This window comes from Trachurus japonicus, chromosome 6, assembly GCF_045865225.1.
Source record: "Trachurus japonicus isolate A0001 chromosome 6, Traja_1.0".
Lineage (NCBI taxonomy): Eukaryota > Metazoa > Chordata > Actinopteri > Carangiformes > Carangidae > Trachurus > Trachurus japonicus.
Window position 1 is genome coordinate 19695918 of NC_140912.1, and position 144179 is coordinate 19840096.

Sequence of the window (144179 nt, forward strand, 5' to 3'; positions counted from 1 at the left end):
TGCTGATTAAATTAAAGCTGTGCATGCTATCAAGCTTTCCTTCAACCCACATGAGAGTAATAACCCGAGATCAACAAATCACAATTCATATACAATTTTTAGATCTTCACACCGTAGAGCCAAAAGTTCACGACTCACTTTTATGGAAGAGAGGATACACAGAGCTGTATTTGTTGCTGTGGGTTTAAATATACAAACTGTCTCATTTCTATGTCTCATTTCCTTTTTCTCATCCTGTCTGCCATTCCTTTACTGTCTGAACACTCACAAACTTTTCCCATCATTAACTTCCCCAGCTCTATTTGCTGTTAAAGGGATAGTTTGTGCTATAAGACACAGGGTTGTGAGTGGTAGTTATGTATGACCAGCTGCAGGTTCAAATCTGTGTGCTCCCAGTTTGGAAAAAAAACAGTGGCAAAGAAATTCCCTGCTGACCCTGTCCACAGCAGCAGCAGGGTCTCATCCGGTCTACTTTTCCAAAAATGTGCCAAAGACGATACGTTGGCGATGAATCAGGATCTCACAAAAATGTAAAATAACGCAAACTATCACTTTAAGGTGGTAAGGTGATGTAACTTGTGGCTGTTATTCCCAGTAACCAAGGCAATCCAAAAGGCGCCAGTTCTCCCGCTGCTTAATCAGACCACTGCTTGTTCACTCTCCCCTTTCTCATGGTCTCGCTTGCCAACTAAAACCAGTCGGGCATTACTGAGAAGCAACCTGCATCTTTATCTAATGAAATCTTCTGGAATGTCGGCACTTGCATTTAAGATTTTTAACTTTTTTGACATGGACTTGTGTGAACTTTTATACACACTCGGCATATTTCAAATTAAAAACATTAAAAATCACTGAGAAGGAAAGTGATCAGAGTTTTGGACTCAACTGCATATACATTAGTGACTGCAGAGAGTATTCAAATTTCTTCTTTTTTTCTACACTTAATTGTGTTGTAGACTAAACTTAAATCTATTACATTTTGTCCATCAATCTCTACTCTATAACTTCTCACAAAGTGAAATATGTTTTTGCATATTAATGAAAAATGAAACCTCTGTGGTACTCCACACTGTGAGCAACAAGAAATCTGTTCTGGACTGCGGTACACCTATGGCAAACTGAGCTGATTGGACATTGTTTATAGAGGCACATAGCTGTGTGGCCCCATAATTTACACCACATATAAGGCCAAAAACCAAGCCAGGGAACTCTCTGTAGACCTCTGTGGTCTGGTATAGATCAGGGCAAGGGTTTAAAACACTTTCTATAGCTTTAAGTGTTCCCAGGAGCACAGTGGTAATTGTAAAAGGGACAGCTTGGAACCAGCACGACTATTCCTTGGGTTGGCCAAATACAAAGAGGTCCAGTGACCTGAGAATGGAGTTTACCTTTCAGCACGACAATGACCTGAAGCCAAGACAACGCTGGAGTGGCTTCAAGTCAACACAAGTGTCTTAATGGTCCTTTGACCCAAGACGAATTTAAGTTGTAACTGCTGCAAAAATGTCTGCTTTAATAAATAAGATAATAGATTTGATGTTCTTATAAACTTGCCTAAAATTTGTCATGGAGTGTCATTAAAAGTTAAATGAAGTCTGTTTAAAATTAAATCTGCTGCACAATAAAGTATGCAAACAGTAAAGGGTTCTGTCTACTCTTTAATGCAACCTTACAGTTCATGTTCCCATTTTGTCTCTGTGTATGCCCCCATAGTTTTCTATCTTTACTCTTTGCAGGGAGCCTCTCTAACCTGCCTGATTTCAGTCACTGCAAAAGAGCTTCTGCAAAAGTCTTATACTAGATGTGTGTGTGAATGTGTGTGCGTGTGTGCGTGCGTGTGTGTGTGTGCGTATGTGCGTGCGTGCGTAGCGAGTGTTGTGCTGGCCCTGAAGTGACACAGTGAGGGTATAAATAGAGCAGGCCCACAGATCACTGTGCCAGACAGAATGTGGCATCTGCTGTGCTGGGAGTGCAAAGTGTTTGAGAGCCTCTAAACTCCTCTCCATTCCTCTTCCCTCCTCTTTCTCTCATCTTTCTTGCTATTCTGTACTCCTGTCTGTTCATCCCCTCCCTCTCTCTCGCTCTCTCCTTTTACCTTTGTCATCTTTCTCTTTCCCCCTCCTACCGGTCCTTTTCTCTGCCTCCACCTCTGTCTCGTTTTTTTTACCTCCTGCCCTGCCCCCTTCTCACATACTGCCACACATCTGCTGCCATGTGTTGAGTGCTGTGGAGCAGTCCCATTTTCAATTTAGGGTATAAGATCCTATTTCTAAACACACAGAAGGAACCGGATAGGAGGGTGGAAAGAGGCGGGGAGAGGGGGGGTAGAAATGGCGGAAGTAAGAGAAAAAAAAGCATATAGTTGGCCCTGCAGTGGTTCACATCAAAGCCTTGATTTTATATATGCTTTACAAATTCTTCCACTGCAATGCTACACATGTTCCATGTAAAAACTATTTAATCCCGTGGGATTATGTGATGTACTTGCAAGGCAATCTTGAGCGGGACAGGCACTTCTGTAAGCACAGGAGATAAAAGCAAAGTCATTGTGATTCTCTGCAGGTTATTTCCCACCCAGAGCCGATTATTAATCCTACTGATTTAGTGATTCATTTCCCTGCTCTCAGTAAAGCCATTACAAAGTGACGGTAACCCCTCTGCCCCCGCTAGATCACATGTGGCAATGCACTGTAGCATATCACGCAGAGATGCATATCCAAACAACACGCTTCATTCGTATTCAACACAACACAAAGCCCCCGCCCCCCTCCACCGACACACACAATACACAAAAGTTAAATTAAGAATGAGTTCCTTCTAGCGCCATTACTGTATTCATTTATCTACCACTTTTTTTTTTCATTATTTCCCAGAGGCACGCCACTTAATCTCATAATCTGCTTTTACAGTGACTAGTGTTGTATTCCCGCAAAGACAGGGGACAAACAAGCATACATGGGCGCACACACAAACAGACCCAGTATCAGCAAAATTAATAAGGAGCTTACTCGTCATTAGATTTCCATTTTAAAAACAATGATTCATCCATTCTTCCTATACTCCCTACTCTTTTTTCCCCCGTTCACCCTATATCCTTTTCCCAAGCTGCTTCCATGCTCAAAGACAGGTAGTCTTCAGCGTTTATTTGCTGACTCAGTGCTATGTCCCCCCTCTGGCAGTCTTATAATTGTTTTAGGAGGAGATGTTGGACACCGGCAGTGTGGGACTTTCAGGGAGGAAAAAGAGGAGGGGCCAGCATCAGGAAGATGGGGGACTGTCCAACCGTCAGTCAGAGAACAGCAGCAGGTCAACTTTTCATCCCTTTGTTTGCTCGCAGGCAGTGTTCTCGTCTGAGAAGGCGAAATTCAATCTTCATCCTTTCACTCAAGTTTTTTCTCTCCCCTCCACATTACCCTTCTTTGCCCCCCCACCACCATCAACCTGCTCTTCCCTCTTCCTCGCTCGCCTTCCCTGTCTCCCTTTCTTCTTCTTTCTCAGCACTCCGTCAGTCACACCAGCAATGCATGCACACAAAAGACTCTACTCCATTTTGTAAGCCTGGGGCATTGCTGTTTGAGTGAACATTGTGTGATTCTTTTTTCGCTTTTAAATCTGTAATTACCACAGCGATTGAGCCAAACGCACTCATGCTCCCTCATCTCATACCCCCATCCCCCAATTTTCCACTCTAACAGGGAACAGAAATAAGGTTCATTTTCCCACCTTTTGACAGACAGCTGCAGTGTTACCTTGAGAGGAATGCTCGACTCTGATCAGAGGACACAAGTAAAACTTAGAAGGTCCGCTTCAACTTGAAAAGATAATAAGAGGTTTGTGATGTGAGAGGCTTTGCTTTTCGTTGGCAGCTTTCTTTGTGAAATGTGTTTCCAATTTCTTTTCCTAACAAGGAGCATGCGGAAACCCTTCAATCATCATCAGAACACTCCCAAATTGTGAAGGTCTGGTTTGTTTGGCAGCCAGTTTTTTAAAGTATTCAAAAGTGTCTCTCTCCTTTTTCGCTCCCTATCTCACTAAACACACTCACCTTGGAGCTGTGTCTCTTTCAGGGTTTTGTAAGCGGAGTCCTCCACAATCTACCATGAGCCACAGAGGATGCCATGCGGGGACTCGGAGGCTTGGAAGGCTTTTGGCAACGAGAACTTTCCAGGACGCCGTCAGTGCCAGGAATCCATATGTCAGGGGGCACAGAGGAGCATTGTGACCCAGCGCCCACATTTAGAGGCCTGCAGAGAGGAAGCACAGAGGAAAACAGTGAATGTCATTGTTATAAAGTACCAATGATCTGCTCTGTTTCCTCGGCTATGATCTCATGTAAGTTAGTGGTCCAGCTGTGGCCAAGCATGCATGAAAAAAAGTCTGTTATTCATAGGTTTGTGTGTGAAAGCCAAGTATGAGTATGCTTATATGTGAGGTATATTTGATGTTCATTTCACTTTACGGCCATATATATATTTACCTATCTACGGAAACAGCAAAAAAATTGGATACTATTTCCAAGGAACTGGGGAAGTTTTGATGATCCAAACTCAGACTCAGTGGCATGTACACACTTGTTTGGCACTGATGAAGCACAGATGTAGAGGGAAGACTGAGCACATCAAGACATAACAGTTGTGGACAAACGTCCCATTGTGTTTTCTCTGTCTCAGAAGGGAAGGACAGTGTCAAACTGTATCCAACAGATCTTAAGCAGATTAGGACCGAGTCACTTTATGAGACAGAGAAACTTTTGTTAACCTTAGTCAGTAAAGTCTAGACAAATTGGAAAATGTATTTAGGAACATCCCCATGTGACTTAAGTCAAAGTTAAATCTGCTGTAACATTTAGTTACAAACTACGGAAAATAATAAAGACTTGTCAGCACAAAGGCTTTTACTTCCATGCTGGAGCGCTGTATACTGAATGTGTACAGCTTTGTACCAATAAAGCAACATTTACTGTGGTGCAAGAGGTTTCTGTCCCCATGGCCTCTGTGATGTGCCCTTTGGTATCCACCTAAAATTGGCAATTGGCAATTCAGAGGTGCACCGCATCTTTAGTGTCATGATTTGCAATGTTTTGCATGCTCTGCCTGCTCACACTATGAGCACCTGTGCTCTGTACTATTTCAGTGACAGCTGGTAGAAGCCAGATCACATCATTATACACAGAAAAACCTGGCTAAACATGTAAACTATCAGTGGTTCAGTCCAGAAATGTAAATTTTAGATAAAAAGAGACATTACTTCAGTGTTGCAGGTTTTATATTCATATTTGGACTGCTGTGCTCTACAGTCATACTTACAAGACTTACATGCAGCTCTGTGCCAGTTTCCAAGAATGGTCACACACTGAGATAAAATATGTGGTTTACAGACAGACAGATAGATAGATAGATAGATAGATAGATAGATAGATAGATAGATAGATAGATAGATAGATAGATAGATAGATAGATAGATAGATAGATAGATAGATAGATGATAGATAGATAGATAGATAGATAGATAGATAGATAGATAGATAGATAGATAGATAGATAGATAGATAGATAGATAGATAGATAGATAGATAGATAGATAGATAGTTCAGTACTTTGGGAATAGGGTGAACTATGAAACTATGAAAAAAGTTAGATTTAATGAAATAAACCCAGGCGCAATATGCTCTGTCAAAATGGATATTACTAAACAAATACTATATGATGGTAATATGGTTATACAGTATATGGTATAAGTTATTACACTGGTGTAATTTTACTTATACAGTCCTTTATAGAATGACCTAAGAAATACATTATTTAATACCTTTAAAAACAACAATATCTATTTTTCTTTGGATTGTAATGAAAGGCAATTCCTGTTCTACATTAAAAATCTATACTGCTGTTTGGTGTAAAGCAGGACATTTCACTTCTTTTGTCTGGAAACATGTGGTAATGATTTATTGATTCAGTCACAGTGTTGCTTTTGAACATTATACCATACACCATTTCAGTTGTATAAAACAAATATAAATAAACCAGCCATTCGTATAAAAAGAGAGAAAATGGTGCAGCTGTGCCCTGTTGCCTGCCATTTTCTAACCCACCCCCCCAACTGTTAGCAAGCTATATGTTCAAAACAAATAATAAAAAAAAATAGCAATCCATCAATACTGCCTGAAATTTTCTCCCATGTGTAAGGAATGAATGAAAGGACTACCGAGGTATGATACATTTCAAATTGCTTGAGGAATACAAGCCTAAGCTTAATTGCGTCCGCACACTGAACTGTGCAGAGAGAATTCAAACTTGTCATATTAGCTGAGCTGGATGTTTGATTCCGAACAACGTTATTACCGTCGCCCCCCTGACACCCTGTTTCTGCAGCTCTGAGCAGAAGTGGACCGTGAGCCCCCCAATGGAAACTGCCGGTTGCACATCACTGCCCGACAACTAGCGGTGTAAGACAGTTACCGTGTTCACAGAGTGTGTGTGTAAGAGGCTGATAAGAGCAGTATTTGGATCAAACAAGGGTAAGAGAGAGAATGTATGCCAAGCCAGCAACGGTGCTTTACTGGTTCATCTGCTTTGTGTGTTTGGCCCCACTTGATGTCTGTCTGTCCATCTGATTTCACACTCCAGTGCCTGAGAAAAGTCACACAGCTTAAAGTTTCAATTTGCTGAGGAATGAAAAGCACTTAAGTGCACATGAAATATATTGTGTTTAAAAAGGCAGTGGAGAAAAAAAAGAATGAAAAATATCCTCAAAATGTGAGTATCTTACATGCAAAATAGAAAAATGCACACTGTTGATCTTTTCCTGTGTTAGTTAAGTGCAAAATCACCACTGACGTATTTGTGATCAGTTTAGTGAATGTGTCATAATTCATCAGTTTGGTTCAGATAACCTGCAGATTTACTCTAACTGCTCATTTCTAGCAATCCAGTCTAAACTGAACCTGGGCTTACAAAAATAGACGTGAGGCGGCTCTCTCATGGGATTATTGATTAAATGACGTATTGATGGAAGGCTGCAGCCTCGAAGCTAGGTATTGATTCTGTGTTTCTAGGGAATGGAGGACAGAGCCATAAAGAGATTTTGTAACTCTTAATAGCCTTAGAGAGGTTAAGAGAAGATTGTGACTAATGTGGAACCATTATCTATGAAGGGCGATATTGTTTCGAATGTCAGAAATTCGGTAATGAATGCACAAACACGCACACTGACCCCATTTCATTCTTATGAAGGACTTTGACTACATTAACACCGTAACCCCAGACCCACAATCCCACTATAGGAGAAACAAGAACCAGCAAAATTCCTTTAATTCAGGAAAAAAAAGGGTGCACAAATTGTAGAAGTGTGAAACCACATAGGCTTTTTAAAATTTTCCAAACCTAAACTGAGACTGACGCACCAATACTGTGGGAAGGGGTATTATTGTCAGTCACCACTCTCTCTCGCTAACATGAGTATTTCTGTTTTCTTGAGGGAGCACTCGTCTCGGAATATGCTTTTCTCCTACTCGATTAGAGAGAGAGCGACAAGAAGAAGAAGACAACGTAGAGAAAGAGAGCTTAGTCTAGATATCCCTTTGGCAGTAGACCGTGACGAGTTGGTACTTTGGGTGATCCATATCACAATGCATTCTGTGCGTATCTATGATACAGGGCTCATTTTAAAAAAAATATGAAAGTGAGATTCCTATTCCATTTTGAAATGGATGGCCTTGGTTGTACGACAGACATTACAGGTTAAAGTAGGGTTGAAAGACTGACAAAGAAGATGACTTAATGATCAGTAAAAAACAAAAAGAAACATCTCTGGAGCAAGAGGACTTTTTGAATTCTTAGTACTAATGTTTGAAAAGAAATAAATTTGGGAGGGGTCAACTTGAAACCTTTAATTGTCTTAAGTAATTTGACACCTCATTGATATCAACGAGAAAAGACAACATATTGGCAGTATAATGCAAGTAAGGCAACACCACAGCATCATTATCATGAAAGGTGTCTTTAAACAAAGGACTGTTACATTACATTTAATTAGTTTTTGCTAATGCCTGACAGTCTCAAAACTGGTAGCTACATGTATCTTGACTGGCATAATTGCTTCAAGTAATTAATAATGATAATAATAACAACATATTTTCCCCTTTCAGATTGAAGGTGATGGTTTTAGATGAGAAAACGTTTTGAATGACAAAGCCCTTCATCTCTGTCCTTCATATTATGTGCTCTCCTTGCACAAACTCTACTTCCTCTCACCTGCATCTCACTCTTTACTGCCGCTGATCAGTCTTGACAGCTGTCCTTCCCCTGACTTGCCCTACACACACACACACACACACACACACACACAAACACACACAATATTAAGCATGTGCAGCACCAACAGCCCATCTCACAAAGCAGCATCACTAATTCCATTGGTAACTGCAAGTCCAGATGTGTCTCTCTTTACTTCTATCCAGATCAGGTTGGTGGTATTTAAAGTTTTATTCAGCAAAGTTTATCCCTCCAGTCCTACTTCATGGGATGGGCTTCAGGAATCCACAAATAACCACACAAAACAACATATTGATTGTTTTGTGTTGCACGGCTGTGAAAAGCTGACAAGTGAGCGAGTGGTGGAAAAGTCAAGATCATCCCGAGAATGATCCAGAGGGCAAATTAGGAGCTGGGAGACAGGATAAAATATCAACAGATAAGTGGGGAGAGATGCTCACTCCTCCAAGCACTGTCCCTCTGACAGACTGGTGCTGTTGCACTGAAGGACATTTTATCTTGAGACCAACAACTGACCTCATGCCAATAAAACAATGTTAAATCTGAGGCATTAGGTAAGTGTTTTCCGTCTACTGTGCTCGTCTGCCAAAGCTCCCCCCTTAACTCTTGGCGGGCATTTCTGAGAGCTTGATGTTCTTTATGTTGCCAGCTTCCATGCAAAGGCTTCTCTGAGCCGCAGAAACACAATTTGGGTAAACAAATTTAGCTCCTATTGCCTGTCACATTTTGTTTCCCTACAATCCCTGGGCAGAGAAAGAATAATTCCTATCAGTAGCCACATATTGGATTTATATTGAGTGCTTATTCTAATGAATTGCAAGTCAATGAGCCTGTTAATTGTTTTCAGTTTTATGTCGAGTGCAAGATGCTGCTGTCTCTTGCTGTTCAGCAGAGCTGAATGCAGTGAAAGACTTTAAAAGTCAGGTGACCATTTAACTTTGCCCTGGTTATGAAAAGTGGTAGCAATATTTGAGCGTGATCTTTCTGCGATGTGTGAGGTGAAACTGTTTGTGCTCACTCTCATCTACAACTCCAACCAAAATTAAACATCTGTTTCTATTAAACGCCCTCTGGAAACACAGTTTTAGTTTGAATCATTACATCAGCATGACATAAGCGAGGCTCATGCCAAGGCAAATTTGATTTTGCCAATGTATTCACAGTTTTTTCCTCTCTGTTTATAGTCCTATGGTACATATCTTCTGGTGGCAATCTTTACATAAGACTAATCCACTTTAAAACAGCTCAAAAATATTTGGCAACACAGCATCAACATCCATATCAAGTGGATGCCGGGGGCTTATTTGGAATATTTTTTTTCCTGATTATTTATGGCGTGCCATTGAAATCGGAGTAACAGTCAACCACTATTTGCCAAATACTGCTTGTGTGAAGCCCAGCTCAATAGCCTCTTTAGATCTCTCTACAGAGAACAGCTTGTTTTTCCTCATCTCCCTGTCTCTCTCCCTCTCCAGACCTCTCATCCGCTCATCCTGCTCCATTGTCTCTCAGTGCTTGTTTATGGAGGTTAAGGATGTGAACAGAAGGGGAATGCAGTCAGTATAATTAGAAACTCCCCGTTAACACCAGTGCTAAAATCCGCAATTTGCTTGCTCTTCCTGTATTCATAATAAACACATCTTCGTATGATCTGGTAGTTGTCACTCAATCCGCTGTAATTTCATATAAACTGATGGTCAATAAAATAATCTGCTTTTATATCTGCTTCCCTATTTTGCTTGTATTTTCAAGTTACCGTATCCTCCACAACAACATGCAAGTTTCATCTCATTCTCAGGCATCACATATTGCTTTTATGGGTTATGGCGCTACAATGTCTGCATGGATAATTATGTTTGGATCACTGAGTGAAGTCACAGTTTTCAAACAGAGAAGAAATTTGGACGTTTGAATATTTTGTACTTTCGGGAGAAGTTTCAAATCTCTGTTGCAGGGGCAAATTGTTAGTCACATCAGGTCTCTGACTACTGACCACGCTTCTTTTGTAATGTTTACAGGGAACCTTAAAAGCTATTTCCACTGGCAGAGACAATGTTTGTTCAATCTTCAAAGATAAAAAAGATATACTGAAATAATTACCGAAATAAAACAGTAGAAAGTAAACTGACCAACAACAAACCAGAGGCAAGGCCAGCGAATACACAAACTCCTAATGGCCTTTTTCCAACAACCTGATTTTCTTTTCTTTTTTTTTATTAATCAATTTGTAATTATTATTTTCCTTTGTTGCACCTTTATGGGCCATTAACCGTTGCTCTATTTTGAATTAATCGAATAAACAAAGAGAAGAGGAGAAAACAACCAGAGCAGCCCTGTGTTTCCAGCAAGGTCGATCTGCATAGTGATGAAAGGTGGATTCATTTGATTTCATTTATCATAATAGAACCAAATGGAACACTTAAAGACAGGGAGCTTACACTTTGTACACTGAATGAAACATTGGAAAATACAGTAAAATAAAAAGCCCTTGTAAAATGTCTACAGTGTTCAGACGACCACAGCTATTATTCCAGTGAAAGTGGTTGTTTTATGGGTGATTCTCTGAATTGGGTTGTCTGATTTTTTAATAAAAAAAAAAGAAAAGAAAGAAAACATGTAACAATGACTCAATCCCCTAACAGTGTTTGTTTTTGTTGCATGTTGTTACAGGGTTGAAGGCTGTTAGTTTTTTCCTAAACAAAACTATCATGGAGTTGAAAGGTTGAGCTCAGCTTGACAATGTCAATCTCACAATAAATATAAGAAAAGTTGTTGTTGTTATGGGTTTGAACAAAACTGGGGGACATGATAATGATTTTTGTGTTGTTTTGGTTAAACCATAAAAAAAGGTTAATTGCAATTCGTATTTGTTTTAAATTCAATGAAAAAGTGATTATGGTCAACAGGGGCACATGCCTACTCCTTAGCAACCCATAAAATTAAATTCTAATGTTTTTTGTGTTTTATAATCCAAAGACGCATTTGATGGCTTTAAAAGAAACTCTATTCATTCTTATTTCTTGCTCGTCACTAGGAATGTTCAAATTATACCTTTGGTAGCCCAAAGGTTTTATCTATCCCCCATCAAGTTTCTTGTGAGTAATATCTCTTTGGCTCTTTATAACAGAGGATTAAAGCACTCTTAACAGTGGGTTACCTCAAAGGAAACTACTCTTCAACAGGTTTTGAGAGGGCATTATTCGTTTGAATTGCATTTCTTTTTAATGGTAAGCTAAGCTAACGTTAGCTAAAATGCTACAACATTAGCTACACATTTGCACCGTTTATTCCTCTGAATTGTTGAACCAATGCCATAGTTTGCTTAGTTTGAGTTAGTTACATAACTTATAGCGTCACATTAACGTGTACGTTACCACTTAAACAACTCCTGTATAAATGAGCAGCGCTAGCTTAAAACATGGTGAACTACCCTAGCTTTCACAAGTCGTGTGTGTTTTTGTGTTTATGCGTCTAGTACCTGTCTCCGGTTTGGAGTTTCACAGTCTCTGTTGTGCTTGTTAAACGAGTTTTATCTCTCTCCAGCCTCTGTGTGTCTCTGTTGATCTCATACACACACACGCACAGTCGCACACACACACACACAGGACCCGACAAGCAGGAAGTAGAAAAAAAGGCAGAGAGCAGCTGATGAAAACAAGGAAGTAAACGCAGTTGGATTGGAGCTGAAGCCTCTCTTGTGCTGTAAAGTCAAAGTTGATCAGTCGACAGCCCCATAATAGAAATCAAGGCAAAAAGCGGCTGTGCTAAGGAAAGCTAGCCGTCAAGCTAATTCCTCCACTGACTCTGCATTATCTCGAAACAAGCCCCCAGATCCAGAGAAAGCAGAGAGGGAGAGGGAGAGGAAGACACAGACGAGTAAGTACACTGACTGCAGTGAGTTGCAAACTGTTAAGCCCCATAGGAAGAGGGAGAAAATGCCTGTGTGTGTTTGTGTGAAGGTGAGAAGCAGAGACGGGAGAGAGAAAGAGCAGAGAGAGGGTGGTGAAAATGGGGAAGAGGGGGAGTTTTCTCTGCATTACAGCACTTTTTGTGGTGGTTGTTTATGTCAGCAGTGGGAGAAGTACACAAACAGAAGCTCAGGAGAGGGAGGCTCCGAGGTGAAAGAGAAAGTGAAGAGAAAAAAGAGACTTCTTTATGTGTCTGTGTCTGTGTGTGTGTGTGTGCACCACGATCTCCTGTTATTCCCTCGTTCTCAGTCCTGCAGAGTGGACTGAATGGAGGAGGTGGAGAGAGGGAAAAAGACTAAGACAGAACAAAACTTGAAAAGGTCAGGGCCTGACGACACAGAGGGAGAGGTGAGAGGAGGAGAGCGTGAGTGTTTGGTCACGCTGAGGGTGCAGGCGTACACACTCAGCGCCTTCTCTTTGTGAGTCAGTAAACACAGCCAGTGTGTTTGCACACAAAGACAGTTCAGTGACTGCAGATGGGGTCTGCTTGTTTGTTGCCCTTGCAGAATGATGCATTTATTTGTCTGTGTGTGTATTGCATGTGTGATAATGTTCCCCCGAATGTTGTTTCCTGTGGACTTTGGCTCCCTCCATATATCATCTGTTATGGGAATAGGCTACTATATCAGATGGGATTAGTCCTGAGGATCTTGGACTTTCCCCCCGTGCAAATATGAGAGCGGTTCACCAAAGGTCACAGCTATTAATACTTTGTCCTCAGCTCTGTGTGTCTCCTATAACTTACTTTCTCTCTGATCCCAAGAATTATTATCCGCCGCCATGGACCACAAAGGGGAACCGCAGGAAGGAGCCATGGGGGCGAAACAGGAGGAACTGCCACAGATGGACGGTTCATGTGATGAGTGCGAGCCTGACGAGGCCCAACCAGCCACACAAGTGTGCCACGCCTGCAGCTTTGCCTTCTGCCCTGTGCACGCTGAGAGACATGCCAGCAGGACACATCATCCGCTAATGCCTTATAACCATGAGGGAACACAAGCTAATGGGCCTGGCACCAGCAGAGACTCCAGAGTTGGAAGCGGAGCCGAGGATGAGGCCGAGGATGCCGAGAGGGCAGCTGGAATGGGCGCAAATCAGGAGATGGCACCGCTTGGAGTGGCAGTGGCCGATGGAGATGAGGATGCTGATGCTGAGCTGAGGGTGGGAGCCCAGAACGGTCTGCCGCTGGCAGCTGAGGCGGGTGATGGAGCTGAGGGTGCAGAGGCAGGGCAGGAGGCCATGGCTGCTGGAGAGGCTGGAGAGGCTGGAAAGAGGGACACTGTGACGGTGGAGAGACTGCGCTGCAAGGAGCACGGGCAGGAAGGCTCCCTCTACTGTAAACCAGATGAGAAGATAATCTGCGTGGTGTGTGCCGTGCAGGGCGAGCACAAGGATCATGAGATCATTACTCTACACGAAGCCTATGTGTGGCAGAAGGTGAGTCACACCATCAGAACATGACAGGTTTATATATAGTAGACTAATGCTCTTTGATTTACTGTATGCCCTCTCTGATATTCTATATATATCACCGTGGCATGCTCGACAACATCTGCAGCACTGTAGTGTATAACATAATGCATTCAGAGCGTCACCTCTTTGGTTTGTATTTCAAATTCAGCAGAAAGTAGTATGCTAATAGCTGTAGGCCCTGTGTTCTTTAAGTCAACTCACCAAGGCTCTTAAAAGCTTGGTGTAATAATTTAAACATAACAATGTCTCATGATCACCCACATGACATCATTAATAAATCGATTCAATTATGGAGCCACATAAATAATTCCTATGAAAACTGTGAAAGGGAAATTAAAGATAATGAATAACTCCTAAATGTCCGTTTGGCTCTGCACCAATTACGGCTGCGCCCTTTCCTTCATTTCCTTGATGGCTCTCTGCTGCAGGTGTCTGTAATGGGTCCTGTGAGTCACCAGTCATTCAGTGCAGCACTGCAGTTGGTCCAGCAAACTGGGTTAATGTTGTGCCGGATTTGGAGAATCATCACTAAGGGCTCAGTTCTGCAGAGCAGAGCATTTGTGATGATTATAATACCGTTTTGAGTCAGATACCATCAGCTCACTGAACACCTCCGGACTGCTTTATTGCACAGAGGGCCAATTAACAGGGCCGTGATATTATCAGAAACCAGGACTTACTGTAGTTTTGGATTAAATATTTTGAGCAGTCAAGGGGGTTTTGTTTGTTAACATTAAAATCAACTGTGACAGAAAATGTCAGAGAAAGCCTCATTTGAATGCTGGCACATTTAGCTACTGTAGTAACAACCCTAATGGTTCTCTGACTGTACATGTGTGTTAGTGGATAACGAAAGTAGAGCAGCACACTTCACTGGTTTACTCTTTCATCATGGCCGCATATGGATTGACGGGAAACAAAAGGGGTCACACACCCACACAAACGGACACACCCAGCCGGAGGCCACATTATTTACTCTAAACCTACTTTAGCTTTTATCCTGCTTCCTGTGCCAGCGTATTCATGTGAAAGAAATCCTTTATCACTGGGAGCAGTCAGTGATATGATTTCCCAACAAAGTTCACCGCATTGAGCATGAATGATGTCAAATTTAACCCCATGATTGATTGGTGACCCATCAGAAATGTACTTTCTTGTGTCTTATAAAAGTGTGATCCCCAAAACGTTTTTTTACCAATGTGCTGAGCCTGTCTTTGTGTAGAGCAGTGGTCGCCAGCCCATTGATCTTGGAGACTGTCCCTGTCGCTCTCGAAAATACCAAAATATAAGCGCAGCAACACATTTTGCCCGATTGATGTTCGGCTTGCTCTTTCAATCCAGATTTTTTTTTTTTTTCAGTGTACTGGACAGGTGCTGCATTAAAGTAACAAATTAGATAAGAAAAGCCGCACAGAGGAACACATAGAGTCGCACTGAAGGTTATGATGTGAAAATATTAACAAGACAGGGATGGCCTTACAGTTACCGCAGTTCTTGGTGACATCAAATTGAAAGCTAGACCGAAGTGTTACAGTTAGGCTTGATAAAATGCATCTGGACTGTCGTTTACTCTCAACGCTTCAATAGGTTAGATCTAGCCTGTCACCAAGGCTGAGGTCAGGTCTTAAAAAGGTTGGTGACCACTGGTGTAGAGCCATAAACTAAGCATGCATTATGACAACGTCTTTATTATAACAAAGAAAATAGAACATATCTGAATATAAGCATCACTTGCTATTAATTATAAATATAACTGGTGCTTTTTTAAAAATCATTAACAGCAAGTAACTAACAAACTGTGAGTGTTTGTACCTTTGTGCCACTAAAGAAAACCAGGAGGAATCTGACTTGATGCCCTTATGTAATGGAACACTCAGTTGTGTTTATTGGTTGTTTGTCTGCTCCACCTGTAGAGCAGGCAGGGTTATGACCTTCTGGGCTGTACACAGCAGATGGCTGAGAAGATCAAGACCAAGTGGACCAACCCTGAGGTGAGTCAAACTCCTGCATTTAGAACAGAGAGGGGAGTGGAAATACCTACACAAGCAAGACAGTGACTCCCACAAGAGTTGCACTCAACTGTTCTCATTTAGTAATGAGCTCCCACTAACTCTTATCAAATGAAATGAGATTTCCACTGCAGCAACAAAAGATGAGCTGACCTCATTGCGAGGAGTGACAGTGTAGCATATTGCATTGCTTTTCATTGTATGATTGCGCCATGTGGTTTGATTAAATTTACTGAGGATTTTCTTTTAAAGGATATCTCCCAGTGATGTGTCCAGATGTTCCCTTTTTGAGCAACTGAACACGTGTAGCAAGCTGCCCCCAGTTTAGCTGCATTGGCTGCAAATAGCACATTTCACAGAGATGTTTTTTGTTTTTGTTTTTTTCAAAATATACCAACAGGGGATAGCAAGGGCAGTATATGTATAAAATAATTTTCAGTGGCTTCATACGCCATTTGTTTTATTTTACTTTAATGACCCACCTTATTAGCTTTTGTAGGTTCCTGGTAAGGTTTTAAAAACAAACCTTGATTGAACCCAGTTTCAAGCCGTGGGGAGCCATAGCAGAGGGGGGAAAAAAGAACAATTACTCATTTCTAATTCAGTGTGTATAGCAGTAAGCACTGCAGCGGTATAGACGCTGCGGCGGTGGAGACACAGCAGTCTAGAATGAGATAAAGAGGGATTAGAAAGAGATTATGTCATAAAGGCACTGGGTAGTAAACACGAGAGCCAATTATTTCAATCCATATATTTTTCATGCCACCCCATTCACAGATCACAGATCTTGCGTATTGGGTTTCTGCAAACATAATACCGTTTGAAGCACAGGAGTGATGGCATCATTGTGTGATCACTGAGTCATGTCATTTTCAGGCTTCAGTTGATGTCACTTTCTTGACTCAGCACTTCTGTGCTAAGGCAGGGGTTTCTGTTTTGAAAGTGACTGTGTCATGTATAAAATAGAGAGGAATATTGAATACTCAATACCCTCTAGCTGCTTTTAAACCCTTGTTGAACTTAAGTTGGCAAAAAAAAATCCTTGTATTCACTCTAGGTAGATAAAGTGTATTACACACCGTGTTAAATTGTAAACAGTTTCTAATATTTTTTTACGTATAAATAAATTATGAACAAATAAACCACTTTTCAATAAAGTGTAACCCAGTACATTGCAAAACTCCATTACACCTTCACAAATTGTCATATTATTAGTAATGAATCAATATTAATAACATTCACAACACTGGTATTTATTACATTACTGTTGTTTTTGATTTGGCGATAGGTTTTTCACTTCTTGTGTGCACCTTTTAAATCCACCCACACCCACACTCCTACACTCATGCTGCTGAGGTAAAGCTCAGTTTTATACTGATGGCAGTGGTGCAGGAGCATGTGATGGTAGTTAATCAGGGATGGGGAAGTGACATTGATTTTTTTTCTTTTTTTCCTTTGTGCCAATCAGACTGTCTCAGTCAGTCGCATGAAACGAAATCTTGAAATAAGCACCACAGGCCGAAGCCGTACTCTCACAACCTCATTTCAACCCTTTTCTCTAACCTTCACCAGGTTGCGGTCCGAGGAGAAAGGGCGCCTAGTGTATTTCACACAGAGTCGCTACAGTCATCAGCCAAAACAAAAGCAACTCAAACTGAATTTTCATGTCAAGTCAACCTTGAAAATAGTGCCTGTATTTCCATTACAGATGCCATAGTGGCGACATGTTTTACCACAGAAAATGAAACCTGACCAGAGACCGTTATGTATTGTGCATTGAGAGAGTTAGCAACAGGACAGCAGAATCTACAGCTAGGTCTCGGCTATTTGCAGTTGACATTGGTTGCACCTGCTCTCTCAGCCACCCTTGCAGCTCCTCTTCTGCTTTATGTTCTGTTTCTATAACCGTCTTTGAACCTGACAGATAACAGTGGCACACAGGATTTTATTCCTCAGCACCTGCAGATGTGTGACTCAAGCACACTGTTATAAAGCAGGAGGTTAATTTGAATGACTATAATGTCCATTATCATACTGAAATATCAATGCTTCCCTGAGGACTTCTTGGACATATAGTCTTGTGCAACTCCACTGTAGAGCTGCAGTGTGTTTGGCGAAAAACCACTTACCTGCTCACTCACGGGGCACTGCGTTAGAAACCATTATGTGGATTTGTCGGCGTGTCCTCTCTGCACTCTCAAATGTCAGCGTCTCTTATTATGCATGACAGGCAACCATCAGAGTGACTGCTCCTGGTGAGGAAAAGTTGTGAGTGTGTGTGTGTATGTGAGAGAGAGAAAGACAGAGGCTAAAAGAGAAAGAGATAGACAGTGGAAGTTGGAGGAGGTTAAATTGCATGGTACTGACATCCTAAAGGACTTCAGAGAGGCAGAGGTGTGAGCAACTGTCTGTAAGGAGGTGAGAGGTGGATGAAAAGATTTAACTCTTAGCTGCTGTTTGCTTATTAAATCTAGCCCGTTTAATTATATACTTTGCCGCAGGTGTGGGGATTTTAATCTCTCAAAGCTCATATCTCCGTTCTCCACAGGAGAATGGAATATAATGCAAAAAGCAGTGATGAAGCTGCATACATATTAATGGATAACCAGAGGCGTAACGTAACATGAGGGGCCTAGATGGCTGCCTGTCAGCCAGGCAGCTGGCGTTACTTATCGTGAGAGAGCTGGAGAGGATATATGAAGATATGTTGTGGCTTCAGACCCGGACAGCAGGTAGTCAGCATATTTATTCCCACTCTCATGTTTTATTTACCCACTTTCCACCACGCGGGGTGTCGTCCAGGGCGAGCTCTGCCTGCGGAGAGCCTCTCTTCGCAGCCTCACGGAGAAGGGAGTCCGATATCTGGAGGCAGCACAGCAATGTCGACCCACTCACAACTGTGTACATGTGTGCAGTGGCTACATCCATTTTCCTCGCCTCATAAAATCTACAAGAGCAGCAGACACATTAAAGCTGTCTTAGGGAGCCGAGGCTGAGGAACAGACGGGAGAAGCATGAAAAGACTTGGCCGCCGCTGTTAGGTTCATTCATCCTGCTTTTTCTTGTCCTCTACCTTCATCCCTTTCTCCCACCGCCTGCCTTCAAGTCCCCCCACCACCCCCCCTCTATTGCTCTTTAAGGCTGTCGTTCCTTTTCTATTGCTGCTCACAGCATTTTAATTGAATTATAGGTATCATTCCCCCAGAAAGTTGCTTGGATGACATTGCTTCACTCAAAACCAATACAAAGGTGCTGGATATTGAAATGCTGCTATTATAAAACTAAAGACATTCTGTCTCATTTTTCTTCTTTTTTTTAATTTTACTTATCTTACAACCCCCCTTTTTTATATTACTTAATATGACTTTTGAAGACCTGGTGTTTTTCAAATTAACTTTCTCTATATTACTGTTTTGCGTTAGAGGCCAAATTGGAGAATCTAATTTCTGGGGGAGATAAAAGAGAGCGTGGGAGAGAAAGAGTAGTGTTCACTTGGAACAGGGCCACTAATGCTAAGGGCAAGGACAACTTCAAGTTCAGATCCATTTACTCCTAATGTTCTATTAATTGTTTTCAGAAAAAAACCACCACGCACAACAGACCCGAGACAAGTGGCAGAAATGAGTCTGTTTTGGTGGGAAGATTGTTCAAAGGAAGTAAGCTTTTGAACTCTCTCTTCTTCAGAGGCATCAAAGTTAGATAAAACATTTTCCCCTGTATCTCCATATTTAAAAAAAAAAAAAAAAAAGATATTGTTTCTGTGAAGCACCAGGGTGGTACAATTGAGAGAAATAGTTCAATTTAAGGTCAATGGACCATTGTATCAATGAGGCATAATATTATCTTATAATTTCAAATAACGTGGTATTTGTTAAAACTGAGTTAAATAGAAGTTAAAATACATCCGTCGAGCATTTGCGCTTTTGTGTTGATGGGCCTATATGTGTCATTAAAAAGGTTAAGATTAAAAGCTGAGGCTACTTTGATATTTATTGTCGTCTCCTTTCAGGTTACTTTCATTTGCTCTTTTAGAGTGAAGATATCACCAAAGTAATACACTGATCTGTTTTCTTTCCCAAGGGCTTTGGCTCTTAGCTTCTGTAGCTTTTCTTTGGCTGGATTGCAATAAACTACTTTCATTCCATGTACTATTATTACTAAATGAGGCAGAGGAATAAGTACACATTAAGACAAACTGAGCAAGGGAGTGCAGGAGAGGGGGAGAAGAGGGAGCCATCGGTCAATGCTAATCTAAAAAAGAAAAAAAAAGAGGCAGATCTGAATTGCATGTAAACAACAGAAAGAGCAGCAACATAAAATGAGACAATATGTTTACTGCAACATGTCACCTTAGCAATAAAGGCCTGCTAAGAAATAAAGGGTTCTTGGCCACCAAAATAGTTACAGGAAATATTGAGGCTACACTAATGTGTAAGGTGGTAGCTTTAACTTGGCAAATGGGAGCAAGGAAATGAGACTTTGTACTGCTGCAGTTGAAGAGAGTAAAGGTCAGTATCACTTTTTGAGGAAATGCTGCTAATTGAAACTATTTTGGATCCTGTGCACAGTGCTTCAATGTTTATCTCTGAGCACTTATTTTACTGATAGATAATAGACAAAATCACAGCACACAGCCCTCTGTCTTCAGAGGTCTGTCTGTTAAATAGTGTTGCAAGTATAAAATTTGGAACGTAGCAGAAGTTTGGTAAAGGCAAAGGTAAAGTTTACATGTAGTCTTAATATAGGCTGCTTTTCTGCTACTATTTCATACTTGTTCCATTTTCTGACAACAGAAACAGAACAATTAAACACACTTAAATGAGAACAGCTTTATTGGGAATTTGCCTGTAATAAAATACTGTATATGTGCAAATAGAGAGTAGGAGGGAAGCAAACACAGGGCTAAAACCAGCTGACACTAGGCAGAATGCGAAAAGGACGTGTGATGTAATTTGTTTACAGTGGTTTATCATGGTCCAGCTTTGAACTAGATTTTGCACAATATTTCCTAGCCAGGCAAACAGTAAAGAAGTGTGTGGAGGTAATTGCATGTGTGTGTTTTGCTACAGTATGTGATGTAATGGTGGAATGTAGAAGAAGTTTTCTATTTTTAGTAAGGGACAGATTCCAGTTTATTTAGGAAACATTTTCACAAGGACCTTTTTTCCTCTGTTTTTTTTCCATCCCAACTTTTCATATAGAAATGAAATGAAAGTTCTTGTTCCCATTTTTTGTAGAAATAACCATATTGGTTTGGAATGACTGCAGATTACGTTGTATATTTGAGGTCTGTATTTTTTTTTTTTTTTTTTTGCTAGCATTTTCTGAGATAAGAAAGGTTGTATAGTAGTAACACAAAGCATGTTAGAGACATGACTGAAAAAGAATTTGGCTTATCTGTTTTTCTAACGTCATCCATTTGCTTGAAAAAGAAATGAGCTTTCTTAATCTTCTGGCCTGATGTCCTACCTCTGTGCTCTCTCTCTCTCTCTTTCTCTCTCTCTCTCTCTCTCTCTCTATTTCTCTCTCTCTCATCCCTCTCTCTCTCTCATCCCTCGTCTCTACCCCAACTCTGCCCTTGTAAGCCGTGTGCCGTTGTCTCTCCAGAGGCCTCATTTCATGGCCTCAGCTTGCAGCAATGCAAATGAAGATTAGCACGCATGAATGCTTCTTCCTTGCTAGCAGGACAAATTCTCAGAGAAACTCTGTGACTGAGTGAGAGGTCCAAGGGCAGAGGGCTCCTGCTTCGACAAACACAAAGAGCACTGATCCAGGATCACGGCTCCCATCTGCCACCGAGGCCACAGGCACACGATGTAGGGGCAGGAGGTCCTGGAGATTGTGAGATGTGGTGATGGAATGTGTCAGACTAATGACAGATAAGATACTAAAGATGATACGTGTTATAGGCCTCTGGCTGCCCTTTTCATGTCCTAGCTTTGCTTTTGGGAAGCATTGTTCTTTAAGATTTATGCCAACTGCTTTTCTTTCTCTGCTGAAAGTACCACAAAGACGTATTCATTGGTTGTCACGAGTGTTGTAGCCTCCCACATATTTTAACTTAGGTTGTTTTGCCTTTACTGAACAGATACTTATACATACATTAATTACATGTAATTTAGGATGACTTTGGTAAATTTGTCTAATATTAGCGAACCTTAGCCTTGTAGGCTACTTGTCATGGCTTGAACTCCTTATTTTGCAAAATGACATTTCTTAGTTCAGAAACTACATGAATCCACTTTAAGTTCTATGCCGACAAGAAAATACAGAACAATACAGTCACTTTGACTTATTGATTGTCCTGTAATTGTTGTCTTGCAGATGTCAACCTTTGGCAATGCATTTTTAATTGAATTTGCTGATATTACATTGCGTCCATGAGTAAGACATCAGAGATGTCAAAACAAGCAAACAAACTCGTCGTCTTTTAATGAAAACAGTGATTTGTGTACCTTAGCTGAGTTTCTCTGAAAATTAGCTCAATTGAAATCATCTTGTTTTGTTTTTTTAGTTAGAGAAATTGCAAAGTCATTTCATAAATGCCATATCTAAGTTTCGACTTTTAATCTACCAAGTTGCAATAGCTGGAAAGAGCAAAAGCAAAATTTCTTGGGTGTTTGTCGCCTATTTCACCCCTGATGAATTTGCACCCCTGTCAAAAAATGAGCAACAGCTTCAGCATTAAATTCTAGTCCATGCACAAAATGAAGCAGTAAATGCCTTCTCATCTCTTAATGTGTTTTTTAAGTGCTCACTGCTCACGTTTTGAAATGATGAGTCTTCTAGAAGATTTAATCAGCCTGTAGTGTAATTTCGTATGGATTTATTATATCCAAAGTACTTCCATCTATTGCTCTGTATATTAAAGTATAAGAATTTCATCCCAGAGGCCTAGAAAGATAGATTCGAAAAGTGCCATTTCAAGCTCTTCAATCTTCCACATTTGCAGATTTCATTTGTGTATTTGAACAAGATACGGAACATGTTGCTCTTCAAACCCAATTGTGATCCATTGTTCATCCTCCATCATACATGTATTCAGGGCATTGATTTTTGTGCTGCAGAAAAGAGAAAATAACTTTCCAATTAGATCTTACCTAAATCCCTCTGTCTATTTTACAATGAACAATGAGCATGTTTTTTCTCTACTCATACAAAGAAAGTAAATTAAAAATGTTACTCCTCGCGCTTGGTTTAATGGGCAATTTGGAGAATCTGATTGCTTGTGCAGAAATGGCAAAAACACGATAAAACTTTGGGCCCCTAGGGGCCTCAGTTCTGCCAACCTCAGTGAAGACTGATGATTCCTTGCTTCAGTAGAGAGAGAGGGAGGCTGAGGGGAAACAAGATAAAATAGACGGAAAGGAAGAAAGTGAAATTCTGCCCAGGGGAGGAGAGAGAGAGCGAGCAGCTGATGTTCGTAGATTGAAGTGATTATAACATATTCAGGAGCAGAGATCATGACAAGGGACTTTGGGGGTGTTCTACCTCACGACAGCATCTGCGCTGGAGGTGGAGCCATCTCAGTGGGAAGGATTGAAGGGCGGCGTCTGTTTATTGAGGTGTTTTAACGTAATGAGTCATATTTAAAGAGCCTCATCGGGGGAACAGGGAGAGGAATTAAAAGGGTATCTCAGCGAGCAGTTCGCTTGCCTTGAAAGCCAAACAGATGGCTTGCTGTGGTAGAAGGAGCCTCTGAGGTCTCTATCTGCAGATGGGATGCATGGAGTTTGTGTTTAGGGGATCTGCTTCAAGCTATCAATTAGCTATTGCATGACAGAGGCCAGTGGGTTTCCTGAAATTATATTCATATGTCAAAGTGAAAAATAGAAGATTCTGCCTCTTCTCTGTGGTTCTCGATGTAACTCTATATTTCTTCACTGGATGTTAAATTCATTTCCAATTTTCTTATCTCATATTTTAACTTTTGTAGTGACCTGGTGATGTATATCTATATACCTCTGTGTTATTGATCAATCTCAGTGATTCATACCTATAATGAAATAATTCACTCAGATGAATTTGAAATGGCAGGACATTATCTCTCTCCTCACTCATAAATCCACCCGGTCACTTCCTCTCCTGTCTGTCTCTGTCTCCATGTGTCATAGATGTCCACAGAGGAGCTGGAGGACTACGTGAACAGCCAGTTCGACGAGCTCCGCAATCTGGTGCGCCTGGAGGAGAAGAGGACCCTTCACCTGGTCGACCTCAAGGAGGCGTTCCTGACGGCGTCCGCCGCCGAGAAAATCGCAGAGATCACTGTCCAAACGGAGCGGCTGCAGGAGGAGATGGCCAACATCACGCACCAGCTCTGCCTGCTGGAACAAGCCGAGGCGCAGGAAATCGGTCCGGCCGCAGTGGCGGAGGTCCTGGTAGCAGCTCCTGCACCACTTCACAGAGCGCTGGTGAGAAGAACCTTCCTTCCATCCATCATTCCTTATTCTGCTTCTTGCAGGTTATATACAATCAGCACTTTGAGCCTGCCTCGCAGTAAAGTGCAGGTAGAAAGGTTAGCAAGCTGATAATGTCACAGAAGCCCAGTGTGACTGACATTCAGCGTGCCATCATTTATTTAGTGTGATATTTGAAGCTTTTGGATACTTAGAACACAAAGTTTCATCTTCATATTCTCATACTCTTTACATAATTCAGTAAACTATGCCGATCTGATGTAGTCAAGGGTGTTCAAATATGACCCTCTGAATCTGAGGTGATTTCTTTGTGGAAGAAATTAATGGGATGTCCATTGTCCATCCTACTTACAATGTATGTTTAAGGTAGACTTTTTAAACTATCAAAAATTTGTCTGCCAATTATACTGGATCCACCTGAGTAGTTAGTTTAAACTCACAGCGTCTTGTGAACCAGGATTGGAAGCAGCTGCCAAAAATATATGAAAACCAAATGCATCCAAGCTAAACTGACCCGCTGAACGACAGCGTCACGTTACATCACGAGGTCTGGTTAGAGCTGAGAACACAAGCAGCAGGGTCAATAATTAATTAATCTGAACTTTGAACGCAGCAGTTTGGTGCCAACGTTGTGACTGAGGGCAGCCGTTTAAAACCATGAGCTATTGCTCCCGTCAATAAACAATTAGAAACAATTGTCCAGCCGGATACAAAGCTGTATTGCTGTTGATCGCGTGTCACCGACTATATGGTGCCTGGTGTGAATAGTTATTTACAGCATAGGATAGTCAGCTCAGCAGTGGCATCTCAGTCTGTCCTGGTCGGGTTGTGATGTGGCCTGGAGTGCTTGTTTGAAAGGGCTTGGTGCCATGGAGGCTTGATCCCAGGCCTTCCACTTAAACTATTATCTCCCTAATGACTGTGGCACCGGCTGTGCAGTCAGTACAGCAAAAACATATATGGTAAACAGGTGCCATCATAGACAGCTTTTGTTCTAGGTTCAAATGCTGTACTTATCCAGGCATGCATTATTTTTATGTATAGAGATGCAGTTTTCTTTTCCTACACTCACCTGTGTCGGTGTGTTACAGGTAGCTGCATCCAAATAAATCCCGAGCTACTGTGCTGATGAAGCAACTACTGTATGTTTCTCCTCCGGCCACGGTATTTTCCAGCTATGAACACAGCCAGCTGGGTGCACGGTTCCTTTTCTTTTTATAAATTAGCCTGCCAGTCAAAGTTACGTTCACACCAGAGCATGTGTGCAGTTATGTTTATTGTTTTTGCATGTACGAGAAGAAGAAGTGCACTTGCATAACTTTATATTCTGTAGCGTATCGCTCCCTCGTTTCTCATTTCAACACTGAAGGGCCGGCTTTTTTTTTAGCCTTTTTGAAATAAAAGATCCCAGTGGTGTATTTGCTACTTGCCATTCTTTAGTCACCACAATTAAGAAAAGGAGGCCTGAGTGTTCTTGAGCGTGATGCTGTGCAGTGGAAGTAATGTTATAGTCGCGGATTGTTTTTCTAGCTGAGAAATGAATCCATGGTGAGCCAGGTTCATTAAGGCCCTAAATGATTGCCAGCGGTTACCCTATTTGTTCTCATGTGTTACTTATTGCCGGATTACGTAACATAGTATATTACTATATTGAGTAATACAATTATGGGTAGTGCTATTTGGAGATGCATGGTCACAGGAGAAATGTGTGTAGGAGTAGAGAGGGTGCTTATGCAGTAATACACTTAAGTGTGTCTGATTGTGATTATGTGCATACACATAATTTGAGGCAAGTTGGACAGAAATGTATAGTAATATGTGGTCCAGTGAAACAGTATGAAGTGAATGACTACCAGCAGAGAGGAGTTCTCTCGAACCCACCAACTCCTGCAGTCATTTTTGTTGGACACAGTTTAGATGAATAGAATAACTGACTCAGACATTCTCCTTCTACTTGTTTACTCTCTCTGTCACTGCCTGCCTCATAGTGGCTGTGGCCACAAATGGCACATTGAACTAAAGTCCTTCACTTGCCCTCATTACTACACTTATGTTTGTGATACAAGGCCAGAGTATTTATAAGTAATATAGTCTGTAAGAAGTTCCATAATTAAAAAAAAAATCTCAAATTGAGCTGAGATAATGTTTGTTTTTCCAATAACGGTAAAATAAGTATTTAAAAGCAATAAACATTGTATCGCACTGCTCATATTTACAAAGATTCATTTTGTGTTGATCCGTTAATCAGTTCATCTCTTGTTTCTGCACCACAGGCCGCTACCAGCAAAAGCTGCGGTGGTTGAAAGTTATTCTCTGTAGCGTAGAGAAGAAGTGTAGAGGATTTGAAATCCATGGATGAAGCCATGATATAAAACACTGGAAACGTAGCCAATACCTTCAGCTTTGTTCAAATGGAAATACACATTTGAATATGTTGACCCTGTTTGCTGTTTGTGGGGTTTGTTTACTTCTTCTCCTCTAAAACGCAATCTAATCCTGTTTGCTAGAGAGCAACAGTTATAGCCTCCAGCACTTTTTTTAGAAGTAGTGCTTTTATTCCAACTTTCTACAAGAAAAGAAACACTAGCAGCTTCAGAGCCAAGTCAGAGAAGCGATTGCTGCCTTTGTAAGCACATCAATCTAGTGCACTGCAGCCATGTAGCAGAGAGCCTGCGGGGTGGAATAGCTACACTGTGTGAAATACTTCTCACCTGAATAATACCCATCCTTTTAAACTCCTCCCAAAGAATAAACTGCATAATTGAGGTGAGTCTTATTAATGAAGGTCAAAGCAAAAAAAATACCCCCAGCTCTGTTATCATTCTCCTATCTTTCTTTTAATTTAGGCACGGGAATACGCAAGTGTAGACATATACCCAAACACAATGAACAGTGTCATCGGGGTGGAAAATAAAGCTTTAACCAATGAGCAAGGGGAGATGTATTAAAAAACATTAAACTTAAAAAACTCTTCACATTTCCATTAAAAACTGCAAGCAGGTACTCACTTCTAGAAAAACTCAATGTGGAACATTCACTGATGACTAGATGGTAATTAGGGATGCACCAATGCATTGGCTGAATATCGGTATCACCCGATATTCACCTCACTGACTGCCATTGGAAAATACTCATGGCAGTGCCTATGTTTATCTATTATGTGGCATATTGTGCTGACTCAGAGAAGAAGCCTGTTTTGTTTTTTTTCTTTTTTGTGGGGATGTGCCGACACGCCAGAGGGCGTGTGCACATTCAATTTGTTAAAGTTAAGTGAGTGAAAATGTTGTTTTTTTGGGAGTGATGAAGATTTCTTGGTTTCCTTTACACTAAAGAGGAATAAACAACAAAGAAAAAAACGTAATCGGTAAATCGGTACCAGCATCAGCCATCGGCCAAATTGTTATTTTAAACATCGGTATTGGCCTAGAATTTTACAATCAATACATCCCTGATGGTAATACTGAGTATATAACACGTAGGTGATGCATGAACTGAATAATAATAATTGTACAAAAGACAAACAGAGAGCCAAGCAACAGCAGTTGAACAACAGTGAACTTGTGCCCTTTGTGCATCCAGCCCACTTATGTCTGCATCACTTACTGTGAAATTGTATCGGATGATATTTTCCCATGTATGGCTGAAGAGGTTCTGTGAGGTTCCCTCAGTCAGTGATTATGTTTAGAAACATGGAGGTGGAGGCTCAACACTGTTTAAGCTATAAAGCCCTCATGGCATGAAAACAAAGCCTAGATGCCTCATTAGTCAGGCACTGCAAGTCTCTACTGCTGACCCAACCCTGACTCATGACCCAGGTCACCAATGAACTGCTCTGAGACAGGCCTTGAAAGCACTCTGCCTTTTTCCATGCAGTTTATAAATGTATGCTGGGGAATAGTCTAATCTCATACCTTTAAAAAAAAAAGTACAAATAGATAATTTATCAATAATTCACCACATGTGCTAATTGCAACCCCATTTCCTGGGGATAACTCCAAGGAGTTTAAAACCTCGGCCTCATTTCTCATGTTTTTAGGTATAAATGACTGTAAGGGACAGCAATCTTTGCAGCTCGATGAATGGCTGCTGCGATGTGCTTGTTCATCAAAGTGCATCACCTAAAAGTGCTTATTTTTGCAATTGACAGGTTCATATTGTTATTGTAAGTGCCTGGCAGCATTATGGATCTGCTCTCTACAGAGATACAACCTTTTTTGTCAAAGACTAAAAGCCTTGTCTAATAAGACACACCCGTTGTATCACTCTGGTAGAACTCCATTCATAAAAGGTTTTTTTTTTTTTTTCAACCTCACAGAATAGCAGTCGATCAGTTATTTAGTTTGTGTTATTGATCTAGAAGCTTGTCTTTGGGGTGCTTTGATAAGTTTGTGGTGTTTCCTCCTTTAATGCTGTCTGGCACTGTTTGTACTGCTTTTGGTCTTTGGTTTATAACTTGTACCACAAGTTATAGACATTGTGTATTGCCTTCTCCTCAAATTTAATCTCAGACTAAAGCCAGACATAGTGCTTTAGGGTTATCTTACTGCCCTCATCAGTTTTATATCTAAATTACCTTCACCAGTAAATGGTATCGTGCTGTAGAAAAACAGGCAGAGGCAGAATTTTCAGTAATTTGGCATCAACTTGTTACTAAAGTGTTTGTTCTTGTAAGTTCTGACATTGCTGTCAGACACGTATAACAGCATGAACCTGTCAGTATGTCAATAGCAAAAACAAGCACTTAGATGTAGTTTGATACAGACAAATGCCCAGTTTGATTACATATTGCAGCAGTGTGGTGGTTGCTGGGTGTACTGTTCCTGCTCAGCAGTGGAAAAGTTACAAAGCTTTTTTGTTCCTGTCATTTACCAAAAATGAGGTTCCACAATGTTGAAAATATCATTTAAAATGTACACCCTGCACCAAAGAAGTCGGACAAAAAACACATTAAGATGAGTGTATTACAAATTTTAATTAACCTTAATTCAATTGTGAATGACACTCCTCTGTTGAGCTGTTAAGTTGACAACACCGTTTAGAAAAATTGTTCTCATTCAAACAGTTCAAGAGCATCGTGCTATGAAATTGATATTCTTAATTATTCATAAATATAACAGTTTTAGTTGGTGCCTGTTGACAGGTAGCCTGGTAACTGTGTTTAGCCTTGAAATACCATTTTTTTTATGTGTGTTCAGTTCAGGTATTTATTGAACTGTCCATATCCATGTGAATAAGATAGGAAATTGTGAAACTGGTACTATTCGCCCCTCGAGGCCTGACTTTTCTCTACAGTGTTGCAAACTGGTGATTACAAAGCTCTATAGCCGCCTGTCAACTTCTTTTTCGCAGCATATTTCTTTCAGCTTTGTGGGCAGTGGCTCTACGAAACTCCTTAATTAGACCAAATGAAAACAAAGTACACAAATAACAGCATAACATTTTTTCATTGCCGTAATGTAATGCAATCAAAATAAATATCAAAGAAATTGAGAATGCATAACTAATTCAACATTTACTTATACGGCATCATCAACCAAATGAAATTTGGCCGATGTGTATGCTGCTAAGTTGATGCTGAACAAATATGCACACTGTTATGCTCAATCTGAACACCAGGAATTCTACCCTGCTAATATGAATGACAGAATAGGGTAATTGATTCAGCGGAAGCATAATATTGATGAGAATATTACAATGCCATTGTTACACATAAATACATAAATATGTCTCTAAAGCATTGCATTTTCTCACATTTAGCTGATTCTGTTAGTGCACTCTCAGTTTTACCTGCAACTCATTTACTCAACATTGCTGTTTTTTCATATGAATATAATCCAATGTAAAATTTGCTACTGTCCAATTTACCTACGAGCAACAGTGGAAGAGAAGTTTGCAGGTGTGTGCTTTGTGTAGAGCGAGTCTTTCAGCAGCCACTCAAGAGCTTCTTTGGTGATTGTCAGTTTTGCACCCTTATTTCACAAATTGACTTTCGAGTCTACTGAAGTGTATGACAAGGTAAATCAAGAAAAATCTCACTGAGTTCCAATATTTGAAATCGCGTATTTGTCCAGATCTGAGGCTAATTAAATTTAGAGCCAAATCTTAGTCAGTGAGGCAGACAGCCAGTCAGCACTCCACAGCTTCCACTCATCAGCTCTCCTCTCATCTGCTGTGCTGCCCGGGAGCACAGCATGGAGATTCCTTTCTGTCTCAGCCATCCTAGCACTGGTTAGTTAAGGTCCAGTAGAAGTGAACAGTGAAGTCTGTGCTAGGCAGAAAATGAAAGGTAACAGAAGAAGCTGAAGGTGCTCTTGACTGAAAACAGAACAACTAAGATTAGGAAAGGTATAGCGAGTACTTTGGCATTAGTATGTAACGGCAATTTCAAGTGTTATACACGTGTACCGGAGCTGTGTGTTTGATATGCGAAGTGAGGAGTTTACAGGTCTATGAGAAAATTCCTAGCTATAATTCAAATGTCACGGGCAAGCCTTGTGAAATGGTGTAATTACATCTCTCAGGAACTGACAGGATTTGAAATATGATTTAAAAGAATAATAGTAATTTTTGCATTTGGCACATGAATGAACCTGTAGCTTTCAGTGACTGTCAGAGCGCTTCGTGCTGGCAGTCAGTGAGTCATGTCCATCATTTTGACATTGAAAAATCTTTTGCGTCCCACTCAAAATGAAACGATAAAGACGGCATGTGAATGGTGTTTGCAGCTCATTTGCTGCTTTGTTCCAGACTGCTTCTTTAAAAGCTCATGAATAAACATGAGCACAACTGGCGGATGAAAGTGAAAATTAATTGGTCAGATTTAGAGCCCACAACAGCTGTGGACCAAGTTGATGTAAATAATGTTGTTTGCCTTTTTTTTGTTATCCACAACACCTGTGCAAAGATTTTTAAATGTTTTATTGTCTCTCTCTCTCTCTCTCTCTCTTTTTTTTTCTCTTTCTCTCTCTCTCTCTCTTTTCTCATCATTTTCAGCACGACATTGAAGCCAGGCCAAGGTAAGACTGCCACTGTGATTCATGTTCACCTTTTTATAGCAGGATAGTTTAGCTGCGACTAAGGACCCTCCAAAGCCTCCTCTCTCAGGTCCTAGCGCCATCAACCAGCACGAGGCTGACAAGTGTTCATCTTGCATAAAAAGCACACAAAAACACATACACACTTCCCATGTCTTTTTTTTTTTTACCCCTCTTATACTTGGACCTTTTACCCTCTAACAACCTACATGCTCCACAGCCACCTATGCACATCACACCCTCCCTGGCCTCTAAGCCAACCTGGTGACATGCGAGTCACGTCGGTGCCCCAGCAAGGCAATTAGTAGCTCTCATCTATGTGTGCCTGCTGGAATCAGAAGCGGTGACAGTCTTCCTGCTCCAATAAGAGCGCCGTGGACAGTGGCTGACAGTGGAGCTGCGTGCACGTGCGTGTGCGTGTATGCCTTTGTATGCGTGCATACTGTATAAATGCGTGCACGCGCGCTAAGCCAAGCTGTTGTGTCGTTAGTGGGGTCAAGTCTTGGCTACTGATTGAGCCACAGTATTTACATTTCTTCTGTTCCAAAGCCTGGAGGCGTGTGTAATGGAGAGTGAGAAACCCGACTGGACAGATGCAGCCGTATTAGTTTTCGGCCACTATTACAGTGGGTTTGTCATTCTTTTTGCAGAGACTACATCTTTCACCTTTTATCTCTGTCTGTGTCAGACAATTTGAAATGGATAGTCGTCTCCCAGTCTCACACTTATTGATCTGTTGACACACAAAAAAAAACCTCTCTGCCTCTTTCACCCGCAACAGGAGCACCTAGCACCACCTGCTGTCTCTGCGTCTCCCCTAAGCTGTCTCACTGGGCTTTCATCTCAAAGTACTCCTCCCCTCCCCAGACACAGACACACACACACACATATATATATTCATATACATGTCACACACACACAAACTGAGGAACAGACACCTTGAGCAAATGCCAGCACATCTGTCCTCTGAGAACAGAACCTTATTTTCTCCGAGACTTTATTTAAAATGAAGACGGAATACAAAAACAGTCAGTGTTGACGGCCAACATGTTTGTTTTCTGCAGAACAGAAATTTCATTTTTAATTTCACTTTGTACTTTTTATACTGTGACGTCGCTTGCTACTGGGAAATACACAGTATTTCCACTCCAGAGTGCCTTACTTTTAATAAGCAAAGAAAGTCATAACCAGGGCCGGCGCTCTGTGCCAACATGTAATGTATTATTGATTGGTCAACCAGTATTATGACCCCTAAGCTCTGGAGCAGATGGCAGCAAGCTTGGACCCAAGGGTGAAATGGAGCTAATAGTTTGTCCTTGGCCAAGGGTAACCTCTACATGTCTGCACACTCTCACACTCGCACACTCAGTGATATAATTACTCAGAAGCCCCCTCATATTGCTCTTAAATGCAGTGGGTGCAGAGTCCACTGTGGCTTGTGGAAAATGACACACATTTTGGAAATAAATACAAGGAAAAGGGAAGGCTCTGAGAGGGTAGTAGGGGAAAAAGACAAGGAAGGTGTATTCTGGACGGCTTCATGCTGAGTTTATTATATTGGTTGAGCGATAGAGACAAATTAGAGTTTGAAGGTGAAGCAAACAAAGGGGGCGAACAGGGAGGAAGAGAAATAAAGCGAAATTGGTGGAGGTAGAAATAGGGAGCAGAAGGAGGAAACAAGGATCAGGCGGAGGAGTGGATGTTTAGGGTTATGTGCAATGGGATCCAGACAGCAAATTGATTATGGAGCAGAAACACTAATCCGCTGTCTGAGCCCCATATCGCTGCCATAGACAGAGCATCCCCACAGGAGCACAATCCTGCACCCACACGCATCTTTCTTGGACTTCCTCATCAATACAATCCCCGCCTCTCCCCAAGCCTCTTAACACAGGTACCCCAAGCCTGCCAAGATTTGTCCTCCCCTGAATGCAAATCTTGCTTTGCTCCCCTCAGCCCAGACGTCGCACCTTCTTGCCCCAAATCTTTGTGAGGCACTGCAAATTTCACCCTCATCTCCCTGGTTTAACCCCCTCACCTCCCTCGCAACCCCACTTCCTACATCACATCTACATATTTGTTATCTGTTAACGTGTGTGAACCATCCTAATTGGCAGGTCAGCCTCTTTGAAAATAATTTGCGTTTGCATACAGTATGCGTTTACATACACATACTAATATGCCTAATGATGCCATATAAGATATTCTAGAACACATGTTATCATAATTCTGTGTTTCTGATTTGTAAATTTAATTTGAGTAGAAATTGTTAAAATCAACAATTCAAGTAATCTTTCTTTCTTGAAGCCTGCCAATTTGTCTGCCCTTACATTTTGCAATATGAGCCCTCACTGATTGATCATTACAGCGGGAAAGCATCTCTGACTGCCTGTGACTGTTGGCTTATATATAACCCCCACCCCCACACACATAAGAAGAATGGGGGGGGGGGGGGGGGCTGCAGTAACATTTTAATTCCAGAAAGCCACTTTTATGTCGTCTCCTGAGATCTGGTGCATAAGAAGGAAAGACAGTGAGGTAGTCAATGAGAAAAAAAGAAGTCACACACTAAGGAATTCCACTACAATTTGATCTAAATTTGTTCTTGTGTCAGGACTTTAGAAGATTTGTTTGTACTAGACGTGTAGGAGTATTTCTCCATCTTTTAGATTCTACAACTAAAGCACTTTAACTTGGGACTTTTGCTCACAGTGTCATTATAAAGTTCCTCACTCTTATCTGTATGATTATTATGACAGGAGTCTCAGTCTTAGCTGACAGTCATCATTCTCAGATTCATCATCAGTCAATTTGGAGAACCAATTTGATTGTCTTATACGCCACATACTGTATTTAGGGCAGCATTAACATCTGTGGTAACATAGGAACAACAATAGGATCAACCTTGACTATCCATTATGTTTTGACATTTTCTCTTTCTCACCAGAGGAATTTAAATTATTTAGGGATCCGTCAACTTTGATATAGCATGATCCAAAGGCAGTGATTCAAAGTATTTTTTGAAATGGTGTCAGTTTGATGTTAGGTCCTGGTTGGAGATGCAGCTTGTTGTTTACCTTGCCTCCTACAGTGAGCTTCCCCTTGTTTTTTCATACCCTGTCATTTTGATCATAGAGAGTGTAGCAATGAAGACAAGAACCCTAAAGAGGAGACGTTTCTAGGGAAAATAGTGGGGGGAAAGAAACTGCTCAACACTTGTTTGTCATCACTGATCGTCTGACTTCTCATTTTGATTCAAGTCACTGCCTTCTATTCAGAGAGATTTTGAAAGAAATACATGAACACTGTACAATAGTAAAAACTCTGTGCCCGTTATCTCATACTGTTTCCATCTTGTCTACACATTTTGGGCAGCAATATTGAAAGCAAAGATTATCTATTTGTAGCGTGGGTAGAAGCTTTTGATACCAGGCTATCATTGTTTTGAAAATGGTGCAAGAACAAAGAATGTTGTAACGGAGAGTGATGAGCATGTTTTTTTCAAAAACCTGTCAAAGAGAGATATGTATATAAGGATAAAGTTATATCTGCATGCAGTACACGTCAAACTGCTGGGTAGATTTATGAATGCATAAGTGCCTAAATGCACAGATGAACGAACTAATGAATTAAAGGGATAGTTCAACATTTTGGCAGATTGGCCCATTGCCATAATCCCTATAGTTTTAGGAGTAGGTTCGTTACCTTTAATTTTTGGTGCAAGCTATTTTTAGGACGGTGGAGCAGAGCCACGAGCTGCTCAGAGCTCCGCTACGGAGGCTCATGAAATTTTTGGACTTCCCTCATCAAACTTATCAAATACACAATACAACATCTCCAAAACGCTCTCATGGACAAGTTGTGACCTGCACATTCACCATGCAAGCAGTCTCTGCATTTGCCTCGAAAACATCTTGTCTCGTAACGTTCCATTCCGTTGCCACTCTGCTCCGCCGTTCTAAAATCAGCTTGCGCCGACAATTAAAGGTAATGAACCTACTCCTAAGACTTTAGGAATTATGGCAGTGAGCCAATTTGCCAAAATATTGAACTATCCCTTTAAGTCTAGATTTTACAGGGCATGTCTATGAAAGTATTACTGTACACCAGCTAACTCTGTTCCTTGTTCCTGCGTCATACTATGTATTAAAAAGCTGCCTGTTTATCTATATGAGGTCTATTTTATTTGAAGATAGAAACAGACGATGGAAGAAATACGAGCATAGAAGTCCATGAAACCCCAGGGCTTAATGTATAAAAACATACCACCTTGAAAAAAAGGGGTAAACTGTACCAGGGTGTAAGGGTGAATGGTTGAAAAACGGCAAAATGCACACACGAGAAATAATGGAAATAGAATGGCAGAGATAACCAATGCGTGTAAATTGGAAGATTTAGTAACTCTCATTGAGACTGCAACCAAACATAATCAAATCTGATAACATGGTGGTGGGGGGCTTCTCAGCTCAGCTTTAATCAAAACCACTTCATGATTAGTAAATCTACAGTGAGGAAAACCATCTGAATAAGGAAAGGCTTTGCAACATTTGGCAAGTTTGCTTAGCAAGAGCGATTGAGGCTTCCTGAGCATATAAATCACATGTGTAATCACACTAAAATGGTAAAACCCGCTGGGGAGTAATTCTAATTACAATGCAGGGTCCCCCCCTTATTCATTGCTCCAATCACTCACATCTCTACTGTATCTCAGGAGCCCCTGTCCCATGGTCTGCTACTTTATCATGCATGCATGGCCCACAACACACACATACGCGGACACACACACTGCTGGCAAGCTGCTTATCCTGTCTTTTTTTCCCTTCCCTATTCTTTTGCAGTTATATGTGTACACACACATACATACCCTATATTTATACCCTATATACACTAAATCAGGGAAGTTTTCAAATCCTGAAAAAGAAATTGAATGACTTAAAGTGAGTTCATTAAACATAGTAATGATGTACACAAGTGATTATATGTGTTAAACTAAGGATGCTACTGATGACTAGAACTTTTCGCACATTTGCATTGTGAGTTTTATTGACGTCTATTATGATGTCTATTTATTTTAACTTTAGAGACCCTATAATCAGTATATTTATTTTAACCATATATCATGTGATTGTGTCACTGGTGGTGATTAACTCAAGTCTGCTTGCATCTTTAGCTCATTGTTTTGTTTTCCAGCCCACAACTTCATTGTTGTAATTCAGTGTACCACTATCATTAATGTTTAACAATGGCGTGTATAGCATCTTTTGTATTTAAGACTTGGTGGGGACCAAAACAGAGACAAAAATACATAGGATGATCGTTTTTAAGGTACTACAGCTGGTTTAATGGAAGAGTGTCCCAGCCAGCGCAAGTTCAGAACAAGAGCGGTTTGCACTATCATTGTATTCACCATGTACATGCACAGGCTCCCACATATTAGTTCAATGAACATTTTATATGATAATTGTCCTGGGTGTTTTTCACTGGGGATTCAAAAGAAGAAGAAAAAAAACTGTTTTGAATTTAAAATGGTACTGTGTGGTAACATCACACATCTGCACCTGATCCTTTGATGTCAATTTGTAGTGTCAGGCATATCATCTGAATGCTGGAAATAAGGAATAACAGTCAGAAGTAGCACAAATTGTAAAATCTTTTCTTTCTCCACTTCAGGGGCTTCTGTCATTTTATGATGCGTGCTATTTTTGACGGCTGGTTCCTATACCAATTATCTAAACCATGCAGATATGTTTTAAAAGCATGAGAGTTGTGCACATTTCCTGCGCCATTTTGAATTGTGTCATGTCCATGCTTGTAAAAATCTCATGATTTCATGTTCTCTGGCAGAAGGGAACAATAGGGGGAAATCAGCCACTCCACCTAGAGAAGGCTGTAGACCACCCTCAATCACAGTGGACATCCGCATGACCACACAAACCTAGGAGAAGGGAGGCTGACAGTAAAGCAAGGCGGGTCTTTTGGGGACGAAGCTTATCTGTCTGTCTGAGCTGCTCGCCCTTCACTGGGTCAGATAGATGGGGTGAGTGAAGCAGGGAGGTGTCAGGCTTGTGTGGTCAAAGGACACGGGGCAGAGCCCAGAGATGAGGCCAGGGAGGGAGCTGCATTTCCTCTAATGAAACATTTACATCCCATGCAAGTAGCCTCTGCAGGGCCTCTTGCCTTTGTGCCACTCTGTGTGTGTTTCTGTGTGTGTTGTGTCAACATGCCCCCCCGTTTTATAACTTAGAATGTTTTAGCCAGATGCATCTAATACCTCTTTATTGATAGACCTCTACCTCCCTCTCTCTGTCTTTGTCTCTCTATCCTTCTCCCTCTCCCATCTTCTTTACCGTCTCTTGGCCGTCACCATTCCCTAAGGGGTGGATCTGAGGTCCCAAATGAATGCAAAGCACACACAAACCAAACTGACAAATAGAGAGACATGCATTTAGATGATAAGAGACTATATGCATGCATAATTCATGCTACATACTCAACATTCGTCCACTTTTTTAAAATGTCATCCGTGTGTGTGTGTCTGTGTCTATGTGTGTGGGCTGACATTAAACACTATTTGGAAGAATAGGGAGTAAGGGAGTAAAGTGTGTGCAGAGGTGGTAAAAGGGAAAATAAGTGTGTGTGTGTGTGTGTGTGTGCATGTCAGTTAACTTAGTCTCCTGTGATGACTAATGGCAGTTATTTGTTTCTCCCGAAACTTCTCCTGAATACAAATAAGCTAATTTACCGACAAAAAATGCGCCTGACTTAGAGTTAGCGTCGCTTTGGCACTACCCATCTATATTACTTTTGCGTGGGGGATTTCCAAATTCCATCTGTACAGTTACCTTCCAGTGCAATACGATGGTTCAAAGAGCAAGTGGGGAAATGGAAGCTGTCTAATTGAATATCCTGTTCAAGTGATGAGTATGAATCATGACTGTATACTGGCTGTCAAGACGCGAAAAAGACCAGACAGGTAAAAATGTATCTTAGCGAGACAGACATGACAGGTGCATTTTCAAACAGAAACTCCTCCTTTTGATATTGGATTTGACTGCAGTGGGATTTCCACCTGATAAGCCTGATGTGTTTCAGAATTTTAAATTTTTACCAAAGCTGCATTGCTACTGCTGCTAGATTTTTTTTTTTTTTTTAGTTGTCCATTTCCTAAAGTGTAGCCCTGTGAGGGCCTGGGACACAATGTATAGAGTTTTGACCAGAGCTTTAAGAGTGCTTCGGTATTGATCTGCTGTGTAGATAGATATTATAGCAGTGCCGAGTGCTGTGTGTGTTGTCTGTAATCCCGGAGAGCAGAGAGTCGGCGTTAAGTGTCTGTGATGCATCCGTGGCTATAGTGCAGCAGAACCGGGTTAGGACTGTGTTTGTGTTGATGCTCTGAGCCTGTAATACCTATGAATAATGGATTGTTAATGGAAGTGTGTAAAATACATCTCTGTCCCACATACCTTTCCTTTGCCATTCTGCTTTTGTTTTCGCTGTGTGTGTGCAAAGCTGTGTTGTTGCTCACACACACTGTCTTTTGTGTGTATGTCCATGTGCACATTTGTCAGGGAGTGTGTTTGTCTGTACTGACTGAGTTGCTTCTTTTTTTTTCCAGAGATCACTGTCAGCATAGAGTCTTTATACCTTGAGAAAAGGAATGATTGTCAGTTTTGTTCTGCTGACATTGAAAGAGAGAGATTTAACAATTTAACAAGGAGCACCACAGGACTCTTAAAATATTCATATTTGTTGAACTTTGCCTTTAAGTATGAAAAAAAGTCTAGATTTAACACAAAGTAATGGGTTGACAACCTTTGCAATTCATATTTCAGATATCTGGCTGATGCTCTTATCCAGAGGGACTTTGAGCAACTTAAAATAATAGACATTTGTGTTTTAACATCATTCTGAGCTAGTAGTTATAAAGACAGTCAAAGAACAAAATAGTGGTAAGAAAGGAAACTATTAACGGGACGCCGTGCCTATTAGTGAACAGGAAATGAAACTGAGCACAGGTACGGTGTAAGCAGGCTGAGACGAGATGAGCATAAGGTGTAGCCTGTAGAGATGTATTTCCACTCCAGCGTGGAAGATGTGGGGTGACTGCTGAAGAGAAAAGAGAAAAAAAAAAGAAAAGAAAAGGAGGGGGAGTTGAAAAGAGGGAAACTACAGTAAGCTTCCTGGGTAGGTTGGTAACACAGAAGAGAAAGGCATGAAAAATGAAAGAGAGCATGGCAAATAATATTTCAGAAGGCTCCAGTGCACAAGACAGCAACAATAGGATGGTAAACTTCACCAAGCTTTCTCGTATGAGCGTTTTTATCTCTTCCAGTGGTCCATATTTTGTTGTATCTGCCTCAACAAATACCCTTCCTGATAACCTTGCGCTATCTAACGTGTAGCTCACTGTTCAACATCATACTGAGTCACTTAGACTGGGGAAACCATACTCAGGTTTTCAGGTCATGCATTCCCATACTGACTCAGTGACAGTAAATTGAGGCGGAGCATGTCATTTTTATGTCACGTCATAAACTGTGTTGATGTGTCATTATCTCCTTCATTATTTATGAATACAGAATGATGTTTCTACGCGCTGCGAATCCTTTTTCCCCGAGCCTGTCTTGTTAATTCCTTCTCTCTGCACCTGCTCATTAAATTACCCACCCATATTTCTCTGGCTGTCCCGTCTCATAATCACATTGTCACAGAAGTCTCTGCGGTTTGTGAGAGAAGCTGCAAGGAATTGGTATCAGAAATAATAAATCCAAATGTGTTAATTACAGCTCACTCCCCCCCACCTCTGAAAGGAGATACTTCTGGTGGGAGTTTGCATGTGTCTATGTGTGTCTGTGTGGGTCTGTGTGTTGGTATGTGTGGATGTCAGGGAGTATTTATGCACACATGCAATTATAATCCGAAAGAAGTGAGAGGACAAAAAGGAAGCCAGAGTAAAGTGAGAGAGGAAGTACAGTTTGGGAGAGACACATTGCTAGTATGCAGATGTTTACCATGTCTGCTGTCTTAATTAAGCCTGTTAACATGCCTAACATTTGCTAATGAGCACCAAACACAAAGTGCAGCCAGGACTGATGGGAAATGAAAGTTACATTTCTGACTTGATGAGAGCTCTGGAGAAAGAAAAAAAAAGTTAAGGCATCACCAAAGCTGTGACTTCAATGAATTCATCAGCAGGGAACCATTGAATGTCTGAACCAAATCTCAAAGCAGTCCATGAAAGAGCTGTCAAGACATTTTTAGTCCCTCTCAAAAAGTCATGGCATCACAAAAATCCATAGAGTTCATCCTCTGGGGACAGTGAGTGCTGTGTGCACGACCATTACTACTCCAGCTGATGTAATAGCAACTTTTGTGGACTAAAAGTGGTGGAACGACCAACAGATCAGCTCTAGTGTGACTGAATATACAGTAGCACTGGCATGAATGGTGAGCCACATTCCCATCTGAACGATACAGTCACTGATAGGCAGTGTTGGGCATGTTACTTTAAAAAGTGATTAGTTATAGTTACTAGTTACTTTCCACAAAAAGTAACTGAGTTAGTAACTGAATTACCTCATTATAAAAGTAAGTAATTACCAGGAAAAGTAACTATTGCGTTTCTTTTTTATAAAATGCTCAAATATGTCAAATTACTTGGACTCGCCCCTCCTAACCAGCTGTAACCTCCCGTTTATCTGGATTTGGTTTATCTTATCCGCGACGTAGCGGTGCCTGCCTGTGCGGAGGAATACTGAGTGAGTTGGTTAGTTCCAGATAAATGGCTTTTTTCCAAGTAGTTGATGGACTGAAAAAAAGGTACACTTAAATAGGTGTATTTCATTTTGTTACTTTACTTCTTCTTGAATCAAGTAACGGTAAGTAACGTCTGATTTTATTGTCAGTAATGGCAACAGCGTTATAGCGGGGAAAACAGTAACTTTTTTGATTACTTGTTACTGAAAAAAGTAGCGCTGTTATTCCCATCACTGCTGATAGGGATGGATGAGTAGGATTTGAGTATCGATTCATGTCAAATCAAACAGTACCACATTTTGGTACCTAACACACCCTCTTGTCTGTGAGATAGTGGAGGACTCTACTGTCTGTGAACAGTCACTCCTCTCCCTGCACACTCTGAAGTTTTAAACAGAGATCGCGCTATCTTCATTAAGGAAGACCCCTCATTATGCCAACTTAGCTTATTTACACCGAACCATAACAAAAAATATTCAAAATTCACAAGATTTAACTGATTTTTTGTGAACAAAATAACTTCAGTTACCACACATAGACATGAAAAAGTACTGAAAACAGGTACTGTTGCATACAGTATCAGTTAAAATGTGAAATGTATAGCCAATCCTAATCACACTGATGACCTTTTATTTATTTTTTTGACCTGCTTGTCTGGACTGAACGTTCCACAGCTGGACTATCATGATCAACAAATGTCTCTTCGTCCACCTAGGAAACTAAATGGACATGTTGCGCGCCGTAGGCAGTCAGCGGGTGCTCGTGGGTTTTGTTTACTTTTGAGAACACCATTATTTATCCTGAGTGCGGCTGATGTGACACACTGTACAGAAAGTGTAATTAATGCTCCCTCCTTCCCCGTCCTGCATCTTGTCAGGGAATTATATATCTATTTACAAAATGGGTCCTCTCAAAACTCTTTGCATGCTCTCCCTCCCTTCCTCCCGCTGTCTCCCTCCCTCAGACGCACACTTCCTCTCTCTGTGTTCTATCCACAAGGCAGATTGTCATATTGGATCTGTAGAGACTTAGCCTCACACCCTATCATGCATGCAATGCTCCTGCACACACATGGAAAAGCGCTCAAAAGATGTCACATCGTGTATAAACAGTCATTATTCATCCGAAAACCACATGTAAACACCACACACACAATCACACACGCGCACACACACACACTTGCATGATTAAGATAATTAGTGGAAAGGAGAAAATGGAGGAAAAATTAGGTCTATTTACAGCCTCCTCTATAAACGGAGTGAAAGATGCTTTTACACATAGATGTCATCCTCACGCTGTCTCACCTAACCCTCCTCTAAACATGCACACACACACACGCACGCACGCACACAACACACATCAGAGTGCATTACCCTTCAGGTGAAATTGCAGGTCTGATTTCAGCTTGGTTGAGATGTAGGAGGATGATAGTGGCAGGCTGAACCAAGGGGCAATGAATCAGTGCCTTATCAAACCTGTGGCCCTAGGTATGAGTTGTCAGCACAGAAACAGCTTTAGTGCACACACACACACACACACACACAAACACACACATCTCCCCTCCACAGCTGGAGCTGGACACAGCACAGCAACAACGTCACAGGAAGTGTCTGAAGCCTCAGTGGGAGCAGTTGTCAGGGCGCTCTCCCTCTCCCAGCCCACAGTCTGTCCCTCTGCTCAGTTATTCTCCCAGTGAGAGGAAGGAGGAGTGTGGCAAAGGGTGGCATGTTTAATTCAGCAGCCTCACGACAAGCCCTGTCACCATGTAGATTTATAGTATTGGCGAGAGAGGAATGAAGAGATGGTCAGGATTTAACTGCCCTGGTATTCTAATGGGAGATTTAGCATGCACTTTACAAAATCACCTTAATCCAGCGTGGGTCTGTGAAGGGAAGGATGAGAGCGAAAAATTAATTGCTTTTTTTCCGATTGGGGTCCCGTTTGCATGTCTGAGTTTCGTGGTTTGGTCGATTTTTGTAAATGGCCAACTATCACTGCTTTTAATCTTGGCAAATGTTGTCCACATACAGACACATTTGCATGTTTTAATTAGAGATAAATCAACTGATGTATTCACCTGTGGTTACAGATAAAGATCAATTTGATTTCCAAAGGATAGACATGCCTCAGGATTTCTTTTTCTAAAAAAAAAACTGATTGCTTCCAGTTTCCTGATGATGAAATCTCCGATATGGGACTCTGTTATCATCAGGAGAAGGCAGGTTTTTATGACTGATGTTTTACAGGATGCATTAGTACGCATGAGAGTTTATTAGTCAGGCAGCACTGGGGAGCTGTCGAGGCCGATGACTGCATCTCACCGCTTTGCAGTGGTACGTCAAACCGTGCTGCTTCTTTAGGAGCACAAAAACGAATTTCAGCTCACACTTATAAAGCGTAAACTAGTTTCAGTTTTTTTTTTTTCCCAGCACCGTCTGGAAAGTCTAATACATTTGCATTGTAGTACACAATTTCCATGCGCTCTTTCTTTTAAAGTTGCTTTTGCTGTAAGAGATCATAACGGTTCATCTTTTTGTTTGCTGCAAGAGGAAGATCTTCATGCTGCACCCTGAGGGAGGTCCTTTATTCCAGTGTGTTTAACATTCTGCAGAGGAAGACGCAGGGAACGATGGATGAGGCATATGAGACTTTTATCAGGCGAGATGAGAGTTGTGACAGTCTGGAGCCCAGGTTTTCTGGGCTGTCTGTCTGGGCGTCCTTCACACTGAGGGCTTGGATGACAGGGCCTGGACGCAGGGGAGGGGGAGTTTTCATGTGACAGAAGGCTTTGCCTAATAGCCAGTCTGTTCTCCAACTGCCTGTTTTTCTCTGTCTCATAGACCCACACTTTTTTTTGTGAACCCTTCTTTTCCTCTCCTCCTCCTTTTCTCCGGCCATATGCGTCTCTGACATCCCTTGGTCTCTGACAGAGGAGGGCGCAGACAGAGGAGGAGTAAATATCATTACTCTAAGTGTACGTGTAAACAGGCTTTTAATTTTGAAAATTTTTCAGCCGTCCGCTTTCCGGGACAGCTCGTCTGGGCACCTGGGCGGTTGACTGATTTAACGTGGCGCCGGCGTTCTGCTGTTAGAGAACGGAGTTGTTTGAAAGAGGCAACAGGGGGCAGCTCTGCCAGCCTGCCAAGTGTGTGGGCACTGCTGTGACCAGTCAGTCTTCATAATGGCTGGCTGGCCCTGGGACAGAGCCAGCTCAGTGGTCACATGACAGACTGTACAGCTCAGGCTAGGAAGGACTCCCCTCAGTAACTCTGGATCGATGGTGTCAGAGGAGATGATGAAGGGTAGAGAGGGACAGAGAGGGGGCGGTATTACAGGTGTGGATGAATGAAGGGAGAGATGTGAAGGAAAAAGTTAAAACTACAACAGTAGGAAAGTATAGCGACATGATAATGAGGCACACAGACTAGACCGAGGAATGAAACTACAGCCGAGCTGAAGTTCCAGAAGAGGGAATAGGGAGCGAAGACTGTAAGAAGTCTTAAGTAAAAGAAGAGTGGAGGACAGCATAGGCGCTCACTATTCATTACCTGTAAGCCGATGCTGTGCTGCTTTCCGAAGGACAGATAAAAGTTTATCTCCACAGTGCGGTTTTTTTTTCCTCCTTCTCTCACTCTTTTGGGCTTGAGATTCAAACTTCAAACGCGTATTAGATACAACAAAAATTTCAATTTAAGCCTAAGACATAGTCTGCATTTCAAATGTGCATCTTTTCTAAAGAAAAAAAATGCAGGAAAATGAAGTTTTGCTCTCCTTGGCAAGTATCAGATACCCCAGAACTGGGACCTGTATAATGAAGCAGGATCGACGTGGTGCGCCTGAGATACGGTGAGAATGCCCGATGTGAGTGATCTCAGATAGATAACGGACCAAGCTGGTTATTAGCTTTGATCAAAGAAGATTTTCTACACATTTAAGGAGTGGGATTTGGATTTGAGAGAGTATGTTGTTGTTTTTTTTTAAATAAAATCCACTTTTATATTAGTATCCTCAGGGTCAACCACACAATAGATCTTGTGAATGGGATGAAATCAAACTAGTTAAATAACAACACAGTAAAGATTCTCTTAGTAAAAGTCATATTGACACAAATAGAAAAAGTTGTTTTATTTATTCATTATTGGACTGTATGTCCCAAGTCAGCTGGTCAGCAGAAATATTTGTTTGCTGTACCTGGCCTGTACAAGAGAAAGTCCAGTGTAGCTCAGGTGTAGGTTGCAGGATACACTCAGGTTAGCTGTGTAATACGGCAGTTACCATCGCATTGGTAACACATGCTTTGTGAGAGTTCGTGATTTTTTTTTGCTCAGGCGTTTTCTATCACAGTCGCTGGGAACAGAAGTGTTGTTAGAAGTTTTCTTTCATACTTTAGATGACTTACAGTTAAGAAATTAAGCTTTTAGCAGTTTTGCCGAACCATACTGAATCTTTGGCAATGAATATTTTAGTCCCAGTTATTAACAGATGGTGTGTTACTTCTGGTTGTTAATTTTGAGCTGCACCATTTCAGGATTGGGTGTTGTCCCTTCCACAGTCAAACACCACACAATAGCATTTTCTCTCACCAGAGTAGGTAGTAGTATTAGACCACAGTCAGCCATTAATCTTGTTTCATGAGCACTCCTTTGGGTTTATTTCTTTGTTTTAAATGGTTTTCAAAAATGAATAACAGTAAGTATGTCAGATGAGGAACAGCAGCAGAAAACAACACAGCTTAACTTGCTGAAAAATCAAATCTGCTGTTCGCCGACTACGTCATTCATGTCTGTCCTCTCTCCCCTATACAGTGGGGAAGCATTAAGGTGATTCCATTATCTCCTCACTGCTTTCCCTCTAAGGGATCTACTTAACGTCATTCATTGCCATTTAATTTGTGACCAATGGCATAGTGACTCTGGAAAATGAAAAGACAAAGACCTGTGCCTGCAAAGGGAGGGTGCAGTCCTGGGCAATTGTTAATTGGCAGATTGCATCCCAGTGAAGAGGAGCTTATAGTGGAAGTGTTACGGTGCATTTTCCCCCTCATGGTGGTCCACGCAGTCATTTATCTAAAGCAGGTGACAACAGGGATGCTTGCGTTCATGTTCAGGTTAATGTTAATTTCACATCCGCTCTAATGAGCAGTTTTATTTTTGTGCATCGCACTGATGGGATTGCAGCAGTTCTCCTCAATTAATTCCTCCACTGCCCCCATGGCCACGGAAACTGTAAAATCACTAAATGAGCCAATGTAAGATTGAGTCTTTACAGTGGTCTAATGCTCTTATCTGAATGGCTCTGCATTAATTCCTCTGTATGATTAACAGGAAGTACCTGTGTCGAAGTGAGGGAGGAATTAGTTCATGAAGGGATAACCATATTCATCCAACAGCTCACACCTGCTGCAGCACAGAGGAAGAAAAAAAAACCTGTGTGATTATTCTGATTGGCTGAGCATTGGCATACTGTTTTATTCCGCATCACTGACCTTTCCAGCTCACTGTGCGCGGTGCGTATGTACTGTAGGCATCTTCGGCATAATACATGCATCATATAGTGAGTTGACTGCACGCAATCTTAGATTGGAGTGGTGCGCGCCGCACTTCCTGATGTACATTTTAAAATAATGGCATGCATGAACATGAGTCTGAATGGCTCTACTTGAGGCGATACATCTGGTGGATGATAAGACGGATTTGTCCGCGCCGCTCTCATTTTGCTCTGATGAATAAGCTGCGGCGCGCACAAAGGGTCATATGAAACAGCCCCTAGCTCTCTGTCCCCTGTACCATGATGCATTGCCTGTTGTTGTGCCTTGTCTCTAAGCTTCCTCCGTGAACTGATTAAGTCTTTGGAACAGCATGGAAACACCACAGGGTGTTGCATTGTTTTTCAGGGGAAGACAGTCCCAGTGAACAGTATGAATAGACTAGTGACTCTGAAAGAGGCAGACTGTCACTGTTGGTAGCAATTACTCAGTCATCTCAGATTGCATATCGTACAGTAGGATGGTAGGCTCTTGCTTTGATCAGGCAGTTTGTTAGACTCTCTCCCACTAATTCTCAGGCATTAAGATACAGTCAATTATTCATTACATGTAGATCTGAACTGAGATTGTTGATTTGTTCCTATTTAAGCAGAATCCCAAAATGAGATTAAATTTTCCAAACGTCTCCTGCTTTCCTTCATAACGAATACAGAAGAAGAAGAAGACTTTTCTGGGCTTTATCAGGCTGTCGTTTCAGATATTAAATCATAACAGTATTTTTTTTTTCCTTTTCTCATTGTGTTTGCAGGCAGCTGTGGTCAGCCTGGATATCATAAGCATAGACAGTTATATTTCCTGGGGAAAACAGTGTCCTTAGTCCAATAAATCACCGTGTAAACAAAACCAAAGCTTGTGCGGATGCGGATGCAACCAGAGTTGCTGCACAGACGTGGGCTATGAAGAGATTTTACAGATTTATCATTAAAACGCCCAGGGAGCTCTGACACCCGTGTAGATTTTCTTCCCCGTCTCACGGAGGAAGTGCAGTGTTGTGGTTGTTTTCTTAGACTCGAGGCACACATCACTATTATCATGGATTCCAACATGTAGGCTTTGCAGAGTGGTGTGTGTATGTGTGTGACTGCATTAGAGAACATTAGACATGGATACAGTTTTTTGCTTAAGGAGATCTGGAGTTCTGGACAGCTATCTAGTTTTTAGTTTTGCATGTAAAACCCCCGGGTGAATTATTAAGCTGGTAAACATAAATCTGAGCAAATCTCAGCATTTTCTACTGCAAACAAACACCAAACATAATACCAGCTGTGTTTGCCGGAGAGTGTCCTCCATCCAACCTCCATCTGCGCGTCACCTATTTATGTGTCATTTTCTGACATTGACTGTCACATAATCAAATCGAATTGCATCATTGCGTCAAATATGGATTCTGTGTGTCGGCAGTTTTTAAAGCAACACGCCGAAACAGTCATAAAACACCCTCAACACCTGCACAGCTGGTTGCACCTGCGCCCACATAGCAGCTTCTCACCACAGAATCTCAATAGAGTCCTCACTCCTCAATACACGCTGTCACACCTCATGATTTCTCTTTCCCTCATGGCAGGACAGAAACACTCTTAGCTAGAGAACATGGTGTTATTAAACAGAAGGTGTCTTAAAATACAAATACAACGTGGTTGGATAAAAGGAACAAAAAAAATACATGAAAAACAATCATCGTTAACAATTTACATAATAAACAAGGAGGGAAAAAAATAATATAGATGTGATCTGAAATATTTTACCAACCTCTTCGGAGGTCTTCTCTCCTGTGGTTCTTTGTTCTGACGGCTCAAAGCTGGTGAGTGCAGATGATTGTTACCTTTAGTTGTCAGTCTACTTTGAAAATACCAGACAGGCTTTGTCTAATGATCACAATTTGTGCAACTCATATGCAGTCAAAAGGTCTGTGATGTAGCATGGGGCTGACGCAGAGGCGCTTTGAAAGCCATCGCTTTGATTTTAAAATAGTCAATTCTTAAAATATCCGCTAACAAGCGAAGTATCACAAGAGTCAGGGCAAAGAGCTTTTGTTTCTTTTTAGCAGGTTTTGATTATTTTGCCACTGCACAGAATGGTGAGCCACAAACAAGACAAGACAACAATATGGATGCTTTGAATGTTTTGTTAGCATAGGGCAGCTTTACTCCACGCTATATTTCAATCCACAAGATGTTGCGCCGTTGTGTTAACTGTGCCTTTGCACCACACCAAGATTTCTACAATGTGGCAGAGATAATATTATGAGATATGCTGTCAAAATCTACAATAAGAATCTACACTGTATTGGCATGGACATTTTTTCAAAAGTCAAGTGGTGTGTGTGCTTAGGAGAATATTTTTTTATGCTTTATCCAATTTAACAATGAGACCTGAGAGTGTTTCTTCACACAGCGACTTCATGGTTGAATATGAATAGAGGAAAACCTAAACACCAACTGTACCGTAAAGCCTCCTGCACTAACATATTAGGTGCTGTGTTGAAGATTAGATTATAAGAAGTGTTTGGCTCCTAAAGGGGAAACAGGTTCAGCATTTATCACTAACAGAAAGGACAGTTTATAATATTATTTATTATCTAATGAAAACTACTAAAAGGGATCATTTGTTTTTATATAAGTGATCAACTTTAAGCGACTTTTCTTCCATAAAGTAAAATGTTTTTATGGAAGATTCAATGATCATTACCCACTTAATTTTCAATTAAAGTCTTTGTGTTTTGTAATATTTGTAAAGATATATTTACAAAGGAAGCTGGTGCTATACAGGACATTGCTCACAGTTTGAAAATGTTCAAAGTAAGGGTCATACGACAAACAGATTGTTAATGAGTCTGTGTCTTCTTGGTATTTGAGCCGGAGATAAAACAACAACATTTTATCAGGTCATGGAGCTTTAATAGGAGCAGCTTGAAAAATGGAGTAGTAGTCGTGGCGTTCGCACAATCAACAACAATACCAAATCAATATGATGTCACTTCTGCTCTCCTCCATATTCTGTCCTTTCTCCGGCCTCACGACGCTCTGATAAGCTGTCTTTACCCTCTTTAAGCCTTTCTCCACCTCCTCAAGTCACTCCTATTTCCCTCTTCAGTTTTTCCTTCTCATTTCTACTCATTAGCATGCGTCCATATCTCACATGCTAGTTGGCATGATCATCTGAGATGTCAGAAAAGATCACAGGGGTGCTCTTAATGAAAAGGTGTGTGCATGGGATATTTCAAAATTACACCTCCCCAGACAGGGCTCTCAGATGAAAGCAAAGACCGTAAATCAATAGATAGATGAATGGAAGCAGGCAGACAAGATGGTGAGAGACAGAGAGAGAGATGGATGTAAACCTTTCCAGAACAGCAGCCAATTATATCCAGCAGAGCATTAGCACAGAGATGGTTAACTGTTCAACATGTTCCATCATATGTCTTCTCTCTCTCTCTCTACATTTGATTGCCACAGGTTTTTTTTTCACTGACTCTCCCTTCCTTATGCCATCAACTAACTCCACTCTCCTTTCTATCCCCCTCTCTTCTTTATTTAATCTATTTTTCCATATCACAGTCATCTCAAATCGCAAAGCTGTTTGTAGTGTTAAATCATCCTGCAGAAGCGACAAGTTTTACTTCATTAAGTTGTGGCAGAGTGCACTGCTTCGCTGGAGAGTAAGGGTAAGAGTCTGTCCTCGTGGGCTCTATCAATAACCATTAAGGATCCTCTCTCATTAGACCAACCCTCATAGGCCCCCGGGGCTTGAGAAATGGGCCCTGCCATCTTCCGTGATGGAGTGCGCTTAGATGGCATCACCACTGTTTGGAAATGTAAATTGCAATACTTACTTTCCCCTGCGGATGATTGCCACCAGTGCTATGTACACAACCTTATTCTCATTCAACCTGTTTGCTTAATCAAGAAGAACCTCACTCCCCTATCAGCAAGCCCCAGTTTGCATTTGAGCTCCTCTTTCCCCCCTCTCTCCATCTTTTTTCCACACACACACACACACGCGCATACCCATTCAGCATATCCCAGCCACTGCAGTATGATTATTCATACGGCAATGAGGCTGGTTCAAGCTCGCAAGGCTGCCACAGCGCGATGGGAGTGTTTCCAGATGATGACTTAGGAGTCCTGCAGCTTCTCTGCCAAGAGCAGGGAATTCAAACTTAATCAGGGCGAGGACCCCTCCCTCCTCTATCTCTCAGAGAGCTCCGTGGGGTTGAGGCCAAAACGGGAATGGAATGAGAGAGACAAAAGTCAAAGTCTCGGCGGCATCACGCACACTCCCACCTTCTGTTTTCCTCCCGGGGAGCCAGAGGTTTTCTCCCTTGAGCGATGGGTTCATTTTAGGGCTATTGGAGAAACTTTTCTTTCTCACTCAGAGAGGATACATTAGTAAGATTAGCCTTGTTCTGCTCTATCAGCCCTATCTAAACTCTTATCTCCTCCACTTTCTCCCTCACACACACACACACACACGCAAGGCTCCAAATTTCCCCCACACCAAGGCTGTTGTCCATCCATCACCCATTTGCACAGCCAGTGTGTTTCACCGGAGCCCAGACAGCCAGCTCTGCAGCAGGCATCCCAGCTCATCCCCCTGTCCGCAGACCATGGTCACACCAAGGGGAGGAGGCAATGATCGGTCCTGATCAATAATACATCGACTGCATTAAAGCTTATGAATAAGTCATGGATGGAAAGAACCCAGTCGTTGGACACACACATGCACACACACACATATACACACATTGCAAAGTGATCTTTTACTTAGGCCAGGGAAGATGAACAGACAGAAAAAGAGAACAAAGCAAGGACTTTAACTTGGGAATTTATCACTTACTCACTGACATTTTGTTGCAAGTTGAAGCTCCACTCTGTCTTTTCTCTCCCATTCATTTCCATTCTCTCTCTCTCTCTCTCTCTCTCTCTCTCTCCCTCTCTCAAGTAATGGCCTTTTTCCTGCGGCTGGAATAAATAAGTTATTACATCCATGTGTCCTAAGGCTTAGCAAGGACCGTCTGAATATAAATAGTTCATTTGCCTCCCTCGTAGAGGCCTTGCTTTGTGCCATATGAATATATTTGTAATTACTTTCTTTACGAAGAGCAGGGTGACTGTTTTGGTTGACTGGAGATGCAAGATGAAATTGCCTTATACAAATAAGTCTGCCAACGTTTTACCCCCAAACACCGGTCTCAGACAGGAGGGAGCAGGGGCTTAGCTTAGCGCGGCCTTTAGTGTTGCTGTGCTGACAACAAAGAGTGAACAGCCTGTGTGATGCTGCAGACAATTTGTATACCGAGTAAAAATTTGTGTGGTGGATGAAAGTGCATGTGGTAACTTTGCCAAGAATGTGAATGGGAACAACACTTCTGAATAATTAATCTGGCAGATAATAAAACTATACAGCCACTGACCCTGTGCGTTTAGATGTGTGTGTGTGTGTGTGTGTGTGTGTGTGTGTGTGTGTGTGTGTGTGTGTGTGTGTGTGTGTGTGTGTTGTGTGTGTGTGTGTGTGTGTGTGTGTGTGTGTGTGTGTGTGTGTGTGTGTGTGTGTACACTCACTGTCAAGCATTATCATTTCTTTTGGCAGCCAGTGAGTTTACACTTGATGCCAGGGTGCGTGTATATGTGCGATTCCGTTGTTGCCACTAAAAGTGTTGTTTATAGCTTGACCACTAAGCATTTTTGGAGTTACTCCATCAATGTGAAACACCAAAGGCTAATTATAGCTGCTGCGCAGCAATGGGTCGGGTCCGGGCTACTTTGGGCATATTTAGGCAATTCTGAGCAACAAACAGGAGAATAGGAAGACAAGACAGTTGTCCTTATAATGTCCAATTTGCATCAGTTGAGGATTGAACCCACTACCTCGGGAACCAAAGACCATTGTCTATCGCACTGAGCTAATTGACAAGTGGCAGTTCAACAGTGGCTTCACAAATTGAGTAAGCCATTCACTGTCGTGTAGGCAGAAAAAGAAAAATCAGTTTTTGAGGTAAAATAATATGTATTTGTCAAACATCTACTATGAGTCTAAGATGTTAGGAGCCTTCGCAGATGGTCCAGTCCAAGCTATTTGAATTTTTAAATTTAGAAGCTTGCTGTGATGGCACCATTAGGACAATTGTCTTGTGTTTCGTGTTGAGGACATTTGACATTTTGATCTTTTATCATCATCATCACCCTGGCTGGGTCTTGAACTCACAACCTCTGACACCAAGAACCAGCACTTAACTCAGTGAGCTAATTATCTGGAAGTGAGACATGGTGTGTGTCTTCTCAAATAGACTCAGGGAGTCAGTGCCCGGGCAGCAGTTGTGAACGCAGATTTCTGTTATCTAAACAAAAATCTGTTAATACATAAAATGCATTTAGACAGCAAAATAGCTTGAGGACATCTGACATTTTGATCTGTCATCATCATCATCACCCTCGCTGGGTCTCGAACTCACAATCTCTGACATGAAGAACCAGCTCCTAACTCGCTGAGCTAATTAGCTGGTAGTGAGACCTGCTGTGTAGCTTCATTTATCCACTCAGGTGAGTCAGTGCCCGGGCAGCTGTTGTGATGAAATGGTCAAAATGTCAATAATTCAGTCATCTAAACAAAAATCTGATAATACATAAATTGCATCTTGACAGCATGGAAATGTTGGTGATTTGTTTTTAATTATAAGTGTTTTGCTTCATAAGAGAAAATCTGATGTTTAAAAATTCCACTCTCACATTGGCTGCAGTTGTTCCCATGAGAGCAGAATTCAAAATGTGGAATAAAGGGTTTCTTAAAAATGTCTCTACTCATCCTGGGAACTCTGAATCTTCGGCTGGATGGGAGCATCTCAAACTCTGAGTTCAAGGGATGTGAAGCATCCTCGGATATCTGTCTGGCCATCCTGACAACTGTGGTGTTGAACGTTGATGTTGTTGCTTACCAGCAATATTTACTATAGAGGGAAGCTTCTTTTTGCTGCACCTTCAGGTTGCCATACCAGGCAGCTATATTAAACTGCAAAACACTTCCGACAAGGCCTCTGTATGTTATTTCCAATTTGTGTCCACTTACAGCAAACCTCTTTAATTTCCTGATTAAAAACAGTCGCTGGTTTGCTCTCTTAAAGACACTTTCTGAGTACTCTTTGAAGCTCAAGGTGTGATCAATGATTGTGCCCAAGTAGCCTACTTAAAATGTTCCACAACCTCCACAATCTGGTTGTTGAGAGTAACAGGGGTGACATTAGTAACTCCTTTTGTTTGTATTATAAGTTCTTTTGTTTTGGCCACATTCATTTCCAAATAGCTGGACTGGCACCAGTCCTGCAATACAGAGACCTGTCTGAAATAAGCTTACTCCTGTGTTGGATTATTTCCTGATACAAGCCCAACCAAAGCCATGTCATCTGCATATTTAAACAATTTAACATCATTCACATCCATCATCTGCAAGGGAGACAGAAAGGTGATTTGAAAACACAAAGCTCACGTCAGGTTTCAAGTGCAAGCTTGTGTTTTCTCCAGGGAGTCTTTGTATTGTAATGTACGTTACTCCTGCTTTATATGCGTTGTGCATTTTCAAGTCTAAAATGCTCACTAAATTGACATGTTAATCACTTAACTCATTGAGTGCCAACCACGTAATTTCTCGTTTTTCGTTCCCATGCGTTGAGTGCCAAAAACGAAATTTTTCGTTTTTTGCTTTTTTTTTAAATTATGAAAATAGACACTTTAATACACATTATATGTAAATTTGGGGACTCTACGACGAGGAGAACTGAAATAGATGACGATCAAAGTCACATGACAGCTCATGATCTGGAAGTTTTTATCATAACTCAGCTTCTGCAAACGGAGTTCTGCATGCAGATGCAGCGCAGCTGCTCCGCTGCTGCTCCGCTCTCACCCGCGAGGCTGCAGCAGCTGGGAGCAGAAACAGGAAGCTCTCAGCCCACTGTCCCGCCCGGTCTTCATCTGGAGCAACACCGTGTCCTCCCCAAAGTCCTCCCGCGGTAAAATCTGATGGTCTCTGGGTCAAAGCAGACCGGCACCACCGACCCGTACCACAGACGGACCGCGACCACCGGCGGGACCGGTGTTCGCGAGCCGCTGTGGCCGGCAGAGCCTCACGTTCCGCGGCGAGAGGCTGTGACACGGCACGGTGCGTCTGTGTTATTGCTGTTTAGTGGCGCCCCCCCCGCCCCCGATGGTGGTTTTGTGAATAGAACAACAATTGTTGTGTATATTTATCTTATACGAGCCCTTTGATCCAGAAATGCGAGTGTCTGAAGAGCGACAGACACAAACAGCACACCTTTCATAAAAGACGCTCTATCTCCTTTTCTAGAAAAAAAGGAGGGATTTTGGTGAAACCCAGCCATGTTTAGCTTGACTTTTCTCAGGAACGGAGGCACGTAGAAACAAACGGTTTGTGGCCATTTGAAGGATAAAGTTAAACCTTTCAAATGAGCTACAGTATGTGTTGGTGGCAATAATATAGAATACACTATGGCTCTAAAATAAAAAGTCAAATATGGTCTAATTTGCCGGTACACTTGACTAAAACTTTGGAAAGGAGCGCGGCACTCAATGAGTTAAAAAAGAGGATTTTTGGTTTAGGGTTTTTATTAAAAAACATCTAATCCAATGAATCAACCTACCATTCACATTTGCCCCGTTTACATGAGAGCTTTAATTCCGAATTAAAATAATTTAATTTGGAATTAAAAAACATCATGTAAACGTGGTAAATCATAAAAAGTTGATCTAAAATAATGTCAATTTGCATAGTATTAAAAGCAGAGCTGTGTGTTTGTGGTTGTTGCAGATGTTTTGCTATGTAGTTCACCAGGGAAGCGGTTGCATCCTCTGTGCCCCTGTGTGGTCTATAGGCAAACTGACATGGAGCCTGGGTACTGACCACTCTCTCCATACATTTGGCCAAGAGTGGAGTGAGAGCCACTGGTCTAAAGTCCTTAAGAGCCCCAGCCCTAGAAATTTGGGGTACAGGTATTATTGTGGATTTTTTCCACTGATCAGGAAAGGTGCAACTATTCAGCAAGGTCTGACACAGCTGAGTGATCACACCCCCAAAGCTGCTGTGAATGGTAATTTCTTTATCTCAAACAAAAGCTAACAACAGTGGTAGCTATAGCACAACAAAAAAGTGTTCAACTGAACCAGTAAATCAGACGGTGCTTGTGATTTTTGTGGTTGATCACCTTGTTAGAGAACAGCATGTTATTCAGTAGGAACTGAAACATTAAACAATTGGATGTGTGCATTCAAACGTTTGGAGAAGGTTAAATTAAGTTCACCTGTAAAGAGTGCATTTTACGTAATTCAAAAGCCAAACATCCCTAATGTTTTGTGAGTAGTGTATATCTCACTGAGCTAACTGGCAAGTGAAAATGTTTCATGTAGCTTCATAAATTGACTACTAAGCCATCCAGTCAAATGTGTGCAGGAAATTAGCTGTTATATCTGTATGTAAAGGTGGTTACACCCTGCCTTTCAAAACCCTGCCATTCCGAAAATAGACTTTCATTCTTCATAATGGCAGAGTTTCCTATTTTTTCTAAAGACCCTGCTATTACGAAAAGTGGGGTCCAAACTATGGATGAATGACAGATGGACACAATCTGTCCCTGCTGTTGCTGGTTGATGGACTTTTTCCTCTATCTATCTGGCCTGTTTAGCCTCTACCTGATCTTTTTATTAAACTTAACCAACTCCTTTTATCATTGCCTAAACCCAACCAAAGCACTGAGCAAAGACATTTTTTTTTTCTCCCCTGGTCTTTTGTCAGCATGAGCGGCGCAGCTGCAGCAGGCTTGCGCCTGGGTGAAGTTTCAGAGTGGGGTTTTTTTGGAACAGTGGTGTTTTGAATAGGAAGGTTGTTTCCGTAAAGGTAGATTTCAAATGGTTGTCAAAAATTTAGATAAGACAAATTCAAAAATACACCGATTTCTCAGAAAGCATGGATACATTTTTTACAATTATTTATTGGTTCCATAAGTGAAAAAAAAAAAAATACAATTTTCAAAACATCTATCATGAAACATGTTCATTGAAAAGAATTTAGAAGATCTACATTAACAAAAAAAGTAGGCTTATCACTTTTTTATCAAACAAAAATCACACAGCCTACAAGCTAAACTTAAAACAAAACAAAACAAAAAAACTGCTATGTAAAAATGGAGCTTTAGTCAAAAATGTCCTGTAGGTTGATGAGGTCGAAGTCCGGGTCAGTTGTCATTTTTAGTATTTCTCTTCTGTCGTTATATGCGATGGTTATGGTTTTTAAGTCCAAGAGGTGTTCTTCAATGTCTTCTGTGGTGAGGTGGGGGAATGGGTGGTTATTGATGAATTGTTCCAGAACAGTATGAGTGAGTGTGAGTGTTTGTCCGTGTGTGAGTATTTTGCCATGGTATTGTTTTATGTATGCATCGGTGGACATGAGGAATTTACATTTGATACATCTATGTTTATTGCTCATGGTGAATTCTGGCTGGGTTGTGTTGCAATGTGGGCAGATTTTGTTTAATTGTAAATTGAGTCCGGAAATTGTGGAAGTGATTTCGTGAATATTGTCTTGTGGCAGTTTGTGGTGTGGAATGGTGAGGTCCTCTGTTGGTGTAATGGATGAATCGGCGGTGAGTGTGAGTTGTGTTTGGTTGTTGAATGTGCGTGTTGTGAGTTTTGTGAATGTGTATGATTTGAGGGGTGTTATTTTTGTAATTTGATCTTCCCAAATGCTGAGCTTGATCCAATTCGATTCATCCGCAATGGTGCACGTTTGCACTTTTTTTTTTCCGTAAGCAAAGACGTCCTTTATCTCCCCAACCTCGATTATTTTTCCAGCGAGGGATGGTATCTGAAGAGAAGGGGAATATACATTTGAAATTAGAAAGAGCATGCTAAAAGCCATTGCTGAAGCTATGCTAAATTAGCAGTAGATATCGACAAAGACAGGAAATACAGGAATGGCATGTAACACAAGCAGCTAAGGCAGGAATCAAACCCTGAACCTCATGATTGGCAACCCAGCAAACTAACCTCTCAACCACAGAGAGGATGAAACATAGCCTACTGAGTTTTATACCATGATGAATCAAACACTGTCTGATGCAGCTGTAGTTTAAACAAGCAAGTTATCAGAAATTAACAAAGGAAGACTTTGTTGAGACAAAGTTGTTAAGGCAAGATTTGAACACATAATCTTAGAGTCATTATTGCAGTGATCTAACCACTCGACTATAGTTGCATTCTATGAGAGACAGGTAAAAGAAACCACTGCATAAGAGGTTCACTGACTTCTGTTTAAAAAAAAAGAAAAACTTGTTTGTGCCGTGTGACTATTTTATGGTGAATGCAAACAAAGTATAATGACTTTTCCAGTGAGTTACAAAGTTGAGCTCCTTCTACTCTGATGTTAAAATTATTATTATAATTTATAAATTATTCTCTAAGTGTCTTTGCATTTTTGACCAAATCTTTGAGAGGGGTCATGGCTGCAGACCTGCACTGTCAGGACCCTTTGTTGCAGACCTGGACTGTGGGGACGGAAGTTGATTCGAAGCTTTTCAAAATAAAAGCGAATCATTCGGAAGCACGTATTTGTGAAGTTTTTATTTATTTATTTTATTTAAACATGAAAAAAAGAAAAAGTGGTCAATAATGCACAAACACTGGGCCTAATAGGCCTATATTAATAAAATTAAAACTAAATTGGCTATTTAATAATAAAAATATTTTTTTAAAGAATATCTGTTCTTCGATTTTGTGTCATTGGTGTTACTGGTATCACAGACCATTATTTTGAAAGGTTAAGAATATGCAACTCCCAAGGTCAGAAAAAAGAAGAGCTAAGATGGTGAGTGTCTCTTTCATGAGTAAGATATTTTCAATTAAAATTTCATTTTTCAACGTGGTTCTTTTTGTTGTGTCATTGGTGTTATTTTGATTTGCGCTATAATTAAAAAAATTTATGAAAAAAAAACTGTTAAAAAGAAAAGTTTTCTTTTTGAGCGCTGTGTAGGGTGGGTAGCTGATGGTGTATTTATAGTCTGTTTGTAAAACTGCTTCTCTCAAAATATGTCAATTCGCCATATTAGGCAGCTATTTGAATCTTCACCTATTTAAGACGCCAGCATATTTATGTATAATTTATTTTATAAGTAATCCTAAAAAGATTTAATAGATGTTTTTTTTTTATCCAATATTATCAGGCTATATTTTATATAGTATGAATAGGCTACTCCATTTCAGGTGTGTTAGAGATGGTGATCTAGAGGTTAAGCTCCTTGTTAAATATTTAGTTTTACACCATGAGACACCGGTTCACATCCTGGCCCCAGCAAACTTTGCTGCTCAATGTTTTCAAGTAAATTTATTGTTTAATGTTGCTACAACTCAAAACACATCTTTCATATTGTTTCAATATGCAATTTGTGGTAGCCTAATAGTATGGTAATACTATGATATCAAAGATGGTCATATTAGCTAGCTATTTGAATCACCCATTTAAGACGCCAGCATATTTATGTATAATGTATTTCATATTGTTTCAATATGCAATTTGTAGTAATAATATGGTAATATTCAGAGGTGGGTAGAGTAGCCAAAAATTGTTCTCAAGTAAGAGTAGGAAGTTACTTTAGAATAATGTTACTCAAGTAAAAAGTAGCCATTCAAACATTTACTTGAGTAAGAGTAGAGAGTAGGCTACTTGGTGAAAAAGCTACTCAAGTAGGGGAGACCGGGGACAGTAGCAACAGGGGATGGTTGCAACATGTCATTTTTCTCCAATCATGAACAAGCTAGTGAAGATACTCACACTGCACATGCTTAGTTGGATTCCCCCCATTGCAGAGAAAAATCAGTTGAATTCAATTAGTACAAGTATTTTTTTCTTGAGCTTTGTTTTTGTTAAAACTGTTGTCACTCTTTTTGTGATTCCGCTCAAACTTATATGGTTTAAAGGAGTGACATGTTAACTTTAAGGTGATATGATTAGCATGTATCAAGAGCACTTTGTTTAGCTAGCACATCATCATGGCTGACCGGAAGGGCAATATATGAATATAAAAACAGACCACAAAACAGTATTTTGACATTAATTTTTTTTTTTTACTGTTGTATTGCTAATATTAAAATGATGAGAGAATAAATGACAATGGCAATATAAAAGTTATTCCCTCACAAATTATTCCATTCATCCTATATACTGAAAGTCTTTTTTTTTCAATTTGAATATTTGACATCTGCACATGCAGTGATTCCTCCTCATCTAGACAAATCTATACTGTAATTGCCATCTGATCAAAGCTGATGAATAAATAACACTATAGAACTTACATTTTTGATAATAATCCTTTTACTAGACATGAAATATATTGTATTTGTAACATGTTGCAACTGTCCCCGGGCCCGGGGTCAGTTGCAACATCTGACTCCTTACACTCAAATGCAAATTGTGAAGAATGTGGATTCTGTAATCATCTATTAATTGTGTTGACTATTAACAGACAAATGTAAGTTTATTGTATAAAAATATGGTTTGTCTAATCCAAACCATCTCTGAGTAAGAGAGCCAAATGCAAAAAGTGTTGCAACTGTCCCCGGTCTCCTCTACTGAGTGTGTAAATGTAGGCCTAATCAAATACACAAAAATATAATAGGCTTCTTCAGTTCTGAGACTAATGCCAGAAACCACCCAAGTATTAAAACCCAGAGTGGGTGGTCCTATGTTTGGTTTCTGGTGAAACCAAAGTCGCATGGTCACACCCTCGAGACTCAAGTCACATGACCACACCCCCGAAACTGGAGGGGTGGTCATGTAACTAGGAGTCACGTGTGTATGGGGTTTAAACTTCCTGGGGAGGAAAAAGAATAAGACGACCTGGATGACTGAGAACCTTCGCGGACATTATCCACGACATACCAGAGCTGGCCTGACATCATCCTAATCGTTTACTAGCCACAGTTTCTTAAATTTGAGGCGGAGTGGCCGTCCTGTTTACCGCGAAGATTTTGTGTGTGGTCATGTGACTGCCTGACTCTGTCTGATTAGTTTAATGTAGGCAAACCTAGTCTAATCATGTCAGGAACTCCTTGGCGTAGAGGGTTGCGTTTTCGCCTGCGATGCGGCAGACCTGAGTTCGATCCCCACTGATTTCACATTTAGATAAATTTATTTTTTTAATTTATATTACAGGTTTACATTTTGAGTTTGAGTGAGAAGTGCAATTGTGCCATTGGTTAGGTTTAGGCAATTACGAAAGGAGTTGGTTAAGTTTAGTAAAAGGACCAGGTAGAGTGTAGACAAGTAGAGAGAGTCTAGATAGATAGGGTTATGGCATTATCTGCATTTTGGCCCTAATCCCAACAATTTCCCCCGATCCTGGCAGACCCAGGCCTTTTGTCTACTGTTGCTTAACCAGTTTTTCTACAAAATGACTGTCCAGAAAGTAGCTATGAGCATATTTGAGGTGATTTAATGTCTTGCTGCAGCCTGTAGGACACGGCCAGAGGGCCAGACGGCCAGATGCTGTCACATGACCTTATCCCTCCACTTGCCACACCCACAAATGCAAAGTTATGCTTCAAATCATTCTGACGCCGTGGCGAAGTGGTTTGCATTTTCGCCTGCGGTGTGGTGAATCTGAGTTTGATCCCCGCTGGTTTCACATTCTGAAAAATTTAGTTTTTTAATTTTAAGATCAGGTAGAGTGTAGACAGGCCAGATAAGTAGAGAGAGTCCAGGTAGGAAACTTGGAATATAAATTATAAACGGAAAAGGCGGGACTTTCCCCTACCATCCTGGGAAAAAAATATTGCTGTCTGGACAGGGTTGCGAACCGGCGTCCCACAGTGGAAAAATGTTTGGGTGCTTAGGTACTTAACCATTAAACTACCATCACTATCATGCTCTTACTGGCAATATTTATACTATATAAAGTATAGCCAGCTAATATTGGATAAAAAAAAAAGAAGAACATCTGATAACTCTTTTTAGGATTACTTGTGTAACAGTAGCTTAATTTACATGTTCATATCTATACAAATTGCAACTACCATATTAAAGCAAGTTGTTTCAGACTTCCTCAGATGTCAGTAACTGCAAGAGACAACCCTGCTGAGAATCTGAAACCTTAGAACAGATTAACTGCATTGCATCATTGTGGTGGATTTTTCAACCTTAACCAATAATCAACCTTTCTGACCATAATTCAACATTGATCTAACATTTTTGCTATCTTCTCTATGAATAAACATCTAATGTCGGTGTAGCCCAGGCCCTAAATTTAATTTTTAGTAAAAAAAATAATTTTATTTTGAAATAAATTCATAATTGCACCAAAAACCAAAAAGTGGTTTAAAAGTGTTCAAAACGGAAAAAAAGAAGAAAAGAAAGAAAAAAAAAAGTTTTGCACACACATAAGTTGCGGTTGCAGCAAAAGATTCAGTGGCACGAGCTTCCCAACCAGCCAATCAGTGGACCTCTTGAGCCCCAGGTGATTAACCTCGTAGGTTTATGTCATGTCATCACTTCCTGTTTATGGTCACAGGTTTACACTTGATGCTTTGTGTGATTGAAATGGAGGTTAAATCTGTTGTCATCCACTGGGTAAGATATGAAAATAATCTTTTAAATGAAGTAGTATTAATTATTGATGATGTTAAACAGTTACTGATTGCTATACTGTTACATTTAAACTTTATAGAGCAGTTTGAGAGACGGGATGATTTTCGCCAATTTGGCAAGGTGGAACGCTCATCGGTGGAGCAGAACAAATTGTGCGCTTGAAAGATTAAATATTTATCTCAGTTAATGGGGTGGGTTCTTTGCTGTAATGCAGCTCATCGTTGAGTGCAAACACTAGGTTCACACCGAAGTGTCGAGAAGCAGAGCTAGTTTACTTTTGGCACCCATGTTAACTGTTCATGCACTAAACTAGCTGAGTCTAATCAGCACAGCTTCTTCCTGAACCAGGTGCATTCACTAATTAGTGAATGCACCTGGTTCAGTGACGGAGCAGAACAAATACATGGCATGGAGATGACTTGACTCCACAATTTCCATCTCTGTCAATATTTAGTGCATTGTCACTGTTGCAGGTTCAAGGAGAGACAGTTGTACACAGTGTCTTAAACTGTTTGGATGAGCTGTGTGGAAGAGGCGGGGTGATACAGCGCGTCGTGGAGTCTGCCTGTGTGGAGGAGTAGACTGGAGTACTGGGTGAGTTAGTTCCAGATCTTTTCTTATGATTAGCTGCTGTAGTGTGCTTTTTTTTCTTTCTTTCTACCATACTCTTGAACTGGTTAATTCTTTTGAGATGGGACTTCTCTTAGGTGGCGAAAATATGGTGTTTAATTGTTCCTCATTGACAACGGCTGTTTCTCAGTGTGGGACTAGTTCTCTCTACTGCATATGCTCCAGGGTGAAACTGCCTTCAGCCGTCGACTTCCAGGCTGCACAGCCTGGGAGGCTGCACTATGGGCTGCACAAGCGCCACCGTCAACTGCAAGCGGCAAAGTGTAAACAAATTGCTTAGCAACACTGCAAACTGCTTTAACTAGATATTTAAGCTGTTTGATTCGACAAATACAAACAAGAGCTAGATTTTCAGAGTATTTTTGTAAATAAACTGGTAAGTTGAGCTGCTCAATTTCTTTAATTGCAAGTGCTAACGTGAGCTTAGCTAACTTTGTTTGTTTGTTGATTCAAAAGGCATCAGCATGAAAGGCTGATAGCAGAGATTCCTTGCAGGCTGGCTATAATGCTATGATAATTTATCATTACATTTGTAGCTCATATCCCAACTATCACTTACATTTTTAATGTTTACTGTCTTTAGTTCAATTTTCCACTAAATTAAAAGCAGTACTAATATTTTTTTTTTCTGTAAAATTTAATTTTGTTTGTTACTAATGTTAACTATGATATGACAATTTCAGTTCTTGAAGTGGTTATTAATGTAATTGCTGTTTTTTGAATATTTGAACAGTATTATAGGAAGCCATTTTTTGTGTTTTTGATCTCACAGATGTAAACATGATTGATAATTTTATGCTTTTTTTTTTTTTTTTAAAGGGAGAAGAATAAACATCTTACCTGGATTTTTGCTGGCAATTTTTTAATTTCTTCGATGGAACTGGCAGAGGTGGTTTGTGATGGTGGGACTTTACTTGTGAATGGAACTTCAGTTATTTCAAGCGATGATTTTGGTCGGGTGTTGAAAAGGACTTCAAATGCAGGGCTTCCCTGCTTGTCTGGACAAAGAGAAAAAGAATGAAAAAGAAAAGACTAAAAGAATATTTGTCACTTAAAGTTTAGTTTTAATAGAACTTCAGACCTTAAAAATAATGTTTAAAGGGATAGTTCAACATTTTGGCAAATTGGCCCATTGCCATAATCGCTATAGTCATAGCAGTAGGTTTGTTACCTTTAATTGTCGCTGTAAGCTATTTTTAGAACGGAGGAGCGGAGCGGCAGGCTGCTCAGAGCTACGCTATGGAGGCTAAGGGAATTTCTTGGTTTTCCTCATCAAACTCATCAAATACACAATCCAACAACAATCCAACAACTCCAAAAGGTTGTCGTGGACAAGTTGTGAGCTGCACATTCACCACGCTGTGAGATAATAACACAACATTACCAGACAGAGTTGTTTTAGAGGTAAATTCATGCAAAACCGCTGATGCGTGTTGCGTTCAGGGACAGTTTTTCAGCAAGCAGTCTCTGTATTTACCTCGAAAACGGCTCCGTTTCGTAATGTTGTGTTATTATCTCATAGCGTGGTGAATGTGCAGGTCACAACTTGTCCATGAAAGCGTTTTGGAGTTTTGGGATTTTGTATTTGATGAGGGAAACCAAGAAATTCCTTTAGCCTCCATAGCATAGCTCTGAGCAGCCTGCCGCTCCGCTCCTCCGTTCTAAAAATAGCTTACACCGACAAATAAAGGTAACGAACCTACTGCTATGACTATAGCGATTATGGCAATGGGCCAATTTGCCAAAATGTTGAACTATCCCTTTAAAGCTTTTCATTCATGGTGACAATGTGTAGGCTACATTATGTAATTTTGTGCATGTATACCATCATCAAATCAAAATGAAATGTTTAGAGACAGCCTGACTGGAACGCTCCCCCTACTTACCCACTACTCTCTCTTGTCATTGTATGTTATTGTCACTGTTTTGAGGTCTAAAAATGATCTTTAATATCTTCTGTACTGTTGTGGTGGGTATAAGCTAATTTCATGACTTTTGATCCCTCCCTTCTTTCCTTTGCTATCCCTTCCCCTGACCATCTGCATCCCTGGCTTCTCCCTTTTATATCCTATATCTCTTGATCCGTTCCCCTGACTACCTGCATTCCTGGCTCCTCCCCTTGTGATTTTCAGAATTTCTCTTTTGTTATTGTATGTTACTGTTATGATTTTGGTGTAAAAATATTCTTCAATATCTTCTGTACTGTGGTGGGTAAATGTAGTCCAGCTATTGTGAAATTCATTTCATGTGTTTTGTGGTCCCTTCCTTACCCTTTGCTTCTTTCCTTGTGATGTTCAGAATGTTTATTTTGTTGTAAAAATATTTTCTGTACTGTGGTGGTGGGTAAATGTAAATAAAGTTTAGTTGATTCACAAGTTCAGCTATTGTGGCATTTATTTCTTGTGTTTTGTTTTGTGGTCCCTTGACCTTCCCTACCACCAACTACCTTCATTCTTGGCTTCTCCCTTTGACCTCTCCTTCTATAGACCTTTTTTACGGCAGCCATTTTGACATGAGATAGGACAAACTAGAAAAAGATAGCATTTCCTTGCTGAAAGCAGCTGAAGCAATACTGAATGAACTGAAGAAATTGTTGAATCAATGCTAATTAGTTGAAGAAACTGCTAAAGCAATGTTGAAAAGGCTATCGTCCCCTCAGAATTATAAGGTTCTATCTGCACTCTGACCAGATTTGAGATAGGCTATAGCCTAGAGGTTTAAAGTTTTTGCATAGTAAATAGCAAAACTGATATGTGGAACAAGTTTGTTTTATATACTGGAATTATAGACACCTGAAGTGTATTCTAAATGTAAAATATTAAAATCCTAGAAAATTTGGAAATGGTGTTTTTTCAAACAGGTTAAATGCAGATAGAACCTTATAACTCTAAAAAACTCAAAATCGGCTTGGAATTATAAGGTTCTATCTTACAAAACATGCAAGGAAACAATGATTTCTAGAGAATACTAACATATTACTAATAATTAACTTGTAGACAACACTTGTGTAGTGTAGATAAATTGTCTGGTGCAGTGAAATTGTGCCTATTATTATTAACCCACATTTCCCTTATTTGATAGTGTGAACATAAAATGCAGTAGCCTATCTTATTATCAGACCACTCTCTCTGTAGCTCTGTTACATTAATGTTTAGTTTCTCTCTTGTTTTTAACTTCTGACCTCTGTCATAATGCTTCTTTCTGTAACCCTAGCTCTACTATCAACTTGCTTCTGTCGCTTTGCCTGGTGCTGTGTGTTTTTCTTCCTCCTATTAGTTTCTCCCTCTCTAGTAGCCTATTTCAGGGAAACAACGCATTAAAGAGACAGTTATGTCAAACAATATCACTGGTGTAGACACATTATGCACAGGCTATTTTTAAAAGTACCTACTAACATTAAACATCATCCTGTAGTTATTTTTAGTTTAGCCTACTGGTGACAGTCTCATCAGTTAGATAGCTCGATTGTGAATTTTTAAAGAAATATTATTCTGTAGCCTATGACTGTGTCCTACTATACCCTTCTAGTTTGTTGAAAATCATAACCCTTTCATACAGTGTTTACCTGCAAATTTTTACAAAAGACTTAGTAATGATAGCAAGCTAATGCTACCTAGCAAGATAAATTAGCTAACAATGATTACCGGTAGGCTAGGCCTACTCTTCGGCAAAATCTACAAAGACAGAGGGTAAAGAAAAACATAAACTTATTTTTTTGTTTTTATTCATTGTTATGTAGCTACAGTAGGCAGTACAGTTATGTACAGTACTGTTCTATGCTTTCCATGGGCAGCATTGGCATCATAAAGAATCAGAACATGATTGGTCCTTGTGTTTGTATTGGTTCATGCAGATAGAACCTTATAAGACCAAGATAGAGTTTGAGTTTGCAGATAGAACCTTTTTGTTTTCCAGATTAAATGACCAAAAATGCATGAAACTTGAAAAAAAACACCTATAGTATGTTAATAAGTAGTAACAGAACTGGAATATGTCAATAACTCAATTTATAATTCGAAGGGGACGTAATGCTAAAGCTGAAACATATAACTTGTAGTATGAGATGAATGCCTTTTTAAAGGTAAAAAGCAGTAGAAATGCTAAAGGGAGAAGAAAACATTGAAATTCTGCATGTTTAAATGTAATGGTTGAATAGTTGAAATCTGCAGCTAACCTGACAGGAAGGAAAACTGATGAACCAGCACTAACATAGCCGAAGCAATGGCTGAGAATAAATTAAGTACTAGAAAATGTAAGATTTTGTATGAAATGGCTGGAAATTACTTGAATTGTTGAAGAAGATGATGAAGACATGAAAATTGTAATACCTACTGAAATACATTGTAAACTGACAGCAGAGGAACATTGTTGAAGCATATAGACCTTTTCAGAGAGTATAAACAAAGACAGGTGTGGCTCATTAGAAAACGCTCTGCTACACTAAATGGAATGGAGCCTTAATTAGTATCCTTGGTAACACCTGTATTTGTTTATACTCTCTGAAAAGGTCTATAGATTGAGCATTAGCTGAGGAGTAAAATTAGAACATGTAAACAGCGGGTTTGATGGTGTGAAATGGTTGAGAAGAGCCTCAGTAGCTTAGGATAAGTGTAAATGTGTTTAACATGACCAAAATGGGGAAATGTGTATTTTCAGTTTAAATAGCTAAAGAACAAATTTAACATCAACTTATGTTCTTGTAAATCTGCTAAAGGAGTCTGTAGCAATGCTACAATTGTTCGAAGAAAGAAGAAAAAGAGAGAGGGGGATGATAGAGGTAGATAGAGATAGAGAAGGAAAGAAAGAACAAAAGAACAAAGTTAAAATACAGATGAAGGGGTAGAAGAACGAAAGAAGAAAAAGAGAGAAAAAAGAGATAGATAGACGCTAGATAGATAGATCCTAGGCTTCACCTGTACTATTTATAGAGGTAGAAAGGCTAAACGTCAGGTCATGAAGAAGCTCCAAATTCTGACATCTCCATTAGGAGAACAAACTGAAATTCATGAGAAAAAGATAAATGGTTGGAGATGTCTTTGAATTGTTACATCAAAAGTATAAAACTATTGAGAGGCTGATGAATGTGAGCTGAAAACCTGTGTGTGTCTGTGTATACACATGTGCATTGGACTTAGAAAGTAAAATAGATAAGCACCACACAGAGCAGGAGCAGTGAGATTTGACCTTGGTGCAGCTCCCGAACAACAGCCCATAAAAAGAGAACCGTACCTCTTATCAGAATGTGGTAGAGACTGACTGGTTCAAAATCTATTCCTGAATGTGGTGATGTGCATTAAATGTTTGTAGGGCAAAAACTTTTCTCTGCCAAATATCTGAAACTGTTGAAGATATCAATAAGCTGAGATATAGCTGAATAGTTTAAAGGTTTGTGAACAGTTTAAAAGTTGAATGAAGTCTGTAGCTGCAAGTATGCTGAAGCTATAGAGGCTGAAAGAAGCAGAAGATCTGAAGAGTGTGAAGACTGTTTCAATTCATTTCCTATGGGAGAAAAAATGCAGAAAAAGTTATATATTTTAAAAAGTATAAATAGTTAAAACATCCTCTGTCCTTAGACCCTCACATCGACTGAGGAAAAACTCCATGGAAAACCCTTTTAACAGGGAAAAATCTGAGAAAGCTCAGGGTGAGCAACAGAGGAGGGGTCCCTCACCCAGGACGGACAGATGTGCAATAGACGTTGTTACAGACAAGGCAGTTTACAGTATATGTCCATTCCATTCAGGCCAATCAGAGTCAGGGTGCTGCTATTGTGCATGTTGGCTCATTAGAAAAGTTCTGCTAAATGGAACAGAACCTTAATTAGTATCACTGGTAATAATAATACATTTTATTTAGAATTTTTTATTACCAATTATACTAATTAAGGATCTGTTCCATTTAGTGTAGCAGAGCTTTTCTAATGGGTCAACATGCACAATAGCAGTAACACCTGTATTTGTCTCATGTCAAAATGGCTTCCGTGAAAAGGTCTATCCTCACTTGCTCCCCCTCCCTCTCTCCCTATCAGCCCACTTTTTCAGTAGTCATACACATTTTCTTCATAGGAAATGCTTTTTATTATATTTAAAAAAAAAAAGAAAAGAAAAAAAAAAGATGTGTACCTGGAGTTTTACGGATGTTCCTTAGACGGACCGCGTTTCCATGAGTGGACACTTGCTGAAATCTTTCAATTTGCTCATGGGCAAACACTACAACACGGTGAAATACATCTCTTTCACTCTGTATAACACATGTAAAGTATTGTAGTCCTGTTTTTGATGTTTTTTTTTCAGATATATTGTGCAAATATCCTTGCACAATTTCTTCGTGAATCTTACTTTTTTTGGCAAGAGGTTCCATGATGATGGTGTAGGGGAGATTACCTTTTGACACAGGTTTTTATAGTTTTCATTAGTTGAAAATTTGATTCTTGATTGGTCAGAAAATTCACTTGGGGTGGAGTAAGGTAATTGGTTTCTGGTGGCGTAGTCAACAATTTAACGTTATGCACCTGTTTGTCATGTTGGCTTAATTGACCAACCCCTCCCACAAACGGCTATAGTCCAATCCTACGTTAGCAACCGTAACTATAGACCTGGCAAGCTTTGGGCAGTGAGTCATTACATTTGCTTTTGTGGACACATTTTGAGACTAGGACAAAAAACATTTGTTTGTAGAGAAGGATGTTGTTGCTGCTGCTGCTGCTGCTGCTGCTGCTGCTACGGTGGCGGCAGGGGCATAGAGATGTTCAGATACGAGCAGACTTTTTTTTCGACTTGAGCAAGTGTAAATATGGGGATAACCATATGTTCACCTCCGACATGACAGGTGGGCTTTTAGGGCTTTTACCTGGGCTTTTAGGCAAGGGATCCTCCAGGCAGGGACTGCTTTCACTCTGATACAGCGATGGGAGAAAAAAACAGCAGCCAAAGCTGTATGTGGTTCACAATCGCCCAAAAACTTACAGTTTGACAACCAGTGAGATGATCTAAATCTTTGTGGGTTGATAGACGGTAAAATTACCAGCCCTTACTGCTGCTCTGTACATTGTCCAGTCGTGTCGTTGAACAGATGTTTTATCCTCAGCCAGCTAATTAGCTCAGTGAGTGAGCTAATATTTGAGCAGTTAAAAACACCCTAAATAGTTGTCTTCTGAAATATGTTCATGTTGATACATGAACATATTTCAACTTTTTTTTAATCAGCAGGCTACTACACAATATTTGATAGGGACTACAGAAAAAAAATATATATATATTTGCAGTGTAATGCTTGTTCAAACATAGGTGGCAGTAATGTGCTTTGAGCAGCTCACTGATCCCTCCACAAAACTGAAGAAGAAACAGAACTGAAATCACTTCTAAAGTTGACTACTGAAGGTTCAACTGAGAGAGAGAAGAAAGGAAACAAAGAAAGAAAAATCAACAAGTAACTAAGCAAAGGATTTCAAACTTATAAGGACCTGATTTTTCTGTTGGCTGGTAAGAATGAGCTCAAGAGCTGAGGAAATACGGGACCGGTACAACCAACCTGTTCAGATGTGCTGGTTTGGGTGAACAAAGGACTCGGTTCGGGTTGAGCCTTGGCTGCCTTTTTTTTTTTTATTAATATAAAGTACATCTGTGTTGTTTATTGTGAAATACACTGAATCGGCGCTGACACATCAGACCAGGTTTGGGCCGAGAATTAATGTGTAAGCCACTCATGTGCTGATAGGTCTGCTCACTCTGGAGTCTCACGTGCGCCACATCCTCCAGCAGTGCCACATGAGTGACTGTGCATCTACACGTTGAGTGTGAGTGCAGTAGGGTCAGAGTTGCTGTGGAGCTGCGCACAGTATGGGATTTAGAAAGAGTAATGTGGCAAGTCTCACCAATCCATTCTGAAAAGTAGCTTCTGTCCTAGTTTTATTCTGTCAAACTGGCTTTTTCTCAGTTATGTGATGAGCACCACTTGGTTAGGAAAAGCTGTTCTTATTATATAGTATTAACCTTGGATCAAATATGTACCCCTGCCTTAAAAACATTTATACACTATAAGGGAAAATCTCTTCTTGGAAAATCTTCAAGAAGTAAAAGTTATTTTTTCCCACAGGGTGCTGACACAATCAACATACCGGGTAAACTTTAGAGTATAGGTCATTATTTATCTAATTTTGTAGGTTGTGTTACATCATCTGGAAGTTGCACTACAGCAATTTAACAGTAGAAATGGCTGAACAATGGGATGAATGCACAAAATAATCTTTTTGTATGAACAGAAACCTCTACACAATAGCCATTTATAATTTATCATGTGGATCCTTTAGTCTTTATTTTCAAAGTGATAAATCACAGAAGAAAAAAAACAAAATATTTAAAAACACGACTCAGTCTACTTACCAGTCTACACTTACCAAATACCAGATAGATTTATATTACTTTGCAAGACTCTTCGTAACAAAATATATACCTTAGATTTATTTAAAATCACAATAATCTAATTCAGGTGCACTCAGAAGTTTGAATCAGCTGTTTGTGAGCTGCTGAAAGAAATGTGTGAGTCATCACTGTGCATCCTGATCCATTTTAAGGAGATTCAGAGAAGTTCACCAAGTTCCATCATGTTTCTTTAACATTTCTTTCACATTTCTTTCACTTTTTTTGCATTTCTTTCACATTTCTTTCAAGTCAGTTCAGGTTGGCATGTCAGTTCAGTTCAGGTTCATGGTACGCCTACTTAGCGGCATTAAAGTTGATTCTGTTCATGTCCATATGGTTCCATTTTAAGTTCATTTTAACTGTAAAAATTAAACATGATAGTTCACTGTTTACAAAGCTTGTTCTGTTCAGGTCAGTATGGTTTACTTCCCAGTTGAGTCCAACTGTAAAAAAAATGAGAGAAAAAGTTCAAATTTGAGATAGATTACTTTTTTGCCAATTATGCAAAAAATGTTAAAGAAATTGCATTGTGAAAACTGTAATATGTTGGCATTACAGCTATGTCAACATTCTGCACAGATTTCATATAAATATGATCAATCAGAGTGCCATCCTCAGTAGTAACATTTAAAACATGTTGCCTGTAACCATATTTACTCATCATCTTAAGTCTACTTACCAAATGAAGAGTATACAAGGTTGATATACAGTACTTAGTGGATTTCATAACAAGATCTATGTTGTAGATGAAAAATGATTAGATTACCTTGGATTAATTCTGTACTAGGCTATAACTATCTCAGTCCATTTAGGTGCACTGAGAACAATGAGTCAGCCATGTGTGTGAGCTAAAGAAATTTGCATCATCACTGTGCACCTTTTCATTCGATTTCTTTCATCAAATTTCTTTTGTCAAAATTCTTTCATCAAATTTTTTTCGTCAAATTTCTTTTGTCACATTTTTTTCATCAAATTTCTTTTACTGTAGTTTCAATCCATCCACAATAGTTCAGATCAGTATGGTTTACTTCCAAGTTCAGTTGTAGAAAATAAATGGGAGAAAAAGTTCAAATTTGAGTAAAATGGAACATTTGGTTTCGACTTGTTACTCAAAAAAGATTAAGGAAATTGCATGGTGAAAACTGTAATATGTTGGAAGTACGGCTAAATGAACATTTTGCACAGCTTTCATATAAATATGATCAATGAGAGTACCATCCTCAGTAGTAACATTTAAAACACGTTGGCTATAACCATATTTACTCAATATCTTCAGAATTGATGATGAACATAGAATATTATCATTGAAGTCTCCCATTATGATTTTGCCACCTTCTTCCTTCTCCAAACTATTTATAAGACATGATAGGTTCCTCTTGAACATTCTTATTGGGTATGTGCTTGGTCTGTATAAAAGAACAACATTCAATTCATTATCAGGGAACTTGATATGTAAACATTCAATGTTGCAAACTGGATAACTGACTTGTGCTTTCATATTTGCTCTGCAGTATGCACCTACACCACCGCTGGACCGTTGTTTCAATTGAGAAAGCACATCGTTACTGTTGTCATAACTGCTGAACCTTGGTCTATGATGTAATACAAACCCAGGGATTTGTAGTGGATCAGTGTTTTCATCTGCGTGCAACCATGTTTCTGAAAGAAAAATACAATTAGCATCAATTAACCGATCATCTGCAATCAAGTCTTTTATATGTGCTTTCAAACTTTGAATGTTATGGAGAACCAATTTGAAAGACTGACGTAAATGTGCAGGATTATCTTCCACTTCAATGAACTGTGGCATGTTGCTCATAGCATTTTGAATTTTATCATTGCAATAAATGGCAGATTCTTTAAAATCTTCAATGATAAGTCCTTCGATGGAACTGACTCTGCTTAAAGCAACATAAGCTTGCCCGGGTGCAAATATCTTCTTTAGAGAAACAACTGCATTGTCCACTGTTAAACCTTGCATTTTATGCACAGTACAACTGTAGGCCAAACGAAGGGGAAACTGTCTTCTTTTGCCTCCACGGTTATTGACTTGATCTTCCTCTGGCTTTATAGGGGTTGCATTTTGTGGTATACATGGCCTGCGAAACACCTTAGACCTTTGGTTCTGTCCAATTTTTGGATTATCAAAGACAATGTAAATTGCATTTGGAAAACATTCATCATCACTGTCAATGTAAGCAACAGTTCCAAAGGCTCCATTTGTCAAACCATCTGACACACAGATATTTTTAACCAACATGACACGAGCACCTACACCCAGAGAAAGAGATTTCTTCAGGCAGGTGTTGAATACATTTGAGTGGTGGCCAATTTTCTCTTCCAATCTTCCAGTTTTAGCATTTCTTTCAAAATCTTGAGCTTCAATCTCCATTATGTCATTACAGGTTTTACTCAGCATTTCTGCATTGTAACTGTCAACTTCCTTATTTGTTGCAAAGATGTGGATAACATTTTTCTTTTCTCCTGTTTCACATTGTTTCAACATGTGGATATCAGCTTCAAGCAATGGTTCACCCTTCTTCAGCTTCCTTATTCTGTTTAATAATTCAGCAAATGATACATCTTTTTGCCTGACAATTTCTTGAAGTTCGATAACAGCAAAATTATCTGCCCATAAATTAACCAGATGCGATTCATCGTAAAGTGGCCGATTTCTGCAAGGTGGAAGTTGATAGAAGTCACCAACAGCAATGATGCATACTTTACCAAATGGTGAATAATCTCCCGTTTGTTTTATTTGTCTGAGACGTCCATGAATGTAAGACAGAAGTGTCTGGTCCACCATTGAAATTTCATCAATGATCAGTATTTGTACGTTACTTAGTTTTGCTCTCAGTGTGTTGATTTGTTCTTCACCAAGTGGTTGATAAGGTAGCTTACTATGAGCATTGATACGAAATGTGTTGTGGATTGTTGTAGCTCCAATGTTATAAGCTGCTACACCAGTTGGGGCAGTCAGAAGAACAGTGACATCGTCCGGATTCGTTGTTGTCTGTTGCAATATCCGTGAGCATTCATATTGAATTGCCTTTATCAAATGACTTTTTCCAGTTCCTGCAGAACCTGTTATGAAAACATAAAAAGGATCTGGGTTATCACCGTGACATTTGGCTAGGCACCATCGTCTTATTTGGTAGAAAGCTTTGCGTTGTAAGTCATTTAGTGACTGTAAGAGACGAAGTGCATCATCTCTTGACATCTCACATCTGGTCTTTTCAAAAAGAACTGCTACATCATGATTTATCATCAGATCAGGAATCATATCAACATTGCCCTCTTCATTCAAGTCTTGTTTTTGGATTTGTAGGATCTCTTGGCATTCCAAACGCTCAACTTCAGATTCAGGGCATATCTGTCCCCAGACATCTTCCAACACCCCAAATTTTTCGATCATTTCTTTAGACTCGTCAATTTTCTCAGATTCTTTTTCAAACAGACATCTATTTCCATCAACAATAGACTGCACTGAATGATAATTTCCATCAATATCTATTGTTCCAAGTTTATAGTAGTCCTCATATGACTCAAAAAGTGGTGGTTTCAGATCGGAATCATTTCGATGCGGTAAGAAAAGCTGTAAAATACTTTGATGATACTTTTCCGGATCTTTAGTTGGAGACAGTCTGGCATATCTGACAACAGCTGCTGGAGTTCTAGTTCTTCTTCTCATATAGCCAAAGTTCTCCTTCAATTTCACAATGTTGTCATCATTTTCCGCTTTGGCTGGATTTACTTCAGATTTTGACAACTCCCTGTATTCTGAAGCAAAACTTGCAAGACACATGTTTTCCAGGTTTTCAGTATCTGGTCTATTTCGATATCTGTCTGACAAGCTGACCATCCACAATTCTTTGTCACTAATGCTTCCCTCTTGGGCCTGTTGTTGCAATACATGTAGTGGTTTACTCATTTTCACAGGATTTTCTCCTGTTGGGATGAACCGTACTTTTCGTGAGCATTTTCTAAGCGGCATACCAGTCAATCTGTACACAGCTTCTTGAGCACATACTTCTCTGTTATGGAGATAAATTGTACCAAGTTCTTTCAAGGCTTGTTTTGCATCATGGTTTTGATTTCTTGCCTCCTTTTGTGTTCGTTCCAGGAGTAATCCCATTTCTCTCTCAGCCTTTGAAATGTATGATATGATATATACAACACAAGAATAAGCATCAACCACATACTGGATATCCATGTTTGCATTCCAGGCCTGTAGGAGATTTTCATTGTATTGGTTTATCCACAAAGCATCTGGGTTTCTTTTGTGAACAACACTGGTTTTGCCACTGAGTCTGGTGCGAGCATTTTCAAAATCACTTTGAGATATTCCAATTTTTTCAAATAATTCTTCAGTTTTGAGGGATTCAACATCATCGTTGCTCAAAGCCTTTTTGAGATTTGTCAGTATAGCCATAGCTTGGTCTTCTGACATTCTGGGTCTTCTGACATCTGACATTCTGACAACTGTATCTGTATTTGAAGTATTCTGGTTCTTTTTTTTGTCTTTTTGGTCTTCATTTGCCTTATTTCTGCAGATAAATGTTTGACAAGAGGGCTCACGTGGGAAATTAAATCTACATGTTGTACCTTTTTTCCTACATGTTTTTGAATGCCTTTTACTGTGTTTTTGAACACTTGCAACTTTTTCCTCCAAGTCTGAATCATTTGATGGCTTTTTGCAGGTGATGTATCGATCTACAAACTGTACAACGTCCTTGTCTTCTGCCTTGTCAATCTGTGGAGCGTTATCTACCCAAAACAGGCAATGAGCATGAGGAGATCCTCTGTGTTGAAACTCGATACGATAGAAATAGTCCTTTATCTTACCAATCGGGTTTGCATCAGAAAAGATAACTTTGTTTAAAAATGTTTGAAAACGATGATCAAACATTCTAGCTGCAGTTACTGGATTTCTTTTCAATAAATTATTCTTTTCCAGCCAGTCCATTTCATCAATATTCTTATTGATGCCTTGTTGTGTCATAACTGTCTGTAGGATTTCCTTCCATCTCATTTCAGCACAAGAAAAAGAGCAGAACCAAGTTGGTATGCCCAGTTGTCTCAGCATTGCAAATAAATCTTTTTGGACCGATTGCCAGAAAGGAGGCGTTCCACGGACAGGTCGCAAAAATTTGTATCCCTCATCAAATTTTAATATCTCTTGAAGAGATTCTTTATTTGTCAATGTGCTTGCAGTGACATCCCTAAGGCTATTAGAGAACCCTTTCCTCAAAGCAATTGAAACATTTGATAATATTTGTTGAAGTTCAGAAATGTATTGAGAATAGAATACATAGTCTATATTTTGCGCAAACCTTCCATCGGCATTTAAAATTCTGTGTTTCAAATAATTTGCAAGTGTAATTCTTATTGGCCTTTCATCACAGAAAGTCGGACCTCCAGTTGGAAATAAGGATGGAAAACATTTAGCTTCATTTGATAGATCTTTCAACAACTGGACAGGATTATTTCCTTCAGCTGGTGCAAGACAAAAGATGTCGTCAAAATGATGATCCAAAATTTCTTGGCCGATGTCAACAGGTTGTAAACATGTATCCAGAAAGATTCCTTGTTGTTGCTCAGTGTAAGTCAGATCCTCCTCAACTTCATTGTCTTCATGCACACCAGAGTCATCTTTTTCATCCATGTCATTGTCTTCCAATCGATCATTTTCAGTTGGCTCATCTTCAACTTCAAATTCATCTTCCACTTCTTCAATTTTCTCAAGAGGGTTAATCCATTGATTATTGACTTCTATATCTGCATACCACTTGTTGTTTTTAATCAAATACTCCAAAGCAATTTTAACATGTTCTGTTCTAACAAACTGATATTGATAATGGCCTTTGTATGATAATCTTCTTTTAAGCTTTACCTTAATGATCAAATTACTCCTTTCTTCTCTTGGTAGAATACTTGTCACATCATTGATGTTAGAAGGTACACAAACAACTGGGCCACAAACTCCACTCTGTCCTCCACGAGGCAAAGGGACAAGCTTCATAAAAGGGATGTTCAAAGCTATTAAATGTTCCTCGAGAGAATTCAAGCACTTCAATGCCAATGGAATTGGTTGTAAATGAAGGCCGTTGACAGTGCTTCCTTCAGGCATTTTACCTCTCTGTAGCTTTCCATGGCATGAATGACAAATCCACAGTTTGTCTCTCTCACTTGTGCAAACATGGCACTCAAGACCGCATTCCTCATTTGGTGTATGCAAGTATGTAGTTGTAATACATTTGAAGGCTAATGCAGCATTTTCACTTGTCTTTCCATACGATTCCACTTGGCACTGAATAACTTGGTTTCGGAACAAGAGTCTGTGACAAACACAGCAAATGTAGGCAAGGTTCTTGGCAACTGTATTATTGAAGTTTTGAATTGCGTTAAGTATATTCTTATTTTTTTCAGCTTGTTTTAAATATTGTTTTTTACTATTTGCAAGTTTTTGTTCCCTATGGTCAGGATCAGCATAACGTTCTTTACTTTTTTCAAGTTTCTGTTCTCGATGGTCAGGATCAGCATAACGTTCTTTACTTTTTTCAAGTTTCTGTTCCCGGTAGTCAGGATCAGCATAACTTTCTCTACCTTTTTCTTTACTTTTTTCAAGTTTCTGTTCCCGGTAGTCAGGATCAGCGTAACTTTCTCTACTTTTTTCTTTACTTTTTTCAAGTTTCTGTTCCCGGTAGTCAGGATCAGCGTAACTTTCTCTACTTTTTTCTTTACTTTTTTCAAGTTTCTGTTCCCGGTAGTCAGGATCAGCGTAACTTTCTCTACTTTTTTCTTTACTTTTTTCAAGTTTCTGTTCCCGGTAGTCAGGATCAGCGTAACTTTCTCTACTTTTTTCTTTACTTTTTTCAAGTTTCTGTTCCCGGTAGTCAGGATCAGCGTAACTTTCTCTACTTTTTTCTTTACTTTTTTCAAGTTTCTGTTCCCGGTAGTCAGGATCAGCATAACTTTCTCTACTTTTTCCAAGTTTATGCTCCCGGTAGTCAGGATCAGCTCTGTACCTTCTTCTCATTTTTGCAAGTTTCTCCTCATAATCTGGGTCCATTTCAGGTTTCCTTTTGATTCTCTGGGATCTGATGACTTTCTGCCACCGTGTTTCGTGTTGAAAATCATTTTCTTCTTTACAAATTCCTGCACATATTGCTGAATCATTTTTATGTTTTACACATGTAACAACTTCATAATGATTTCCATTACAGTGCTTCAGATATATTGCACCACAGTTGGAAGGCACGTGTTGAACATGCTGTTCACATGTGTACAAGTTCCACCTGTCCTCGTTGTAAGTATAAATGTTGATGTTGAATAAGTCAGCTGTAGCCAAAATTTCAAGTTCTGTAGCCCATGAGCCAACATACTTCATGCGAGAAGATGCCAGATAATCATCCATTGAAGAGTACTCGTTGCGTAAATAAGGAGTGAATGTCAAGTGATTTTGCTTCAGATGACTCACAACTCTTTTTCTGATTTTATTATGTTGATTTTCCTCTTCACAAATAGAGAAAGAGATGGCTCTAAAAAAGCAGTTTCCATCAGCGTTTATGGACTTGGTATCACATGGTTCACCCATGGGACTGAATGAGTTTCTGTCTTCAGAGACTGTTTGATCTTCCATCTTCAATTTTGAACAGCTTTCTCGTTGCTGCTGTCTGGTAATAGGAAGGAATACAAAGTTGGGTTCTTTATGACCAACAACAACCACATCACAAGATTCCTCAAGTGGTCTGATAGCATTATGGGTTTCAACCTCCATCATTTCCTCTGTCAAGATTTTCTTCACAACCAGTTCTTTGGCAGGGTTTTCATCATCAACACAACCTTGTCCATTTTCTTTGTCATCATTTTCATCATGTGGTATTACATCTCCAAGGGTTTCAACCTCATATATGACCACTTTCTCCGTCAATGCTTTGACAGTGACATCTTCATCACGTTGTCTGAGAGCATTCCAAAGTCGTGTCTTCAGAGAATTAGCTTGGCTGCTAGACTGCTCTGCATTTGATTCCTCAGTGCGATTTAACTTTTCTACTTGCAACCCAGTTATCTCAAATAACTCTTCAAATTCCATTTTAAGGGACCATGCAAGCTCTCTCAAATGTCGAAGAACGTCAGCAAAGTTGTTGTGATACACAGTAACAGCTGTTCCGTTGCCATGTACCAGACCTCTTTCGTTGCGTGCATGAGGATCAAATATAGCAAACCAATTGCCATCTCTACTTACCATAAATGTGCTACTCTTCATAGTTATTAAGCATGCATTGAAATCAATGAAGACCGTTTGCAATGCCATATCCAAAGGCTGCAGAAAGTCCTGTGTATCATCGTAGATAGACATACCAAGTTTTCCAAGAACAGGATCACCCAAATTAAGTGAAAATGTGTCATTACCGAGCCTGTAGATGTTGGGTAGTTCGGTCACAAGCATGTATCCATTTTTAGATTTTATCTTGCCTTTTTGTCGTAGACTAGAGTAGAGATTATTTCCATCCTCCAAGACAGAGTGAATGTCATCAGTGTTCCATGTGAGTATGCTTTTCATGGTGCTCTTCACAACTGCATTGAAACTGTTGGCAACACATTGCATGCCAGCATTTATACTGAACCTTCCATCACCCTGGTGGTATGAGCCTTGTACAGGCAGCTTACTTTCAGCAGCATATGATGTTGTAGGGATTTGACCAACATTATTTCCAGTGGAGGATGAACTAATGTTACCTTTCAGGACATCCGCGTAAGTTTTTTTATACCTGGTTTTACCTTGAATGGCAGGTTTGGGAGATTCTGTGTCACTCAGACAGCTACTTGAAGCTTTTCCAGCTCCTTCTGTAACTTTTCGCTTTTTCATTGTCTCACTCTTTTTACCTTTGCGTGGCATCTAAAAACAGAAAATTGGAAATTAGAAATCAGTTTATTCACAAAAAATATATCACTGTAATGATGCACTTGAGGAATTAATTTGAGTGTGTGTGTGTAGTTTAATTTTAGTCACACATCTTCAACCCTAAAAAATGTGTACAAGCATGTGTGGCCAGGTGAAGAGGCGGGGAATGAACCCACACCTCCCGGGTAAGAGTCATGCGCACTTGCCAGTCACCCAAAGGGACATCCCTTTGGCCAAGCAGCCAGGGCACATCATCACACATGTAAACCATATAATTCATACAGTAACAGGTGATGTGTATTAGTGTTACTTAGCATGTTGGCGGTTGATTCAATATGTGATGATATCGTTATGGGTCAAACAATTCCAAACAAAAAATATTCACGGTTACTTTAAATGTTTTTTTTATTTTTATTTATAGTGGCATTGAGCTAACCCATTACTCACTAAAGTCACTCACTCACTAGGCTGGCCCCGTAGTCCTGCCAGTAACATTGTTAAAGAAGAAGTAAGTGATTTTTTTTGTTGTTAATACAAGTCTTAAATAGTTCTATATTCACTTCTATAGAGTGTTTGGTCAGTCACAATTTCTCATATCCTTCAACCTTTATTTAATGAGGAGAGAGAACTCCATCAAGAGTCAGTCCTCTGCCCATCTGAAGGAGATGACTTGCTGACTCGGGAATGAGGGTGGGGACTGCTAACTCCAGCTGCTGCTTTAACTAATGGTAATGCAACCCATTTCAAAGAAACCATACAAGTCAAATCAACATACCTTTTACTAGTATCTCGATAGGTATTCTTCTTTCTAGAGGGATGAAATTAAAAGTTAATTTACATATACATATTAGTTTAGTAGATAGCTTAGTTTGTTAAAGTTTGTTAGTTTAGTTGCGTGTTTATGGATCCCCAGGAACAGCAAGAGCCAAGAGGAAAGGACGCCTGGGCTGCTCCTTCTCTTGCCGTTGACCTCTGACCCAGGTAGCTACAAAATGGACAAATGGTTATGCATACCATTATAAAGGAGCCAAAAGTGTGTACAACCAGGAAAATATGTGCGTCAGGACATAAAAACACTCACTGTGGGATAAAGAGAAAAGTCTGTACACTGCAGGGGCCTTATTTATCATTGTGGATACACCTTTTTTTTCTTTTTTTACACCCTTTTCCCCCCGTTTTGTGTGTATGCACTTTTCTCCGCCAAATTTGGGTCTATTAATCACCTGACGGGAAAAAGTGCGGACATTTACAACCATTTTGACCCGGTGTACCGTGATTTACACCTTTTTTGAAGAGCAGGAGGAATTGACGACGCAGCTGCTGAGTCAGAGAACTGCAGTGTGATGATAGGATAGCTAGGATTTTTTTGACCAACCTGTTAAAGCAACATTTCAATCAACAAATCTTCCTCAGGTATAAATCTTCCTTAGGTAGGAGTGAACAGAGAAAGCACAGTGCTTTTAACAAAGATGGCACGGTCAAAATCAACAACACCTGTTGACTAAACAAGAGAAAACACCACAATGCCGAGGGAATCATCACAAGAGAGAGAACATAATAAGAATTCTTATATGGATTTTACATCCAAATTTAAAATAGTTAAATGTGAAATTTTTAAATGTTTAAAAACCTTAACCAGGCAGAAATATTAGCTAAATATCTAATCCACATTCTGCATACTTAGGTCTGTGTGGACAGGCACAATCTGCATTCAAAAACCTATATTAGGCTACACATAAAAAAAAAAAAAATCTCCTATCAGTCTCTATGTCATGGAAGGTCTGAAAAGGTGGGGGTATCAGAATACAACATTAAATCTGTTTCAGCCAACCAACATGAGAAAAATGTTACAACAAAAAGCATCCACAAGTTTCTCCCATGAAAATCGTGTTTTTCATGCTTTTCAAATGTTCCTGTGGCATTTTTCTTGTGTTAGAGCACATATCAGCAGAAAAGGAAGTGCAAAATTGCATTTCCGAGTTTTTCTGCCTTCAAATAGCTGGGAACCAATGGCAGACGCAAACTGGCAGTTTCAGGGGAGGGCACTAGTGCTACAAGCTCCCGCCCCGCTCTGCATCAGGCTCAGAGGTCAAAGGCTTTCCAGCTCGGTGTAGTTGTCAAGGTATAACAGGTATAGCTCACCTGGTAGAGCAGCTTGCACCATGAGCAAGGACTATGTTTCAGTCTGGGATTGAATCCCAGTGTAGAGTTTTATGCTAAATGCGGTGAATCTGTAATTGTACAATGTCCAGCTGTCAGCGAGCGGGGGGTGGGGTGGGGTGGCTGAGCGGGTGCAGAGCAGCGCAGTCTCCGCCCACCCTCCAGAGGTGCATTGCTAATGAGCTGGTTTTAAAATGACCAAAAAGGGTTGCGGGAGGGGGACTTTAATGAAAGACCAACAAGGGAAAAAAATTAGAAACATTTGATATTTTCACATTTAACCATTTTAAATATTGATGTGAAATCATATAACAATTCTAATGTTTTTTTTTTTCCTGTTTACTTATGTCTGTGAGGATGCTCTCTTGTGGCGTTGCTGTGTTTCTCTTGTTTAGTCAACAGGTGTTGTTGATTTTGACTGCCACCTCTGTTAAAAGCACTGTGCTTTCTCTCTTCACAAACTGTCTGAGGAAGATCTGTTCAAAATGTTCCAGTAGATTAGAGTACTAACAACCTCCTGAGATACTTTGACATAAGCATAACTATTACATAATGTAGACAGCAGCCAAAAAATGAAGGATCACTTAATCATTACAATGTTTCGAAAACATTTACCTTTTATGTATGTATTGAACAGTCCGGGGCCACTATGACATGTGTGCCCTGTGGGTGGTGGCTGTGGTGGTCTGGCCCTGATGTGCCAGACTGTAGCCTACTGGAAATCAACTGATTCATTAGAATTCCTCACAATCACAATTTAAAGATGTTAAAGTCAAGTCAGAAAAGCAGTGTTTTGAAATTGTAAGGATTAATGGTAACACTCATTAAGTCAGCCCACATTTTAGAGTGTACCCTTTTCCCACTTTCCCAACGTGGGCTGATTTATGAGGTGTAACCGGATTGAATTCCTCTGATTGTCAGGTATAAATTTATCGTAGCTACACTTTAAAGAAAACTAGATGAGCACATAACATAACCATCTTTAAAATTACTGTTTAGAAAACAAAATACACAGAAGGCAAGGCACATGAACCAATTTCAAGAGACAGTAAATCTATTTAGTTTGTTAATATTTCAAGACTCAGAACATAATGTCAGAGGAGGGAAAATGATACAGGCACTGGGTCTCATTCACAACACAGCACTGCTTGTTGCACAGGTGTTATCACTCTAATTAGGTAGGCTACTCTCTGCTCTGCCTTAGTTTGAATTAGAAAAAACACAAACTCTGTTCTGAATAAATCAAAGAGACTTGAAAGGAATTTGCACTGTTTCATTAAGTGTTCAAGTTATTTTTAATATTTCATTACCTGGACTTCATACATGTTGAAATATAAATAACAGTTCTCCCTAAGTATGAGGTTATTCTTACAAGCCAACAGACAAATTTGATCCTTACCAGTTTAAATTACTGCTCTCTTGGTTTAATCTTTCTTTTTATTCTGCTGTGATTTTTCTCTCTCGTTCTCTCTCTGAATACTCTCAGCTGGATCAGCTTGAAGTGATTTCAGTTCTCCTTCTTGAGTTTAAATGGAGGGTGTCAGTCAGCATTAAAGGACATTATACCGCCACCTATGTTCGGTCTGGAATTACATCACCACAAAACAAACACAAAGTAATAAAAAATCCAGTTATTTAGACAAAAATATAAGAGTAAAAAGAAAAATCAGTTTTTGAGGTAAGATAATGATATGTATTTGTCAAACATCTACTATGAGTCTAAGATGTTAGGAGCCTTCGCACATGGTCCAGTCCAAGCTATTTGAATTTTTAAATTTATAGGCTTGCTGTGATGCCACCATTAGGACAATTGTCTTGTGTTTCATGCTGAAGACAACTGACATTTTGATATGTCATCATCATCATTACCCTGGCTGGGTCTCGAACACACAACCTCTGACACCAAGAACCAGCTCCTAACTTACTGAGCTAATTGACTGGTAGTGAGACCTGCTGTGTAGCTTCATTTATCCACTAGGTGAGTCAATGCCCGGGCAGCTGTTGTCAAGACAGATTTAAGAAAGTCAGAAATTCTATTATCTAAACAAAAATCTGTTAATACATAAATTGCATTTAGACAGCAAAACAGCTTGAGGACAACTGACATTTTGATCAGTCATCATCATCATCATCACCCTTGCTGGGTCTCGAACTCACAATCTCTGACATCAAGAACCAGCTCCTAACTCGCTGAGCTAATTGGCTGGTAGTGAGGCCTGCTGTGTAGCTTCATTTATCCACTCAGGTGAGCCAGTGCCCGGGCAGCTGTTGTGATGAAATGGTCAAAATTTCAGAAATTCAGTCATCTAAACAAAAATCTGATAATACATAAATTGCATCTTGACAGCATGGAAATGTTGGTGATTTGTTTTTAATGATAAGTGTTTTGCTTCATAAGAGAAAATATGATGTTTATAAATTCCACACTCACATTGACTGCAGTTGTTCCCATGAGAGCAGAATTCAAAATGTTCTCAAAAATTCAGTTTTTGAGATAAAATTCTGATATTTGCTAAACTTCATCAACCATGACTCCAGAATATTGTCATTTTTTTTCAGGAAGATTGAAAATGTATTTATCAAGAATTTGATGGTATATGTTTACAGTAGTGTTTACAGTCAAACGTTTTCATGCACTGTAGGCTCAATTTTTGCTTAATCAAAAATCCGAGAAACAAGTTTTGTGGAGGACAGTCTGGAGATGCTCTGTAGCAGGTTTGGTGTCAATTGAGCAAAAATTGTGGGAGGAGATACATTTTAAAAGTTTTACAGTTATTGAAAAAAACAGAGTGATGGACTTCATAATTTGTAATAAGTTTAAGTGGACAAAAGTTTCAGCAGTATTGAGGCTACATTGTGGTGAAGTTTCAACACTGTAGCATCTACCGTTGGTTTGGTAGGAATTTTTAAAGTTTTTAAATTTAAACGCTTATTGTGCCCCCCCTAGGAGGGGGGGGCACATGTCCTTGGAGTTGAGTAAATCTGGCATGGGGTTGGATGTTTCTGTAAAGTTTGGTGAGTTTTCGCCCATGGGAAGTATGACTTCCTTGGAAGAAGAAAGAAAGAAAGAAAGAAGAAGAATTCCTCGGAATACAATAGTGTCCCGGCAGCTTAGCTGCCCGGACCCTAAAAAATCAGTTTTTGAGGTAAAATAATGATATGTATTTGTCAAACATCTACTATGAGTCTAAGATGTTAAGAGCGTTCGCACATGGTCCAGTCCAAGCTATTTGGATCATCATCGTCATCATCTCCCTTGCTGGGTCTCGAACTCACAATCTCTGACACGAAGAACCAGCTCTTAACTCGCTGAGCTAATTGGCTGGTAGTGAGACCTGCTGTGTAGCTTCATTTATCCACTCAGGTGAGTCAGTGCCCGGGCAGCTGTTGTCAAGGCAGATTTCAAAAAGTATCTAAACAAAAATCTGTTAATACATAAATTGCATTTAGACAGCAAAACAGCTTGAGGATATGTGACATCTTGATCTGTCATCATCATCCTTGTTGGGTCTCGAACTCACAATCTCTGACACGAAGAACCAGCTCTTAACTCGCTGAGCTAATTAGCTGGTAGTGAGACCTGCTGTGTAGCTTCATTTATCCACTCAGGTGAGCCAGTGCCCGGGCAGCTGTTGTGATGAAATGGTCAAAATGTCAATAATTCAGTCATCTAAACAAAAATCTGATAATACATAAATTGCATCTTGACAGCATGGAAATGTTGGTGATTTGTTTTTAATGATAAGTGTTTTGCTTCATAAGAGAAAATCTGATGTTTAAAAATTCCACACTCACATTGATTGCAGTTGTTCCCATGAGAGCAGAATTCAAAATGTTCTCAAAAATTCAGTTTTTGAATTAAAATTCTGATATTTGCCAAACTTCATTAACCATGACTCCAGAATATTCTCGTTTTTTTTCAGGAAGTTTGAAAATGTATTTAGCAAGAATTTGATGGTATATGTTTACAGTAGTGTTTACAGTCAAACGTTTTCATGCACTGTAGGCTCAATTTTTGCTTAATCAAAAATCCGAGAAACAAGTTTTGTGGAGGACGGTCTGGAGATGCTCTGTAGCAAGTTTGGTGACAATTGAGCAAAAATTGTGGGAGGAGATACATTTTAAAAGTTTTACAGTTATTGAAAAAAACAGAGTGATGGACTTCATAATTTGTAATGAGTTTAAGTGGACAAAAGTTTCAGCAGTATTGAGGCTACATTGTGGTGAAGTTTCAACACTGTAGCATCTACCGTTGGTTTGGTAGGAATTTTTAAAGTTTTTAAATTTAAACGCTTATTGTGCCCCCCCTAGGAGGGGGGGGCACATGTCCTTGGAGTTGAGTGAATCTGGCATGGGGTCGGATGTTTCTGTGAAGTTTGGTGAGTTTTCGCCCATGGGAAGTATGACTTCCTTGGAAGAAGAAAGAAAGAAAGAAAGAAAGAAAGAAGAAGAATTCCTAGGAATACAATAGTGTCCCGGCAGCTTAGCTGCCCGGACCCTAACAAGTCTCCGGCTCACAGGTCTACACACACACACTTGTCCTAGTACACAATACACATCCACGTGCGCTCACAATCGTGGCAGCTCTTTGATGAGATGCCCTGTTGCGAGTTTTGTGTTTCCTGGTGATGTGCTCCGGGAGGAGGTGCAGGAGGAAGGGAGAGAGGAAGCAGCTCTTTGTTTCTGCCAGCAGAAGTGTGTCAGACAGGAATAGTTGAGAAGCAAGTGCTCTGGAAAGATATCGCCGCCTGCTCACCCAATGTGTAGGATTTTTTGTCAAAGATTGTGACGCCTGTGACATGAGCTGGGAAAGTGAGACGTCAGAGGTGGAGCTGTGTTTGAAGCAAGTGTGTGAGAGGAGTGTGAGAGGCAAGAGATGGATGGGGATGAGAGATAAGAGATAGAAACCCCTCCCCCTCACACATGGAATATCATCAGATAGCACACATGAAATCAACAGGTTAATCTGGATTCTTTGGAGTGGAGAAAATGGTAACTATAGATATTGACCCAGAGAAACTATACAGAAATTAATATAGAGATTGTTTTCAATCAGAAGTTTACTTTTTATACAACAAGAGTATGTGTGCTTAGAGGTTCAAGGTTTTTCTCTATTCACATCAAGTCCCACCAACCTATCAAGACTTAATGCAGTTGGTTTGTAAACCTTTCATTTTTAGGTATGTTGTTTGTATAATTTTAATGTCAGATATTTCAGTCTGGATTAAAAGAAAAATGTTACCATCATGGTCCCCAGATGCTGTACCCCAATATCTATGATTACTTTGACTGAACGGTATGGATGAATCAGAGATCCTATACCTCCCAATACTGAGGTTCATAACCAAATACACACAGAACTAATCATATCAGCGTCAGACAATGGTGCTTAAAGACCAGCATACACATACTGCTTATTTTTGTAATGATTACATTGAATCTGACCCTGAAGTAGAAAAGTCCTTAATATCATTTTGAACAACAAAAAAACCCAGACAGGCTGTCATAGCGCTTAATGTGTCCTTTCTCAATTTTGTGCTCTGTAAAACTGTATGACATCCGCGATTTATGTGGAATAATCTCTTTTTTGAGTTTCACTTTGATAGATGACAGTAAATTTATTTTAGAAATGCAAACGAACTGTCCAAGGTCATAGAAAGTGATTGTTTTAAAAGACACATTTGAATGGCAAAATTAAATGGCATAGCTTTAAAGCACATTGAATCTCGTTGAATTAAACAGCATCCCCGTACAGTCAGAGTGTATTTGCAAAATGCTGACATACAGTCTTTTGAGGATGGATGTGGAGCTAAAGTTTCAGTGGGAAAATTGTAATGAGAAATATGGAGGAGGGGAATAAGAGAAGTTAGACAAGAGTTGCTTCTGAGGGAGGAGTAGTGCTCTATCACCCTTACGACATTGTCCAATTAGAGCATATGATTAGTGTAGACTGTCTCCAGTGAAAATGAATCTATCAGCCCGGCTCGGATTGCTACAGGTCCCTGCAATTTAGCTACCACTTTGTCTCTGTCACCGCAGAGCCGCTAATATAAAACCGACAGAACGGATGATTTCTACTTAAGGCGTAGCTTGATTGAAGCTGATTACATTTCACAGAGGTTTATTATATTTCCAAAATGACAGTGTGTGTGTGTGATGTTTTGTGTGGCATCATGCAGATGTTTGTGAAAGGAAGGAGTGAAAAATGGTCTCTGTCTCTTCTCTCTTTCAGGCTTCCAGAGCCAAGGGCAGGCCCTCTGGACTTTGACGACAATGATTCTGGACCGTCCATGGACCACGCCCCCTGATACCAGCCGACCCCAGACTATCTGCCCCCAGCCGTCCTCCAGTGTCTGTTTCAGCGAGCCATCAGCCCCGTCGAGCTGTCAGGCTGGCCCCTCACTCTGTCAGCCACCCCCACTCCCCTTTTTTTCTTTTTTTTTTTTACCACCTCCTCCCCTCCCGGTGCCCGCTGGCAGTGAACTGACCTTGAAGGAGGCTGCTGCGACAAATATGGATGGCCACGTCTTTTCCGCTCTCAAACTTTTTTAATTCCTCACTCGCTACTAACTTTCTTTAATTGAAGCACACAAGTTATGTGCAATCAATTACCATCAGGCTCAATTTTCACAGCCAGTCAGATCCTTGGCTTACTGGTGAGCCTGGCTGACTCAGAGAGAAAGCCCGGGTAGGCAGCCGAGCGCAGCATCTGTTAAGCCCAACAGATGTCAAGAATGGGAAATTCTGTGACATGGTGCGCTTTACTCTTCATTTATTCGGAATATCATTCTGCTTCTGTTGTTTTGACAAACACTGTGGACGCAGACATAGAAAGGGAACATTTGTCAGACGCCTCAATGCCTTACATCTTAGAGAGAATATATTACAAGAGGTGTTCTGGGTATGGTATTTTTATTGTTTAAAAAAAAAAGGAGGAGGAGAAGGAAATCTTAAGTGTCTCTAGCTACTTTTATGTTGTCTCTGATGCTTTCCATCATCTTGTTGCCTTCCGCTACATCCCCTGCCTTACCCACTGACTCTTTATGCTTGTAGATTTGGCACACTTCCTTTTGTGCTTGTCAGATCTATTATCAGAAGCGGGGGACATTTTGACACCTATTGATTGGTGAATGTTGCTGAGTCTTTGTTAGGTGAAAATCGAACTGTAATTTGACTGTGCAAAATAGCACTCCGCAGTATCAGCTCCCTGTGTACTGTAATGTAAAGGCTCATTACTCCCTGGCCAATCTGCAGCATTATGACGGATTACCGTCCGGAGGAGCATATGCACTTTCTACCTTGACCTGCTCAGTGATAGCTTGCATATATGATGTACCAGCGCAAGTCTGTCTCTGTCAGCAATTTGATTGATTCTGTTTGCCTTAAATTTAAAATCGCAAACTGTGTCACCCATTACACACGGGGCATGTTTGACAACAACATGACTTCTACTGTTCCACTGCACTAAGATGCACTGAGACTTGTATACCTACCCAAGGGAAATGTTGATGTGTCAACAGCCTATTGAAAAAAACTCCAACCGCTCATTCGTTATTCCAGTGTAACAGCAGACAGGAGTCTGACTGTCTGATGTTTTCTTTTTGTTTTTATTTGTCTACTTTTTTCTTAAATCTATAAATAAACAGCCTGTTTTTTTTTGTTTTTTTTAGATTGTATGCTGAAGATAAATTTCATATTTCTACTTTAAGAACAACTCCTGCATTATCTGTCTTTTGCAAAACACTACAAACACCTGAAAACCATCAGTCACCTAAGATGCTATTATCAGAAAACCTTAAAGGCATGTGACGATGAATGGAGACAGGAGGGGAGATGAAGTGGCGTAAAGAGGGAATTCAGGAAGGAGAAGAATTCGGGTTTTCTTTCATCAAAATTCAAAGCAACAACCCCTCCAGATAGGACTGGGAATAGGAGGTTTGGGAACAAAGGGGGGTGATGGAGCAGCAGAACTCTTTAGGTTCTGTGCTTCTCTAAAGATGCATTTAAATGCAGACTGGTTTCACGCCTACGGACCCCGACGAGCCAGAACCCACTTTTCATCAACTCGCAGCCACAATCAGAAAGCCTTTGTCTCACCCCCACTCATTTTTCTTTATCACTTTCCCTCTCAGATTCACTCCATGCGGCGCACATGCTGGTCCCAGACCCTGTTCTCCACCTGAGCTGCTTCATCAAGCCAAGAATGCTTCCTCAGCATGTCCACTGCCTCCACATTGAGATATTGACCCAGAGAAACTCATTTAGCCCGTGGTCATTGCTATCTGGGTGGTAACACATCTGGGGTTTGCATTCTCTCGTGAGTTTCCCTTTACAGAAATAATGGGGCTTAATGATTTACCGCAGGAGGCATTGATCCTCAACGTTTTCTAAGCTACTGCTGACTGACCAAGCACCAGAGCACTCAAACCCCTTTAGAGATTTTTTTTTTCCTTGTGTATGTTTTAGTGCGGTTGGGACTAAATTGATTTAAGCTAGCTGCAATGGGCATAGCCAAGTACCAGCTCCCGGGCTATCGAAAAGAGGCCGGTTTCTGCAAATAATCATTATGCCATCATCTGTCGCATGGAGTCCAGCTTGATCAAAGAGATAATAACAAACCTGAGGGAGGATGGGGGCAGGGGGTAGGCAGACGGGGGGAACTACAATGTGCCTGTTGTCTTGGGAGGAAATGGAGAGGAGAAGATTGTCTGATTTCATTTAGCCAGGGAGACCACAAGGTTCCCTTTTTTTTCTCCACACCCAATTACACCTGCTCTTCTCTTCTCAGGTTCACACAGGGGCACAAAGATGTGCAAATAAACAGACCTCCGCTTTACAGATGGGCAAAAAAGAGACTATTTGTATATTTGTATTGACATGAATTAATTGCTTCATGGGTTGTGAGATTGAATTAGCTACGTGACATGCTTGCTAGTGGTGATGCGGCTTTGATTGCTGCCTTTAATAGAGCCTATTTCTCTTCGCCATCATTTAAAAGACAGTTGGAGGCTGTGGTTTCACAGTAATGGAACGGCTCCACCACCCATCAGCCCACTATGACATGCTTTAATGATTCTGTTTATTAGCATGCAGCGGCTGCAAGAGAAATAGGAAAATGCTCTAATAACAGACCTAACATATTTCCCTAAGACATATGGTGTGTGTGTGTGTGTGCATGCGCGCATGTGAGTATCTGTATGTGTGTGGTACTAAGTATTTGTGAGGATGCGCATTAGCCTGTGAAAAATGACAGTTTATTTGCAGAGACCCACACCTCCGCCCTCGTTCAGATTGCATGTTCTTGTACCATTCAAGGGAATGTATTGCTTGTCTCACATTAAATGCGCCTTCTTATTCATCTTTCCTCTTAGTCTCTGCACACACAAACACACACACACTCATGCACACGCATAAAAATAAGAAAATAGGCAACAGTCGAGGAACAATAGCCCCAATTTTTTACATTTTCCACCGTTTGCTTGGGGATCTACCACTTGCTGAATCCAGAGATGACTATTACAATACCTGACACCACTCATAGTGGTATAAAGACTTTAAGATAGATGTTACCTTTTGAATTTGACATTTTCATCCCATGTGGTGACTTACTTGGCTTTCCAATTTGTTTGCCGTTGAGGTGTGGAAAAATATATATCAGCAAAGAAACAAATCAGTAGAAAGGCACATGCAACAAAAAGTGACATTTTGTGATTGGTTTCCCCCCTCTTTTTACATTTTTAGTCACAATCTGCACACCCACCTCCAGCTTGTCTCCATTTCATTTACAATGTTCAACAAAAGGCTAAAGCCAAAGAATACAAAATATGAAGAAAAAAGAAATTTCTTCTCTGTTGTCGACTTTTGGCTCATGTGAGATCCAGATTGCGGCGGCACAGATTGTGGACCATCTCAGGCTGACTGACAGCAGGCATCTGTCAGAGGTGGCAGGTACAGACAGCTGTCTGGCAGCCCCAGCTCATGAACAATGACTGGGTGGAGACGAGACGGGCCGGGGAATCCATCTCTCCTCTCGACAGCTTCCCATCACTCTTACATCCCAGAGTCAGGCAAGACATCTTAGGTCTTCTGTCTCTAACCTCTGTGCAATCTTTTCCTGTCTGAACGTTCCTACGTGGACAAGTGAGGAAACTGTAGAGTGGGAAGGGAAAAGGAGGCTGAGGGGATGTTGCGATCAAAAGAGCAACAGATGAGCAGGCTCATAGCAAGGTTTAGAATGAGGATTAGAGTTTAGAATTAATTCTGCAATGGGGAGACATGAAACTGGTCACATGCAAGGTAATAGAGATGGGGATCACGATGGTTTGGATGCGGTGGAAAGGAACCGGGATGCTTGGTTTCCTCCAGCTGATAATGGAACGTGCCTTAATAAAATGAACATCCAGCCCAGATAACACCCACTGCTCTTCATTTTTTGTGAGCTGTAACACATTATGCTCCCTCTGTCATAGATGTGATGAATCATCCTCACAACAAGGATGAATGGAGAATGTAGAGAAGTGGGCGGCAAAATATAGCACTCTGCAGACTGGCTCTGCAAAATCTGCCCAGAGGTACGTGGAAGTGAAAATAATGTTATGTCCATAATGTAATATCACACACCAAATATTACATTTTCTTGACACAAAAGTATTTGAGTGTATATGACATCCAAATAAGATGTACTGTTTCATAGAGGTGAAGTACAACTTTCTATGGTTCCCAAAACTTTGACATCCACCCACGCTGGCTGTTCCCTAAAAAACCATGGCAACCTCACTTGATCCACTCTTGTTTTCTGTCCCGTCTCTTCCTCGCTCTCCATCCCTGCTCATGCCTCTCATCATTCATGCTGTGTACACAGTCTGTCTCTTTCTGGTTGCCCAGGCTCCTCCCGAGCTTGTTAATTGCGTTGGTGACACAGGTCTGTGTGTGAAGCAGCAGTAGTAATTGCTCTGGCCTGGCCTGAGAAGAGGAAGGGGTGCGGCCGTATGGCCTCAAGGTCTGCCCCAAGGCTGCAAGATTAGATACATGCTTCCATGTTTGATGAGATGGATAGTATTAGCAGTTTTATCAGGGACAGAACTTGTACTGCTGTTTTCATTAGGTTTGCTTTACCACACATGCTGTATAAATGTGCCATATGTTTGTTTTTTGTTTTTTGGCCGTGTGCTTCACCAGTGCCTGGGAAATAATTTGTACAATACCGTGATGACCTTTAAATTACAACAGGGATACTGCATTATCCGTTCATTTCCATTGTTTCTCTTCACCCTGATACAGCGAGATCAAATGGCAGCACTTTGCATAATTTGTAGACCCAAATGCACAAGAGTGGCAGACTTAAATGCCTGCTGTTGTACAAATAGCTTTCTTGCAGTTAGTAGCTTCGTGTCAGTGGCCCCCATTCATCAGGGCTGTTCTGGGAAAGACTGTAGATTCTACACAGCAAATTATCCTAAATAAATCGAAAGCAGCATCAGAGGGAAAGCAGTGAAATAAATTGACCATATATATATATAAAACACCCCAAAATGTTGCTGTTTGATTTATGAAAAACAAAAAAAGAAATGCACACACACACACATATATATATACATATATATATGTGTGTGTGTGTGTGTGTGTGCTGAAATGTATTCTATGTGGATGAGGCTGCTGGGATACTGGCACAGTTTCACTTTCCTGCGATGTGAATGAGCTCTGGCAGTAGTTCCATGGTTAGCAGTGTCTTCACAGTAAGAAGGGCCTAGGATTGAACCCCACCGTGGCCAACTGGGACACGTCCTCAAATAACAAGGTATTAAGAATGTGCCTAACTTTGCCCTTGACCAGCACTCTGGCTTTAGGACTGGATTCGGTTCCTCTGGGGCTACGACACAGCTGCCCGCTGCCGCTAAATACTTTGCATGGGTCGGATAGAGAGGACAATTTCCTCCCAGTGATTAATGAAGCATAACATAAAAGGTGTTGCTTTAGCTGCTGCCAGGCTTAGTGAGAATGTATGAAGCTATTATTTTATCACTCACACTTCATTATAACTAAGAGGTAACTCTGGGATACTTGTCTTTAAAATTAAATATGCAAATGTAAAATTACAGGGTATAATGTCCTTACCATTATCGAAACAGAGAGAAACAATTGGCTGTATTTCACAGTCTGCTATACAATTCTAAACACCCCTGCGATGTGGAATAACACACTCAAATGTGCATGTTCTTGTTCAGCGAGACGGGATGAATCTGCCAAACACCCACCCAGAGAGAGAAAGAGAGACCGAGAGGCATAGATGGTTCTTCATCTCAAGGTTGCAAAAAGTCAGGTATGTAGAAGTGTTGCATGGTATTGAGTTAGATCAAAAGGTTTGAAACCAGTTTGGTACACTGTTTGCTCAACATAACTCAGTTTTGCGGCCTGTAGCGTACAATGGCTGTTTATGCAGCCACTATCCAGGCTGTGGTTTTTGTGGGTGTGCCCTCATTAGCCAGTGCTCATGGGTTACACTGAGTAATCAAACATTGAAAAGAAAAGAAAAGAAAAGGCAGCCTCTAAAGCCAGGAATTCTAGTAGTTATCTTTGCACAAATCAGCCACTTTGGTCTTTGAAGTTAATGTGAGCAATTTCCAAGCAAATGCGATAGTGATTTTAAAACTATGATAAGGCTTTTATTGTGTAACATGAACATACTGATTTGTAAGATCAGATTTGTTTGCACAATGTGCTCTAATACTTCTCTCATAAATGTCTGTTACATTTTCGGAAATAGATGTGCAGCACATTTAATGTTGAAAAACAAACAGGAAATACACTGTAATGCATAAATTGCTATACACTACTATGTGTATTCATTTCTTTATCAGGCCTAATGGCTTAGACAGGGAAAAGAAAAGCATGTTTAGAAAGCAGATATGCACGGATGTCAATACCAGGAAAATGTTTGTACAGAAAACAAGATTTTATCCATGTAGTTTCTTACTGACATGTTGTATTAGTGTGGCCTTGTACTTCCCGCCTACACAAAAATGTTTCTTCTGCAGACTCCCCATGGTGACTGCTTAATCAAGATGACAAGCAGCTTAAATATCAGATCCTAATTCGATGCAGTGATGATAAGATATTACTGTAACTAAACATGCACTCTTTCATGTATTTCAGCCCCCAAAAAATAACTCTCTCCCACAACAAAAGTTTTTCTCTCAACTAAAACATCCTCTGAACTGGAAGTTGTGTAGAATTACAACATGAATTCATTTGAAGCTTTCCGGCCGTTTCTCTGTCATAACCACACAAACTAACATGTCTCACTTTCCCGTTTCCTGTTGATGTCTCTGTCACGTCTGGCGCCTTGCACATACAGTACAGAGCTACACTTGCGGGTGTGGCAGCTTTGCTAATGACCTCTATTCAGAGAGAGAAGCAAGACTGAACCTTCTGCCTCTGCAGCAACATCAACATTTCCTCTGCATAGAAATCCAGACATCGCTCATGATAGTGTTGCTAAGAGACTACGATCGATACTCTACAATGTTTTTTTTTGTATTTCTGGACGGTTGGTAGTGTAGGGCAGGCCGTAAACTCCCAATAGACATTTGTTCACTACGTTTTGACAAAAACGTAAGCCACAATGAGTGAAATGAAAAGCAACAAATGAGAAATGGTGATTTTTTGTGTGTTTACCCAGGGAGACGTGCAATTTTTTGATGGATTTCTCCTAAAGTGGTGCAGGAAAATTGTCAAACTGGATATTTGTGTTGTTGCTTCTCTCTTCTTTTTCAAAGGGAAACAATAGGTGTGGTCTCGGGGGTTGGCATTTTTCTGCAGCAAAAGACAGAGCTATATTACATTACAGGCAGAGAGACACATAATAAATGGTGTGTGAACTGAGGTGCAGTTGGAAAGGCATGGAAAGTGGAGAAGTAACAAACCGTAAACAAGGCATGAGGCGGATTCTGCACCCGCATCGGGATGCTGTTGCAGATGGAAAATGTCAGATGAGGTTGCAGGAAAAACCGAAAAAGCATAAATGCAGGTGTTATTGCATTCAAGAACCGGGTTTTATTCAATTTACCTCACCAGCTTGAAGCCGGCACATTTCTGCAGGTAGCACAGCGGGCTGTATTCAATCATCCTTTAGCATTATTGATGCATCAGGTTTTTGTAGTAACAAATGGAAGACAGTGTGGAGATGGAGCAGAGTTAACGAGTAATTCCACTCTCCAAATTGATAGCAGCACAATGACACATCAGGGCTACTGAGACAACGAGCTTTACTTTCAAGGCTGTTGTTGAATTCAAATCATGTATAATACACACAGCAGGACGAGGGGATTAAACCTGTTTGCGGTTTTTCACTCGTGTCCACGTACACCGCAGGAGCCCCAAATCCTGTCTTTCTTCGATTTCATTGTCTCTCCAAAACAGGCTAACATCCATTAGCGCTGTGGCAGGCAGGGGATTGAGATGAATGTGTTCCAATTTTAACCACCCCTCTGAGTGGCCCACAGGGTCTCACAGTATACAGCAGGACTGTGAAGTGAGAGCTAGAGCTGTCCCATGGTAGCTCGGACTGTTCCTGAGTGGCCTTGTGATCTCTACCTGTGGGTGGAATACCAAAAAATGCACAATCTGTGAATGTTTTTTCTGCCTCCTCTCTCATGTACAAGCAACCCTGAGAAGACTCCACCAACAAAGGTCAGTCTCTGAAAATGTATCACATCAGACGAAGCCACTCTATTTCCATGGGCCCTGCATGGCAGATAATGGGCAAAAAAGATGGCAAGCGAACACGCTCGCTGAGAACTCTATCTGATAACATGGAGGCAAAGAAACAACCAGCTTGTCTCTGACAGCCAGTATCTGTTTATCCACACTGCACTTGAGTCACAGTCTCACTGTACACACAGTCTTTTCCTCATGAAAGCTTTGCGTATGACTGAGCAGAATAATGAGTGGGTACAATGAAAGCCTGTTTTAGCCGCCTACTTTCAGCTTCCTGTGATGATGTTACGTGCATCTGGCTGACCAATTAGAATGGCCACTTAACCCACGTGCCCTCCTCGCAATGCTCATAGGCCACAACTTGGTGAATAGGGGGGGATTGACTTTAACCATGATATATAGGTCGCCATTAAGATAATAAAATGGCGGTCGGATTGAATGAGCATGCAGTCTTGTTAATTGTTCTCATAAGGTCAGTCGCAGCGCCACCAAGCAATGGTATTTAATCAGACTTTCTCAATTAAATTATCCACAGGGGAAACAAAGATAGAGGTCAGCACTTTCTGGCCCCCCCACCCTTTGGCATTTAGAGAACACGCTGGGTCTTAAAGGCAATTACGTGGGCAGTTAGTCATCCCATCAGATGTCACTGAGGATGGATACCATCCCAAATTTCTTCCCAAATCACAAACACCTCAAGTGCTTAAATAATCCACTTTGAGTGTGTGTAGCTAAGCCATTGTATTAGCACTGTACAACGCACAAACATGCACAGACACTCCCCCTTTTTCCTAAATGCTGGATTTGGCTTTCCCCTGCCGACGTGCTGAGCCCCCCCCTCCCTCCTTTGAGGATTAAAAGCGATCAAAGCTATGCTCATTCCACGTTCACATTTCCTTCCCTCTTAACAGCAGGCAGGAAACCCCCATCGGCTCACCCACACACACACACACACGCACGCATGCATGCACACACATATACCTCTGTACCAGCCAGCAGGCTAAGCTTCAGGCAAACTCAAGAGGGCAGGGGGATACATAACCGAATACTGCATGGAAACTTTCTACTGCTGCTCGTGGATTCTCAAGATCTTGTGCAGTGTGTTTTGTTGCCATGTCCTGTGATTGTCAGGGGACTCATTTATAGGTGAATCCTGTTGCGTCTCTTCCGTGTTTTGAATATGAATGGCTGCCTCCATGTCAGTCAGTCAGAGACATATTTAGTCTGTTATCTTCACACTTCAAAAGATGTCCTATATTTCAACTATGCTCCACTTTTCTACTTGCTATTGTTTAGATGCGTCTGACGGCCGCCCTCTTTTGCAGTCTCAGTGTGTCAGTACTGGCTGACATATATGTGTGTGCAGTTGTGCGTGCTTGTGTTTGTATGTGTGCGTGTGTGTGTGTGTGCAGACTGGTGACACCCATGTGTTACTGTGTGTCACAGTCCCATAGCTCCACAGTACTGACTCTAATGAGAGGTCGCCTAAGGCAAGGCAAGAGAACAGAGCGATTTATTTGTGTGTGTGTGTGTGTCTGTCAATGTGTTGGCTATGTGTGTGGATTTTTGTCCGTGTGTGTGTGTGTGTGTGTGTGTGCCAATAAAGGAATCAGAGATGTGCAGAGAGAAAGGGGTTGATTTTTTGAACGTGAACATTTCCCATGGTGCTTTGAGGCTGGGGTCCAAGCAGCAGTCGGCACTGAGCTGGTAATTCTTCACCCTGTGATCAAAGGCCCGGTTCTCTGCAAGCTCCCCTACCGGCCTCTCTCCGTTCCCCTCATTTTCCCTACCCTCCCATCTCCGTGCTGCTCCAATCAGAGCCTAGGGCAACCAGGCATGAGTTATAACCCCATGGCAGTGTTGCTTATTATCCCTGAGTCTTGCTGATCTTACTGGTCCCTCCCGACTGGTAAGCCCACTCTCTCTGCAACCTCTTACCCCTACGACCCCAACTTCCTCCTCTCATGGTAAATCTTCATGGTCTAGCTGCACCCGGACTCAAACAATTTCTTCCACTCCTGGCCTTTGTGGAAACCTTTTCGACAGCTTACAGTGCTGCTACCTCTCGCCATCCACCCGTCTTAGCTTCTTGAACAGTTTTTTGATCTCCACACATGATGCAGTCTGTCATGCCCTTGACAAAATCTCTCTTAACACCCATAACTTTGAGTTTAGTTAAGATATTTCATGCTTCCTTTCCTTCTAACCACCTTTTTAAACACCCATCTATATTTATGCACTTGACTCCTGAATCTCAAGTATGAACCTTTTTTTTTTCTCCCTGTTTGCACCAACTTTCTTTTGTTCTCAAATACTGTTCACTGCTCCTTCTATTCTAATTCACACTTCAATAGCTCACGCATGTCACTCACACACTGCTGTTAAGTATATTCCTTCATTCTGGCATCCCGTAGACTCGCAGCACTGCTGTAATATTCTCAAGGTTACCTTCAATGTTACCCTCCTGCAAATCTGGGGCTTTTTATCTAACACAAATATAGCCTGGAGCACGGAGCAGTCTGATGAAAAATGCAGAATAGGGCCAGGGCATGGCGGGGAGGCAGGGAATGAGTGGCCCACTTTGGCCCATAAAAAAAAAAACACCTGCGACAGTTGGTGGTCCACTAAATGAAGGCAGCCTGCGGGTGTGAGCAGTGGGCCAAATCAAAATGACTGCCATGAAACAGGCCGAGCCTGCTGGGAGCACTGGTGCCTCTTTTCATCGTGGCCTCACTCCATCACACGACCTCCTGGCCCTGATGCTCTCGTCTCTCCTTCTGTTTTCCTCCTCTCGCTCCCTCTCTCACTTGCTGTGATATTCCTTCTCCTTCTATTCTTCAATATTTTATTAGATCTTGTCTCTGTTGTTGGTCGCGAGTGCCCGGACTTAAATACAATGGGGAGTGAAGCAAAATTGACATGGTTCAGCTCTTTAATTCTGTTTAATGCCAGGCCTGTTTTTATGTCGCCTTTGATAACCAGTTATTGACTTTAAAAGTGAACATCGTTTTTGATAGATGACACTAGCAACACGTTGGACAGGTGAGGAAAAATAGATAGAATAGAAGAGGTAGATATTATGCATCCAACACACAACAGTATTCATCAAAGATGATGTATTGTACAGTGTGTGGAAGCCTGAGGTGGAAGTACCTAAAGGTCAGCAGCTCACATACAAATGAGTCCTGCTGACCATTAGGTGTTTTGACCAAAAAAGGCGAATAATCTTTCATTTCAGATCAGAAATCAAGAATCTTCTGACCTGATGCCCCTATTTGCAAGACATTATGGCTTCCCAGTGCCTTTGAAACTGATGTGACTATGACCGTGAAATGTTGCAATTTCTAATTTGCCAACATTTCTTTTGCCAAACTACTTTTTCGATGTTAAAAGAAACCAATACTGAGTGTTTGGAGACGGGGTCACTACTTGGACACATGCCCAATCGATCTTCTCCCTCAGACGTTTTTGCATTGTTTTGGATGGATTGCCACAAACTTTGGTATAGACAGTCCCCATAATGAATCCTAAAGATTTTTGTCTCCCCTTGACTTTCTATTTAGCACCCTGAGGTTCAGTAGGTTTTTTCTTTCAAATGGCCAAACAAAAGGCATGTTTGAGTACAGAAACAATATTGCACAATAACAACAATTAACTGATGAGTGATTTATAACAACGTAGCTGTTCTACATCTGAGCCAACAGTCATCTGCATAAACCAATTACCCTTTAACCAGCACTACATTTACATAGCAGACATGTGTAGGGCTGAAATGTAAACGCACACACGTTGTAAACATGAAAATGAGCAACTGTGATGTGGAAATTGTGCGAAGAGAGGTCACGCAGCACTGGTGATTAGATACTGCCTTGGATCTTTAAAGGGATATTTCAACATTTTGGCAAATTCGCCTATTGCCATAATCCCTATAGTTTTAGGAGTAGGTTCATTACCTTTAATTGTCGGTGCAAGCTGTTTTGAGATCGACATTATTATTTCATAGTGTAGTGAATGTGCAGGTCACAACTTGTCTCGTCCATGAGAGCGTGTTGGAGTTGTTGGATTGTGTATTTGACAAATTTGATGATGAAAAGCGCAGAAATACTGCACGCACAACAATCCTTTTCCATCTGTAAACATACCATTTCGTCAAGTACATAGAAAGCTAGTCTGTGGTCCCAAACAGCACTCAAGCTCACAAATATCCTCTTATGGTGATAATTGATAATTGTAGATATTATATATTATGAAAGAGTAGCTCTTTAAGGCATAATTGGAGGTAATGTTACACAGAGGCTCACAGAGGCTGAATCCTATGACCTCGGTGATCTCCTGGCTTTTCTTCTGAGGGCCACAACCAGGTCAAAGTCCTCAATTACCCAGCGAAATACCCTCACATCGACTAGATTGATTGGCACTCAGACAGTCTGTGGTGATCCCCCTCACTTTTCATCTGGCACCGCCGACAAGCTGACAGATTTAGTTCAGCATGAAATGTCACAATAGTGGAGTTGCTCCAGTTTGATACAGACATTTATGCTCCACACATGATGATATGTAACGACTTTGACTGTGCCCTGACTTTTCATCTGGTGCCATCATCAGGTCAGAATTTCAATTTGTCTAGTACTTTGGTTTATGACCTAATACCTGTGAAACTAATGACACTCCCTCAGCAGAGCCTCAGCTGTACTTACTCTATATACCGCATTTATCTCAGAGAGCATCACTGTGCCTAAGTAGAGCCTCACAGAGAACAGTCTCATTCTGACATGCTGATGTGCTCTATCTCCTCTCTCTAATTAACCATTATTTATACTAAATAGGCAATAATTCAACCATTTTGGGAGACCGCTGCCATTGTATAGGCAACTGTTTACTTTATATTCTGTCTAAAGAGGGGGACATAATCAGTGGGATGCAGCCCTGATGAGTGCTCAGTTAGCCGCTTGCTACTAATTATGCGTGAGCAGAAATTGCCCATCGCTCAGCTTGACTCGACCTTGTTTAAGGCTGTTATTTAGAAATGCCACCACCTGTTGTTTACAAGCCAGATGTGACGACGGACTTCTGCGGCCTTGAGAGCTGCTTCACCAAAGAGAATGGTTCCCAGTTAAACTACTAAACTATGCAGCCCTGTTTTCCTGTGTATGTTTCGATATTATAATCATTTAAATTATTAATTAGCATATTATTTCTTACAGATATATAATGAAGTTGTGTATTGAGAATCCATTATTACAGTACATGTGATTTTACTGAGCAGGTTTTAATGAACATTTTTGCCATTAACAGACACTACACATTAACACATTAATTAGACACAGGAGTTGAAGCAACAAGTTGTTTTGTTTATTTATTAACCTTTACTAATATAGCCCAGGGACTGATCTTATTTTCTTAATAGCCACATCCCTGTATTTTGTCATTACAATAATGTTACGCTAATGCTTATTTTGTTATTGTCATCCTTGGGCTCTGCACTTTTATCCGTAACTCATTCCAATCAGTTTGTCTAGATTAATTAAGAAAGTAATTGTTGATGCTTCAGGCATTTCTCACTCAAATCGTTATTGGCCCCTGTCTCTGAAATCCTAAATCAATGTCTGTTCCTCATTGGATTCTCAGTCTGGGCCTTATAGATTGACAGTGACGCACACACACAGTCACAGACGCACAAGGAACACTTTGAGCCACCCTCTGAATCAATTGTCGATGCCTATCTGATGTCCCTACAGTGCTGCCAGGCAAGACGTCAGCTTTGTTAACTAATGTCAGAGGAACAAGGCATTGATCACATAATTGAATGATTATTCAATTAATGCATTTGGAGGAGCATGAAGGAGACTCTGGGTGAACACGAGAGAGAGCATCAATATATAACTCAATATACAACTATTTGTGTTTGTTTGTTTCCATAAGACTGGTCACATAAGCCCTGGATGTGAGTGTGTGGTTGTTTACAGAGAGGTTGTGTGCAGCTCTGAATATTCACCACCAAAGTCAACTTCTTAATGGGTCAGCAGACACATTTGGTAAAATTATTAGGGCGTTGTCCCTTGTTGTGTCCTCTCTTACATCAAGGCTCTCTCGCACACAGACATACACACAAACAAAGATGTCCTTCACATCAGAACACTGGTTATTAAATGTAAGATGAATGTCAAGAGGCTCACATTTAGAGAGTGAAGCAGCCACTGCCAGTCCTTTAGGGGCCTTGGCATTTCACAGCTACCTCGACGCCAGTCTGACATGACAAGGACATGTCATCCTGAAGCTCTCATGGGTTGTATTATTGCTCTCTCTCCCCCTCATTTCACACTCTCGTTAGAAGGAGTGATATATTAGCCAAGCTCTCGGTGACAGTGGGCTCAAGTCCTCTCATTTACTTTCAGAAATATACTACAGCTTGCATCATTAATAAGGCAATAGCTTTAGTATTAAGAAAGATTTTGTTCAGCTACATTTCTTCCATCTCTTCTTTTATAATATCTCCATATTATGACATGCTCTTTTATTCACACACCTTCTGTTTCACCTTCCCCTTTTCTCGGTTTCCTCATCCACCTCCATGTATTTTTCTTGCCCTTGGCTCCCTTACTCATTCTCCTCCCCGACTTTCTCTGCAAGTGTTGTTTTTCCTCTCTACACCCACACGTACACACATGCTCTTATAGACTCCCTTTTGTGTGGCTTGTTTTATGCGTTGCGTTACCTCTCTCTACATCTCTGGCTAAATCTCACTACATCTTTCTTTCAATGCCACCACTCACCCACAGGCAAAGTCATCCCAGGTTGCTACCATCCCACCCTCCACCCCCTCCTCCTTCACCAATCAGATTGTCTCTCTACCTCAGAGTCATTTTACAAATTTGGCCACTAATTGGGTTTCTCCTGCGATTAAGTCAATAACAACCTTCATATTAGAGTTTAATGTCCCCTAATGAGTCCATTTGTTGGCCGGCGGCTAATTAGGTCTGGGCTGTTTATAGATAGCCTGAACTAAATGATGGGCATTACTGAAACACTGTGTGTCGATCAGTAATGTAGTTGAGCCCATTTCTGCTTTTAGCTTGTAGCCTACAGAGCCCCCAAAAACAGATTATACCGTTCTGGTTCATGGATCCGGCTGTATAATTTGTGAGACAGCTCAGCATTAACATTAATGATAACTCCAGGGGAGCAGAATAAAATCCATTTAACATTGACTGACAAATCTTCTTCCTCCTCAACAAGCATTTAGTTTTATTAGTGTTGATTGTATTCAGGATTTGCATTGAGGAGACTTCTGTCTCCTTTTGTTAACTCTCGCAATCATTAAAATATTCATATCTTCCAATTGCAGACTTTTTAAAGAGTGGTTATGCAGTGCACTTAAACAACCATCCACCACCAGGATGCGTCAGAACAGACTGAAATATATAAGACTCTTCAGGCAATAGTGGAAGGGGAGGGGGCATTAGGACAACAGTCTCCAATGCAGAAGCTATCGAGCTGAAATCTTTGACAAAGTTTTAACAGATCCGACTGACATGCCAAGACCCTCCCCTGGAGTTGGAGTCTGCACAGGGCTTTGGCTTGATAAGGCAATGTGTGGATGAATATAAAGTGAGCTGGAAGAGACTGATATTGGGACTCATCCCAATCATATGCCTCCAGGTTAGCACACTATCAAAAGCAGGGGTTTGTTTGAAGCGAGGTTGTCTGTCTGCACACAGCTGCACTTCTATGATAAAGAAGAGAGGTTTGATAGGTGAAGCCTCCTGTCCTTCCATACCGCTCTCTGTCTCTCTCTAATTCAGTTCAACTTCAAATGGCATGAAAACACCAACATGAGCCGACCTCCTTTCTCTCTTTCTCATCTCTGTATGCTACATGGATCAGTGCCTGGACAGCACTTTATTTGAATTGTTAGATATTAAATTCCTCACCCCGTGTGGAAGTTACTAGAGTTGAGTTTGTATAGGAACACCAGCAACACAATGTGAATGCAGGAACCGATCTCTCTGTGTGTATTTCCCATTTTCTGTGCCAACACCAAAAGTTCTTTCATGCTTTGATTTTCTACAAGTATTTGCCTCTTTAAAGTTTCATCAAGGCAAACCATCTGTGAAAAGATTGCTCTAAACACTTTTCCCCTGTGCCATCTGCTGCCTCCATGTCTATTTTTTTTTATAGTTTTATTTTTTAGTTTCAAAATATTTTAATTCCTGTGGAAAACACAGTAGGTCCGAAGGGTTTCCGCGCATTTGTTAAGAAAAGTGCCAAAAACTGACTGTTGTGTGTCCACTTTTTTATAGGCCATCAGAAGTTACAATTCAGTGTGCCTACAACTATGGGATAGTTAACTAGGCTATATCATAGCTTACTTTATTGTGATATTTTATCAATGTTGTTCTTAACTTGTTATTTGTTGATGTTTATAATCCCATACAAAGTTTAGAGAGTTCTGCATGAGAATATTGCATTCACATCCAGGCCACTTGTGTTCACATCAATTAAAACCATATGGGACTTTTATTTTGAAGTGAAAGGTTCAGTCGCAGTGTCTCCAGTTTCAATGTTCTCTCTGTTTGCATTGCTGAGATAGCGTAGAAGTGCAGCTCTTTGCAAACTTTGCTGAGACCAAGTAACGGTGTAATCAAATAACTCCCGGTTTTTGCTCTCGCGGGGACCGTTACCAGTCCTCATGCCCGCCGTTTGGAAACCGATGTCCCGGAGTGGCCGACCTCTGCTCTCTGCTCTCCGGCTCTCTGCCTCCGACTCCGCCTCTCTCTCAGCACCAACACACGAGCGCCTGACTCCCCCAGCCAGCCTGCCGCCACCCCGAAGCCCCTTCCAGCTCCAGCCTGTGTGTAGCCTCTCCCCCCATTCCCTACTTCCCTAAACCGGACTCCATACCGCTGCCCCAACGCGAACTAAACCAACTAACCCACCACCACCTCCCCGCCTCTCTTTACGCGACATGTCCGTCTAATTTTTTTTTGTACCGAAAGAAACACACTTAAAAAGTGAGAGAGAGTCAAACTTGAGGAGTACAATAGGAGGGAGAAGCTACACCGGAGAAGTTTTTCCTCTTTTCTTTCTTTTTCTTTTTGCCCACCAGCTTTTGGCCCCGCTGCGGGGCAAGACAGCAAGAGGTAGGCCGGGAAGAGAGGGTGAACGGAGACCGTATGATGTGGATCTGGTACCTTCTTCTTGGTTCGGGGTCAGGCTCAAGAACAGTTGGTAAGTTTTTCCTTAGTTTTTTTTTTTTTTTTTTTTTTAAAGCACACGGAAACTAATGTTGTGACGGCGCGGACATGCTTCAGTGTACGGGGTGGGTGAGGAGGGGGCGGGGGGAAGCGGAGAGGGAGGGATAGGGTGAAGTGTAGCCTAAAATCTGTAGGAAGCCCACAGTTACAATACGCCTGATATATATTCTTTCCTCTTCGGCGAGCTCGCTATTGGAGCAACCTGTATGAAAAGAAGTTATCCCACTTCTCATTTCCATCGAATGAACGGTTTCCTCTTTTTTCTTTTTTGTCTGTAAAATTGAGAGTTGGAGCAGCTTGAGCAGCAGCAGAGTTTTTTTTCGTGCATGTCTAACAGAGTGCATGTCCTCTCCTCTTCAACTAGTGACTGAAAATATTTATCTTTTCTTTTTTTTTCGTTACAGACACCCCTATCATCCTCTATTTGTTTTAGTGATATGTGGTTATAGTCTCCTCTGGGCTAGGTTATGACCGAGAGGTTGTTGACAGGGTAGTGTTGACAAGTCAATCTGTTCTCCAGCCCCGCCATGGCAGCTGGGGCCCGGTGGAGGACACTTCTGCAGGAGTTTATACATAGGACAGCCAGTTGGCACTTTACTCCTTTTAACCATGCAGCTGTAGCTCTGAGTTGGTATTCTAATAAATTGCAAGATCTATGTGCTGCTTACAGTGTGCTGAAAAACCAAACCAGCCCCGCACACCTCAGTGGTGGTCTTATCTGAAAGTAAAGTTATGCATGGGGTTTGTTTTTAATGTCTTTTATGAGACGATTTAATGGTGTGCAACAGTGGGAGATACCACTTTTCTGTTAACCAGCTTTGAGCCAACTCCTAGTATATTGTGTGCATCCTGATGTTGCAGGTGCATTTATGGGATTTGCCAAGAAAACACCTGTAAGATACTCCTCTTGTATCAGATGTCCTTTTTGATAAGATGGGAACATGTAAAAACAAGCATAACTCCTTTTAAAAACTTGTAACTGAACACAATTCACACCTAGTTAGTGTGTATTTTCTTCCACAAGGCCCTTTGTTCAAGCATATGCATGTGAATATGAGTTTGTCAATGTCAACAAGAGTGAAGTGTAAATATCATTATATTAGGTGTGGAGCAGTGATTTAGTCTGCACTGCCAAACCCCACCCTTGTTTTCTTTATTGCAGCAAAGGAGCTTGTGCTCATGATTGATGCCAGAAATCTTCTCCTAGAATATTACTGTAGTTTGTTTACTTCAGCACTACTTACGCGTTGTCAGCTTTGAATAAACAAACAGCGCTTCAGTTTTTTTTTCTTTTTATTAGCGCATAGCCTGACAAGGGTAATAATAATGTCAGCTAGACTGTGCGTTGTATCGGTGTCCAGGTCTGTATATCAATTAGAGCATGGATATTACCATCTAATTTTGCTGTCTCGCAGGGCATTACTATAGGTTAGTATTCTAGCCTTCATATGAACCAATAATATTAACTCTAAATTGGGTGTTCTATCACAATGATTTGCATTTAATTTGACATAAAGGTCTAATGCGTTTCAAAATCTAATTGGATCTTTGGGTCTGTATTAAAATGATAATCACAGTATTGACATATGAAGATATTGCGATTGGCATTGGCAGAATTTCCCACCCCACATGAAGTCGTTGCTATAAATAATAAGGGAAATAAAATATGTATGAATGGAGTAGAATTTCCACGGTGTGGAAAGTGTGCTTTGTGCATCAGTGTTTTTCTAAATGGGAGCTGTAGAGTCTTAACATTTTCGCTACCTACACATAATTGCAGCCATGAATGTAGCAGATCTGCCAACACTCAGATGATATGTGAGTGCTATTAATGTCCTTCACACACCTCACCACACTGCAGAAAGTGTAAGTGTCGTTTGGAATCTAGGAATCATAAAACAGGCCTAGAAAGCTCCCAATTTCTCATCTAAGCTGATATTCCTCCCATTGTACCTTAATAAAATATACCTTGGGTTGATAAAACCTATGTTCCAATGCATATGGCATCTGATCCGTAGTAATAATGAAATAAAAACCAGATGAAGAGGGGCACTCTTTGTACTGTACTCCCCTTCATAGAATTTGAACCGATCTTTCAGATTAGGTGGCATTGCACTGGGCCGTACTCGTAGCCTTGCAGACTTGCAGCCTTCACACTCGCCTTCAGAGCTCCATGAGATAAATTGGTGCTATTATGTAACGTGAGATTTAGCCACACGATCCACTGACAATGGAATGTTGCAGTGCAGTTACAAACAGGGCTGGTTTATGCCGAGGCGGTGTGCAGCCTGAGATATATATTTAAGCTGGTCTACTCGGCCATGCTCCAGGGGTAATATTGATATAAATAAATTGAGGGCAAAAAGATAGAAAAGATGAAGTAGCTTCGTATCAGTTATTTCCCCCTACACTTTAGATGATTGTTATTCAGAGCCGGCATCATGATATGTATGCCATCTTGATAAATGTTTGATTACATCAATCTAGCACCCAGAGGTGCTTGTGTCAACTACATTTTTTTGTGTGTGTGATGCAGTATTATCTTATGCTAGATGATGTATTATGTTTCATCTTCTTGTTCCAATCAATCCCTTGATTTATAATCACTAATATCAGATATCACAACACAGGTCTTGTCCTGCTATGTGCCTGTATATGAGTACACAGAGTGACAGCTGGATCTCTGCCCTTTGATTTATAGACCAATAAGACACGGCAACACATTCAGCTAGTTTACTCGTGTTTAAGATTTAAAATGACTTTCCCATTTGCATTTACATTATCTCATGTCTTGTTTTCCACCTTTCATGAATAAGTCAAGTCACAGAGCCGTCAATGCTCAAGTCTTGCTTCCTTGAGGAAATCAAGATGAACCGTATTTAAGCTAATATCCAAATGACTTTGTTTTCCCAGTGTGTTGCATGGGAAAAAACAAACCAATTATCTCCTCAATCAACATAAATGTATGCTCCATTACCTGTCCTGTGTTACCAGGCCACACACACACACACACACACACACACACACACACACACACACACACACACACACACACACACACACACACAAACAGCCCAGGTGGTAGGATATTTTCATTCATAACCAAACACAGACTATTCGGGTCATTTCTCCCGCTGAACAGGGAGACGGAATCACATTGTCTGCCACTTATTGTGCTTTGTATTTCTGCACCGTGGCATCCCAGAGACAGTCCAGTTGGCCCAATAAGCCGCTGTGTGTCTGTGCTTATCTTTGCGTGTCTCTGGAACGGATAGAAAAGAAGACAGAGCGAGGGAGAGAGAAAGAGATGTTGCATCGGCTGACACGGTTGATATGCTTCCAGACATAGCTGCACAGAGAAGGCCATGCAGGGTTTGAGGAAGGCCAGTGCGACTTCAGTTCCCAGAGTTGTTAAACAAAACCACATGACCGGAGTCGTGTTTCAGACCTCGGTAACACTGCTGCATTAACTACTGTAAGCAGATATTGTGTGGATTCGGTCATCTTTTATCACTCCAGTGTAAGCACACATTCACTCATATTGTAGGAGAAGGATAGGGTCTTTCACTATTGCATGTAAATCATACTGCATTTCTCTCTTTGTGGATTTATTGTCCATTCTCTCTGAGTATCTCTGATCTATAAGTGATGTGTTGTTTCTATGGGCACCAGTGGCCTGGATATGAGTCTTTGCCTGGTTGTCTTTTTTTTCTCCAATTTTTTCTTTATTATCTCACATAATACATTACACAGCTGGTATTGATTTATTGATTTACAATTATTGTCAAGGAGAACGGAAAACATCAGCATATCAAAACACAGCTGTTACCGTATTGTAATTGTGTAATGTTATAAGAAACATAAACTGCCTATATTTATATTTTTAAGAAGAAAAAAAACAAACAGAAAAACTAACTAAAGACAGACAAAAGGTGGGATATCAAAAAACAACAACAATGATGAAACAAAACGGGATGTGTGGGCTTGTAACAGCGGCTGCATTCAGTTGTAGGGAGACCAAACAACAACATTATCTGAGTTTTGATATGTGTATCGTATAAGACCAGGTAGTCCTTCAAACCAACAAAGAAATGACAAAGAAATTAAGTGGGCGGAGACAAGTGATTTAGTTTCTAAGATGTGACTGTGACATTTGTACATAGGAGACCCATTTTGACCATGACCTTGTGAATTTATCCATTTGTAGGCGAAGTGAGAAAGTAATCTTTTCCATTATGTATATTTCATTAACAATATCAGTCCATTCCTCTATTGTGGGGGAGTCAGGATGCAGACAGTGTCGTGTGATGGTTTTCTTGCCAGCAGAAATCAAAGCGCCAAATAGGTATTTGTTGAGAAAGTTAATTTCTCCCAGAATAAAAGTTTTGAAATGATATGGTATTTTCATATGAAACATGTTTTCTAATATTTTGTGCAATTTACAATTACTGGGCATTCCCAAAACTTTGCCTGGTTTTCATGAGTAGAAATCTGGTTGTTCATATCCCACATGATCATAACAGTATCCAGGTTTCTGACCGTGTCCCTGTAGGTGCATCCCCCCTTGTGTTTTCCCACCATCTTGCCCACTATGCAATGGTGCAGAAACCTGAAAAAGGTTTTCTCATGCCACGGATCAAAACACTCCAGATTATCCAGGCTTCTCCAAAACTGCATACTCCTGCATAAAACTTGATCCAGGATACTGGCGCGCATGTAAACACCTTCAATGTTTCATGAACCCTGGATCGAAGAAGACAGAGCGAAACGGAGAGGGGTAAAATGCACTGGAAAAAGTTAGTGGACAGCTCATTACATATTGATTTTAGATTGATTGTAACTAATTTGCCATGCAGAGATGTGGAGGCTTTGTTAATCCCTGATGGTTGCTTTGTATTGATCCACCACGTCCTTGGTTGCCAGGATCAAACCTCGGATGAATCTGCTTATTTACTGAAGAGAGAGTTGTTTTTTTAAAATGCTCACCTCTACATTTTTCTATTTTCTCATGCTATGAGTCAATGTAACTTTTACTTTTCACTAAATATGGAGTTTACCTGTGACTTTTAACCAGCACTTTCTGTACTACGCATGATCACTAGCAGTGGAGTTAGCCGTGAGGACAGTTTGTGCCAGATATTGATTTCAACTGTCTACGGTGCCAAATCCACAGGGTGACCTTAGACATGCTGAGAGGTTTGTTTTCAAGGAAAGCTCCAGCAAAGAATGTTTGTGGAGCATCTTTAAGTGTGTGTTTCGGGCACACATACAGATGTGTACACACACACATCGCCTACATACTGTATATATAAGTAGCTCCATAGAAGTTTCACCAAATCAATGCCAAGTTTTGAAGTGGACTGTTTTGGGAGAAATGAATACCAACCCCATCAGTTCATGTATGCACAGTCTGTTCTCAGGCAAGCTCAGAGGAATCTGACCGACCCATCATCCTCCACATACAGTAGAATATGAGCTCTTGCTCTCTGGCAAACAATACAGAGTCCCCTACTGTAAAATCAGCCATTTAAAAAAAATATTTTTTTCCCAGTCTCCATTCAACTTTTAAACAATGCTGCTTGAGGCTGTACAGACTGTGCAATACTCTCGGTACCCTGTTACGGGCGTGTGCAATATGCAATATGTATAGGATGTGTGCCTTTCATGTCATGTCACTGTGGAGTAGGGATGACGCAAAAAAACTCGAAGCTTCGATGCTTTGTTCGTTGCCATGGTAATCGATCATGAAGTCCGTGATCGATTTTTTTTTCTTTTTTTCCCCCTTTTTTCTTTTTTGACACCGGTTCTCATCGGCAATTGTTACATTAAAATGAGTAGGCTACTTGACATCCTGGAAACCTGCCTTATTTTGGAGATATGCAGTGTTTGTTTGCCATTACTTTCATTATTTCAGCGCCCCCCACTCCTCCCCCTGTCAGACGTTACGATTGCGCACCCCCCGGCCGTCGAAGCTTCGATTCGGATTCATTTTATGTCCGCGAATATTAGATGATCAAAATATGATAATCGGGACAGCCAGGCATTCTTCACAGAGCTGAGTCCAAGACAAATGTCCCAATGGGGACAATAAAGTATCTTATAACATCTAATCTAATTTTAATAGTGAACTCTACATCTGTTTCCAGTTTTACTGAAGGATAGATGGCTGAACTTACTTAACCTCATGTTTTGTTTTTTTGTTATTTTAAACAAATTCCTGCTTATCAATCCTATCAGCCTCTCTCTCCCTGACTGATATCTCATTGTTCTTCAGTTAAGAATAATCCATTTGGGTAGACACCCTGTACTCAGTGAGCCAGGCGGGGCTGCAGCATTCCATTCAGCGTCTTACAGCACTAAACTATACTCACAGGGAGCATCAAGTCATGATCAGGCATGGACCGAGGGAAAAGTTCACTTAAACTGGACTGTGACACAATCTGACATCAATTATTTTAGTATGTATTTCATAGACACAAAAGATGCACTGATTGCACTGATAGAATCTGCAACAAAAAGCTGTAATCTCAATTACTGAGTGAAGGTTTTTGGGATGTATCAGCAACCTAACAGCTTTGCCATTGTGTGTGTGTGGGCAACCTCAACACTTTCATATTCATTACTGAACAATAACAAACATTATATGTTTTTTAATACTAGGGTTTAAGCCCTGCCTCGACTCGGGGGCTGGCTCCACCACAAGGCAGTCAGTGATGAGCTTTAATTAGCTACTCCCGACAGGTGCATGAGATGTTCATTATGGACTGAACTGAAGCTTTTATTTGTGCCGTTAAGCTTTTGGACATACTCACACTCTGCATATAAAATATCAAGGTTATTTAACACTTAATTGTTTATGATGTTGCTGGATTTAATAGTTGGAGGAAACTCATCTAAAGTTGATATGCAGGTTTCAGCTCCAGGCTCTCACAGTGCTGTAATTATACAGAATCTTTCAACCTCAATACGAAACTTCAGCCATTTTATTAGACTATGGCCGGACATACTGCAGAAAGCTGGTCTGCTGAAGGCCACAGTGTTGTGGATTTCAAACCGAATACTTGAGGCCTCTGAAATGCTTGACCTTGAAGTTGTTCAGCTGTTTTGATGTATTTGGTCCACAGATGTAGACTTAACACGATCCAAAACCCCGCATGGAAACAGTTGTGGATTATTTTGTTTACACAGCATGTTTGCTCATTTTTGCCCTGCCCAGTCACCTTGCCCCCCCACCCCCCACCCCCTCTCCCCACTTTTATCTTCATCCGCTTTGCCTCCTCAGAGAGGAGAATGACCTGCTGTATGTGTCCCCTGTGTTGCTTTGCCTGCTGTCAGACAGGGGACGGACTCTGGCAGGCTGACAGCTGGCGCCCCTTGTTGTCCCCCGTGATCAGCAGTCATTTGCTGTACTGTGTCTCACAGCCATCGCCGCAGCCAGTGTGGACACTGACAGGCTATTTTGGACTGAAATTCCAACATCCCTCTGTCAAACCAAACAAACACTACCTTAAAGGTCAACAAAAACCCGGAGAGAAAGCAAAAAAAAAACAAAAAAAAAACAAACATCAGGGCAGCTGATCCTCTCATCGAGTGTCGACCCAGGTCAAAGTATAGACGGCGGGAGTGCGATCTTTAGATACGTGGATCTCCACATGACTTTGATTTGTCCTTTGAGATGAATGAGATATCTACAGCCTTGAAGTTTGGAATTTTAAAAAAATCTGGCACTTAATCAGGCAGGCACTTAAGATTAATACAAGATACTAAATGCTGAAAATATTTGGGATGCTTATTCAAGTTATTAAGTTATGAGGTGAACTCAGGCAAGATAAATAGACTCATTGATCAACTGTGAAGTCTCTATCAGCCTCAAAGGATAGATTAGATACAGGGAAGTAAACAAGCGAAGCAATTTGAAGCCTACGAAGCAAGTCAGATGGTGTCCATGCCGCTCAATGGCCGTCCATAATATTTTGCACATCCACAGATCATTGAGTACCTGCCAGTGTTTCATCATCTGCATTGGGAGCTGTATTTATCAGCAGCCAAAATGCCTGTGGCGGTGATTATGCTGCACTAAACCTTCATGTGGACATACCTTTAGCCTTGTGCATAATTGTTTTGTAATAGTGATACAGCTCTGGCACTTTCAGCATCCCAGTCAGTGGCCCGGATCCATCCCCTGGCTTCGGATGCTGTAATTAGATGCAATTTCCCAAACATCTAATCATAATAAAAACGGTTATTTCGACGAGACGCAGTTTTTGGGATTGCAATCACATGCACAGATGTTTGTCTTCCATGTTTTTTCCCTTTTGCGCGGTGCAGATTATGTAAGTGTTGAGTGTGATAAATATGCAAATTGTCCTGGCAAATCATTGAAGGTGAAGCCCGTTTTTTTTTTTTTTTTTTTTTTTTTTTTGTGAAGCACAGTGTTGCTATGAATGCACTGATCTGCAGGATTAGATGACTCTTTAGGATTATGGAGACCTTTTCTGCCCCTGTTACATTTCGTAGTGATTTAGGATTGTTCCATAGGTCAGCACAGCAGATTCTCAGAGTCTGGGACTCGCACGCGAGAAATGCTGGCTCATGAAACAATCCATTTGCTGAAATGAAACTCAAAATTATAATTGAGGTGCTGCAGAGTGTGAAATTCCAGCAATGTGCAGACTGCGCTTAATTTCTTTCCCTCCCTCTTGGAACATGATATATAGCTGTACATCTTGCTGATAGTGATCTGACAGATTTTTTAAGGTTTTTAAGTGTGCCATATTTATTGCTTTGGTGGTATTTGCATGACCTTATGTGCCTTATTTCAGTAACCTAATTTCTGAGAGCAAGGGTGTTTGGCCAAGCATGACAGAGCAAGAATAGGAGACCGCTCCATGGGGAAAAGCAATGGGGAGGGGGGGGTGACCCGCCCTTCTCTTCGCAGCAGATTGACATTTCGTTGACAGTGCCAAAGGAATTCACTTCACCTATTTATTTCGTGCTCAGTCACACAGACACACGTTTGATTTAGCAACCTCTCAGGTGAAATTGCAATCAAGGGACATAAAAGCTATTATGCACTTGATGCTACTCCTCCAGGCGAGTGCATAAATGAACAAATAAGATCAATCTCAATTCGCCTGACTTGAAATAATTGCCTATTTGTCACAATTAATTTCAGAGCTTTGACTCAAGACCCCTTGATATTGATATTGAATTTCCCATTATTACATACCTGAAAACCATGCACATTAAATGGAGCTGAATCCAAGGAATTAGACGTGTGTGTTAAATGGATGGTAAGAGGGTCAAAACAGGCAGGGATAATTTCCCTGTGTGTTTGAGGGAGATGAAGTGAAGCAACACAGAAGCTGGAAGATCATTCGTGGCGAAGACACAGCTCCACCTCTGTCATGTCACAAACATGACTTAACCCCTTTAGCTCTCTGCCTCAGGCTTCGAGTGCACGGCGCTCTTCAGATTCCCCCCCCCACCGCTTGATCTCTTTCTTCTCCGGCAGAGATCATGCCTTGGAGTACGTGTGTGTTTGTGTATGTATAAGGTGCAGTGTGCATGCACAATATGTATAAAGGGTAATCCTCTCTTGGACAGGGACCAGGGGGAGGCGAGGCGCTCATCTTCACAGGAACTAATCACCCGATCCCGCCTGCTGTTTACAGAGGCAGTCTCGCCAGCCAAAATCAAATGCAAAGCCCATGTTAATTGCCTTAATGCTGCCTCCCTGTCAACCATGGCTTGGCAGCAGCCCCCAGCGCCGGGCCACAAAATGAATTCAAACAAGAAAGGTTCCTGCACTTCATTTATTGCATGTATTTTTTTCCCCCTCTGATATTGTGACTCGAGCAGAAAAGCGACATAGGAGGGCAAATGAAAGTTAGTTGTGGAGAAGGCGAGAGGGCAGGAGGTTCAGCCCTGGCTTAGGTCATTACTGGGTGAGGACTATTAGACTTGCTGGGGTCTAGCGTGTCAGAAATAGTAATTGAGTCTGTCACTGTGCAGCCTGTTCTAATGAGAAGCTGAGGGCCTAAGATGTGACTAATTTCTTATATGCCCAGGACGATCCGTCGGCCCTGGCCATCCTGCGCCTAATGACTCCTGATACTTAATGAAGGATCGGTGGGATTTCCAAAGACTTGGATGGAGCTTTGTATTAATGTACTGCAAGAGTTTTGTGCACTCTGGAGACGTATTTAATGACATTCCAAAGGCCTTTGATGTCCTGATGGCGCACAGCGCCACTGATCAAAAGTTGTCTTTTATTTCTGTTTGTATTTATGCCAGTATTTCTGTCGAATGGGTATATTTTAATGATCCCTGAATTATTTTTCTTTCTTTTTTTTCTGATGACAGATATATAATTTAGCATGTTTCATAGTTTTCTGAACAGAAGACAGCAGAGTAGACCAACCAAACCTCACTTTGTAAAGATATTAATGGACAAACGCCAAAGACGCCAAAATCTGCTTGTTCCTCGTTTCTGTGCAAGGAGGAAAATCATCCTCCAAATCAAACCAAAGAAGAATTACTTGCACAGTTAAATATAATTTCATAAATTCAGTGCTGAGCAAGTTATGTAGCTGGATTCTTCAGGGTTTTGATTAAAATCCCCACAGTGTGCACCCACTTACATTGTTTGCTTAGTCTTAAAGAGGAACTATGCAGGATTTTACTATGATTTCTACTATGCTACATTTAATTAAACAGCTTTGGAGTAATTGTGATGGTTTAATAGGTGGCCTGTAACTTATTATGAGGGAGAATGGAGACTCTCTGCCTTCCATGTAGCGTCTCTTGGCTGAAAGACAACTTTGCAAGGTCAGTGCCGCCGCCCCGGGGTCCCAGCTCTCGTTTCTGTGCACCACGACACAAACGCGCCCCATAACCCGTAATCTCTTGTTTATGACAATATAGATGTCTTAACATCATATTTGATATATAACTTTATCCACCACTCTATTGATTAATTTCTTCGTTGTAAACAAATGCACATGGCCAGAAGGAGGGTTAGCAAAACAGCGGGAAAGCAACCAGACTTGCATAGTTCTCCTTTAATGCAACATCAGATGGTTTCAGCGGGAGTTAAATTTCATAAGGGACATTTCAGAGTAAAAATGTGCGCAAACCCCCCCCCCCAAAAAAAAAAGTCCAACGTAGTTCACTTTTCACCTTGTTTTTGAGAATTCTTTGACCAGCTTGTGTTGTCCATGTAGCGTCCTCCGATAGCTCTTGAAAATGTCTTATACAGAAATCAGTCAAGCTGGTAAACATCACATTTCACCCTCATGTGATTCTCATCCCCACCGTGTCCGCCACGGGTCAGGAGCTCATGTGTCCTGAAGGAACGGCACAGCAGCTGATTATGATGGATTATGATAGATTCCTCCTTGACTGACCTCTGCAGCCACTCACACACTTCCTCACCACACTTGCACACACGCACACATGTATAAACTCATAAATTTATATTCACGGACAAGTGTAACCGCGCACACGCTTGAACGTTGATACCTCAGAGTATGCACATTAGCAGACATCTGCGTGTTCATGTCACTCAAGGACACGCACGCAGGACGTACAGTCACATTATGGAAACACACTGTTAGCTCAGTCTGAACACATTCATGCTACAACACAACTCTATTCGCTGTTGTGTGGAGTGTTACTTGTAAGTGACCTTCCTGTAGGTTAGCTCAGATCAGTACCAGTTAGAGGCTTGACTGAGCAAACCCCGGTTAACTCACTACAAACTCACATGAAAGCAAATAAACCCGCCAGTAAAAAAAAAAAAAGGAACAAATAAATAAATAAAACTTCTGAAGCTGAGCCCCAGAGAGTGGGAGCAGCTTTCAGGAGCAGGCCATTTGTTTTCATTTGGTCCAATGTCTTTACCGGTGCGATGCGAAGCAGTTTGAGCAGTGTGTCTCTGTCAGACCGACCACCTCCTCCACCTCCACCTCCACCAACAACCACCGCTGCCCTGCTTCCATATAACCACCTATGGTTTCTGTGGTGTAGCAGCAGTGAGGAGGAAAAAACAATCAGGTGGATGGCGCTAACTGCTGTTTGCTGACTGATGCATATTCAGTCACCTGGTTAGCAAAGCGCTGCTCTCTGCGTTTTTTTTGTTTGTTTTTTTCCCCATGCTTTGATGTGGACAGAGGTCCAATCATAAACAATGGCTAATGTGGAGGAGTATCAGAGCAGATGCTGTTATTAACCCAGGGGAAAGCACGCGGCGGCTTTAGCGCGCCGCCGCGGCTAGGAGCGTGAGGCTGCATGCGATGAGGAGCATCAGGAACATTGATGTCATGCAAGAAGGAAACGGTCGGCTTTCATCGCATGAGCCCTGTGAGCGTATGAAGCTTTTTCACAATGCAGTGTGAGAGTACTTTTTTTTTTTTGTCATCACCATGACAACATAGAGGTCTAGGGCTCAAGTGAGCATAACAGAATTAACAGGTCTGAGGAACGTGGCCCCCCGATCTCTCGTAGGAGGGAAAGTAAAAAACCAGATGACAGTGAAGAGTCAGGTGAAATCCAGGAGACACGGAGGAGGGCGCCGTCCGTACTGCAGTTGTGTCTAAATAGATTCGGATGAGCAAATAAGGTGTGTGCACCTGCTTAAATGTACGGTCAAGTACGTGAACACACAACGCAAACACGCAAATTAACATCTCCCATGCGCCCACTTTCTGTCACACTGAGGGAGGAGAGAAAAAGCTCTGACAGAGACGATGAGAAGGTGAGACGTGAACTCATCGCCCCCGGACTGTAATTACCAGCTGGGAAAAAAAAGAGGAAAAAGAAGAAATTGGTCACCTAATGCTCTTATGACCTTTCTCATCACCGTTCACATTGCTTCTTGTCACGTTACCTCTGTGTCTAAGTTGGCCTTTTACGGATAGCACATAGACCGAGAGCTTATTGGGAATGACCTTTAGTTGCAACATCAACCGCCACGGTGAGAACCATTCGTACACCCGCTACCTTTTAAACTAAGGCTCTCCATTTGACTTATTACCATTTTGACTCATTACCATTCAGTTGAGTAGATATTATATTATACCGAGCAATAGAGGGAGAGGAGACAGACATAGAGAAAGAGGCAGAGAGCACAGGCAGGGGCCACTGGCAGTCGTTTCCCTCATCTGCATTCTGTCGAAGCAAAAAATTTCCATTGTAATGCCCCCATCATTCCCCCTTTGCCCCGTCTCCTTAATGTAGTGTCTCTATCTCACATCTCTTTATTTCTTTTCCCACTCACCTTGTGCTCTCTCTCTCTGTTCCTCTATGACTCTCTTTGCCCTGGTGCTTTTGGCAGATATAGTTCATTCTCATGCTTTTCAACCCCTGCAGTGACTCCATGGCCTGGCTACACAATTAGGAGCTCATTACTTGCTAATACACAGACTGGAAGACAAAGGCACTCTGTGCCTTCTTTGTTGTGCCCACCCCCCTTCCATCATTTTATATCTCTCTCACTCTCTCCTCTTCTTCCTCTTCTTCTTCTTCTTCTTCTCCTTCTTCTTCTCTCTCTCTCTCTCTCTCCAGGCTCATTTTAAGTAAAAGGATGCATTTTCTCTTCCCTCTCCTTCTCACTCCACTCATCATACCCTCTGCCACAGTACATCTTCTCGGCAGTGCATAATGAACCTGCGTGTGCTAAAAAGAATTAATCGTTCAATTTCCATCTCATAAGCATTGTTTTTATTAAATTAAACGTACTCTCAACCCAAGTGACATTTGAGTTTCTGCATGTCATTTTCTGGCTCATTTAGCATCAAGTAAGCTTGAAGTGCTTCATGAATTTTGTTTACCTTACTGTAAGCAACCTATTATTGTTATTTTTTTAAAGCAAGGGTTTGATGCCTTTATTTGCAGCTGCTCGCTCCCTGTCGTGTTCCAGAGCTCAGGCTGTGTGACTGGAACAAAAACTGCAAATCACGAGTCTCACAGGTGTAACATAAGGTCAGCCCTGGCAGCCTCCCTCCGTGCCACCGTCTGCATCATTTCCCGCTATCTGGCCGGCTCTGTGGAAATGCCAATTTGCTTGGTAAGGGGTCTCGTGGTGTAGCGGTGGATGAAGGGTGTGTGCTTTTTTCTTTTTTTCTTTCTGCTGGTGTGCTGCGCGACAGCCGACCGCATGATGAAAGGGACGCAGGGGAGTGTTGACATTTATTTTTGTGCCGCTGATGGGCCAATGCGGGGAATCTGAATTAATGAGAGCGATGTGTTTGTTTGACAGGAAAAGCCACCTCCTCAGGACTGATGAGGAATTCAAGCCAGTAAATAAAACAAACAAACAAAAAAAACGTCTGGCTGGCAATGTTTGTACTTGAACGCCCAGCTCTGTGGTCATACTCTCTGTGTATTCTTGTCTATTTTTGTCCGCCTGCGTGTCAAACAATGCTGCTTACCGTCTGATGTTGAGTGGTGAGCAGCTTGCCCGCAGTGCCAACAACTAAATCTCATTTCAGTCACTGTTCTCCTCCTCATCCTTTGTCCCCTCCCTATCTCCATCAGCTCCTCCTCTCTGTCAAGGTAATCCCAAGGTGATGTTAATAGGGTGGGATGCTGTCGAAAACGCCACTGTCATCTTTTCGAGGATTAGTTGGACAATTGCTTCCCTGAAACCCAGGCCAAGTGGTTAAAAAGAAACTGCAACAAAACAACTTTTTTGAAAGTGCCTTATACCGCTACGCTTCTTTTTTGTTTGGTGCTATAACAGTACCGCGCTGGATTTTATGCCTGCGATGTCAACTTTGCATTGTATTGCATTTATGTTCTGATCTCCATTTTAATTTCTAACCACAGATGGACTCGTAAACAGCAAAAAATAAACTGCTGCTGCGGGATTATAGGCTCGGTGTGATATGTGATCCCAGATTAATGGAGGAGCAATGTGTGATTAATGGGGCCTTGTTTCGCCAAGCCAGGCTAATTTGGCCAGTTACCGTCCCGAAGAACGGTACGAGGCAGTCGTTGCAAGGCTTATTTGATAAAGGAGAGGGCTGCTAAACGAATGCATAATAATAAGGCAGGGGCTAATGAAACAACCAGTGTTGTGCTCATGTTGCCCGAGAGCTGTGTGGGCTTGTTTGTTTGCAAAGTGTGCATCTTTATGTTTCCATTAACCTCTGTAGAGCCATACACAGGAAATCGCTTCAGGGAATTAGTTGCAGGAAATAATTACTTGAACAGACAGCTGTACATTGTCTAGTGCAGACGTATAGTGTACAGTGTACACAGATGTCGTTCTCTGCAGCTGCATCCAGAGAAGAGAAACACTCATTCGTTCTCTCCACAGACCTGTTACCCTGCAGATTCTGTTCTACATTTATCTTTTTCTTTTTTACAGTGCATGTGTGTGCATTATTTAAAAGCACTAGTGGATTTGTAAATCTATTTAAACTTTAAAACCAAGCACACAGATTTAGTTTGTAATTTATAATCATTAAAATCATACTTTCATTAGTCCCTGAATGATATTTAAAGGCTGTTAAAGTTAAGAATGTTTTAAGATAGTTCATGTGTATGAGTTATTTTGTTCGTCTGCTTTTGATTATTAGTGATATTGTGCTTCAGCTGAGTGTGTGAATGAGTGCACATTAAGCAGCTGGTCTTTGTTCAAAATTGCAGTTTTTTTTCTCTCTCTGACACGGGTTCGCCTTTTCAAGCTGGTATTCTCTTTCTCTCTCACCATGTCTCTCCGTCTCGCTCGGCTCACTCTGGTGCTATTTCAGCCCACAGATGCACTATCAATAATGCAGCCTCTTTAACCAGGCAGTGGCTTTTAAGAGGGTTTGTCAGTGCCCCTCCCTTCAAGATGCCTGCTAGTAACAAGGTGGCCACATCACACTTGGAAAAAGTCTTGTGCCAAAACCAAAAATTAATCTGACATTTTAGAGTTTCATCAATATCAAGTTGTTGTTTTTTTATCCTGGTTTCCACAATGCTGAAGAGCACTTAATACTGGAAGGGCAAGAAGTTGTTGCCTCGCCAAGGATGTAAAGAACTGAGCACCGGCTGCATAGCTGCAGGCCAAAAATGAAATTGTTACTGAAGCAAGAAGGAAACACAACTGCTCTGTAGCTCGTAAAGGTTCATATTCTACTTGAAAACATTTTTGTTTGGTGTTTCTTTGCAGACAACAGAGTAACTTCAGCCTCATGCTGCTCCGTCACTGAAATATCTTTCCAGGCAAAACCCATGCAGTGGAGCCTGCTTAATTTTGTGTGTGTGTGTTTTGGATTAGTTAAGAAGGGGTCTCGAGGAAATAGAGGCTGTTTGTTTTCTGAGTAATGCTCTCTCAAATCACAGTTATCCCTCAATGTCTGCGATAATGCCATAAGCTATAGGAGGTTAGGAAACTTCCATTTATTTTGGCAAGTTGACTGAAAACAGAACCGTGTTTGATGTCGAAGCCAAAGGAGTAGATCCAGTGCAGCAAAGAATAACATAGCATCTGCACAGTATTTATCCTCGGATAATGATTGTGCCCTGAATTTGCCATATTATCCCTCTATAAAGAATTGCTCAAAGAAAAACGAGAAGGCCATTTATTGTCCATTAAAGAAATGGGACTGATGCCAAACTTCACACACATTTGGTCCTTTTTAGTCCACAAACTGCACTACACAGTTAATGTTGCAAACAAAGAAAAATTAATGAAAAAATGAGAAAACTTAAGGCTTAAACATGCCTCATATCCTCTTATGCCTCCCATTAAACACATTTTTGGCAACAACACAAACATCACATTGTGAGATTCAGTAGAATAGTGTGGGGTGCAAAAGTATCCCTTGTTCCTGCCAGTGTCCTTATTTCATTAAACACAGGATGTTAAGTCCTTCAGCCAAACAATTGCGTCATGATCTGCCGCATGGATGGTTGCTAATCCTCCTTGAGCCCGTGGAGAGGACAAGCTTGCCGGCCATTGTTTGTTCCTCTCCAGATGCAAGCAGGGGAGTCGGGCTGATGACCACTGCTCTAGCCAATGAAGCGTTCCCTTCATTGGCTAGAGCTGGGAACTTTCTAGATTCGGTCTGACAATGGGTGGCTTTTTTGGGGGGCACCCTTGCATTCGCTCTCTCTTTTTTCTTTAAATTTCCCAGGGTGGTGAAGTCAGCTGGCAGCAATCAGCCTGGTTGTTTTGATCTGTGCATGACTTCATGTTTTCATTTGGTTCCCGAAAAAAGTATCTTAACCCTTTCCTGCTGTTGCTGCTGCTGCTGCTGCTATTCGGGGTTTCTTTTGCACCCATGTTTCTCCTCATACGCTTTCCAAGTTGCACTAAACATGGAGACAGCAGCAAATATATTTGGTTAAGCTCCCCTACAGAGACATTACTGTATAACCCATGGAAAATACTTTGCACTGAAAGATATGTTACCTAAAATTCTTTTCCACACAAACATATGCTCAGTAAACTACTATGTTTTTTAGCCCCCGTCAAGATTTCAAAATTATATGAATATGTAAACACTGAGATGCCTCCAGACGCTGTGTTGCGTTGCATCACGCCCACCAACGTAGTTTTGCAGGCCCGATTAAACACCGAGCTCGGCCTTAAGCTAATATAGACGTACAAACCACAGATTTCATTCCAAAAATGGAAGTTTAACTTGTATCCCCATGAATCTCTGTGTGTGCATAATTCTTCTGGATTACATTCAGGAAGAGGAAGTGGGTGGAAAAAGTAAATTTTTGATTAGTAGCAGTTTCCTCAGGATGTTGGCACATGTCATTTGCATGCATTAGTTGTGCAGACAAATGTGTATGACTCAGAAAGCATAGTCCTGTTTTGCTGTTTGAATATTTGAGCGTCATGTGAAATATGGAAGATCGCTACAGCTCTGACTGTAATTATGGAGAAATGCTTAAACTTGAGCAACTATGCTGCCTTCGCTTAACTGTCTTTCACAGAATTCCTCCTCAGCTTGGGCTGTATCTCTGTCTGACTGTGTGTGTGTGTGAGTGTGTGTAATGTATAAATTTAACCAGACATTTCCATTTCACTGGGATGCTCTAGTTCTGCGTCAAACACGGGAAATGAAATAATTCAACCCGATATATTATGTCACAGTACCAGTGAGCAACATCAGGTTTCACCTACAAAGCAGATAGAGTATCTGTAGGATTTTGTGCTGTTGCTTAGTTCACGTAGTACAATAAAGACAACAAGAGATAGGACAGGCAGTTTGAAATTTCACGCTGGAAGGGACAAATATGCAGCTCCACCACGGGTCATATTCTCACCTTCTCCCGTCCAGCACTAGGGTTTGCAGTGAGGAGTAAAGGAAATGCATTATTATTAATACATTTTAGTTTTTGTTATCAGCATTGGTTGCACTTTAATTGCATCATCACACCCCTATTGTATGTGATTAATTGTATTCTATGAGCCTATCAGACTCATCCATCTTCCACTTTACTCACAAGCTGCACATAGTTCATTAAGTTGATTATATAGCGTATAGATAACGGTTAAGCATTGAAGTCAATTGTCAAAGACTGAGATGGATCATGAATACATTGTGAGGTGCAGCATTCGCTACAGAACCACACTGACATTGTGGATATTCGGGAAAAGACTTTTGATGTCTAATGGTGGTGTTTGTCTTCACTGTGTTACCGCCGCATGATTCATAAACAAAATCTGAATCCTCATCAGCAGCAAAGTGCTCTATGATCTCGAGCCGTCTCGCCAACCGCTCTTTACTCCCTCAGTAAACAAAACGAGCGATGATGACCAGACGAGAGATCAATAAGTCTCTTATTTACCATTCCCCGTGAAAAAAAGGCCTGCAGCTTTGGTTGTGATTGAAAACGACAAACCATGCTGAGCCCATATCACATTCTCATTTTCTCACTTTAAGGATAATGCGGTACTAATTGAGATTACATAATAAGCTGCTCACAACTGTCACTTGAAGCCATAGGCAAAAATGAGTCTCATTATATTTGATTGGCTTGGTGACCTATGGTGACCTTTTCTTCCTCTTCCCCTTTCTTCTACAAGCTGTATTCACAGTGTTTGCCTTCATACTTTCCGATGATAACCAAGTTTATGACTTTATGGTCCTGACATGGTGACAGATGTAAGAAAGTCAACAGTGCAGTGATATCATATAAAGCACATCATTTGGAGGAGTTATTACAGTTTAATGCGAAGGTTCTTGCTGTGAAGCTGCAGCTATTAGCGCCGCTGTGTCGATGAAGCCGGCCAGTGAAACGTTACAGAGCGGATGATCAAAACTGACGATGTATAAGTGCATAAGTAAGTGAAAAAAAAATTGGAACGTAAACACAAGAAAAATGTAAATGAGCTTTTGGATGCGGATGAAGATAGTAAGTAGATGTCAGAAGAATATAGAACAGGAAGGATGTTGGCTGTTGCAGTGAGACTGACTCACATCTACCCTGACTATTTTTTCGCCTTTTGGGGAAGTCTTATTTTAGGAGTGTGCTGCACAGTTAAAGCTACAATAAAATATATGGCCTATATACCAAGTAAGCTAGACACTACAAAGTAAATACACACAGCGTGGTATTAAACAAGTGAGAAATGGGAATACAGCATTGTGGAAATTGGAGCATATGGGAATAAAGTGTTGCGCATACATGACAAATGACAGCGATTGTCTAAATTATAGAGAACTTATTTATTATTAAAGTATGATTGTGGTTTAATGGTAGATTCCTTTGCAGTTGCATTATTGTTTTCAGGAAATTGGAGCAAACTATTGTATTAATCACAAATTAAAGTATTACTGAGATGTTGGAGGTCGAGCTTTACTGTCTGCAGCTGCTGAGAACACGCTCACTAACAGAGAGGACACCTCAGTCACACAGCACATACACACAGTGCATAATTATCAGTGCTATTATACTGGTAGCCATGTCCACACCCTGCAACTCACGAATCATTATTTTCTTCCTGGTAATTATCCCAAACTTTGTTTATCACTGTGTGTCTGCGCTAACTGATTATTCAGACTTGCTCCACCACAGTTTTTTATGTATTTATTTACTTCATAAACAAAGAAATGTGTAAGAAGTTTTGGATTTGTCTCCCCTATTTTCATGCTTTTCTTCTGCTCAGTCACATTTCCTCTTTTTTTTTTTATACCACTCTTACTTTAAAATACCCTTAATTTGCATGTTTATGGGAATTTGCAAGGAGACCGAGGAAAAAACCGATTCATTGTGTAAAATATTTACTCAATACTGAGGCACAATCAATGCCTGACAATTAGTTTTCTGCTGTGGCACAGTGGAACAAGGGATGCAGGACAAGTAAACACATTAACCCCACAGCATCAACTGTAATAAGGACCTAATGAACAAATACGAAAAGGAACAATTTAAAAAAAGATCCATCAGTAGCCTGCAATTTCACAGTTTACACATAGACTGAACATCATATGAAAATACATTTCATGCAATTTATTGAATGCAATTTATTTTTTAATGTTGCTTCCAAAAAAGCCAGTTTACAGCCACAAAAGCAACTCTTGTTCCTCTGTTTAAGTGTATTAATATTAAGCAAGTGTTCTTGTTCTAGGGTTTAAGATCTGCTTAATGACTTTAGATTATTATTTTTTGCTTTATTTTAAGCCTAATTGCATTCATAATCAGCTTTTGTTTTGTATTTTCTTCACCGGGTATTTGCACTCCGTGAGGATTTTATGGAGATTTAAATATTGATTGATATGAATGAGTGTTTGTTGATCTGAGCATTTTTGTGAGAATGAACCAACCTCACCCTCGCCTTTTATTCAGAGCTGCTTTCCTATGTGTCTTGCTCATTTAGTCTTGTGGAAATTCACAGAGCTGTGCAGAATTGACAGCGCAGGTAGAGTACCTAGTTACCACACAGCAGGTGATGACTTTTTCCCCTCCCACCCAAATGCACAAATTTCCAGACCCCTCCCCCTCCCACAAGAAATTTTCCATGAGGCTGAAAAAGGCTGAACAACAGCTGAATGAGGCAGAGGCCTAAATGTTGCCAGCAACACATTATTCTGGGTTTGTTGACTGTTTCCATGCATGACTGCCCTTTTTCTTCATCGTTCCCCATTAAGGCCTTGCTTGCTCTGTTGCTTTGAGCTCATGTTGCCCTGCCTGTGTGTCTGTCTCGCTGTAGGGTGTCTTTAATTGATGCAGACCAGGTTCTTTACACTTGCGCTTATTTATATGGAGCGCTTCAGTGAGCCAAAGGAACAAGATGGGGGGGGGTCCTTACCCCGCTTCTATGAGAGTCTTTTTTTCTCTTTCTCTCCCACATACAAACAATGAAAGAGACAGCCAAATCACCTCCACCCACCTGCTACACCTCACAGCCCGCTTGTATAGCAGCAAGCTTATTAAGAATGGTGTGTAAAAAATATGTTTCTGTCCTTGAGCCTGAAGAAGTTAGTTTTTATTCCAAGCTTAGCCTTATCGATTCACTCCGCCCACATCCTCCAACACAGGCAGACATGTTTGTATTGACATCAGGCTGTAACGCGACTTGACTTGCTCTTTTTTAGCTTCAAACTGAATTTGACATAATACACTTGAGACTTTTTGGTGTATTATTGAAGACAAAATCTCTGACGTTATGAGAATATGGAATTTTTTCAATGGGTAAAAACTTATTTTTCATTTCTGGGGAGCTTCACAGCTCCCCTCTATAAACAATTTATTGTGATTCCTCTTACATTGCCTCGGTATAACTTTCACTTTTACTCTAGCTCACAGAGCACACAAAGACGGCCCAATCAATTTTTTTGGTGCTGCTTCAATCGGAGCCTTAACCTTTCACCCGATGCTAATCAATGCAGGTCAGATATACAAGCCTGCTGAGGAAGGTGGGGTTAAAGCAGTAACAGCCAAGCCAATAGATACAGATTTATATTACTGACCTTTCCTGCACAGAGCACAGGGAATAGAACTTGCTTAAGGCGGTTATTACTAGGACTCCAAGGGCAGAAAATGCTGTTACTGTCCACCTCGCTGTTTCTTTTTTATTACCCCTCTACCTTTTTCTCCCACAATTGTTCCATGTAACTGTTGTCAGGCTTGATCCCCCCCCCCTCCCATTTGTTCCCCTTCACACGCTCATCTTTTTTCTCCACTTTTTCCCTTAGTGAGCTGTCAGTCTTTACATGTTCTCCCTACAAGCGGACGTGTTCGCTCCTCATTGCATCTTTTTCTTTTTTGGTCCCACTCTCTCCCACCTCACAGTGCTTTCCACTGTCTCCCTGTTGACTATTAGACCAGTGTTCACTGTGGTGCCTCCTCCAGCACAGCCCAATGTTCAGATATACCCCCAAAGGGTCTTACAGGGGAGGCCATCTATGCGCTTTAAGATTTATCACATTTTCAATAGCCGCTGTCAAGAGTAATATAGATTTTATTACCAAATTAGCCGTCCAGCTTTGGGGAGGCACGCTGACATTTGGTATGAAAATATTCATAAGACCTGGGAGACAGTGGCAGATGTGGGTGGCTGGACCGTAGGCTGCCGTTGCTCTGCCCGTCTTTGCATATTCTGAGAATTGCTTAGGGTGCACTGAAGTCTCCAGGCTGCCATTTCCAGAATCATTATGTATGAAGTGTACCCATGGAAAATCTTGGAATGAAAGTTGGAAGCTTGCCATTTGTGCACTGACATGATTTTTTTTTTTTTTTTTCATTTAAATGGGCAACAGTGGTCAGAGATGTTGAATAATTGACAGGCCTTTTAAGAGGCTGTGGGTACACATTCCCCACATCTCTTCAATTCCATACCCACAACATTTTAATTTCACTTTTTCATTTGCATGGGGATGACTTTGATTTTTTTTCCCTTGCTTGTGACATTCCTCAAGGTCTAATTTAACCCAGGAATGTCTGTTTTGGTTAAAGCTGCCCCATTGAGTCGTATTGTAAAACTTTTCTTTTTTTTCACTCACCATAAAGCGTTGTGTGTACCCTTCAGGCCTAGCAAACATTGAGAGCACGTCCTTTCCTCATAAAACATTTACAAAGCCAATTGTTGAATCTTGCATTGTTTACATCCTCATTTGCTAGCTTGCAGAAAGCTTTGTGTTCTTGTGTATTACCACAAGCGACTGTCGAGGAGTGGAATAGAGTGAAATTATCAGCGAAAATGCGTATCGCACTCCCATGTGTGTGTACATGTTATGAACAAAACAGGGACCCACTAGGAAGAAGGATAGTTCTAATAATGGTCAACACTCCACAAGGTACCTTTTAAGGTCAGCCCTCCACTTGAAAAATACATGTTTTTCTCGCTGTAACCTCATCTGGATTTGGACTGAGGAACGTCACATGGGATGACGATGAGCAGAGTTTAACGTTGGAAGGTTGTTTTCAATCCTGTTGAAGCTGGAGGGTTTCTCTGTTCTCATCTCAAACCTGAGTTTTCGTGGATGTATGTGGTCCAGTGTGCAACTAACCACAGTGATGTGAAGCCTCCAGAGCTCACTGAAAATAGGCCTGCTGTAAAATGGTAGGAATCTTGTCTTCTGTGTTTGAACTTAGAGTTTGAGTGAGATAGGTGCTGGTGTAATTTTAAGAATTTTGAACAACAAAAGTTACTTATGTTGTGAGGGAAAAAAATCTACCAGTCAAATCATTATTATTAATTGGAGTGTTTTTATGTTGGGGTTGTGTGTGGGTGGGGTGGGGGTTATCTTCAAAATTAGTGTAAATATGAGAGATGTGTTTTGAATGTAATCTTACACAGCACAGCACCCATGTTCATATACCCATCGCTTTTGACTTAACATAAGACAAAGAAAATATTACCAAAAAATAAATAAATAAAATATTCCAAATTTGAATTCAGTATTATCCAGAACCTCTGGGAAATTAGACAAGTGTGCATGCAGGGAGTTTATTTTTATTTCAAATTATAATTGAAACAAGGGGTGCACTTTATATATACAGTACCAGGGAGAGCAGCTTTGCTGAAATAGGGAGAGGGAAGACTTTCACCCTGAGTGAACCAATGAAACTTTGTGGAAGGAGTGCAAACACGAAATGTAAATGCTAATTAAAAAAAAGTGCCCAGCTTCTGCTTGAAAGGTCCTACGCTCTGTGATTTAACAGTCTAAATAGGGGCCTTGGTGGACACAGCTATGGGTGAGGGTGGGAGGCAGAGGGATGGGTTTGCAGAGGCAAGGATAGTATAGTCAATATTTACCCTGAGTAATTGGGCTACACTTCTCCCAGGAAGATACACAGGCGTCCAAAGCGTCATCCCTGCCTTATCTCTTCCGGCTCTCCCTCACACGCTCACTGTCTGACCACAGTTGTACAAAGCAGTGTTGTGCAGCTGCGGATAATGCCCTGAGCTATCCACAACATAATAGTCAAAAGCACATATAGGGGCAAGTGAGGTGTCGCGCATCATGGATGCTGTCATGTCCATTAAAATTCTCCAGGTCACCTTGGGAGTGTTGCAGTGTGGCAACAGAGAAGTGTAGTGAGTTATTATTCTGTTAACAAGCTCACAGAGCAGTCTGTAATGAGCTGCGTAGCCGCACTTACCGTGGTAATGAGGTGAGCTTGTTCGTTACCCCAATGGCAAGCCACTGTAAGTATTTTGGGTATTACTGTATCGATAGAATGACAAGGGCATTGGAGTAAGATGCGTGGAGTCTGCCAAAAGAGGGACTCAGAACCTGGATGCAAGAAGTGCCGCAGACGCTTCGCTATTGGCAGTTTCAGAGACTCATGGGAAAAGATGAGCTGCCTGACAACCTTTTTTCTTCCTCACTCTTTTTGGCCCTCTGTCAAACACACACACACACAGTCTGTCCTTTCCCTCCTTCTCTCACATGCTCTCAAAGCAACTCTCCAATTAACCTGATGCCTCTCACGCCGCCAGCTCTTTGAAGTCATTTTATACAGCGCTCTTCTACACGAGTTGTGTGTTCTTTAAACTCTCATAAAAGCTTCCGGCTGCTGAGGGATCCGTAGTGTACAAGTTGTGAAAAGTAAACAAATTATGGCCACATTATGAAGAGCAGGTCAGATTGACACAAGAGAGTAGATTAAGATTCGTGAAGTGAACTTTACCTTCATAATTCAGGGCAGTAGCTTTACAGTAATACACACTGGCGTAGAGGATGGCCGCCATTCCTAAATGAATGTAGAGGAAACACTGAGCCTATGTCAAAAGGAAAAACTAATTCCCCAATGCTCGTTTATTAAGTATTTTTATGCTGTCTATTCCTGTCAGTAAATCGGTAGCTTCGGTACCCAGCCTGACTGTATCTTAAAGGAGCTATTTGTAAATTTGTTATTGCTACATAGCTAGTCGCTAGACATTAGCGTTACTTACCAGTCTTGCTGAGAACTTTAGCCATCAATGAAATTAAAATACAATAGATTTTAATACATCCTCTGAGCTGTGCTACTTATACAGGACAGCAGTGACAGTGACAGTGACCTATTGACTCAGTATCGGAAAATAACCAGACAATCCAATCAGACTGCGGCTAGCTGGGTAGCATGCTAATATCAGAAGGAAAAAACGGAAACAAGAGGGTTGTTGTTACTGCACACCTCTAGACAGGTAAATAACCACCTGTCAATTCCAATATAGCAAAATTTACAAAGAGGACCTTAAAGCCATTCCAACTGCTATGGCTTTCAAAAAGAAAAGAGGAGAGGAGGAAAAAAAACAGTCAGTTTACCTTTTGCTCTTATTCTCACAATGTTTGAGTTGATTCCTTTGTCAGAAAGAGCTGAACAAACAGGGGTAGCAGGGGAGGAGCCCGGGGAGACAGTGTAAAGATGGTGTTGTTTTGGAAATATAAAACAAGAAAAAAAAAAACTGGCAGTTTTTAAACGTACCTAGATATATTGTATATCCAAGAGGCTCACCATCAGAGAGTGCTGTATACCAGAAAGAGGTCACAGCGACAGTTACTGAAATATCATACCACAGAGGAAAAAAAAGACCTCTATTTGTGTTTGTTTTATGAAGAGAGTAATCACTAATCAGTGATTCACAATGCATTTATTCATCAGGTGTTGCATTTGGCAGGCCCTCCCTCCACTGAAAAAATCATCATAATTATCAAAATCCAGTAAGGGTGGGTGGGCACACATTCAAAAAGTGAAGGAGATAAAGGTAAAGTAGTGTGGGCTGATTAGGCAAGTTAGGGTGTTAGAGGTTTCAGGAGAGGACATACTCTTCTAAGAGATCCTCAAAAGTTTCTTCAGCATTGGTAGTAATCAGTATCTTTTTCGACCATCAGCGACCTACATATAGACGGGATGCAATGACCAAGAAGGAGCATAAAGGCCTTCTTGCACTGACTTCTTGCAAGTCTGTTTTTTTGTATGCATTTTTCTAATCCATCATCTGACAAAAGTTGTTACGCAGAGACACCTTACACACCAAGTCTGATGTGTTTTATTACTATGCTTTGTTATTTTCTGTTCCAAATACACAAAAGGAGACAGGCGAAAATTAGAAAAGTGAAAAAAGAAAAAGAGAAAAAGAAAATATTGGGTCCATCCAATCCTGAGAAGACGTCAAGAGCAAGACGAGTTCAAACTGCATGTAAATGAGCTCTTGAATTATCATGATCACTTCCATAGTTTATTTTTATTATTGATAGATGATTAGCTCTACTGGAGCCACACATTAAAAAGTAGGCTGGCAGAATGTGTAGGACACGCACACACACACATGTTTTACAGATGTGAAAAAACGCAGAAAATTGAACCTGTTCCGAAAACTTTAATGACAGATTAAAGTTTTGGAGTCAGTGTACTGTATTAACGTGATTGACACAACATAAGGTCGTATTAGTTTGTAACGTGTGGCACTTAGTGTGCAAAGGCCTTAAGGCTATGTGATTGAGTTCAGGTAGATGGATGAAGAGTCAGAAGTCACCCTGAAGGCAAACATTTGTGTCTTGAATACTGATTCAGGTGGCTATGGCACAAGTCGATGAGTAGTGGAGTGACATGTGCCAGTTTAGGCTGACTTTAGACCAGACAGGCTGCAGGATTCTGGACAATCTGCTGAGGTTTCACTTAACATGAGCGGAGGCCAGTTACAATCTCAGCAGTATTCTGTCCCAAATTCGAAATGTACTGTTAACAGTTTCCTGAATGCTGTTTTGTCGCCAGAACATGTTGTCTCTGCATGTTCCTGTGGATGCTTCTTTTTTAAGGTGCTTGAATAGATGCGCTACCTCCGGAAGTGCTGACACTTGCCTGACAAAGTTAGCTGACAATATTGCTTTGAGAAATACACTATCGGATTGTTGATAGCTGAACCAAAGCCGCATCACTGACGTAGAGTTCTCTTCTGGGACCATCAGCTCATAAATATATCAAGCATGACTGGGAGACCCTGATATAGAGACCAATCAGCACAGCCATCCTGTAGGCAGTCATTGTGTTTGTTTGTGAACATAGCGTGTAGGGTAGACTGAGCACAGTTTGGCAAAATGTCACATTCTTAACGATTCACTTGAAAAGTGATGTCAGGGATGTCTTCTAGATCGATCATGATCATGATGTAAATTCATCAGATTTCATGCTGCTACATTCCAGTCCTCATAAATTACAAGGTCCTTTTTTGTCTTGATCCCTCACTTCCCCTCCTCTATATTGCTAGCGGCATAAGGCTGGTTTGCATCATCTCCAAAGAGGATCAGAAGGCCCGCGCTGTCTCATTTAAGAGGGGATCTATACGTGGTTTCCCGAGCGCGCTGTGTTAAAAGGGCAGCAAAAGAAGGATGATGTAAGAACAGATGATTTCTATCTGCCAGTAATTCAGCTGTATTCAGGGAAGGGGCTACATCTACTAACTGAATATCAACTAGCTGTGTTTAACCTGCAAGTATGGGTTATGAGTTTGCAAAGGTCAGACCATGCTGTTTGGAGGATAAAAGATTCCTTAGTAATGAACGCTGCCTTGTCAAGGAGGAATAAATAGAGAAAACAAGGCTGTTTCTTCTGTGCAAAGTGAAATCATAATTAATCTGACTTATTTAGAAATACTGTGAGAACAGAAACAGCACAGTAATATCGCTATGAAATGTAATATCATCTCTAATATGAAATGTGACATGTTTAAATGTTTACAATATTTGTTGAATACTAGCATTAATATCTAATACGGAAGATTACATTTGATCAACGGCCAGATCAGGCAAGTGACACCAGTGAGATAGAGGCTACCCGAGCCTGGTCTCATAAGCATAATTTAGCTTATTACTCAAGATCAGTATCATTACACAAGTTCAGCTGATTCTCATCATAAGATATGAGAATTTTCAGGGTGGCAGACTTTCTTCACAGTTGGAGTTATTTGAGAAAGACCTTTAGCGTGACCCAATCGCTCCCAGTTTGGCCAAACCACGCCGTCACTTGAGGCTTAAAGTTCCACACCTCTTGGCAGCAGGTGCAGCTCCAGCGTTCCCGCTCCCGAGTGTAATGAAGTGGTCTATACCAGCTGAACCCAGTTTCCGTCCTGCCTGCCGCATGAAAATGTCTGCCGGGACTCCTCATTACTGCCCTATGGTTTTGTTTACGAGCTAAACTGCTCACTGCATAGTGTCAAACCTCAGCCAAAAGGCCATGTCTCACATTCCAGCCCATTATGCCGCAGCTGCACTGCGTCAACCAGAAATGCCCCGAACTAGATCAGGGCACATGCTTTGTGCTGATTGAGTTTATTTCTGCTCCGCATGTGTGTGTGTGTGTGTGTGTGTGTGTGTCCAAGGTACGACTATAGGCCTATACTTTGCTTGTACCGTATATGAGTGTTCTTTTGTGTTCCTTATCTTCCCTATTATGATATTGCCCAGCTTTACCGTGACGCTTACCCCCACAATACTGTTAACACTGACTGACCTCCTCTGCTTTTGTATTCATGAGATGGTCCTCTGTTTATTTGCCCATGGATTGATATGGCTTTTTAAATAGAGCCACCGCCTTTTAATATTTTTCTATCTCGAAAGAAGAGAGATAATAAGGCTCTCCCATTTTGACTGTTGTGATAAATCTCGCTTCAATGCAATATCCCTCCTCCTGTCTGTTTTTTGTTCTGGACTGAGATTTGTAATAGTGTGTGTCCTCTTTCTTGTTGTCCTTCTCTCTCCTCTCTCTCTTCGATCTGTTTATCCATCAGAGAGCCAGCTGCTTCCGGGGAATAACTTCACCACGGAGTGCAACATCCCTGGGAACTTCATGTGTGGAGATGGGATGTGTGTTCCGGGCGGGTGGCAGTGTGACGGATTGCCCGACTGCTTTGACGAGAGCGACGAGAAGGGCTGTCGTAAGTCCAGTTCAAGCTCCATTATCAAATCTTTTTTTAGCTCTTAGCCGTGCCTTAAAGGAATGTACTCCAGATAGCTAGTTTAGTCATGTCTTCTCAACTCCTGAACTCCTCTCGCTGTACAGAATTGTACTGGAAGTTCTCCTTTCCCTTACCCATAGAGCCATTAGGGCCATTTAAACCTACAGTAATTCTCTGCCAGCTTAAATGAACTCCCTTCTTCACTCTTCCTCACAGCATGCATCCCTCCCTCTCTTTCTCCTCCTCCTCCTCCTCCTCCTCCTCCTTCCTGCAAGACCCTCGGCCCCAGTTTAGCACCAGGGCAAAACTTAATACCATCAAAGCAGAGGCCGATTACTCCTATGTGCAGGAATAGTAGCGCATGCATAATTCCACTGTAAGGCTACAGTAATAGTTCAGTTTTGATCCTCACTCTTAGTTGGGTTTGATCTTTCTGGTCTGCTGCTCCTCCTCCTCCCCCTCCCGCCGCAGCCCCAGCTCCTCACAAAGATGGGATCGCTGATGAAGACTGACTTTGAGGCCTTGCCACACTGAATGGAAACCCCCATCTCCCCGATATGCTCTCTAAATGTCTTGCATTTTTACTCCTCTCCCGCGCCTTCCCTCTTTATCTCATCTGATGATTTTTGGCTTTTGGCTTGTAATTTGCTTCACAGAGGCTTGTTTTCAATTAGAAAAGCATAACGCACATCTTGCAGAGGTTTTTTTTTTTCTTTCTTTCTTTCCCAGCTAATTCTCAGCCAGAAGAAACTGGTTCCTCATCCATTCTGTCTCCTCTTCTTATTTCCATCTTTGCTCCTCCTCCTCCTTCCCCTCCTTCTTTTCTGCAGCAGTCACTTTCTCTCACTGTTCTCACTTGTTGGCAGCTCAGGGAACCGTCAGACTACTCTTGACAAACTTGTGTCCCAGGGCATATCAGCACACACACACACTCACACGCACACACCCTATAGCAAAACTTTGTAGTCATCAATCTTTTTAGTTTGTAATGATTTGGTAATTTAAGTTAGAGAAATGTGGTGTCCCAGGCTATCTTTTTATGCATGCCTTTACTAATGACATTCCTGTAAGTCAGTTGCATGCATAAACTACTTAAATAGATGGGTTGTGTGCCCCAGATTCTCTTCACTGAGTGACCTTAAACTGTCAACAACTGTCAGACCTGCAAAAATCATATTCAGATGTGTTTAGATTATATTGCATAAGTAGCAACTACATAAAGTGGTGCTGTTTTATGTAATCGTGCAGATCAGGGGTCAGTTCACTCAGACATACTCCTACAAGTTCACCTCAACTACTTTGAACCTACAGACAACATTTTTTTGTCAGTTGGCGACACCACATGTGATAACCGCCGTAGATAAAAGCACGTTATCATAAAGCATCACACTCAGCCGGCCTCTCTGGGTGTGTTTGTTGTTGACATCTACATTATCTGCTCTGGCATAAGTGGGCCTTATTATCCTCAAATAGATGGCTAGTTGTCAGCTGATATCTCCAGCGACTGCTTCACTAAAGTCCCCAGACAAACTTCGAGCTCCATTAGGAGATGTGCAGGGACAGACTGACAGACGGAGGGAGGGAGGGGAAGCGAGGGAGCAAGGGAAGGAAGGGAGGTAAAGAGGACTCATTACAGTGGCTAAGGCAGGAGTTCTGTCTGGATGTCTATTATCTGAGGAGAACACAGTGTCTGGAAACTTAAAGACTGCAGCACTGGATTCTCTGCAAGTAGAATCATAATTAGTTACCCCCCTATAAGAAAGCACACACACACACACACACATATATCAGACATGGTGGTATACTTAACTTGAAAGACAGTTTGTTGACTTAGCTTAGTCTACTTCTGTCATTGAACAATATGAATACTGTGTTCCCGTGCAGACTCCTCAGAATAATTGCCATCAGGCTGACTTTATGTAACCTCGTAGGAAATCATGCAGGGTATCTGATGATGTCTCTCCACTGTCCTTTGCAATCACAGTCATTACCATGGAGGCAAAGCAGTGTTGACCACCACCACAGGATATTAAATTTCCTCCTGTCTGCAACATGAGCAGTCGGCTTCTGCCAGGATGGTTCCAGGAACATGTGTTTTCATTGACCATCAACATGGATGTTTACAGCTTTTTCTTTTTAATGCTTTGACCACGTATTTCACTAATTAGTCAGCTTTAAGGTGCAACGGATGAGACTAGACCATTAAAGCATTTTATTTTTAGCACCTCTCCCCTGCTTCTCCCTCTAGACCTCTGTTAGGCATGGACAGTCTGATGACTGTCTATGCATGCAGGCAAATAACCTTATGTGTTTATGATATGAGTGTGAACATATATTTTTTTGCTGATGGACCCGTGCCTATTTTTACCATGTGAATTTGTACCAGAAGACAGCTGTAGTTATAGAATAGATCCTCCTGTAAGCCCATGCTGTTTAGCCAGCAGATTGTGCTGATGAGAGTGTCTCTGATCCAAGGAATACTTATGCAGAGCCCGAGATAAAGGTCATATGTGGCGATGTCTCCCTGGTGTCTCATTAATGAGACTTTTTGTGTTTTTTTGAGAAACCATGTACCTAATGGGGAAACACAAAGGAGAGCAAATCAGTTTGGACTTGCAAATTATTTGGTTGGTTATGTAAACAATGCTTTTTATTTTGAATCTGTGTGAAATTAATAAACTTGTACTCGCTCTTTCTGTCCATATGGAGAAGCAAGGGTCCAATTAGCACAAGAAGCGCTCACATATGAACTTAAGATGGCAGATCTTTTTTATTTTTATTTTTATTTTTTTTAAGCAGCAGTTCCTTTGCTTCAAAAACAACCTCCCTTCGTAAAGAGAATTGTACAAACCCACTCATTTGCTTCCCTCTGTCATTTATTTATTTACTTACTGTTGATGTGTTGGAGTCTGCTTGCACCTCACAGGCCAAGAGCTGTCTCCCGTATGGTCAGAGAATTTTTATTCATCTAGAAAAGACAGGCTTTTCCCTCCCTCCCAGGCCCCACTGCTCTTCTCGTGTTTGTTTGTTCTTCCGGTCCCCTCTGGCACTAGGGTCAACTTCAGTCATGTAAATACCTCTTGCTAGCTCTTAAATAAAAGTCTGGACTGAGAGAAGAGAGGCAGTAGCTCCATCCTGAGTCTTATTGCATTAAAGATGCAGCTTATTGTATTACTGTCCTGCTGTGTGAGTCTAGGACCCCTGTTTTGATGAAGTCCGGTTTAGTATGAAGTGAATTCTCTGCTTTGCTGCACACAAATTTAACAGAATTGATGAAAAGAAAATGTTGTTTTCTTTCTGCAGTATCTCCATCTGCTCTGTGTGGATGTGCTTGCATGTGCGTATGTGTTGGCATGTCTGAGGAGTCTTAAAGCAATGATTCAGAGACAGGCTTCTGACTAATTCCTCACACAAAGAGGTCAAAAGTACCATCCTGCTCTCTGGTGTCCATAACGACAGCCTGGGAGAGTGTTAGACGAAATGGATACTGACAGAGGAGAGAAGGAGGAGAGCTGACTGAGCTTACTGGACCTCAGAGCCAGGATTAGCCTCTTTGCCCTTGTCTGGGCAGGGCATGAGCAGGCAAAAGAGGAGAGATACGTGGTGGGGCCGAAAGAGTGAGTGGATATGATGTATAAAGCAAGAAGTGAGGAGTCAAAGACGGGTGGTGGTGGTGGTGGGGGACACATGTAGTCGGGAATGAGAGAAACGACAGAGAGGCACATTTCAAAGAAACAACTGTTCTGAACCAGCGGTCCTGCGGGCTGAGGCCGTGGCCTCTTTGTGTGCAAGACTGAAGTCAGAATTCTTCACTCAGAAACTTCTGAGCAACTACAACTTTTACTTTGCTTTAAATTAGAAGGGCCATCAGCAGGGCCAGTGGCTCCGGAAGAGCAAAGATCAGAGCACATCGACTACATCTCCTCGTGTAAGGCTCAAAATGGAGCTGCTTTCATGTCAGCGTGTCTCTAATCCACTGCTTGTATTGTCATTTGCTCAGAATCTAAAAAAGACATGTCTTTTGTGTTGTATTTTCCATCCAGTAGACCATGTTTCCTGTAGAAAAGAAAGAAAGAAATGCTTTCCAGTCACATACACGATATTATTGCTGACCCTGTTTTCCTCCAGGACAATGATTCCTATCCTTGGGGTTGCAAGATAAATCTGTGGGGGGTCACAGAAGAGAATGGGTGATATTCAAAAACATTTTCCAATACACAAAATCTATTTATTTAATCTTTGGTTCTTTCTTACAATTGCTTTTGTTCTTGTCAAATGTCAGATAAGAGCCCCCTGAGGCCTTAAAGTGCAACTATAAAACTTTTGGAAAAAAAAAAGACTTTATACAATCTTCCACTCTAAATGACACTGAATCCATAAGCAGTAAAAAGCACCATTGCTCCCCTAAATACACTCTGAGGTTTTACTGCATCAGCCTTACTGTATGTGGTGATAAGCAACTCATGATTGCTAACGTTAGCCACTGTTAGCTAACTTCAGATGACATTGCAGAGTTTGACTTTACTCTTCTTTACTTAAGGTGCGCATTGTAGCTTTCAGTTTCTTTTCTGCTCTAAGAGAAATGATCGTTTGTTTGAACAGCTCATCAGTCGCAGACATGTTAAACCAGTGACCTGTGCAGGGAAGCAAACTTGTCTTTATGCTGTAACATTTGCGAGAGGATCAGATCTGTGTGTACACAACATTGAATGCACTGTACGGCACACAGCACAGAAATACCAGGCGGCCTGTTCTGTTTAATCGCAGGGGGAGAGAAAGTCATGGACTAACACAGACGTTGATGTTTTTTTTTTGTCAGTTATAGTTCAGAAGTCTATCAATACTTCGTAATACCGAACCATTTGGTGTTTTCATTATCTGATGCACTGTTTATTGATTCGGTTAGCTCCTCACAACAATTAGGAGGAAAAATAAATTCAGCTCAGAGGATTACTCGAATATTATCGCATCATCGCTTCCCGCAGTCATAACACAGCCAAAAGCCTGGAGGAACATCAATGGGTGGCTTTTTTTTTGTTTTTGTTTTTTCCCTTGCTTCTCTTTGTGTACTGACCTCCACAAAATACCCATGAGTTACTGAACTCCAGAGAGCCCCTAAATGTTTATCAACCACAAAGTTCTGCCGGACAGCAGGGGGGGTGGGGGGTGGGGTGGGTAGCCAAAAAACAAAAAGACTCCAGAGACAGATTGGGCTTGATGTAGATATCAACGCTCACACACTGCCAACTGGTTACCAAAACCCACCTCGGGTAAGGGAAGGGTTGCTGAGATTAGGAGTGTGTGTTTATATGATAAGAGCAGTGACCAATGCACTGACTGGAACGCAAATAGCCATAGACTATGGGCGGAAGGGGTTTTATTTCATTCTCCTTCCTCTCCTCCTCCTCCTCCTCCCTCTGTTGTCGTCTCTTCACGCCTGTTTCTGCCATGCTTCATTATGCGTAGGTGTTCTTCGCTCTGCGTGTGTTCGTGTCTCTGACTGGAGCATGTCTCCAGTCAAGAGAGAGAAAAGAAAATGGAAAAGAAAAATTGAAGAGAGAGAGACGGTGGAGCAATGATGGCCGGAAAAGTAAGGAAAGCAGAGGAAGATTTAATGCCACTGAGTCTGGCACATCCCATGTGCTTAGCGGTTGACTGATCAATGAGCTGGTGTAATTAATACCAAGGAACATGGATGAAATATTGATTAGTCTGACGTGCCGTCTCTCAGTCTGAAGCTACTATATCTCCCATTGTCTCCCCGGTTTTTCTCTTTCGGATTGAATTTTATCCTCGTTCCATCGACAGTCACAAATTAGGCAAAAAAATGATTGCTTCGAAATCTTCAAAGGAATAAGAGATGCTGCCTCATCATTTTACAATACTACGTAGGCCACTATCAGTTCAAACAAGGCAATTTTAGCAGCGAGTTGCTTTCTATGATGAATATTGCAGCAGAGTTATTATCTGACAGATCACGCACTGCTTTTCCACCATATGCCCTTGCTTGCTCGTTTTTCCTCTTCTATTGGAAGTTGTTGATGTTACTAGTATTTTTGCACATGCGCCCGACGGACCGCATTCATTTGCTCATCTAGCATGAAGTTTGATGGCTTTTGGAGAACTCCAGTGGCCCGTAAACGCTTGGCCCTCGAGATGGAGGCAGCTCTATAATGTTGCAATTCCTCTCCCTGCACAGAAGGTTATTGTACAAGCGGAGTGCAGGGCTTAGACAGTGAATTGTACAGAATAATTATTGTGATCTCCCCCCAAACCCTCTCCACTGAATCTAGCCCTGCCCTTCTTGCTTACACCTTGAGTCCATATTGATTTCCTCCCTTCAGAAAAGCTCAGCAAGGTCAGAGAAAACCTTTGAAGTTGTCGGCTGTCTCCGCTCTTCCTCGGCCGAGACTCTCTTGCGCTCGTTCTCCTCTGTTTTCTTTCTTGTTAGTCTCTTCCTCCGGTCCTTCTTCCTCACTCTGTCAATCATGCATGCCCATCACGACCAAGCCTACCTGTGCCGAACAAGTTATTCCGCTCTCTGGGGAGCTGAGGAGAGGGAGAAAAGGGGAGAAGTGTGGAGAAGGGCACGAGGGTGCATATCGGGGGAAGAGCATAGAGTGCTATATGCAACAGGAACTCTGCTGTCGGATACAGGCTGACACGAATCCTGAAGCCCCGGGGGAGATAAAGATAAGGAAGGCGAGACAAACAGTAGCATTCTGTTTCAACTTCATGTCAGATTCTCAAATGATTTAGTCTTAAACCCAAAGTATTCTGTGGATGTGAACTTTGTTTTGCTTTAGATATTGAAAACAAGCGGAAATATTTAAGTCTTGTCTCTTTTTCCGTGCTTTAAAATGTTCTTGTGGAAGAAAATTTCAGCTCCTGTCAAAAAGAGGCACCTCAATATAGTGTATGTGCCTGTGATTGTATAGGAGACAGTAACAAAGAGGTTTGTGTGTTTTTATTTTTTCGTGCCTGCGTTTTGTGTGTCCTCCGACTGTGCATTTCGTTTTGATCCAGCCATGTTTTTCTGCTAGTGATAGTTTTACCTCAAGGAATCAGCTCGACTGCTAACCTCATTCGTTTTCATTTGTGCTGCTCAGTGAACACTGGAACTAAGTTTGGAAGGCGTCCAACAACCGTGCTTGTTTTACGTAAACAACTTCCACAAAGGCTCAGGGAAGAGGGAGAAGATTTTGGAAGGAAACTAAATCAGTTGAAACCAAGAAACAGAAATATTGGACACAGGATGAAATTTGTGGTTACAGGTTAAAGAGCAAGGGAGAGGTGCTGGAATGAATCGGCATTACCTGGACATGGAACAAACCTCAGCAGAATTATCAAAGGGAACTTAATTGGGTGTGTTTATACCAGCTCTCCCATCCTCAACTTGCGCCTTCTAATTAATTTTTTTGTCTTCTTTTTCTGGGAAATGCTCAGCACGGGTTATAAGGGGCCATGCGTCCCCAAAACACAGCTAAGCACATTAGCTCTATCCTTCCAACCGGCACTGTCTCTCCCACCCACGAATTTCCCCTCATGAGCTTGTCCTTCAAGTGACTTTTGAGCTAATTTGGAACACAAACACTGGGTCAGATGAATCCTGCCAGCAGTAGAAGTGGTAATGAGGATTCGGATGAGGGAGGAAAAGCGAACGAGGAATCTCAGAGCAATAACAGAGCTGTCTCTCCAGCCAAGCCTGCCAAGGAAATAAAGAAAAAAACAGCCAGGATCCATGTCATTACGGAGGAGGAGGAAGTTGTAGTTTCCAAGAAGAAACTCTATATGTCTTTAGAAGACCAGTGCATGTTTCCACTAATTCCCACAACAGGTTCAAAACAAAGAAATCCATAAATAGCAGAAAAAAATCCGAGCCATGTACAAAAAAAAAAGATCAAACTAAAGATGTTTCCTTTGTTTGTGACCAGATGAATTTCACCGTACCCCCTCTTCACAGCAAGATGTTTTTGTATCTTTTCTTTTATGTGTGGCTACAGCTCGAAGCCATGTCTGTTTTTCTCCTTGGACTCTAATGATAGCGATATACCATGGAAAATGAGCTTTGGGTGGTTAGGGCCTCTGCCGTCCAGGTAAACAAAGGCTTCCCAGACTGTAGACACACAGATCGGGCGCTATCCCAGCTTCCTCCCGCGTTCAGCGGATTAAATTTCATCCTGGAGACGGGCGCTGCAAACCCTCCTGGTTGTTATGCCCAGCCCCCCCTCCTGTTCTTGCTACACATAAGCCTGAAAGAACTCATAAATCAGCCTACCACAATATATTGTAGAGGGAAAAATGCGCACCCCTGGCATTTGGGATGGCACTATGCCAGCCTATGAGCAGGCCAATTCCACCCTTTGTATTCAGTATAGAGACAAAAAAACAACAACAAAAAAAAAGAAAAGAAAAAAACAGACTTTGCGGTAGCTTGCTTGAGATGCACAAATGTAATGCAGTCATTTGAATGTGTGGGTTGTTCCATCCTATTGTTGTTGCGTAGTATTTAATATGATGTTTAAAATGTTATACGCTCACTGGCATTAATCTGGTCTACAACTACTATTATAACCATGTCGGAGCTGTAATTGGTGGTTTTTCCTTTCTCTGTCTTCAGAAGGCACAGCCACAACAGGA

At 41.0% G+C, this 144179-nt stretch overlaps 3 protein-coding genes across 4 annotated transcripts in view; all 3 read left to right on the top strand.

Moving 5' to 3' along the window:
- Nucleotides 1–11871: 11871 nt before the first annotated feature.
- Nucleotides 11872–89896, top strand: trim44 (tripartite motif containing 44). Its single transcript, XM_085779630.1, has 6 exons — nucleotides 11872–12149; nucleotides 13005–13678; nucleotides 15628–15705; nucleotides 23838–24134; nucleotides 31134–31156; nucleotides 88465–89896. Exons 2-6 carry the CDS (start codon nucleotides 13022–13024, stop codon nucleotides 88538–88540), a joined length of 1131 nt encoding a protein of 376 aa, XP_085635756.1. The 5' UTR covers nucleotides 11872–12149; nucleotides 13005–13021; the 3' UTR covers nucleotides 88541–89896.
- Nucleotides 89897–98340: 8444 nt separating this feature from the next.
- The window catches only part of LOC146986056 (GTPase HRas), a 236183-nt gene continuing 190344 nt past the window's right edge, over nucleotides 98341–144179 (top strand). The window contains exon 1 of the mRNA XM_085779651.1: nucleotides 98341–98363. The gene's annotated coding sequence lies outside the window, so the exon portion shown is untranslated. The remainder of the gene's footprint in view (nucleotides 98364–144179) is intronic.
- Nucleotides 105569–144179, top strand: part of ldlrad3 (low density lipoprotein receptor class A domain containing 3) — a 77683-nt gene continuing 39072 nt past the window's right edge. The window contains exons 1-2 of one of the 2 annotated variants that reach the window (XM_085779632.1): nucleotides 105569–106175; nucleotides 135372–135518. In XM_085779632.1, coding sequence (XP_085635758.1) covers nucleotides 106121–106175; nucleotides 135372–135518 — 202 coding nt within the window. In that variant the 5' untranslated portion in view covers nucleotides 105569–106120. The remainder of the gene's footprint in view (nucleotides 106176–135371; nucleotides 135519–144179) is intronic. The other variant, XM_085779631.1, reaches the window with a different exon arrangement.

Coding starts and splice junctions, on each gene's coding strand:
- trim44 (XM_085779630.1), top strand. CDS start 13,022: ATGGACCACAAAGGGGAACCGCAGGAAGGAGCCATGGGGGCGAAACAG. Junction 13,679..15,627: donor AAGCCTATGTGTGGCAGAAG/GTGAGTCACACC, acceptor CTCCACCTGTAG/AGCAGGCAGGGTTATGACCT. Junction 31,157..88,464: donor GACATTGAAGCCAGGCCAAG/GTAAGACTGCCA, acceptor TCTCTCTTTCAG/GCTTCCAGAGCCAAGGGCAG.